The sequence below is a fragment of the Camarhynchus parvulus genome, chromosome 3 (genome assembly GCF_901933205.1).
Source record: "Camarhynchus parvulus chromosome 3, STF_HiC, whole genome shotgun sequence".
In the NCBI taxonomy this organism is placed as follows: Eukaryota; Metazoa; Chordata; class Aves; order Passeriformes; family Thraupidae; genus Camarhynchus; species Camarhynchus parvulus.
The window spans coordinates 83,048,797-83,192,975 of NC_044573.1; the positions used below are offsets into that span (position 1 = coordinate 83,048,797).

General features: G+C 39.9%; 1 protein-coding gene across 1 annotated transcript; it reads right to left on the minus strand.

Annotated features, from left to right (window-relative positions):
* Positions 1 to 42,617: 42,617 nt before the first annotated feature.
* On the minus strand, positions 42,618 to 108,414 carry ERICH1 (glutamate rich 1). Its single transcript, XM_030945227.1, has 6 exons — positions 108,390 to 108,414; positions 93,184 to 93,378; positions 78,608 to 78,742; positions 50,581 to 50,958; positions 47,717 to 47,911; positions 42,618 to 43,166 (listed from the first exon to the last, which is right to left on the minus strand). The coding sequence occupies exons 1-6, from the start codon at positions 108,409 to 108,411 to the stop codon at positions 43,093 to 43,095; spliced, it is 999 nt and encodes a 332-aa protein (XP_030801087.1). The 5' UTR covers positions 108,412 to 108,414; the 3' UTR covers positions 42,618 to 43,092.
* Between the last annotated feature and the right edge of the window lie 35,765 nt (positions 108,415 to 144,179).

Consider the following 144,179-nt stretch of genomic DNA (forward strand, 5'->3'; position numbering starts at 1 on the left):
TACTCTTCTGTCTTACAATTACTTTAAACACAAGAGAGCTGCAACTCTAGCACAACTGTCCTCTTCTGCCTCTCTGGCCTCAGGACACGCCGGGGCTGCGCCTCAGCGGGAACACGTAAACACAGTGGTGACAACATAACAACAGTAGTAAATGTGGGTAAATTGTTCTACGTTTGTAAGTCATATAAATACATTGATAATATAAAACACAAAATCACATCTGATAAATACACAAACGCATTTTGTTAATTATATGAAGCATAAATATATGTATATATTATATAATGTAAATAATACATTTATATAATAACAGCTACGTAATGACATATTCATATATAAAGATATAGTATATAGTATACAGTAATATGCAATGTAAGTTTATATAAGTAACATATGTAGTATTTTTATATATGTCATATAATAGACATAAATTGCTATGTTTCATATTGCTGTATTTTATATTTATACATTTTACATAATAACATGCATGTAATATACAGTATATGCATTATATGCATTGTAAGTGCATAATGCAATATTTGTATTGTTTTTGTTAGACATAATGCTATATGTGTACATAAACCCCTCAGCTGAAATACATGAGTGGATCTGTCAGATTTGGCTTGTGCCTTGCAGTGCCAAGCAGTTTTGTTACTGTCTGGAAAGACTGCAGTGCAGCTCCTGAAGAGGAGGCACAAGGAGAGCAGAGGTGCTCTAATGTGCCTTTTTAAAAACTTCAAAAAGAGCATTAACACTGTGATGATCAGCTCTTGCATCTCTTCATTTTAGTACTTGTTTTCCATAAATTGCATTTTTAACCTAAATATATAGGTGGCAATGACAGTGTTATGTAGCAGTTCTTTTAATGTTACCCCACTGCTGCAGGACATCCCGGCCTGACATACTTGCCCAGATGTTTGTTATTTTCTTTCTATGGATTGTGTTTAGTTCCCAGGAAATAGTTCAGACAAAAATGAAATATTGAGTAAAGGTTTTCTGAATATGGCTCCTTCCCTGAGAGTGCTGGCTGGTAGGAGACTTCCCAGAGAGTGGTGAGATTTATGTCCTGGGATGAAGATGATGCACATCATCTTCAGAGCTCTGAGGCTGCCTCCACACAAACATCTGAAAAGCTGATTATCTGAAGTGCTTGGAAAGCGTTTCTTGCACAAATGTGCTCTTTCAGACTTTCAAGATAGCGTCTATCACTGCAATTGCCTCTTTCAGGAAGACATTACTGAGAATTCTCTAGAAAAAAGACAGTAATAGTTATTATGCAAAGGATGGTGTAGGGGTGGCAGAGGTTTCAGATGGGAAATTGAGAAATAGCTTTGGGCAACTGGGCACAGGCAGAAATGTGTAGAGACAGCCAAGAGCAGTGATTGATTTCCCGGTCTCCAGCCGCACCAATATTCATCTGATCGCACTGGTCTTTTTTTATTATGATTTATTTATTTATTTAGGGTGTGTATTTTCCTCCGTGCTGTTCCACAGAACTGCTTTTAGGTGAATTTATGACAAGACTTTCAGTTTCTTCATTTAAATTGGCAGGAGTCTCCTTTCTTTCTTTCTTTCTTTCTTTCTTTCTTTCTTTCTTTCTTTCTTTCTTTCTTTCTTTCTTTCTTTCTTTCTTTCTTTCTTTCTTTCTTTCTTTCTTTCTTTCTTTCTTTCTTTCTTTCTTTCTTTCTTTCTTTCTTTCTTTCTTTCTTTCTTTCTTTCTTTCTTTCTTTTCTTTCTCTTTCTCTCTCTCTTTCTCTCTCTCTTTCTTTCTCTCTTTCTTTCTCTCTCTCTTTCTTTCTTTGTCTCTTTCTTTGTCTCTTTCTTTCTTTGTCTCTTTCTTTCTCTCTTTCTCTCTTTCTTTCATACTCTTAGAAGGATCAGGAAGTAATTGCACATAAAATGTGGATTGCTAAATAACATGTCCAATTTTTTCATTATTGATATTCAGAAACAACTATACAACATAAGAAAAAACTCCATCTGGAGAATTCAAGAGTTAAACACAAAATTATGGGGTTTGTAATGTTGATTTGATGGCAGATTTACATGAATTTAGACCCTAATCCAAACCAAATAAGGTCAACACCAGTACAGTCATGGTCAGCAAACCTTCTCTGCTGCCTGTGGAGTGCTGAGGTGCAAGTGATGAAAAATTTTGTATCAGTTTTGATGCTGAAGGTTTGTCTTGTCCAATCATTCCCTCTGGTACCTCTGCAGGGTGCTGACAAATTCAGTGAGGTTGAATCAGTGTGAGTAACATTTAAATATTTCAAAACTGATAGAGCAATGCTGGAGCTATTTAAGTTTGGAATATTTTGGGATGCTTTGTGGAGTTCATCCCACAAACTGCACTGCCTCCTGCTTTGTATTCTGCGACGTCAGTCAGCTGTTCCTTTGAAGGGATCTTATTAACAGACTCCCCACCCCCAAATTGTGATGTCTCATAGAGTCACACTTCATTTTAGTGTCTCTCTCTGACAATCTGCCACTGAAGAGAGTTATCATCTGCTTATAGATTAATTACAGATTAATTACAGTGTATCCCCATATATTCCCATGCCCTATCCCAAAGGGTACACCACTAAGTGTAAAAAAAAAGCCCTTCTGAATGGGTCATATATAGAGTTATATACTTACTATAGCACTTAATATATAGAAAAACTTGCTGATGGGTTTTTGTTACCTTGAATCCTTCCTATAATAACCACCCATCCATATGTTGCCAGTAGGTTTAACAGCTGAGGATGTGTTTGTTAAGTGGGGGTGGATCTTGGCTCACAGTGCTGCTCTGGGACCACCTCAGAGGGTCGTTGTTACAGCTGTGGGGTGGTGGTGGGTGCCTTGCTGGCTCTTCTCCCTGAACACAGCCTAAAAGCTCCCAAGGATATTGGAGCATCAGGACCAGCTCAAGTGACCAGCCCATGGTGGGGCTGCAGCACCCAGGACACACAGGGAGGGCAGGTGTGCATTTGCAGGCAATCCCAGCCATAATACAGCAGGAAACATCTCTCCCCTGGTGTTTTAACAACATGAGTTTGGCACTCGTTGGTGCCACTGAGTCTTACTGGGGACCGTCATTCTTATGGATGGGGCACAGTGAGGTTCTGACAAAAGAAAGCTTCATGTAGGGAAAACTATACTGGAGATATGGTGTCTCACTGCACGACCTGAGACTTTTTGTGTTATCCCAACTAATCTCTCTTTAGTTCATGGGTTGTTTCAACACAGAGGAATTTTATGACTTGTGCTTCCATGAGGGACGTTGCAGAGGAATATACCTGAAGTGTTGGAAATGTTAAACCAGTTAAAGAAATGTATTGGTGACGTAAGGATATGCACTCAAATCAGAACTTAGCTAGATATACTAAATCCAAATGTCCAGAATTGGAATGAAGGCCCAGAGTGAAGCAACAAACCAACATACACCCTCTCCCCTTGTACACAGAAGTACTTCAAATGCAAATCCACTGCAGAAATCCCCTGTCCTTCCCACTCTATGGAGCAGGCTTCAGTCTATGGCACTTGTGTATGGATGGGATTTGTAAAGCTGCTCCCCATACCTCTAGCCTTGGTGCAATTTCAGATTCTATATATTATAAAGGAGCAAACTGAGGCACCACAGAAAGCCTGGCCCTCACATTTGTCCCCCAGCATTTCCTGAGGCTGCAGAACTCCCCGTGTTCCTCCGTTCGCTCTCCACAGGCACGTTAGCCAGCAGGATGTGTTATGTGCAGAGCTGGAGTGAGAGACCACAGCACTCCGGAAGGAGCCTCAGCCAGGAGCTTTTGCATCAATTTGATAGCCTCTGACTTTTTAAAATATATTTAAAGTTGTTTCAAAGTGACAAATATTACCTTGTTCCCCATAAGTTGTTCCATAGATGAGGCAGTTTTTTGGCATTGATAGAAAGATGATTCATGTGTTTAAACCACTCAGCCTTGTTGTGTGCTCAGCTGGTACATGGGAGTCATACCCAGGCAGGCTCCCAAAGAAGAATATACCTCATCCCTTGTCAAAAGAAGGAAAAATTAAATTTGCTAACATTACAGTTTTCATAGGACTTGAAAAGCAGCTGGGGCTAAGAGGTGATCTATTTGCATTTGCAGGACTGCTCTCTTCCATTTCTTCATTTCTCTTATAAGCACACATACAAGGGGTTGACCAAATCACTTGTTCCTGCCCTGAGAAAGTTTCCTGATTAGGCAAAAATAATTGTGCATTAAAAAAAAGTTTTTTAAATGCAGGAACTTGCACAGGTGTGTTTGTGAACACGTGCATGTAACAGGGGTGGTTTAGGACCTTGTCTGGAAAACGGCCCCCAAATAGCTTTCAGTGACAGATATTCAGATTGAGGTGTTTCAAAGAGCAAGATTATGAGGCACCAGAGATTACTTAAAATGAACCATGAACATAATTTTTCAGAAGAGCCTCATTGAGCAACATGGAAAAATTATGTACAGGGAATCAAAATAGATCCTAAGGACATGCTGAGCTCGAGACCTGTTTTTTGTCCCTAGTATGCTGCTGGCTGCAGGGTGGCTGTGCTCACTCAGAGAGTTAATTTATACTGACTTTATGTTTTAGTGAGGGCTTGCATAGAGGAAATTATATTCACTGGGGCAAGGGCATTGGCTGGATTTTGCAGGTAGAATAAAATTATGCCAGTTCTGACAGAAACTGCTTAAATCTCTCACTGGGACCAATATTTTCAAAATGCTGTCAAAAATAGTTTTGGTCTAATGTTTGCCCAATCCATTGAGTTCTTCTAGAGCTGGTCAAAAGAAGAACTATATTTCAACAGGAGATAAACAGAAAAATTGAACTTTTCACTAAGTATTCTTATCCTTTTTTTACTTGCATGTAAATTTGTGAAAGAAATATAGTTTCTCTTCTATATGCATCTTTATGCTTCCCCCACACTGGTGCTATAGGAACAGTTCAGAGGAAACCTGCATTAACATTTTATCTCTTGATGATTAATATGATATGAAATAAAAGCTCCACTCCTAAAAAGAAACCTGGGGTTTATGCTATTGAATTAACTTTACCTTAGGCATATAAAATATTATTTGGGTTGCATCATATTGAATGGTTGATACAGACAAATAAATCAGGCTACTGAATTGGACCACGTGCTACAATGAGAATAACAAAAGAACTCACATGTATTTCTAATCGAACACCAGAACTGGGCACAAGATGGACAAGGTAGCAAAAGTGAAAACTTCAGAATGGGAAGAAAAACAGTACCGAAAATAACAGATATTTGCATAAAATTATTATGCTCTTACCTAAAAAATAACGGGGTGCACAGTTTATGAAGTTTCAGGGCACAGTGGTTATGCTATGGATCAGAGACAGATTTCCTCCTCCCATGAGGTATGTTAAATGTCAGAAGTATGAATATCCTATGTACCCAAAGCTGAGCTCCTGCACCAAAACTGGGCCATCTTCAACAGGCAAGTCAGGGCTCATGCCATGGAGATTTACCTGGGGTGCCCCAGGGGAGGGCTTGCTGTGGGTGTGCAGCTGTGACCTCTGAGACCAGCTGTCCAACACTAAAGACTTGTCATGGGTCCAGCAAGCCACATGTGGGACAGGGGGAGGTGAGCACAGGCATGAGACCTCTGCCTCCATCCGCCTGTGTGTGATGGCAGACTCACCAAGCTGAGCAATCCTACTGGGTGGGACTTGCTTGGGATGGGACAGGGTATGGCACTGGCAATAAGGGAGGTTGTTTACCACCTGCAAACAGTTTTCTACAGAGCACAGACAAGATCATGGATCTATCTCAGAAATTATAATGGGAAGGAGAATTGATGACATTTGATACAATATTTATGCTGAAGTTCAGTCAGTCTGCTCTCAGTCTGTGGTTAATTACATTTGGCTGGGGAGCCACGGGAAGAGCAGGGAGGTCTGTGGTTTAAAGTTTTTGTCCTCCTTTTCCATGCTAGCTGTTCACCTACAGCCATGCTCCTGCTCCTGCTCCTGCTCCCTCAGTGTTCTTACACCCAGCTGTCCCACAGCAGTACCTGCCTCATCCCCAGGCCTGCCTCTGGGGACACCTCTTCGGGCTGGGAGGTATCCAGGGCTGGGGATACAGCACTCCTGGTGATGAGTTTGGTGCCATATCCAAGAGACACAGCTGAGACAGGTGCTTTGACTGCTGGACTCTTGGGGATGAATGGCATCATCTGCTCCCCTCCAGCTGTGCATCCAGAGGCACCAGCTGTTGAAGATGAATGTGCTGGGAAGAAGTTTCCACTGGCTTGCGGGTCCTCAGTGATCAGGACTGTCCAAGTGCTGATGGAAGTTCAGATATTTTGCAGTAGCTGCCTCAGCTGGAGGTAGTATCTTGCAGACCCACTGGCCTCTCTTCAGTCTCTTTTCTTCCCCCTGGTACTCTTCTGGCAGGGTACGGCTCATTTTCATGAGGTCAGGCTTTGTGGTACCTGAAGAAAGGCACCTCAAGTAGAAAGTCATGGCTTTGGCCTCAGTGCATTTACAAATGTAAGCCAAGCTTTCTTTTCCACCCCCACTCCCCCAATATTATGGACCCTCTCCCACTCAGAGAGGGCAGAACAGCAAGAGATCAACCTTGCTGGAACATCTTTTACTAAATAAAACTGAAAACAAAATACCCATTTCCAGACAACCCTTGAAAGCACTTGGCAGTGCATCCATGCACATCTATGTTCCTGGATGCCAGCCTGTGGGTGGCAGAAGAAAACTTCTGGGGTGGCTCATCCCTACTTGCATGTCTGGTGGCATGCTCCCTCTGGTGATCCTGCAGTATCAAGTGCTGGTTGCTATTTTGGCAGGTCCCAGGACAACAGAGCACTCTGAGCTTCCTGTCCAAACCAGCTGTCCCCAGCATATTTTTGTGGCACAGAGTGTGTACTATGTATCCACAAAGGCATTGCCAAGCAGGGTGGCCTTGGCTTTGCAAAGTGCTGTGACACGCAGCGTTACAAGGCCAGCAAGAAAGAGCACCTGCTTTTTGTGGGTCAGCAGAGGTGCCTTCTGCAGGCACAGTGTCCACTGTCGGGGCTGCTGGAGAGATGGTCAGGTCTGTGGCATATATCAGTCTTCCCCTTTCCAAGCTACCAATTTGTTCACTTTCTGTGCAGATCACATTTCTGTGCTTCCTACTTTTGTAACTTTCTTCTGAGTTCTCTTCACTTGCTGCACATGTTCCTTGAAGGGTGGTTCAGAATGAGAAACAGCAGTTTTTCTGGGCCTTCACCAGCCCTGGACAAAGCAAGAAGACTCCTTCACATCCCTTCCAGCCTGCACCCCCTCTCCTGACATCCCCACGGGGCTGCTTCCTGCCCCTGTGTTGTATTTACAGGATGCCCTGCGGCAGGAAGGAATGATGAATCTGACCCCATGTTCATAGAAGGCTAATTCATTATGATATTATATGATATATGATATATGATATGATACTATAATAAACTATACTAAACAATTCAGAAAGGATACTGATAGAAGGCTAACAAGATAATAATGAAAATTCATTACTCTTTTCAGAGCCCTGACACAGTTTAACTGTGATTGGTCATTAAGTCAAAACAATTCACATGAAACCAATGAAACAATCACCTGTTGGTAAACCATTTCCAAACACATTCCAAAGCAGCAAAACATAGGAGAAGCAAATCAGATAATTATTGTTTCCCTTTTTCTCTGAGGCTTCTCAGCTTCCCAGGAGCAAAATCCTGAGCAAAGGGGTTTTTCCAGAAAATATGACAGTGACACCCCTGCAAGCATTTGACACTGCTGCCTAGAGCTGTGATTCGCTCCATCACTCTTGCCTTGCTCCTCATCCTGTGTTCACACAGCTGATGCTTCTGCCAAAGCATCAAGTTTTTGTGCTTGTCCCTCCTGAATCCCACTGCTGATCTTAGAGCACTTGGCAGATTTTAGATCATTCTGAATTCTGCTCCTGTCTTTTGGCACCTGGAGACCTTCTGAGGTTGATGTTTTATGCATTCCCACTCACATACCATGAGTCATTAGTAAAAATATCAGGCAGCCCCCATTCACAGCAGTGTGCAGAAGTCCATTCTATATTTTTTTTCCCAGACACTCAAAGAATGCTCTTCATTCTTTGTAGGTTTTTGAACAAGGCCTGTAATCTCATTACTGAGGTTCATTTAATAGTGTTCTCCCCCAGTTTGCATGTGAGAATGACATTTGCCACCTACTTTATGATGCTTGCTCACCTTGCATTGTTTTCTGACAAGGAAACTGGGTTGGTTGCACATGATTTATTCCTGATAAACGTTTGCTGCTTTTTATCCTCTTATTTTCTTGTGGGTTTGCAGATAGCTCTGATTATTTTTTGAGTACTGCTGAGTGGTTTTTGAGCACTACTAAGCAGTGATCCTAGGCTTTGCCATTTGAAAGATTTTTGCCCTATTTTCAGTCTTCTGGGACCTCCCCCGTTCTTCAAGAACTCCAGCTATAACCACTACTGACTCTGTGACTCCTTCAGCCAGATCCTAAAGTACTCCTAGGGCAATTTCCTTGGGCAGCAGAGAAGGCTGTGGTCCATCAGAGTCTGGCACCCAGAGAAACACATTGCCTGCATGGGGACACTGCCTTCATGGGAAGGGCAGCCACCAGCCCCCCTCCTGCTGCCATGGGCAGAGCAGAAAAGTGAGAAAAAGGAAATATTGTTACCTGCCTGTTGCAGGTGAGGAACTGAAACAACTACTGGAGTCCCTAATTGGAGTCTGATACAAAACTTGAGCCTAATTATCCATAAATCCTGTCATTTTCTGATCCTCTCACAGCGAAGAGGACGATTTCAAGTCCTTGGCACCAGTTCAGATCCAAGAGTGCAAAGCACGTACAGTACTTTATTTACAGTGCAACAGAGATCTGCAGATAATTCAGCCTCAGTGATATTACACAATTACTTATAGATGCCTGTGTTGAAAAGAAATTAAAATTATTATTTATTGAGCACTTCTCAGCAGTCCCTGGGATTAAAGAATGTAATAACTTCCTATGTTAAACATTGTGTTAGGGGAAATAATACTTTAATACAGGTATTGGCAAAAGAATGTTTCATTTAAAGGGCTGTTAGACTGCAATAAGTACAGCAAGTCCAGCTGTAAAAGAACCATGGTGACTGAGGTACAGCACAACTCACTTTTTAATCAAATAGCACGGATGACAGCGAAGCTTCAACACTGAGGGTCCCTTCCCACCCAAACCATTCTGTGATTCTGTGATGCTGTTCATGACTGTGGCTTGGTTGCTTGGGAAAAGCAAGTGTTAAGAGCCATGGATTTCATTTGCTGTAAGAACGAGTTGTTTGACCTTTGGCAGTGGGAGATTTGACACTTAAATGGATTGATTTTGGCTCAGATTCATCCTAGCTAGCTATGGAAACATAAATGAGATGCCTGAATTAGGAGCACAGACACAGTGGGCTCCCTCCATGAGGAGTGGAAAGAAATGTGTGCCTCTGGAGGGTGGACTTGTCTCGCCCAAGAACTGAGTAGCATTTATTTCTCTCCAGTGTCAGTGGAAAGAACCTAAAGTAATTGCAATCCTACTTTAAATACTTCAGATATTTTATGTTATGTCAGTTGATATACAAATTGCTCAGGTAGCAAAATAATGATGAACTAAATAAGATTCAAAACAATATTTGAAGCGTATTTTACACAGAGCTGCACAGTTTTGAAATGAACTTTCCTTTTTATTTGTTTGTTTGTTTGTTTGAGATTTGTTGGGTATTTTTGTTTGCAGTTCTCCAGTTCTCATCCAGAAATTATTAATTTTCTGCTGTTCCCTCCTGGCCTACATAGCAGACCAGGAAACTCGTTAAATTGCTTTTGTACACCAGTTGAAATTAATTGTGGCCTCTATGGGCTTGCTGCAGTGCATGAGCACCTCCTGATTTGGCTATAATTCATGTCCCAGGGCCAGCAGATGGCTCTGATGGCCGCCAGGCTTCACCCTGGCCCTCAGTCCACCTCAGCCTGCAGGCAGCGGCCATCCCTTTGTTTCAGGGGGCAGAAAGTGAGCCATCTCTCATGAATTCATTGCAGATGAGGGTCACTTCCCTGAAAGGCCCATCAAGACAGGTGGTTCTGGAAGGGGCAAGAGTGACCCAACTGCGGTCCCTGTTCCTGTAATAGGGAGATGAAGGGCAGGAGCTAATGGGGCTGTGAATGGGCCTCATGGTGGATCCTTCAGCGCACTTTTCTGGGTGCCTGCAAGCTGTTCTGTCTGCAGAAGGCATCCTGCCATTTTCAGGGAGGATGGTCAGTAGATACATGCCAAACTCCTGTCTAGCAGCTCTGCTGCTGCTCAATGACAGTGCACACTTGGTGCCAAGGGCTTCATCTCCAAAGGAAATGTGGAATGCCCTTTGTGACCTTTCACTTCCCATGAGGATGCTCTGACATGGCATCTTCACTGCTCCTTTCATAAATGCTGGTCCCCTGGTAGCTCCAGTACATCCCCTTCTCCAGTGCAAGCTTGCTCCTACTCAGTGCTGCTTCAGCTATCTGAGGCTTCCAGGTGCCTCCATTTGAGAGGGGAGCCACAGGGGGGCTGCTCAGTTCCCAGGCTCTGCTTTCCTTGTCCCAGAAACAGCATCCTGCAGCTCAGTAACTCCCTCTGAAAGATGGAGCCTGGAAATTGTGCCTATGAATTCACTATCTGTCTCAGTGTCTGTCTTCAATGGGAAACTGCTATCATTGGAACAGAATGTTTTGTAGAGATAGGGATGATTTGTTTCTGCTGCCTTGAGCTTTCTGACACTGAGTTGTGCAGTCCATTGTCAGTACAGAGAGAAGCACTCATTAAATGGGAAGTTGTCCTACCTCTTCTGGACACCTCCTGAACAGGATGAATTTTTTCTGGAGGTGTTAATTTTTTTCATGCACTGGGACAGAACCTATGGAAATAACTCAGGCTGAATGTTTAATATGTAGTTAATATAGTGAAATAAAGGTGTAGGATCATACTCCAGTATTGATATCCTACAGCAAACTCTGGGCTTTTTAGTGCACTGCTCAGCAAGGAGCTAATTAATGTGGGAGAGAAACTATGAAGTGGAATTCAAAGCGTATGATTTAAAAAGAAACAGCCAAAAAGTCTGCTAGCGGCCCACTGAAATTGGGTTTCTTTACATACATCCTCCTGTCACTTTGACACAAACCTGAACTGAGTTGCACAGCTAAACCACAGCTCCCCAGAGCCAGAGTGAGTTGCCAGGTTTGCTCCATGACTGTGGGAGCACTGGCTCATTATAGCCACCCTGGGCTGCATGTGGTACCAGGCTCAGTGCATGGATGAGATTTACAGCCCCTCTCACCCGGTGGGAGGGATGCTGCTTCTGCTTCCCTTGTTCTTTGCTGAGTGATGCCTCCCATCCCATCCCATCCCATCCCAGATGGGGTCAGTTGAGTCCTCAGACCTTTTTTGCTTGGCAAGGAAAAGCAGGAAGATGCAAGGACACACATGCAACAGCACAACTGTTATGGAGAAATTGAAAATAAGGTGGAAAGTGGCAAAAAACATTGCAGACAATGACATCTCAGGGCAAACACTCACAGTGTTTATTTAGTTTCTCCTCTTCATTCTATGCTATCAAATAAACAGCTGAATTCAGCTGGGGATGGAGCATGACAAATAATCCCTCAGGTGAGCTCTGGGGCTAATGAACAGGATGTAGCTGGCAAGTGATTGAGAAGGGGACTCGGAGTTACCTGGTGAAAGAGCTCTTTGCAGTGCTGTGCTGCAGATGAAGGCTAAGGCCCAGTGGGAGGTTGCAGGTTACTCAGGATGGAGCCAGCAATTTTACAAAACACTGCTGCAGCGTTCACCACCTGCACCCGAGCACAAGAGCCTGCTCCTGCCCTCTCTCCCTTATGTGCACAGACAGACAGACAGACAGACAGACAGGCAGGCACACTGGGTCAGTCACAGCTCCACAAGCTGCAGAGGGGCCACAGAGCAGCTCTGGGAGCAGGAAAGAGCAGCTGGGACAGAGATGTGGACCCTCACTGAAGGCTCAGACATACTCTTGTTGTCTTGGTCCAAGGCAGCAGCCAAGGGGCTCCTCTGCCATTGGAGGGTCACAGCAAAGCCAGGTTTTGGCTTCCATTCCTCTGCCCTTCCTCCCCTCAGGAATCTATCACAGCACAGCTGAATAACACCTGGTGGAGCAGAGTACAGCCTCATGTGCTTCCTTTTCCCTTGAGGCAGAGCTCACTTTTTAAAAGGGAATATGGCTCAGCTATGACAGGGAAGGCACATGGTGTTTGAACTATTCCTAGCCAGTGATGATTCTGTTCAAGCTGTCAGCAATTTTGGATTTACGTGCCCCCATTCCTTTGGGCCAAGAGTTCCAAGTTCCTGTAATCCATTACTGAAGAACAGAGAGTAAAGGACAAACCAATTTGTCATTTGCTTTTTTAAAAAAGATTAAAAATCTTTCTCAGCAGCAGGGTAACTCTGCCTTGGCATTTCTTCCTTACTCTGGTTTAAATAACAGCAATGAGATACAGTCCCTTCTCCTAGTCAAGAAAATTACAGAAAAACTGGAGAACCCTCAAACACTAAGTACTTTGACATGTAAGAAAACCATCCCCATTCCTTCAGCTCATCACAAAATACCTTCAGGCTGCTGCCAGGTGCCAAGGTGGCAGCGGCCTCCCTGGGACCTGTCTCTGCTCTCTGCATTGAGAGCTAAGGGTGTGGGGCAGATTGGGCCAAACTTTCCACTGCTCATGTCAGCTGAGCTGGATCTCACCTGTTGTTTCTCAAAGGAAAGACATGGAAGCACCCCTAAGAGCTAATTCATGCTCTCACCCTGCTTGGCATTGACACCTCCTTTGACTACTCCAACCCCAGTGTCCCCCTTGCAGGATGGACCTCATCAGTGGCATGCTGTGGATTACATGAGGTTCCTAAAACCTTTTTAAAAGGTGTGGATTAATGGTTCTTATGCTCTTAAGAAGGTCAGTTTCAAGCATGATGCTAAGGAGGGGAAGAAATAGCTCTTTTTGGGCCCTTCGGGGCTGTTTTTTATGCTTACAAACACACCCACTCTAGACACGGGCACTGATTAAAAGTCAGTGACACTCCATAGCTCATGATTACACACGAAGTTGAAAGCTGAAGTGAATGTAGCCTTAGGAACCTTATTAATCTACTGTTTGATTAAACTACCTTTCAGCCTCCTTATTAAACTGAGATAGTTCTAGAAGAATAACAACAAAGTCATATGAAAGGCAAGACTGCTTGAGGGTGTTATTTTGTGTTGTCATTGACTACTCATAACTAGGAGGGGAAAAGGCATTTTATCCAAGGTGAGAAAAGATGTGACAAGCATTAATATCTCCTTCTGTTTGTTTTATCACTGATATATCCATAGGGAAGTGCCATTGCACTGCACAGGGAAAACCATTTCTCATTTAAGTGTCAGCAGCCATGTTCCAATGAAGCCAGGGAAGTGACTGGACACTAACACACACCTTTTCCACTGACAAACCCACTGCACAGCCTGCCATTGAAAAGGTGGTGCAGACACAGAACGTTTCAGGGATGAAGCTCCCACACAGTGTCAATGCCCCAGTTTTATTTTTTAATGTATTAATTTGTCAATTACCACTACAGCAGCATCTGAAACCTCAGCTGAGGCCAGACTTCCATGAATTTGGCACTAGAAAAAATGCATGGTCTAAAATGAAGGGTTTCTCAGCTTGTTTGCCTTCTGTTCTCAGTCAGATACATGGATTAGGGGCTCAGCCCCATGAGGACATTACCACTACCTTGTAGGAAATGCAGCATCCACTGATGGGTAAGGCAAACTCAACTTCATCTTCTGGGTCCGTGGTATATGAGAGATACACAATCTGCAACTGTAGAGATAAATAATGGTCTAGAGCAGCAGTTTGGAGAAACGTAATTTCCAGAATTATGTCAGGCACTCCCTTTTTATTATACCTCCCTTACTAGTGGATGAGTGCTACCTTGAGTGGCTACCCTTAGTTTCCTGTCCTGGTGGAAAGAGACAGAAATCCTGCTTTAGATAACTGAGTACATACATGTGAAAGAGCTTGAATGCTCTGTGATATTCACTAGCAATGCCACTTATCACAAACAAGTCTCCAGTCTATGCTACATCTATTTGAAGAGTAACAACCATGTTTGAGTTTCTGATTATTTAATATTTTCATTTCTCTTGCCTTTAGGAGGTGGACTCAGGCATACAAATCAAACAGCTACAAAATCTCCCGTGATTCCTCCTCAAAGAATAAAATAATTAACTTGATATATCAAGACATAATTCAGACTAGAAAAGTTACTTCTGTTAGAAGTGGATTAGTTGAGTTACAATTGTTCAGTATCAGGAGGTATTAACCTATATTTGCCTGATATTAGAGGTAAAACCAATCCAATAAATTTTATGAAATGGCTTTTAAAGTGTATTTGTAAAGAAGGTCTAATATTTACTAGCTTAAATAGTATTTCCATTTAAATATTCTTAGAAGCTAGGGAAGATGCAAAGTAATTCCTGGAGGGTAAGTCCTCAAACATAACAATTTATGTGCCAAGTGAAATCCATTGCTGGTGTTTTTTAAAACTAGGTAATGCAGCATTAACATCCCCAAGCTCACCAGGCTCCTGACTTTCATCAGCATTCAATTGTTGATGAATTGCCAACATTTTTGAAGTAAAACCATATAAACAAAAGTACAAATATATTTAAAATGTAAATACTTCTTTGGTGGAGATCAAGGAAAAGATTAAATACCTCACTCTGGCAAAGGATGTAAGGATGTTCCTTAAACCCCCTTTGACTTCAATAGGACATAAACATATGCTTGAAGTTTGGCATGCTTGGAGCTTTGAAGAGAAAATTCACCGGCAGGTTTGGGGATTGCAGCATGGAGCAGTATCCTACTCAGGTTTTGGGAGCCCAGCCACATACTGAGCCTGCAGGCTTCTGTTAGATGTCTATAAACATGGCAAATATAAGAAAGGTCCAAATCCATGGCACATCGTGGGCAGGGAGGGGGAAAACAGCTAATAGGCACTTAGGAGGAAAAGGTTTTAGCTTGTCCTGTTTGCCTGTTTGTAGGGGGTGCAGAGCAGGGACAGGCTCACACAGCCAGCCTCCTTTGGGAGTCAGGACCCCTGGGACCATGCCAGCCCCTCAGGAGAGCAGGAGGAGGGAAGGTGCAGTGCCACAGGCTCCTTCATGGGAGCACCTGTGCAGGTGCCTTTCCTTCCTCTGCCAAAGAGCGTTTGCTCCAACAAACAGCAGGACAAAGAGGGATACAGGATTTTAGCTTCCACTCATTTTCTGGGCACCCTCCAGCCCACAGCTGGGCTTGCAGACACGGGAAGGATGAGAAGATGGGCATGCTGTTGCCACCTCCACAAGGTTTTGATGCCTTGGTGCTCAACACACCCCAGCCTCACCTGGCTGAGGAGAAACCTGAAAGGTGTTCCAGGGAGGCACAGCAGTGAAAGAGAAGGGCACAGGGCTGTCTGTTGTGCCTGGCATGAGGTGGCAGATGCTCTTCAGAAAACTGACATTTTGGGTGAAGGTTTCTACAGGAACAGAGAGGTTACATACCAATACCTACATCTTCTGCTGGATGCAGTCCCAACTTTTCACATAAAGGTGATTTTCTGCCCAGGCCCAATTCATCAGAAGCAAATTGAAACACGCCTGTTTTGTAAATAATTTCAATTACAGCTCCCTGGTGCTTCACTGTATGTTTCTGAGGCTCCTGTGGCCCCTACCTTTATAAAATCTCTCCACACTTAGTGTGCCTATTGCCTGTGTTGGCCTCCTGTCATTTTCACTGGTACTAGATAAAGCTTTCAAAACTACTCAAAACAATTCTCATGGAAAAGTACACATTCCTCATGAGCATCATTTCCAATGGGAACATCTCAGTGGCCAAGTCATCATTTAATTTATTCTGGTATATCTTCTTAAAATGATGTTATTGCACATAGTCTTCATCTAACAAAAGAGCTTGCATTAGCACACTAATGGCCCTGAAAACAGCTAATGGTCTTACATTCATGTTGAATGGGAGCAGGAAAACAGTTAACAAAAATGCAGCAGCCAAAAATCCTGTTATAGACTAAAAATCCATAATTATGGCATACTGAGGGTGGTGGTGGGGTCACACTATACAACATCAGTCTCTGTGCCTGAATGCTTTCCAGAGGTCTCATTCTTACTTTTGTCAAGGAGTTCAAGTGTTTTATTTCATTTCTTGTAGGTGGAGGCAGAAGATGGAATAATTCATTATATGATTATTTTTTAAAAATATAAACAGAAGTCTATATGAGATGGAGGCAATTTGTGACCTTGCACACTGAAAAAAAAATCACCTTGTAAACACTGATTTTCTCATAATCTTCCAACAAAAGTTGTGGGCGGAATAGAGACATTTCTTAGAGAGGATGAGAAAAAGGCAAACAGGGACGAGAACAATTAAAAAATAAAAAAGTAAAAATTTCAGCCTTATTCAATTTGTGGTTTGTCATGTTGGAATGAGCAATCTGAAGAGTTCAAAATATTCAGCTGTGTAGGATGCCCCTTAGTGGATGAATTTAAACACTGTTGACAGACAAAATAATTTTAAACACTGAAAACGACCCCAAAATAATATTTGTATTTAGTAACCAAGAACAAAGTATTTTAAATGCTAACATATGCACAGAAGAGCCTACAAAGCCATGTTTACATAAAACATAAGAAACAGTTGGAAAAGTGCAAGCCAATAGCAAGAGAACTTTCCTGAATAAGCTATTGTACCAAGTGAGAAGAAAACAAAGGAGAAGTAGGGTAAAAAGGTCAAACTCTATTTCTATTTAAATCAGAATGTATATTATGAGATGAGTTGACTTTGCAGAAGAATACAGCCAGATACTGAACTCTGCAATGGAACCCAACCCAATATTTTTACTGACACTTTCTAGAACAGAGAGTTTCTGCACAGCTATGAAGTTACCTGGTCTGGAGCCATGGGGCCTTCCCAGCTACACCATATGGCTGGTGTAGCCTGTGGCCATCTCTGCTGTGACAGAAGGCTACCAGCTTTTGCTGCAATACACAAACATTGCTGCTCAAAAGGCATCAAGAAATGTTTAAGATTCAATAGAAAAAGCTAGAGTGCACAAATTCTGTAATGCCCAAATGTACAGTGCAAGGAGTCTATGGGAGATTAATTCCTTTTGTTCTAACCCTTGTTACGAGGAATTTATTGCTTATTATTAACTTCTTTGCAAAAACAGTCTTTACATTGGAGTAATTTGCAGAAGCTGCAACGCAGAGCCCAGCACCCACACTTGTCTGTTTACAGCTACTCTGAACGTAACTGTGTTTTATACCTTTAGATCTCTATGTATGCCCTGAATAACAAGAGAAATCCATAACATTTACAGAAAGTTTGTCTTGTTTGGAAATCCAATGCTTCTGAGAGCAGTTATCATTTTCTTTCTCGAAGAAGTCTGCAGTCCTTCCATCTATTTAACTTTGCATGTAGAAATCACGGCTGCAAAGTGTCTCATTACCTCCACAGGGTAACAGTGGCAGCCAAGCCACTCATCAGCAGTATTGACATAAGCCTGGACTTGTTGGGTCACAGCCTAGCACAGCCTAAGTGGTCGAGGGCAATCTTTTTGTTTGAGTTAGCTGGTGTGTGCTGTAGCTGGAAATGCTGATCCCAAACACTCCCAGGAGCAGAGCCGCCCGCTGCAGCGCTGTGTCTGACGGGTTGATAACGATCTTTGCTGCAGCTTGAGTCTGAGGGAGAAACAGAGCAAGTTACCAGCTGATTCAGCTCAGTGCAACACAACAGAAGGTCTTTGGAACCTACAAAACACTGCTTTTCTTCTCCATGCCATTTAACAGGGTATGATTCTGCTTTCCACTGAAGAGCATTTCACACAATATATTGTATGTTTTGGAAACCCTCTCTTTTTCTCAGTTTCTAAAAGATAGGACACATTTCTGATAGTGATTTTCCTTTCAGTTGCTGCTCATTGATTTTGGTGACTTTAATGGGGTTCCTCTGGCTAGCTGAGAGAGAGAGCTTAATCATGGAGGCTTAGGCATAAAGGAGAAGGAACTTCCTCATTCTGTAAAGAACGAAGATCTCCTTCCAACAGATTTGCTACTAACACAGGACGTTCTCTTGAATGTTAGATATTAATTCAGGAAAGCAAGCCTAGAAGGGATCACTAACCCTTTATGACCTCCACAGGTAGGACCAGACCAAGCAGACAAGTTTTGACACAGTCACTTTGTCAAGTCTGATGAAGAAGCAGGAAATGCCAAACAAAGTAAAGATAAGAATTTACTTATTTTTATTACTTATTTACTATCTGAAGAACAATCAGAAAAAAAATTAAATTACTGTTGCTTGCCTAGTCCATATGATACACTGATCAAGACGCAGAAACACATTTACATGGAGTCCCTAGAAAGCGAGACAAAAATTCATATACATATTGGTGCTTTGAGTCAAAATACAACATGTGTCTTTCTCATTGCTGCATTTGGTTTATTTAAGTGAAATAACTACTAGGCCTCAAATAATGTTGTGTTGTATTGGTTTTTTTAATGTTTTTCCATGCAATCCATAGATGAAAAGCATGGCATCACTAGCAGGAACAACAGATTCCAAGGAGCCTCTTCTTCACTTCCAGATTCTAGGTTTGTTATTGAGCTAAAAGAATTAGAGCTTAGGGCTCTGACCTTGATTAATGTGTCTGACTGTGGCTACTTCAGCCACAAAATAAATAAAGATAAAAGAAATTCAAATAGAATTACTATGTAGGGTGACATCAAAAGATATGCAGGGAGGTGTGAAAGAAATTCAAGGCTAGGACTGAAACACAGCATCTTTAGCTTAGCCTCTCAACTGCTCATTTATCCCCTCTCAGCTGCTACAGTCTATGATTCTGGATGCAGATCACAGTGCTAAGAGTTGTGACATATTCCAGAGAAAGGATGGATACTCTGTAAATATCAAAATATGGAATACTATAAGGAATTCTTCTGTATTCTTTGGCATATATATATGTATATATATTTATAGCTGCTTTAGTCTCAATTATTCAGCTGATTTAAAATGTTTTCTATGCTTGCTATAATGATTGATAGTCTGATTTCCCAATGTTCCAGAGGTCAGTACTGACTGAGGTTTCCTTATGATGGCCAAGAAGCTGGCTGAAGTGCTTCACTGATGGGCCAGCTGAGTCACATCCTTCTTCCATTAGCTTTTTCCCACTGCCCCAAACACACAAAGCCATTGCAAGAGAAAATTATGGAGGAGCAGTTTCCATTTAAGCACTGCAGAAGAATTAACTCCTTCCAAATATTCTGCATTAGGTATTCTAGCATGATACCAATTATCAAGAAATGTCATCATTCATTTGCTTTTCAGCAGAGGGTTAATTATTTTGAGTTATGTGAGTTAACCCACAAGAAACGAGCGTTCCCTTGGGTTGGTCATAAAACAATTTGAAATAAAGTCCATCTGATCAAGAGAAATACAGGTATTTTTAAGATTAATTAAAAGAAAAAAATATTCATACCTGCAGCAACCTTATATACCCAGGTGTCATTCTCCGGAGAGGAATAACCATGATTTCTGAGTCTTCGTAGAATTTCAGCCCTGCAATTCTAGAGCACACAAAATGTTACTGAACCCTAGGATGTTTTACAAATTGGCCTCTTCATGATACATAAGATTAAGCCTAATGCAGTTTGCTACAGTGCCAAAAGCACCCCAAGAAGGCATGCAAATGTTTCTTGCTCACCTGATGCTCCTTTCCCTCGAGCCCTTTCCATGCTCTGGCGCCCAGGGTATATAAAGCCCTGCTCCATTGCATAACCTGTCACATGGGATCTGTCTGCACTGCTTAGGTGTTGGCAGGGCTGCAGCCCTCCTGCCTGGGGCCAGGTATGCCTTGCAATATTGGAAAACTCTCTGGGAATGCCTAAAGCTCATTAAGAGAGCTGACCTCCTTAATAAGAAAAGGACCTAAGCCTGCTTTATAGATAGCACTGGACATAGGAAAAGGAGGTCATTATAGCATTTTGTGTTGCAGAGTGACAATGAAAATAGGATTGGATGGTGTTTATATAACCTAAAGCATATATTTATACCCACAGGATGACCTGACTGGTAGGAAGCTTAATGCAATCATGACCCAAGTTCAAAGGGTGTGCTAATATAACAGGGCTATTTGGAGGCACATTTAAAAATAAGTACCTTCTTGTCTGATAGCATTCCCTTTTACTCAGCATTATGCATGGTCTTGTGCATTTTTCTACTGCTAGCTCTTCAAAACTAAAAATACCTAATCTGATACTTACTGATATTACTTTTTGTTAACTGTGATCTCTTTTCACAGTAGTGTGCTTGTATTCAGTTCTGTTCCTGCAGTCAGATAGCACACTATGTGACAAATGGTGGTAAAATATAATCTACAAGATTAACTTCTCCAACTTTTAGTAATGTCCATTGAGAAATCATGCTAAGAAAGCTCTTTTTTTCCATTTAAATATATGGAACCTTGCATATAGATAGAAAGGCAGAATTTGACTCCAGTTGCAGTCCTGCTTCTAAACATGCAAGGTGAGAATCTTCAGGTGCTGTAAGTCAGTGGAGCACCAGTGTGCACATTGAGCCCACACCAGTGTCATGACAAATGTTCCAGAGGTCAGTGCTGACTTGCACCCCTACAGTGTCTGCTGTGGCAGCTTAAAGATCTCTGAGAAATATCCCTGCTGTAAAAGAGCAGAACATGATTCTACTTGGAGAAATGATCCATTCCAGGTATTCCACAATGATATGACTTCCTCATCTACCTTTCAGCACATGCCTAATTAATGTTACATAAAGAGACATGCTTCTGTTTTATTCCAAGGCTCTGGCTTACATAGCACACAGGGCAGTTCTCTTTTTCCTTTCACTGCACCATGTTTGTTGCACATCAACCCTGTGGCACCAACAGAGCAATGTCTCATTAAAAAAAAAAAAAAGATAACTTGAGTTGAACTCATCCTTTAGCATCAATCTAAATCATCATCATTGAATCATCACAGATGGTTTGGGTTGGAAAGGACCCTTGAAGGTCACCTAGTTCCAACTCCCCTGTCACACCTTCCACTAGACTGCTCCAAGCCCATCCTACTTGGCCTTGAGTATTTCCAAAACTTCTCTGGGCACTAAAAGCAAGAGACTGGGAACCTGCCAATCTGTTTGTACTTTTTTTATATATATATGCAATCTTCACAATGACCCCATGCTAAACCTTTTGCACTGCATCCCTTAGCTATAGGAAATACTGTATTAACAGGAAGTAATCAACATAAATTGGGAGGTGACCGAAGTTAACAGGAATCCTATCAGTACTTCCCAAACACATTTGGGATGAAAACCTATAGTATGAAAAGTCAAAGGCCTTTTTCTTGTTTCTCACTGTATGCCCCATGCCAGCTCTCCCAAACAGTCAGGAGAGGCCTGTGCTTGCTGCCCAGAGAAGGATAAGGATAATGATGCAGTCTGCCTTTTTCTGGAAATGCATAGAACACTGAGATTTTCCTTTAAATTTGCAGCCTTGCCTACATTCAAAGAAAAACCTCCTCACTGAAGTATCAGAGTTACAGGAGCTGCAAAGTTCCTGCCATTTTGTGTGTAACTGTTTCCATTCAGAGGAGTGCAGTGAAGTTTCCCTTTCCCCGTATTGGGAAAGGGAGAGCTTTCCAAACAAGTTTCTTTGTGTAGAAAATAAAAGGGAAAGGAAAGAATATGCTTTGGCTGACATAGCTGTTTTAAAGGAGATCTCTTGGCCACATGCAACACAGCTGAATTGTAGAATATTTTCTGTAATTGCAGATGTTACCAGAATCTGAATTACATGCCCAAGAACTCTGAAAGACTAGCCGTCCTTGGCTGTTTCAGGAGAACTTTGATCAAACAAGGGATTGCCTCCATGCCTTTTGAAGTCCAAGCCTCTGAGAATTGACTCCTGACTGCCAGGATCCCCTGCGCTGTGCAGGCTGCTCTCTTCATTCATCTCCTAATGCCTCCCCTGCCTGATGGAGACACTCTTTTCTAATAGGCATCAAGCAGCCAAGAATGCAAGTGATATACTGACATCCTCCCCAGTATTAAAGACAAGGGATACTTTCAACTCAGCTGTCAATATTCACCACCTTTTGCTCTATTTCCATTAGGAAGACAAATCAATAATGAAATTACAAGTTCCTTTGCTGTAATCCAGTGCCTTTGGGACCAGCAAAGGCTGCTTCCCCAAATGCAGCAGGAATCAACCAACAGAAATAAATTATTTTCACACTCTTAAAAGACCCTTCTTGACTGGCACTCCCCAAAAAGCTTTCCATGCTGCCAGTGATCATGTCCCAGCCTCTGCAGAGTGTGGAGCAGGGACTCTCATGACAGCATCACCCATGTCAGCACTGCACAGAGGGCTCTGGCCCCTGCTCTTCTGGCACTTTTTGAAGCCTGTGCTGTTGACCACTCTCAGACAAATGCCTCAAATACTTTCTTGGACTTGTCACTTTCCCTATGTGCCCCAGACTTTGTTAGGTTCTCTTTCACAGGCAGCTGATTCTCTTGACAGCTGGACTTTATGATCTTAGAGGTCCTTCCCAGATGTAATGGTTATATGATTCCTGCATCATAAAAATCTTCTTTCAGATCCTTAAAAATGTTTTATCTTAAAATCAAACTCATCCTCCCAGTTTTCCTTGTTTCCTGTGCACCATATAATGATTCTTATTTACCAGCTCATTTTCCCACATACTTCCTAGCATATTTATTTTTATCCTGAAAAGGGCAGCTACATCAGCATTTCCCTCTATACCAGCTCTAGCACCAGAAATTTCTCTTCAGGAGAGGGTCCCATCCTGCTTTCTCCTGCTTGTCAGTTCTTGCCATTGGAGACTCTTGTGGAATCTGGAGTAGCAATGGCCTGTGGCAGTTGAGACTCTGGATGCCAGCAGGCCCTGATTCCCACACCACACACAGGAGTCCATTGTCTACATTTACCCCGCTTTCTTTTTCCCTCAATGCCTTTTTTTTTTTTTCATCTATTTCTGAAAAACATTTCAGCCACCCTGCAGCAGAGGGAGGAAGAGAAATGCAAGCTCAGGGGCACGAGTTAAACCACAGGAAGGGGTGGTGGAGGTGCCCAGGTGAGCAGCCCCCTCAGGCCTCCCCTCCAGGGCAGCCAGGTCACCACAGAAAGTCTCCTGCAGAAAGGACACAAGCCTCTGGAAGGTGGAGGTGCCCAGGTGACAGAGAAAGTCCCCTGCAGGAAGGACAGAAGCCCCTGGGAGCTGCTTCATCTGCTGCTGGCGGCTCCTGCAGGGGATGCTGATATTGCTGAGCTGTGTGTTCTGCCGGGCTGCCATGGGCCCCGACTGCCACACCCCACACAGGCATGGCCTGGCGCCAAAAGCAGGGACACAGCAGGGGATTCTCCTGCTGCCACAGCCAGTTCCTAAGGGAACCTGCCACAGCCACATTGCTGGCTTTGCTGGGGCAAGGCCACCGGAGTGACATTGTGAGAGCAAGGGTGTGACACCATGGAGGGGACAGTGCCGCCCCAGCGGGGCTGGGTGAGCAGCTCTCCCTGCCAGGGAAGGCAGCTGCACTCCTGCACACACGGGAGGCTGCTGGCAGCCCCAGGGCACCCAGGCAGGTGGCACATGGGCATATTGGGGAGCATCAGTTTCTTGTGACCCACCACACGCTCAGGGGGTGGGGGCTGACATCGCACCCTTACTGCCCCTGCCTGCTGGGGACAGATTGCAGGCAGAGCACTGCAGGGCGCTGCCTACGTGCAGGCACAATTCTGAACTATAAACTGGTTTAAAGCAAGACTCTCTGCTGGCTTTGAGGGCTATTAAGCTTGATTTACTCAAGGCTCTCTATACTGATACAGGGACAGAATTTTAAAAGAGGAATTCCCATAAAGCATATTCCATTTTCATTCTATACCTGCCGAGCAATGTGACATTTGGAAGTCATCATTTTGAAAACAATCCAGATATTTAACTAAAGAAGTAGCTTCCAAAATTCATCAGCCTTAAAGAGTCCAGGCTGCAGGAATACATGGCAGAATTCTGAACCTACCCACAGCTTCCACCAACACCCCTTTGTGCAGGATAGGAGTAAACATAAAGTGCTGTCACTGCAGGCAAATCAATAAAATAAACCATATAAAGGAAACAAACCACCAAATCTTCCTCAACACACAGCTATATGACTAATGCTAGGCTTTTTGACTTTAACAGTTATTAAATCTGAGAGCATGTCTTTGCAAATGATTATGTGCATTACTCAAAAATTAGAGCTGAGCAAAAGTAATTTTGCCTTAAACAAAGGTAACTAAACTGCCAGCTCTGTTGAGGTAACAAGGCTGGGCACTGTTAGGTTATAGAGGGAAGAGGCAGTCCTGCCCCAAAGAGCCTAGAATCTGTGGGCAGGCAGATGATTGCCAGTGGAAGGAGCACAGGGAAACAGAGAGAATGTATAGCTTGGCATGCAAAGCAATATTCTCAGCTCACTTACAGTCAGACTGTTTCCAAATTTTTGTAGGCATTGCAGCAAAACACGGTGTAAAGGAGGGATGTGAAGATGATAAAGGAATTTTAAGATGGTAAGGGAGGCAAGGAACAGGAACAATGTTAGTTGTATTGTTGAGTTACATAGTAGTATCTTCACAAAGCACAAAATAAAGGAGATGAATTGGAATACATTGATGACAGAAGTAGGAAATGTCATCAATAAAAGAAGACTGCAATGCTGTGTAGATGAGCTATAGACTGCAGAGTTCAGTCCTCAAAGTCATCTAAGGTTACAGATACACAGCAGCAAGAGATTTGTGTTGCTGAGGCTTACGGAGTTACCATTGAAGTAGCTTAAACTATGCATTTATTTCCTGCTGAGCACTGACTCCTGCACTTCCCACAGCTCCACTGCCAAGCAGTCACTCCTGTGTTTGCAGCCTGCCTGCCCACAGTGCTTTGATGCCATTGAGGGACAAAAGAATAGAAACTGACAAAAATGTCATAGCAAAATAATAGGAAAAAATTGAATTCATTACAGCTATGGAGAAAGGAGAAATTCTTTCATGGAAATTTTACCAGAAAATGCTGCAATTTGTATGTGTGAGAAACTACAGGGGGGGAAGATCTGGAAGTATTTCCTAAGCAAAGGCAGGTAAGCTTTACTGTGGCTGGAAAAGCACAAAGGTACTGCTCCAGAGCTTACCTGGAACCCAGTTCTGTCAAGCAGGGCTGGATCTCTCTCACCTAACTCCAGGTAAGGCTCACACGGATGCCTGCCTTGGAGCTAGTTGCTCTAAATTCCCATTCTCATTTACCTATTTCAAGTGTTTATGTTAAGATCAGGGCAGGAAGTGACAATAGACAGTGAGTTGGTACAAACTGCACCCCACTGATTACAGCAGGACAACTCAAAATGAAGCTCTTATGAAGAATGGCTTTTAAGATGACCAAAGCAGATTAAAGGCATATATTACAAGAAGAAGCTATATTTAACCTCACAAAAGGAGGATCATGAAACCCTTCCTCTCAGAGTCTGACAAGCAGTGAGGATGTCCTTGAGCACTGATTTTTGCCTCACTCCCCAACTACTGCATGTGATCAATAGCCAAGTTTCATCTCCCCTCACTCAGTGGAGATCTGCATAGAGGGAAAGCAACATCAGTAGTATTAAGTGGCCATAGAAAAGTCAACATATGAGAAGGCTGAATAGAAGGCTTTGCATAAGCAATTACTAGTGACCGGATAGACAGCTACAAAACCTTTGGGGGGATGATCTCCAACATCCCAGAACAGTCATTTCCCTACAGAACTGACAGCCACTGTCCAAGAGCCATCAGCTGGATGAGCACATTTGCTGTCATCTTTTCTCCAGCTCAGATGTGTACCAGTTTAGATGAATTTATTCCTTTCACAAGTGAAACCCAAAATGAAATAAACAAACCAAGCACAAAACAACCCAACCCAAACCCACAAATAGAAACAATGGGCATTTCTTAAAGGTCTGAAGACCTTAATAGAAGCTAGCATGTTTTGAAAAGGTGCTGCTGCATTCATGCCAGCCACTGACAATTCTTATGTTAGGGTCCATCTTAATGCGCTGAACAATTTTGCAGAACCTGTAGGTTGGACTGCAACAGAAAACTGTTCTATGATGACATGGGCAGGAGAAGCTTGCCTGCTTCTGCTGTGCAAGACACTGCATCACAGGCACCTTCCTGTTGTCTCACTTAACACATGCTCCTGGGCAGTTTAAAGTGCATAGCAGAATTACAAACGTCTTTTTGGAGTAATAACTTTGTCTTGCTGCTTCTGTGGTGGGTTCAGAGGTCAACCAGCCCAACATGCTATGAGAGAAGCTGAAACACCTGGACTGAGAGCTGTGCTTGCTGACCTGAGAATTGTCTGTGTGCATACTGCTGGACAGACTCACCTAGGGATGTTATTCTGGGAAGGCTCATATCTGGCAGGCAGTGGACAGACTTCCACACAGGTCCAGAGTCCCAGTTAACCCTGGAAACAGTAACAGAGTTCCTTTTTCCTCACCAAGTGCAATGCCCTGTCCTGCCATGTCCCAGGTTTGAGCACACACACTCCATGAGCAGGGTAGCGCACTGAAGGACCTGCAATGCAGTCCTGAGAGCTTGTGAAGAAGGTGGAGATCATCCCTTAACATAAAGCCATTCTTCTGCTACCAAGGCACTGCTGATCTGAGGTGGGAGGCCTATGGCACCCCTGTGGATGTGTCTGGATACATGAGTTGCAAGACAAATCATTAGTTAAGACCACCATGCATGGTGCACTCCTCTGACTGTGTGCAGCACTTAGCTGGTTTTAATCCATGACAGATTATTCCTTGCTCTAAAGGAGTGACATACAGTGGCTGCTATTTTGCAAGAAACAAGGCATTGGGCTCTTTCCTGTGAACAACCTGCAATTTCCCATCTGCTTAGGAGCAAAGAGGAGCAAGCTTGTTAAGGAGCAAGGCATGTTCTCTCATTCTGCTCTACTCCCTAAAGTCCACTAAAATGGGTATCTACATCAAGACACCCACCAGATACTGGCTTCCATGCCAGGATGAACATGTGTTCCTGGCTGGCTATCCAGAGTGGGTGTTTTTCACTGTGAGAGCTGGTATGAGAAATTTTATTACAATCTGTGATGAGAACTCTTCATGTTGTGTCCTTTGCTGCTTCTGTGGCTGATGAGGCTAAAAGCTGGACTCTACTCCATGTCCTCAAAGGCATCTCTCATTCCATCTGCAGGGGGTTCCAAGTCATGCCAGGTTTCATCACAGCACCCTGGATATCTTCTGCATCTTGACACAAAGTGCACAGAAACTGACCTGTGTAACCATTGTAACCTGCTCACTGCACATATACACACAGCCCAGGGTCCTTGGAATCTGAATTTGTTTGTAAAAAGCTGGACAGATTATTCTGGAAGTGCTGTATTGCTGCTGGGAAATTTTCTCATGAGTAAAACTGCCCATAAGCAGATGCATGTGCAACCAACTATTGCACAGGGTTCTCTTTCCTCGTGTGTCTCCCACACTGCAGCCCTGTTGCACACACGCCGAGTCCCGAGGGAGTGAGAGAGCTCAGCAAGCAGCCTTCTGACATGTAACTCCAGGTATCTAGTACGGCAAATGGGGACAGGAGGCTGGGCCTTTCATTCCATGCCTGTGAATGGCTGGATGGCTTGCAAAGGTGGCTGGATGGCTATTTTGTATGTGTGACCAACCCTAACATACAGCATGCTGGGCTTTTCTGGAACTTAGGGATATGTTTCATTTGTTTCAGAGCACAGTCACAGTGTGAAATTATGGCTGCAGTGGGGATATCTGGGGTGCCAGGACTCTGGAACAGGATTAATTCTAAGAAGGATTCATTCTAAGAAGATACAAATACATTCAAAGCATGACCACAATTTTGGTTCTAATTCTAAAGCACTGTTTTACAACAGAAGTACAACTTCAGCCAGTCATTTCATTGGTACCTCTCTGTGCCTTTCAAACAAAATTTTCAGGCAATAAAATTGTCTAAATTACTATATTCCATATGGCTTTATAAACTGTGAGTAATGAATTCTACAAAAGCACCTGTACCACCTTCTAAACAACCCTGTACAATCTCTTTGGAGGGGCTGGAACTTTTCCTACACGTGATAACAGTTAAAATGATGAGATGTAGAGCTATTATGAAAATGTAGAATTTTACTGACATTCACCATTAGTGAATTAGAAAATGGGTCTAAACATCCAGAGGTTGTAAAGTCTTTCATAGTGGTCTCCTAGGGAATTTTCTTACATTTAGTGGCAATGGATATCTGGGTTGGTAACATCCAAAAATGGTTTCTGATTTAGAAACTGTAAATGCTTTGATTAATCCTGGATATATTTTGCAGAACGCTGTGTGTCTCCAATGCAACAGGCTAGTGAATTAGTTCACCAAAACCACAAAAGGTCTGTAAATTCCCTTGTAAGACTTTAAACTGAAATATAAGAAGATATAAATTACTTGAGCTTTCCAAGTTTGACAGAAAATCTTTCAAAGCTTTAAATTAAATCACAGAGCTCTAGTGGGAACCTTGCTAGCTGAATTTTTGTTCTTGCATGCTTTCTGGTATGTTCCCTTGTTTTGATTCCTTGCAATTGCCTTCACATTGCTGATTACACATGGTTCTCATTCTTTACAGTCTGCTGTCCAGTTTAAATGTTCTAATCCCTTAAACAGACATCTATTAGTTCTGGCATGGCATTGTAAGCATAGCTGTGGCTATTTAACACTATTTGTAGTCTATTTTTAGGCATAATCCTGGTAAAGGTATGTGTCTTATGTTGTGAAGTCTCAAGCTGAACACTGCAGGATTCTTTCATCAACTCCATAAGGGAGTAAAAAAATCTATGCAATAAATATGAAATAAAGCATGACAAATACATTAATCCAAAGAGCACCACTTCTACAATATTTAATTTTTCATTAGGTGGTTTTTATTCTGATGTTGTGAATGTCTGACTGTGAGGCCAAGCAGAAATTACTAGAACAGAATTCAAATCATCTGGGAGTGGAAAACAAAATGAGGGTCAGAGCAGTGAGCATTTGCACTTAAGTAGGATCACTGATTCAAAGATCACAATTCCCAGAGCACAACCCTAACAGCTCACTAGGACCAGATGGAATTCACCTAAGAGCTCCAAACCAACTGAGGGATGAAATGACACCGCTGCGAGCCGCAGTGTGAAACCTCTCCCTGGGAATCCTCTGGGTCAGGATGGGAAGGTGGGGAAATGACTGATTGCTACAAAGGATTCCAGGGGTGATCTGAGGAGCTACAGATGAGTGAATATGATGTCCTTGTTTAGCAAATCAATAGAAGCCACTGCAAGGAAGAGAATGAGCATGGACAAATGTATTGGGAAGCACTCCATTAAGCATCCGTAAAAGAGGACATCACAAGCCAACTGGCATTTTTTTGAGGAATTGGCAAATAAGCAAACAAGGTGTATTAAAGTACATTTTTACAATTAGATGGAGAAAAAGAAAGCCCTTAAAAAGGAAGTGTCATGAGCTTAGAAGATCCTAATTTAAATGAATGAGCAATTTAAAAATTTGGAAAAAAAAGAAGTAGGAATGCGGTTTTCCCACTGGAAGGAAACCACCAACACAATCCTTTGGGACTTCTTGCCAGGATCTGTGCTGCTCAGCAAAGTCTTAAATGACCTGGAAAAGGTGATGAATAATGGGAGAACAGAGACTGCTGATTCCATTACAGTTATCACAGGGATTAAAATCAAAAGCTGACTGTGCAAAGCTGCAGAAAAGCACTATGATCATGCACAACTTGAGATAAAATGGCAGATAAAATTCCACATAGGATATTGTGAAATGGTGGGCATAATTACGTAAACTGATAAGATCTGTTCATAAATTAAAAAACATTACCATGAAGATGTCAGCTCCATACCCAGTGAAGGGTCAAAAAAGCAACTAAATTATTTGAAAAGGACTAGAAAAAAACCCAGAGCACAGTTCAACAAATGTGTGGTGAACCAACAGTTTTAATAACATGGGCAGTTTTTGTTCTCTCATCTTTGAAAGGATGAAGCAGACTTAGAAAAGTTACAGGAAAGGGCAAAAAAAGTAGGAAAAGTTTCTTTACGAAGAATCTGCAAACAGGCCTCTTAAAGTTGTGTGTGTCCTCCCACTCTTCTTCCCTGCTTTCCTCCTTCCTCTGGATGGAGTCTTCTCCCTCTCATGTTACTGTGTTGTTACCAAAATTTCCATAGTCTTCCCAGGCAAATCAAGGATCAAAATACAGCCTGTAGGGATTTCCTCTTCTAACTCAGAGGGAGGGCTTCTTCCATCTTCCTACTCCAAATCAGAAAATTAATGTGGATTCACTGCACTAAGATACAAAGGTTAAAAAAAAAAACCAACTCTTTGAGTTTTTTACCTCTTTCCTGCATCACAGCCTTGTCAACAAGAATTTTACAGATTATCAGACATTGACTTTTTCAGTTTGGATGCAGAGACTGCTTTCAGAGCAGAGCTTCTCCATGAGTTAAGAACTGCAGTGGCAAACTCTCCCACCTGGAAGTTACTTTCAGAGCTGACTGTAAACTCCTCCCACATCATAGCTTATAGAAATCTCTGTCCTCTGCTTTTCCCTGATGGTGAGGTGGTACTACTCTTTAAGCACATTTCACTCTTACCTCTCGTGTATGGGAAGCTGGAGTCAGCTTCATTTGAAAACCAGAGCACAGGTACTACAATTGCCAGGGGGTGCACATGCCCTGATTCCTTCATCTTCAAACTTACCTCTGACTAGTTTTGAGTCAGATGGAAAATCACTCCAACTTCAGAGATGTGTTCATGGATTCCCACTCATTTGAGTGGGACAGACACTCAGGTACTGAGAAACCCACTGCTTCAGTCCTTGGATCACACCTATTCAAAGACCTGAGCATTGCAGTTCAGGAGGAATGGGACTCATGGGCTGTGGGTGGGAAGCTGCCTTTGTATAGGTTCTACAAAGACTTTCCATGAAGGGCAGATCAGTACCTTCCTATGAACTTGTACACAAAAGCCTTTCCCTGCTAGAGATGATTTGTTTTTTACAGTGTCTGTAGAAGTGTCCAATTACACAGATTACACAGATTTCTCCTTTGCTTCGTTCCCTACAGCCTGAAGCACTCATCTTCATTAACTTAGTGTCACATATTTTTGTGGGCATCAGAAGCCCAGTGGAAGGCTGAGTGTAACACTGTAGAAAGAAGATTGCTAGTCACTATAAAAATGCAAAGCACAACCAAGAGAGGGTGCTTTAATTTCAGATAGACAGCTGTAAAATTGCTTAGCAAAGATAGTTGGAAATTTGCTTGTACTTCTTCCCAATTGCAATGCAGAGGTGAATGGCTGTGTGCTGATAAAGCCATCTGTCTTGTGGGTGCCTGGAGGAAGCCTCTGCACCAAAGCAATATTGCCAGTTTTACTGTGAGTATCCTGGTGCACAATACTCTTGAGCTGAGAGCTGGATTGCAGACATTTCTGCTGCCTCAGGGCATCCCAGAGCACAGCACCCCTGTTGTAATGACTCTTGTTCAAAAGCTCAGGCTGCAGGATTGGGAAGGGGATGAGGAATGCTGCAGGGCATAATGCATTGCCAGCACACCAATCCATGCACTGAGGTAATATTGAGGTCCATGGACTCAGATTTGAAGCCAAAGAAGAGAAAGAACCACTGTCAGTAGAATGCTTTGGTTGGGTAGGTTTTTCAGGTGGTGTGCATATCCTGGTGTGGAGTGCTGGTTTTCACTGGGGTAGGGTTAATTGGGTTAATTCCCAATAGCTGCTGTGGGGCTGTTTTGGATTTATGCTGAAAGCAGGATTGATAATTGTATTGGGTTTGTGAAGCCACATTTTGGCAGTGCAGGAGCTACAGCAGCGGCTCCTGTGAGCAGCTGCCAGAAGCTTCCTCCATGTCCTGCAGAGCCAATGCCAGACAGCTCCAGGATGGCACCACTGCTGGCCAAGGCAGAGCCAGTCAGGAAAAATGGTAACACTTCTGTGATAAGATAGTTAAGAAGGCAAAAAAAGGTTATTGCACAGGTATAATAGATATATAATAAAACCAGAGAAGAGCAGAGTGAAAGTACGTAAGAGGAACAGCCCTGCAGACACCAGGGTCAGTGCAGGAGGGGCAGGAGGTGCTCCAGGCACCAGGGCTGAGATTCCCCTGCAGCCCCTGGTGCAGCCCATGGTGAGGCAGCTGTGCCCCTGCAGCCCATGGGGACCCACAGGGATGCAGAGATCCGCCTGCAGCCCATGGAGGAGACCCACACTGGAGCAGGGGTGCCTGAGAGGAGGCTGTGACCCTGTGGGAGGCCTGTCCTGTAGCAGGGTCTGGGCAGGGTCCTGCAGGGCTGTGGAGAGAGGAGCCCACTCTGGAGCAGGCTTACCAGTGGGGACCCTGTGGGGGACCCAGGCTGGAAGAGGGTGTGCCTGAGGGACTGCACCCTGTGGAAGAGTGACCTGTCCTGCAGCAGTCTGGGGGGGACTGACACCTGTGGGATGGACTCACGTTGGAGAAGTTCATAGAGAGCTGTCTCCTGTAGGAGGGACCCCAAGCTGGAGTAGGGGAAGGACTCCTCTCCCTGAGCAACAGCAGAAACAACCTGGGATGAACTGACCATAACACCCATTCCCACCTCCCTGCACTGCTGGGGCAAGACGTAGAGCTGGGAAGGAGGGAGGGGTGGGGCAAAGTGCTTTTAAGATTTATTTCACTTCTCATTATCCTGCTGATTTTCTTATTAATAAATTCATTTAATATCCCCAGGTTGAGTCTGTTTTGCCTGTGATGTTATTTGATGAGTGATCTCTCCTGGTCCTCATCTCAACCCATGAACCCTTTGTTATATTTTCTGTCCCTTGTCCAGCTGCTCCCCAGAGGGGAGCAAGAAAGAGGCTTTGGTGGGTGCCTGGTCACCCCAGTAGGTGACCAGCTGGGGTCAACCTACTACAGTAATACAAGGATATTTCCACTGCTGCTGGCATTGCTCAAACACTCAAGGCCTTTTCTGTTCCTCACTTCACCCCAGCAGTGAGGTGACTGGAGGTGCACAGAGTGTTGGGAGGGGACAGCTGATCCCAACTGACCCGGGGATATGGGGTCATGGTCAATATGGAAAGCTGGGGGAAGAAGGAGGGGACATTTGGAGTGATGGTGTTTGTCACTGTTCGTCACTGTTACACGTGAGAGAGCCCTGTTTCCCTGGGGATGGCTGAACACCTGCCTGCCTGTGTTAAGTGATAAATTTATTTCTTCTTTTGTTTTCTCTGTGCGTGTGGCTTTTGCTTTTCCTATTAAACTATCTTTAAACATCCCTTCTGCTCTTCTGATTCTTCTCCCTGTCTTGCTATCGGGGAGAGAGAGCTGAATGTGGTTAAACCAGACCACATTCACAAAGAAAAGAGTGACAAAGTCTGGCCTAGTTTCTAGTTTGGATTTCTAAAATATAGTTTTATGATTTTTGTATAATTTGAGACTTTGTTCTTTGGTCAGCTTCAAGCTAAATACCATTCAAGAGACTCCTGTACCACACAACTGTGATTTCAGGACATTAGTGATTCCTGTGATCAGCCTTGCACAACTGGAGCTGCACCAAGGTTGACAGAGAGGACCCACAGTTTCTTCTCAAAAGACTAATGATCCTCTTGGAAATACTTGCTCAGTGTCATCTCATCTTTGTGACTTTTACCTCCTAAGTTTTCCACTGCCCTCATTTGAAAATAAAGGTCTCAGGTTACCCACAAGAACACTGTCAAGCACAGAGCACAGTGGGTCTGTGGGTCACCATCACAATCTACAAGGAAAAGCTACACTTGTGTCTCCTTCTCATCTGTTCACACCACCTCAGTAAGGCACTGCTGCCTGCTGCTTGCCATGATCTGCCCATGTTCAAATTCCCACCCTGTGGTACCTGCAGGGTTGTTCAAGATCACTTCTCACTTTGCAACACCTTGCAAATTATGGAAAAAGTAGACGGAGAGGGGACTTTTAGAAACACAACAGTCAGCAAAGTCTTTATGCCTCAGGTACCCTGACAAAGACACCTGAACTGGTTTTGGCTTGATAGTAAAACTTGATGTTTTTTGCTTATGGAAAAAAGAATCAGACTGGAAGAAAGGATAGTACCAGGACATTTTGACAGAAATACTGCTTTTTTCCCCCTAAGACTTCTAGTGTAGGGGAGAGTTGCAGGAACTTTTGGAATCCTGCAAGGCATTGTGCATTAGCAATGAGCCAGATCCTGGGAGCTGAAGGCTCTATGCTGTTCGTCTGCAAGGTCTTATACAGCCACAGTTCAATTAATAATTCTGATGAATCCTTACATTGATTGTATCTTAGGGTTTGGATAGCCATGCACAGCATTTAACATGCCTGTGCTGCAGCCTGGAAATCTGCTCAGAGAACTGCTTCTGTAAGGAACTGAAAATTTACATATCCCACTATAAAGCTGTGAATGCAAATTCGCAAGCAAACTTCTACATCTCAAATCTGGTTTATTCATCAGCACTTAATGAACTCGTTGCAGGGATCTTGCCTCAATTATCAGCCAGAAGAAATGCAACACAACAGATAAGGCAAACAATAGACACCTTTGTAACTGAAGCTGTGGATCACACCTTGCAGGAAAAGGAAAAAATATGAATGTTCCCTTGATGTTTAAAAATGAGGAATCTTACACAATCATCATTCTTAACTAATGTAAATCATTCCTTGCAGAACAACAAATTGAAAACACCTAAGATAAATTTGAGAGGATATTTACTTTGAGTATTTTTCAACTGTTCTGTTCCCCCTAAACATATTATAAAACACAATTTTAGAGGTTTTTGTTTTTTGTACAGTGTCTTTAGTTTGGGTTCTTATCCTTATCTGAAAAATTAAAGCATGTTTTTGTAGAAAACTGAAGAAACTTCAGTTGTTGACAACTATTACACCTAGTGCCACACGACTTTCTGATCAAAACAAAAAGCACATAATCTAATAAATACATGCTAAATACATTAGAAATCCACTAAATTATTTCAGTTTTCTGTTTTCAAAAAGAAGGTACAAATATGGAATCATGACTGAATAATGTTAATTCTCTCTAAATCCCATGAAGATTAATACTAGGAATGAACATGTTTAGCATTTTTACTGATGATATGGAGGAAAATGTAATAATTGATGGTAAAATCTGCAGATGTCATGAAGACCAGCAGATAGTCAATACTAATGAAAGCAGTACAGGCACACAAAATGATCCATCATTTACTAATCTACACATACTGAAAAAAAAATTGAAGTTAATACAGCCAAACAGAAAGACTAACATTTACAAACACGAAGTGTGCAACCAAGGACTAAATCCTGGATAGCAATAAATCTCATGAGCACCTGTCTACTATTAAAAATAATTTAACATGGTCTTCCTATATAATCCTATGTCAAGAGGTTGATCTAAAACCAATGAAACAGTGAGTACAAAAGTTGGCACTTCTGAGATTTTAAATGAATGCTAAGTTTCTATGCTCAGTTCCAGCAGGGTTGTTTCTCAAATGGTGGGGAAAAAATGGAGAATGTATGAGGGAGTCACAAAACCAAGCCGGAAGCTATAGAAAATGCTTTAAATCAAATTGTTTAAAGAGATAATACTTAAGGTGTCAAAAAGAAGATTGCCTTGTAGCTTGATTACAGAGTTCAAAAACTTTCACAGGAAGTAGTGAGGGACTACTTGATCTAGTGAAGAAAATCATACCAACAACTAATGGCTGAAAGTTAAATCTAGAAAAACTGAAATTAAAAAAAAGGCACATGATTCTAAGCATGAAAGTGATTGAGTACTGGAATAAATGACTAAAAAGGGGCTAAATCTTCATTCCTTGATGTCCTTAAATCAAGATGGCCTGTCTCTGTACATGCCTTGCTTTAGCAAAAACCACAAATTGGGCCTTTGTCAGACTGGTCTTTGCCCTGAAGTAAAGGGAAAATTTATGACCAGAGATCTAGATGGGGTCAGAGAAGATAATCTCATGTCCTTTTCAGTCTTCCTTTCCACAAATCTATCAATTTACTGAATGAATATAGAGAAAAAACTTTCTGACTGACTTTTTCCATCTGGATAACAACATGACCCATAGCAAATTGTAAATCATACAGTAATAAAAGTATGTCAGAAGCCATAGAGATGAATATATTCTTGAAATGCCTTCTAATTTAGAAATTTAGAGTTATTTAATATTTTACACATTAATTTTATTCTGAGTAATTGAATCAAGGTGAAAGGGTTAAGCAGACAGGCTAAATGAAACACTGTGCCATGTACTTAGTTTAATGTGGCTGGAAAAATCAATGAACTTTGGTCTGTCAGCTTGCAATCACAGATTTAATTGAAACATGTCAAGTATTTTAAACTGTTTACTAATGTAAATAGAATCCAGCAGTATAGCCATGGTAATAAGCCAAGCAGCTTTCCCTGAATTCCAATCAGATTTCAACATGACCTTCATTTTAAGCTGCCACATGCCGGAGATCAAATAGTTATCATTATGTCTACAGAGTTCAGTGATTACACCTGTGATTCTCAAGAAACCATATTCCTTCTGTAGAATCCAGGTAATGGTTGATCAGTTTGATATTCCTAGCAATGGTTAATCTTTCTTTGAGCATATATATATAGTCACTTCCACTTGATCATTGTCACTGGGAGGAGGAATCACACAGCAAACTTTTACTGAGTCTGCCTGAGAAATAGTGGAGGCTTTGTGCACATACACAAAGGGAACAAGAAGAACAGGAGAAGCATCTCCTCAGCTTGTGTTGGGTGAACTCCAGGCACAGCTGTACAACACCTCCTTACTCTTCTTCTCCCTTCCCTTTTTACCACTCGCAGGCAGTAGCTTCCCACAAGAAGACATGAAAGCATCGAGGAGAGGCCTGTCCAAGCTGAAAGAGCTTGTGTCAGGAGTAAGTGATGTTTTGGCCATGCAACATGCACATTCCTGTCCTTTTCTCAGGTGCAGTAAATGATCTTTTTTTCATTCCTTTTTTCTTTTCTTTTCTTTTCTTTTCTTTTCTTTTCTTTTCTTTTCTTTTCTTTTCTTTTCTTTTCTTTTCTTTTCTTTTCTTTTCTTTTCTTTTCTTTTCTTTTCTTTTCTTTTCTTTTCTTTTCTTTTCTTTTCTTTTCTTTTCTTTTCTTTTCTTTTCTTTTCTTTTCTTTTTTTTTTTAACCAGACCCGGATGCCTGCAATGCAGATGTTTTCATGACTAACCTATTTACGCTTTCATACCAGACAACATGAAGCACTAAGTTCTCCCACTGGTACCATTGTTCCAATTCTAAAGTAGATGTCTAGCAGCAGTCAGTTATATCCAGCTATTTAATCCCAGTGATTAGGAAATTCTTTAGGATGGGCAGCTCAGATGGTAAAAGCTACACTGTAGACATGTGAAGTCAGGAGGAATGACTGCATCCCTCCAAGCTCTCCTTAGCAAGATGCAGAACATTGCCTCCAAAGCACCTGCTGGGGAGAACCAGGTCCCCATTTTACCAGACAGATCACATGTACAATGTGAAATTATGAAGCCACTTTAAACTATCAGCAGCCTTGCCCACAGGTTCAAGCACGTTCTCCACTGTAGACAGGTCTATTGCATTTTCTGAGCACCCTGTCATCTCAGAGGTGACAGAACTGGCTGCACTGGTGCTGTGCAGCAGGGCAAACCTGCATCAAACTGCTGCTGATTTAGGAAAGGAGGAAACAGCAGAGAAAACAGGGAGATTGATGTGGGAGTACATAGACAGTAAGGCAGCATTAGTCAGCACAACAGGCAGTTGTCCTGGCACCCTACTGACCAGGCTTGGGGCTCTGGCCAAGGTTTTGGGCAGGACCACAGTAAAACAGAGCTTTATAGAAGGGAAGGAAGACAATGGAAAGATTGTGCTGTACAGTTGTGGAAAGCATTCTGGGGAAAAAGCACAAATGTGCAAATCTGAAAGTATGCCAAATGGGTGATGGAAATTAATACCAGAGACTGGCAGGGATGGAGGAATCATCTGTGCACTGAATGAGGGATGGAGAGGACTGGCAAAGACTTTGAAAGTGAAGAAAATCAGCCCCTATTTGATGCAACCTATACCAGCCTAGAGTTGATGCAAAAGAAAAAGTTCCTTCTGTTTTTGTGTACTCCTCTTCAATCTTAGATTACACTTCTTTTTTGTCCATTATGTATCCTAAAACAGGACGTAACCTTGCAGTAATAATGTAAAAGAGAACTACAGCTTGCTTATACACTTTACCAGAGTATGGGGTGCATTAAAATGACTACAGACTATTAATTATGCAAAGTTAAAGCATTCAACTTAGACAATAGCCTTATTAAAGCTATATATTTGACCTTCACTGACTATGGTGCATATACAGTTTCAAATAATCATAGAATATAGTTTTTTCCTAGATTCTTAGAGACAGTAAACAAATACAGCATCTAAATTTCTGCTTTTCTAAAATACCTATGTCCCCCCCTCCCCCTAAGCCTGCATACATCGAACAGTTTAAAACAACAAACAAAATTTACTCAAAAGCAATGCAGAAGATAAAGCAGTAAAAAGTGAAGCTTAATTAGCTGCATAAACATATGCAATACAGCCCTCCTTAGGAGCAATCCAGGGCTGATGCAATTAACTGCAAAACATGCATAGCTAAAACCTGAAGTTTCCCTAAATATATTTTCCCAATCCTACAGATTGACATCTTTTGCAAAACTACCTTCTATTACTATGCCCAATGTGTAGCATACTGTACATGCATAACACACATCTCTTTCCATTCCACATCTATGGACTGGTTTTGTGATATACATGGTATTATTAGTAGGTGAATAAGTTTTCTTTGGTGAAAGCTTAAAATTCTTCTGTCTTCATGCTGCCATTACCACTTTTTCCTTCCTTGTTTTCTGGGGGGGGGGTTTGAAATATTTTTCCCCCCAGTGTCATTTCAGACACTCAGCCTATTGAGTAGTAACTCCCTACACGGGTGCAGGAGAGAAAAGCCAGCTGTCATGGAAAATGCATTATGGAATTTATAACTCTACACGATTGTAAAGCACTACCTAAAATATTGCACCAATTACAAAGCAGTAAAAATCTGTAACATTAGAGATTGATTCCCAAATTATATATCCACAAAGGAGAAAAATTAAGGCTTGCAGGCAATTTTAACAATAAAACATGTACCTATATGTAGAGATAATGGCTTTGAACTCATACCCTTGCACACACATGCACTAACCAGCTTACAAGCCACTACAGATGTCTCAAGTGACTTCAGCCCCTGTGCTCTTCCTTGTACATGCTGGTCAGGGACCACTGCCTCTCTGAGCACACTTCTGTCCCACTGTGCTGCTGCTCCTGACTTACTGTGCACTGCTCAATAATGGAAACTAGAAAGTTAACCCCTGAAGACACACACAATTACTTTCCACTTGATCCTTAAATTCTTCCTACTCTTGGGCTCCATGTAGGTTTTAAACCCAAAATTTTAAAGTTCTGTCTTCGGGGAAGTTTGAAATATGCTAATAACAGTGTCGGTACAGTTTAGCCAGAAGTATTCTGATGCAAAATCCACTTTAAAAACTCTTCTATGTTTCAGTAATTCCACATGATGCAGCACATTCATTAAACTGAATGATGCTGAAGAAGCAAAAATTCAAGGCCATATCCTTTACCACTTATAAATTTAGAATGAAAATCTAGAGGGATAAATGTTTCATTGCTATGTTGAAGGAGACATGTAGAGTGAAATGAAGAACAATGTTCACTGGTGGATATTAATTTAAATTTTTCAGTTTTCATATCTCAGCCACATTGTGATACCACTGCTTCAATAAACCTGAGACACTGTAAGGAGATTGAGCACCATTTCTTTAGAGAAGCAGTGCAGAAGGGTGACTAGGTATTAAAACTGTGATGTATGAAATCCTTTTGACTGCAAATAGAATGTCAAATATGCACCTGCTGCCGTTTTTATTACACTGCCTAATTTAAATGATGAGTAATGTCCACTTCTTTTGCTTTTAATCTAGATCTTTCTGCTGTGTTCTTTTGTGCATTGCTTTTAAGTGTCTTCATGCATATTGCAGTTCAGCACATCACTGTCTGACACATTTGTTTCAGAAACAAATATGCAATTGCATTTATCTCCAATAACAATCTACAATTTATCTTCTTGAATTTGGTCCAATTTTCTAAACTCTTAGCATACTTTAACCTCTTCAAAATCCCTGTTAGTGCAACTGTGGCAGGTTTGGTAAGTCTAAGATTCACCTGCTCCCACAGATCATTTGCAAAGACACCACATGTCACTAACTAACTGGCTACACTCAGAAAATGCTCCTGGGCTTGCTTAGCTGGGGCCAGCTGATTTCTGCACAGAATATAAGGCTCTTACAGTGGTCAAAGCAAAGGGAAAAAAAGAGAGATCAAAAGTAATCTTTTATCCATTATTACCCGGTTCAAGCAAAGTACCTTTTTGACCTGTGAACTTTTACTCAGTACAAAATTTTACCCTGCTTTAGCAGTGAAGCTGCACCAGATGATCCCACTGTGGGGATCCCTTCCAATCTTACCCATTCTGTGATTCTGTGAAAATATTTCTGTGTGGCAAAGATATCAAAATCTGTTCATCTATATGCAGCTATTCAAAATTCAGTTGAATTTTAAAAATCACTTTAATACTGAGAAATCTGGTCTAGTGGAAAGTGTCCCTGACCATGGCAAGGGGGCTGGAATTTGATGACCTTTATGTGATTATGAGAAATAGAAACCATTCTGTGATTATGAGAAAAAGCCAAGCATTGAAAGAGAAATAATAAATCAAAGCAATAAACAAGGCTGTGACATGAGCGCATGAGTGCCTGTGAGATGAGTGTGTGAACGTGTGGAAGTGTGTTTCAGGCCAGCCTAGCTGGTGTGCAGGAGAGCCACAGAGCAGGCACAAGGGCCCAGGACCCAGGCAGGGATAGGAGAGTGGCTTTGCTGCTATTCAAGGGATCAAAGGGAGTGTAGTCAGCCAAGTGAGTGTTGTGTGTGTGTCCCTGACCTATGTGCTTGAGCACTGCTACTGTCTGAACCTGGAAATGTGGAAACCTGCCTGGAAATGGAGTCACCTACACTGACATCCAGACCTCCAGGTACACTAACCTGGAATCCAGAGGACAAAGAGGAGGAATTACCAAGTCTTGGGACTTACTCCAGGCAACAGCCCTGTAACCCCTCAGCACAGTCACTCAAGTATCAGGAAGTGCAGACACTACAGTTATTTCTGTGGTTCTAATTTGATCTCTTTTGTACTTGTGTTTCAAAAGTCTGTCTTTGATTACATGACCTTGCTCGTTTTTTTCATGTTCAGTGTTCAGAACAGATGATGTTTACCTAATGAGTTGCTGTGTATCCTTTTTTGCAGTTTCTAGGCCTCATTTACTGTGTGCATTCAAACCTTAAAGTGAGGATGAAGTGATTCATTTCCCATGAGTCAGTTAAGAAGAGTATCTCGGTGCTTCACATTCAAGCGGTGTTTTCTTCTTTCTCCAGATGTGGGACTGAGGCACACAGGATCTCAGTGAAAAGTCACAGCTACAGTTTAATGCCTGTGTGTTAGCAATTTGGGAACATTAAAACAGGGAACATAGTACTGCTTTCTCCTCTGCAAAGTCTGGTTTATATACCTTTCCTGCCAGATACAAACCAAACTCCAGTTCTTCAGAGCTGCACAAAGCTCCCTTAGCCATAAGAATAGTTTTTCTGCAGCTGCAATCATTTGATGTATTACCAAGCCCCTTTTAATTTCTTCAATTAATGAGAAAAAGTTATGATTTTACTTTTGTTACAAATTTTGAGCATCATTAAACCAATGCCTTGCAATGAGATATATCAGGCAATATAATGAAATAGAAAAAACAAAGCAAAAAACCCCATGCAATGTTTGTAGTCTCATCAGTAGTGTATCTGCAAGCACATGTTGGAAAAGTTAAATATGTTGCCCCTATCTTACTGATGACAAAGCTAACACACCTAGATGTAAGACATGGTTTGCTCTGTATCGCCTGTCAGACGAATGATACAGCTGAGAGAAGAGCCTCTCACAAAGCACTTTTTTCTTCATTATTCCAAAACATTTTACAACCATGGATTTTACTTACTGTAGTATCTACACTTGGATAAATTCAACTGCACAAATATTACACAGCAGCAGACAGATTACACAGTAACCAGGGAGGAAGAACCCAGTACCATAACTCTGAAGTCGGTGAAATCCATTGGATTGTAACAGGTTGAGTCATGGAGTAGTTCTGAAAATGCCATTCAAGTTTCTGCATAATCCCAACCAGGACCTACATGACCCACATGACACGCATATAGAACTGTATCAATGTCCACAATTTAGCAGTTTATTCAGCAAAAATACATTTCTCAGACATAATGTTGCTTAGGTTTAAATATAAAAAAATATAGTTTTGTTTTCCAGGCAAGCAGATATAAAAAAAAGTCAAGAAATGTAACTTTCAGAAAGGAACAATAACTTACAAACAAAAAAGATAATACTATACTCCTTAAACAAAATACCAGATAGAGACTTTATCATTCCAGTCAAGTCCTTTATCCTAAAGTGAAATGTACATATTAATGCAGCTGAAGACTCAGGCCATACTCTTGACCAACCCACCACAAAATTCACACTGTAGTTATACCTTTATTGTCTTCTGGAGTTTTTGTTCATTTGCCTTTACTGTCTTTTGGAGTTTTTGTTCATTTACCTGAAGGTGTAGAATATGTATTGCCACTGCTCTTCCTGAACAATTGCTACTTGGTTAAGAGTTCGTATATTAAATTTTAATCCTGCGCATAGGGACACATGGGTAAGGCTTTATTTCCTGTTCTTCACAGGAAGTATATCTGTAATCCAGTAGTGAAACAGAGATGTGGCTACCTTGGCATGATCTGAAACAGAGAAAACACATTCCTCCTGAAATACCTCCATGACATTTCTGAACACTAAGAAAAAGACTTGTGCAAACATCTATTTCCATTCAATATTAACATTTCATTAAACCCAATGCACACGCTGGACCTCGAAGACTAATACCTATCAATTTCTATATAGGCAGGTGCATTTTATTTCAGGAGGTCAGTCATTTGTATGAGACACAATTTTGCTCATACACTCTGAAATTTCCTATTTGTTATGATTCAATAATTCAGAAAAAATGAGATTGAAATGACATGATCATGGGCAAGGCTTCTTTCTGTCTGGAGAGTAGTTTCACAGATCATTATTTAACTTACAATAGTACCTAGAAGACTCAGTTGAGAATGAGTCATATTGTACAGATAGCTGCATTAAAGCCTCAAAATGCTATCACTTCTGTCTTTGAATTCAGAGATTACCTATGTGACTTTATTGATTTTTAATGATAAGATTTTCTGCAGTACTTATCACATAATAATGACATTTAAGATGATTCTATAACATTATGCTAATACAGTTTTCAAATTTCCTTTTCTTTGAATGCTCATTCATTCAAAAAAAAAAAAAGTGTAAATTTCATCATTTTAAGGCTTCTGTATCTCCAGCCTCTGCATTGTTGGCACACAGTAACTATATTAATTCTGGTCTGCAAACTGTACCTCCCCCTGCAATGAAGACTTATATAAATGACAATTCTCCAAAAAAAGGCAGTTAAAAGAAGCTTCTAGCTCTGCCATGAGTGATAATTTCCTAGGCAACAAGGGAAGAGTATGTTAGAGATTTGAAACCAACCAACAAAAGGAAAATGTTAACAGACAACAGGATGAAGTTGATGAGCAGAAGTTCATAAATGAGTTCATAAATTAGGAGATAATGACTTTTTTTTAATTAGGCAATCACCTATGCTCTAATAATTGATGTGAAATGGGAATTAAGTAGCTCTCATTTCCAAAGCTAGTTTCCAGCCAGCAAAGGGAGCATTACTTGCAGTCACAGCTCTTCTCCTTTGCCCACTGCACTGTGGAGGATCATGAAGGTCTCTGGCTTCCTTTTGCTAATGGCCACAGACTTTCTATCAGAGCTCAGCAAAGCTCCCATCATGAGAAATCCACGTCTATGTGACTTCTAAACATTCTCTTACCTGCACATACAGAAGATTTTTGGTAGAGGTAAGTACTTTTTGTTAATGACTACCAAATAAATGGAACCATTTTCTTCTCTTTTACAGACTGAGAACAATGACACTCTAGATAATCATGTTCACACAAACACTCTTGACCAACCTCACCTTTGTCTGATCATTCAGGTACAAGGTCAAAGGCAACTTGACAGAGCATTTAAAGCACAAAGTATGAGGTAAGCTGATGGAGGATGACAACTAAACAGAACAACCAGTACCTCTGAAACATAGAGATTTTCTTGTTTAAGTATTTTTTTCTCATTTAAATGAAGGGTTAAAAAAGAATAGCTATTGTTGATAATTTGTGTGTCTGAATTTCCTCAGTATTTCCTTTTCCTGCAAAATTTATCAGACCGTACCATCACCCTTGATAAGAATTTCTTTGATATGACTACAAAAATTGGGATCTAAGAGCTTAAGATAAAACAGAAATTTGTTTCTGGTTTCTTTTTTCTTTTGGATGCATTGTGATTTTCAATCTGAGTAACAGCTAAGAGATGCAAAGGAAATACCAAATCATGGTATTGAACTAGTGGTTTTGAATTTGTAATCTGCAGAACTGGAACAGCCCGTGGCTTTATACTAAAGCACCCTTATCATCAGTAGGCATAAACTTGCCAAGTGAGACTTGGTAATCCCAGTGGAAAGTTGGATGAAACCATAACATCCATATATGAGGAAATAAAAGACATAATGGTGTGGATAATTTGTAGCTTTTACTAGTGGAGAATGTGCACTTATATGAAGAGATGCATCACTTCTTATTTTTTTCTTATGCTTCCCTGCTTCCCTTCCTGGAATTACAGATAAAACTGAACAAAACATAGCACCCATCTTTACCTCCTTGATGATGGTGTCTTGAGTAGAATCATAATGATGGGAAAAAGGGTTAATATCCTGTTTCCTGAACTACAGGGAATAAAATGTTTATTTTGTAAAAATAATACAACTTCCTAAAATCACAGGGTTTTTATCGTGTTAATATGGAATGACTTTTCCTTCTAGTACTTCGCATCCCCATAAAAATAAAGAGAGAAAACTCAAGACAATAGGACAAAATCATAAAAATTAGAGAATACTATTACGTACTGCGCATTTTTAACTTCATAAACAGCCCTAACTTGTCTTTCTACCTTGAATTTGTTAATACAACAAAGGGTGTACTAACAAATTCAAGTTCTTATTATAGAAAGGTATTATATTACAAAGGTCTTTGTAACTCTTAACTTTTATCACCTGCTCATTGGGAGTGAAAACTAAAATGTAAAAAACCCACACTGGACAAGATGACCTGATTTTGAGCCTAATGTACAGAAAAAGAAAAAAAGTATAATTAAAGGTCTAATTCAAAGTAAAATTTCAAACCATTGTATTTTCATTCACTGAATTTCCATAATTACAAATAGAATGTATTTTTTAAAGTCTGCTGAGGAAACTTAACGACTAGCAGGTGCTTAATTATCCTTTAATAATTTATAAGAATGTATTTTTCCTCTTTCTTATGTTGTTGCACCTCATGAATATCAAATAAACTACTATGGTTACACTACTGTGAACTTGGAATGAGATTAGAATTGAGCTCAGAGTGACAGCAGTTACTAGGGAAAAAATCAACTGAAGAATAAACAATTCCAGGCTGCACCAGCAGAAACATTATTGAATTTTAAAAATCACTCAGGAAATTTTCTTTTGCTTTTTTAAGTGATGAATACATACACTGGAAAATTAGGGGGTTTTAATTTGATTCTGTTTTCTCTCTTCATTTTGACATTTCTGCTATACAAAAGTAAACAGAGCAACTTTTCTCAAGGCTCCAAAACCCAACAGAACTCCAACTGTGTTGTACAGAAGTTAGATAAGGCCTGTAAAGAATATCCCAAATGTTGTCACTTCAATTCCATTTGGATTTAATCAAGAAAAGCTGAATTAGTTCATTCAATAAAGGGTAATAACATTTTCATGATTCCTGCTGAGTTCCACTTGGTTTGTACACATGTATTACATCCAATGAGACTGTGATTGTAATTAAGATCAGAGATTGTAGGCTTGAAATGCACAGAAGGATTTAATTCCATGTATAGATGGATACTTCACATCCATCAGAACCTAAAGGGTTGTCATACCTCATATCTCCCCTTAAAAGAATACACGTGTACTTCTCTAAGAGCATCCTTTTCAAACTGTATCAGATCTGAACTCCACAGGCAGGAATTCTCTCCTCTCTCTGTCCAGCACACAGCATCCAGTAGGCTCCAGTCTAGATGAGGATCTTTAGGCACTATCATGCTGTAAATTATTTAATGAAGTTACAAGCATATGTCTCTTCTTTGAATGCTGTTGCTAAGCCTCTGATGGCTATGATGTTAATTACACTGTTACCACACTGCTACCATCTCTGCTGATACTCTTCTAAAGACTTAAAGTACAACCTAAAATGGCTGAGATCATCTCATGCTGTAGCTAACTGCTCTCAACTCTGATTAAATTCTTTGGGAGGCAAGAAAATTCAGCATATATTGTAGATTTTGGTCTGATGCTGCAACATAAGTTCTAATGACTAGCAGCAATGACTGTTTAAATGAAGACTACATGAAAAATGAGTCATTATACCTCATGTGGACTACATGCTGATCCCACATTCACTTGAAGAACTATTAACTGTACAAGAAGAGATTCTACTAAAATTATAGGGGTAATAATAGAGAGCAGAAGGAGCCTGTGCCTCAGGCATGAAAAAATTTAGTAACACAGTAATTTTTCTTTTAATGAATGACTTCAGAATAATATTTGTTACAAAGAGTAACTTTAAATTTTTGCATTATCAACAGTATTCTTTAGAAACTAAAATGGTAAATCAAAGTATAGCTTGCAAAGTTTGTGTATTAAAGAAGCCACGTGGGGACCAGGAAGAAAAAAAAATAATGGGTTTTATTGATTTTTATGCATGTAAAATTAATTCTTAGCTGGAGGAGTGAAATCTCCAAGATAAACAAGTTAATTCCTGCAATTTAAAAAGTCTACCATGGGAATGTATTAAAAATATGCTTCAATTATCATTAAATCTTAAAACATTTCAGATTTTAAAAATATTGGTTTAAACCCTTGAATCATCTCATATTCTGTAGTTGCTGTGAAGTGAGAAAAGCTTCTATATTGATTGTAAACAAATGGGAAATAGGGATATCACTGTATTTTTGGTGGGAATTATGTTTTCATATCTTGTATAAGCATATATTTACTATTACATCCTTATTTACAACTTCTTAATTAAAAAAATAAAGCTGTGTGAATTTTAATTCACACAAAAATACCAGCGTATGAACATGAGTGAATAGAACCTACCAGGAGACATCATAGATTCTTCTTGGAATTGTTTCAAAGCATCCTTCAATCTCTCAGTATCCTGTAGTAATACAAGGGATTTCAGCCGATGCAGATGAGTCACATCTGAGGAAGAGATGGTGCGAAGTTCAAGACATTGTAAGAGCTCTTGGACAGTTGCTGAATTTACAGCAGCATCTCTGCATTGTGATTTTTCTGCAAAAACAGTTAGAAAACTATGTTAAAAATATTCAGTGAACTCAGAGAATTTTCCTAATTACAATTTTTTTTCCTAAGACAGCATCTTCCTTTTTAGTACAAGTTACAACCAAATATCAGGTACTAAAGAGTAGCTTGTTAAACGTTTTTTGTTAAATATTAAAACAATGGTAAAAAAAAGAAAAAACTACAAAAATCAGTAAGTAAAATAGACAAGAGGATTCATAATGATAGGAATGCAAGAAGAATCAAATTTTCAAAGTTAGCAGAGAAAGAAGGTGTGAAGAAGAAACTGTACTGGGGCCAAAACTGTGTTTTTGCTTCCTATACACTATATATTATGAACTGCACAGACATTTGGAGAAAGGAACAACTCTGTGGAACTACTGCAAAGCACTTCTGGAGGCAAACAACTACTTTGGTATTCCACCTTTATGTTTTTTATTTAAGAAACAACTATTGCAACATGCAAGACCACCGAGAAGGACACACATGGTTGTAGCGGGTTGACCTTGGTAGGATGCCAGGTGCCCATCAAGATGCTCCATTGCTCCCCTTCCCAGTGGGACAGGGCAGAGAAAATGAGATGAAAAACAGCTCATAGGTTGAGATAAGGCAGTTTGCTAAAAAACCCAAAACCACAAAAAACCCAACCAAAACTAGCAGATGTTCGCACACACGTAATTAAAGAGGAAGAAGGGGTTATTCTCTATTTTTCACCAGCAAGTGATGTTCAGCCACTTCCTGGGAAGCATGGCCTCAGCCCATGTAGTGGCTGCTCTGGAAGGCCAGCACTGTAAAAGAACAAATGCCCCTCCCTGTTCTTCCTCCCTCCCTTAGCTTTTATATCTGAGCTGATGTCATCTGGTATGGAATATCCCTTTGCTAATCTGGGTCAGCTGGCCTGGTTGCGTCCCCTCCCAGGATCTTGCTCATTCCCAGCCCCTTGATGGAGGGGAATGTTGGAGAGATGGCACTGATAAGATGCCAGCACTGCCCAGCAGTAGCTAAAACTCTGGTGTGTTATCAACACCTTTCCAAAGCACTTATGAGGGCTGCTGTGCACAATGAGCTCCAGTTCAGCCACACCCAATACAATTCTTTATACAGTACTCTTTAATCCCAGCAACGTGTTGTTTTTTACCAGCAAGACACCTGAGAAGTACAGAATTTTTGCCATTCAGATTTTTAACGTATGTACTAGAAGTATAATCCAATGTGACCGTTTGAAAATGCAGCTAAAAGCAACGGCCTTCAATTTTATTTAAAAAATGGGGAGTGTTAAAGTCATTCAACTATAAAAGGCAAACAACATAATGTCAGATCTATATATAAACTGGGATTTGCCTAACAAGTAAGTTAGTTGCATTCTGATTTACAGATGTCATATCTCATCTGCAGATGAAATTCCTTTCTACTAAGAATTCCCCTCTGTGGATTCCAAGGTCCTCACTGGCTCAACACTCCAATCTGCTGGTTTGAAACTACAGCCAGTCAGTCTGTCAAAAACTACCAAAATCTGAACTTGACTTACAGGAAAGTTGGCAGTTCAACAACACTCTTTCTTAAAAATCAACATGCTACACAGCTGGGGACAATTCATCAGGTTTCTGTTCTGGATCATGTATTAACAGCAGAACTTGAAGAATTTGCAATCTTGCTTGGTCACTGTGGAGTTCCACTACAGCAAATGCAAGTAGCTTAGCTTGCATTTACTCAGCCATATGGCGAAGTAGTAAAATTCTTAATTTTGGTGATGGAAATACCTTAGCCAGAAAGTAGGACAGATTTCAAATGCTAGGATTAGTACCTGATGCAGCAGGAAAATTTAACAGTAAGCAAAAAAAATGTTATGTATAAATCTTGAAAAAGTTAACATGAAATCCCCTGATGTCATCTTTACAGTAATTCTGTAACCAAGAGATGAATTTTACGGTACTAGAAGCTGACAGCTCTGCCTCAAGATGGACTAATACAGGTAGGTAAGCTATTTAATATTCTCCATTCAGCTCCACAGTGACCAATGAACATTGGATAGGCCATTAGGGATAAATCCATGCAATTCTTTTAAAAGTACTAGGGAATGAGCATTGAGCATCAGTTCCCATTCAACTTGTTCACAAGCATTTTATGCTAATATACTCTCCTAGTGCCAATGGTATCTTCCCTGTTCCTGTGCATGCTGTCTGTCAAGATTTCCTTATAGAATTCAAATAGATCTCCTGAGACACAGAGCATTCAGAAAACTAGATTGGTTCAGAGATACTAAGCATGAAAGTAGTTTAGGATAGCAATTGTCCTTATTTGAAGTTCTCTGAAAGCAAGTAATCCTTCTGGATATTTGCTTGCAAAGGGGAAAAAGAATTTTAACCACTTGTCCCAAGTGCATTTGAATGTTTAGGAGAAGAGGAAGGAACATCATGTATATTTTTAAAGACAGAGGACCACAAGTTTTTTCTATTGATATGAATTCTTGCATATTCATGTACAGACCAGAAAGTGGGACAAACACTAGGTACTCACATGCCTTACTTCTTCTCACATGCCTCTCTTCAAGAGAGACACCTCTTTAGTAGATTTGTCCCACTTTACAGCAGTAATAAATGCATATCCATTTTCCCCTGTGTGGTAATACTCATGAAAAGAAAGGAGAAAATGGTACATACTGTCAGTAAAATAAATTTGTTGTGTCGCCTGCAGGAAGTCCAGAATGCTATCTGCCTTTTCACCTATGTCTTTTAAGCCTGCTGCTTCTTCTTTGCTGCTTTTGTCAGGCTGGTATGTAAAATCCACACTGGTAGTTTTTGTTATTAAGCCAGCTGCTCTCTTTTTTTCTTTCTGTCGCTTCTTTTTCATTTTCCTCCTCTTGTTTTTGCTTATTTTGGGACCGTCTGTTTGCTGCAGCTGTAAATTATCTTGAACAACAGTCTCTTGCATTCCCAAATCTGTTTGTTGTCCATGGAAATTACTAGAGATTTGTGAACTGCTCTTTTGTTTCTTCCTTCGAATGCGCTTTCTCTTGGTTTGCCCTTGATATTCCTCTTCTGCGGATTCAAAAGAGACATGAGAGCTGTAAATAAGAAGATCTGTAATAAGCATTTTAGAACTGCATACAATGAAATATGACACCCTTCAAATTCTGGGATACCTGAGTGGCTCTAACCTTACTTTAACGCTCGCAATGTCTTTCAGTACTACAATGTCAAAGTCAACTTTTCTGAATGCATTAAAAAGACATGCTTTTTTCCCTTCTGCCTTCAATAAAGACTGTATTCTCCTTCATGCTACATACTTTACATCCCATTTATTTTCTTAAGGCAGATAATACAGTTCTATGCAGAGTGAGGTCAAAAGAATGCCCAGAGCAAAAACCAGTATGGGCAGACTGGGTGACATGACGTGAGAGAGCTTCCCAAAGAGTCCCACACCACCAGCTGGTAGACTTGACCAAGAACACAAGAAGAATGTACATAATTTACAATGAAAGATGACAGCGTTTATATTGATGATATCCATTCATGACAGTGCTGTGCTCTAAAAACACCAGGCATAAATTTCTGACTCATCTCTTTTCTCCTCCTTAAACATACTCCTCCTTTGGGATATCTTACTGCTAGCTCAGTTTTGGACATCAACTTTATAGGAAAAGCACGAAAGGCAACAGTGACCTTGGCAAGTAATCTCTAATCTCTTTAACAGCCTGCCTTGGTTCTGTTGTTCCCTTGCTACATTATCATTTTCTTACTACTTAATTCTTCAAAAGCCTGATGTCACAGGAAATAAGTCCCTCTTGCTCTTCAAGACAGCTTTTGTGCTTCTTTACTCAGATCTTAACCCTATATACAAAGCCCAAGTTTTAAAGTAATCTCTGACCCTGAACTGATTTTTCCTCTCACACACTCATTTCTGACAATTAGCCCCTCTAGCACTACCCAAGGAAGATTTGGCCAGAAGCAAAAAACTATCCTGCCTCTGAGTGCACTGCTGCTGAAGTCCATACTCGCGTCTATAATAATTGCTGTCTAACTAACTGGACTTCCCTCATTCATGATCTAACAAAATCCCCACATATTTAAACATCACGGATTGCAGAATTCCAGTTTTCTTTTATGTAGTGAGTTTGCATGCCAAGATTTTGGTCACAGGGGCTACAGTTGTGACTTCAGTGAAGAGTTGCTAGAAGCTTCCCCTATGTCCAGCAGAGCCAATGTCAGCCAGCTCCAAGATGGACCTGCTGTTGGCCAAGGCTGAGTCATCAGTGATGGCAGTAATGCCTCTGGGGTAACACAGTTTTCCATGTATATATATGTAATATATACTTAAAGAAGGGGGAAAAAGTTATTGTGCAGATGCAATTAAAACTGGAGAAGAGCAGAGTGAGAATATGTGAGTCAAACAACTCTGCAGAAACTGAGGTCAGTAGAAAAGGATGTTTCAGATGCCAGAGGAGATTTCCCTGCAGTCTGCGGTGAAGACCGCGGTGAAGCAGCTGTGCCCCTGCAGCCCATGGAGGTTCATGGTGGAGCACACATCCTCTTGTTGAGGACCCTCCACTTGAGGAAGTGCAAGCCTGAGGGAGGCTGTGACCTCACTGGAAGCCCACGCTGGAGCAGGCTCCTGGCAGCATCTGTGGTCCTGTGGTGACAGGAGCCCACACTGGAGCAGGTTTGCTGGCAGGAGTGTGACCCTACAGAGGACCCAAACCATGCCTGAAGGACTGCATGCTGTGGGAAAGGACTAACACGAGCAGTTCATGAAGAGCTGCAGTCCATGGGAAGGATTCATGCTGGAGGAGTGTCTTCCATGGGCTGGACCCCAGGCCAGAGAAGGAGAAGGACTCCTTTCCCTGAGGAGATGAAGAGTCTGAAACCCTCATTCCTCATCTCCCTGTGCTGCTGGTGGGGAGGATGTAGGGAATAAAGTTAAGCATGGGAAGACTGGGGAGAGAACAGAAGGTGCTTTTAAGATTTGATTTTACTTTTTCCTATCCTGCTCTAATTTTTATTGGTAATAAATTCAATTAGTTTCCCCAAGCTGAGTCTGTTTTGCCCATGACAGTAATCACTGACTGATCTCTCCCTGCCCTTATCTTGTGAATCTTTAGTAATATTTTCTATCTCCTGTCCAGCTGAAGACAGTAAGAGAATGGCTTTGGTGGGTGCATGGCATTCAGCCAAGGTGAAAACACCATATTCTAACGTTTTGCTCTAGAAAGTTAAGACATTAATCCTTCCCTCAACCCCTACCTGCATGCTTCTAAATTCCTTACAATGCCCTGAGACTAGTACTATTATTTATCTGCATTTACACCATTCTCTTAGGGTCAAAGCAACCTTGCTTGGCTAAGGCAGGAGAAACCTCTGAAACCTAATGCTTGTTTCAGAATTATATGCATAATCTCCTGAACTGTCTCAGACATTCTCAGCATGTTTGGCTTTCTCATCACTCCTCCCCCTAACCAGTCTTTGTCGCTATTTTCTCCATGGTTGGAGGCCCTCTCCTTAATTTCTGTTTCTTTTTCTGTCTTGAACTCTGTCATCTCTGAGCCACTTTCTCTTTAAATATCACTACAGACTTTTAGTTCTTTAGCTGTCAGATGACTCACTGCAAAGCAGTTTTCTATACTTTCAATGAAGAAGGCTGCATAAAAATAAATTTGCTGTATTGTAATTGAACACCACAGCACATTAAAGACACGCCAAACATCACCCTGGACCCACAGTGTGGAATGTTTCGCACCCATGGTATTTGAGCTAAATATCTTTATATGTGATTTGGACATATGGATGTGGGAAAAATAACGTCTGTGTCATCCTGAAGGCATAAAATATCAGAACTAAGGCAGATATGAATGGTGAAAGATGCTATAAACAAAACATCATGTTTCATCTTAAGATCTAATTTGGATTTTCATGGAAGTATTTGTGTTAAAATAGGTGAATTTCACTGCAAATATATATATATACATTGTTTTGCAAAATTTCTCAGCCCTCTGTTGACCTGAACAGCACTGTTTGCTAATAACACTACTTTAATCTATGCTCTCAGCAAAGCAGCCTAACTTGTTCTCCAAGCATCTGAGACCCCCAAATCTCAGTGATACCGCAGCATGGTGTGCAGCCAAGCACGCTTCCTTAGTTTGAGATCACTTGGAAAAAAAAAAAGGCAGAAGCCAGCGTGGGCTTAAGATAGCCAATGTTTTGAGTCAAATCCAAAAGTTTCCTTATCCTAAGTAGCTCAGGACAGCAGAAGGTCTGAAGAGACCATGGTGAAGCTGTCATAAGGCAGAATGAATATAGTCTTCTCATGTGTAGGTATTAAGATAAATGCCTGGCTGAAAGGAAGCCAGAACTATGCTGACTATCCTCCAACACAGGAGACAAATACAAGACTCTGACTAGTTCTCTTGAGGAGCTAGAGTGGCAGTCCTTTAGCAGTTTTGGTTATTCTTTGCCCTGTATTCTAGTATCTGTGTAGTATCTACTGTTCCGTGTGTGGGAGTTACCAGTGATTCAACATCAGGAACAAATACAATTAGATGCTTATGAATGCAAAGCAATGCACACAAAAGGGATTAATTTGAACAGCTCGCTGGTGGGGGTAAAGTGAGCTGTTATCAGCTCAGGAAAAACAAAAGCCATACCTGTGCATCAGCATGGAAAGCTTAATGAAAACAGTTGCTCAGTTGGTATCAGTGATCACAACAGCTAACACCTTGTTTGCATACATAAGAAAAGAAATGGAAAATAACAGGAAAAATATTCCAGAGCTATTATATAAACCTATTGTACTGTTCAAGCTTGTAATGCTGTTTCTTAGCATAATTCCAGAACAGTAAGGTTTTGGCAGGCAAAAGGAGGACTCTCACAGAAGTTAGCGGAGAAAAAAACTCCAAAAAGATTTGTATGATTTGACTTGAAAGAGTAATAAAATAGACTTAATTTCTGCCTCCTCATGTGAAAACAAGGTGACATCTGAGCTGTTTCACAAGCTAATAGAAGAAAGTAAAACCTTTTTTTTTTTCCACTAATGGTACAGTTTCCCATGCACGTGGCATGGAGAGGAGCCAAGAGAACTGCTTGTTCATATAATCAGCAAGGCTACCTGATTATAGCAGCCATGCTAAAATATAAATGAAAGCTATACAAGAAACATACACCATAAAGTTTATGTCACAGCCCACACAATGACCTTAACAAATGACATATTCAGTGGGATTCGCCTCCCACAGCTTTAGCTGCCTGAAAATACTTAGTGCATACTTAGATCTATGCTCCCTCTGATAACCCAAAAGACACTTTCTTCTTCAGAAAGCAGTTTATCCCATCCCAAACCAGCAGGGATGGAAATGCAATCTGTAGGACATCATGTCTCTCTCCCCCCTTCCATTAACCACAAAGGAAATCAAGATGATGAGCTCTGACCAGATGCTTGCAACACCTGAGAAGAATCAGTCTCTTTTACAGGAAATATTGGTGCACAGGAAGGTGTTTCTTAACACAAGTCTGCTCATCAGATGATTTTTACTAATTAACAAAATCCACTGTTTTATAAAAAGCTCCAAACAAGACCCAACTTTTGAACTTTTCTCTAAATTTCAAGCCAGTATGGGAGGCCTGATAAAATTCCAATAGATACAAATTTTGTTCTAATAATTTTTCCCACTGACAGAAAAGATTTGTTATGTCAAAGCCAAGCAATTTTAAAAAAATGCACAGAATATACATTATGCAAGCAATCTCAGTATGTTGAGTAAGTACTTAAGCAACAATGATCGGAATAGCTTTTGAACCACACTAACTCTAGCCACAACTATAGCTACAGCTTGCTCTAATTCCACAAGAACTGATGATTTTTGTCCTGTTCCATATTGGTCTGTCACCTCTCTTCCTCGTAAGACCTACCTCTACTCCACAAGTTGCTTAATTGATCACATAATCCAATTATCCAGGAGCAATTGACTCTAACCTGTTTAGTCTGCACTTGGTGCTTCTTCAGACTGAGCAGTGTCTTCCAGATGGAATGCCCATATACATTTTCCAGTAACAATTTCATAGGCATTTCTGTCAGCCTTAGTAAGAACCCCTTCCTCAAGAACTGTTCAGAGTTCCTTTTTTTTTTGGCATAGATTACTTTTGGGATGCAGTTTACCACACAGGTACACAGTCACACTACCCTGACTGATATGATATGATATGGAAGTAGGGATGAGCAGCCTCAGAATGTAAGTTAGCACTAAAAGAAAAAGTAATTTTCTAACAGCCTATCTTATCTTGTCTGAAAAATTTAAATGATTTCTCCATTCAAACTCATGTTTCTGTAACAGAACAGAGGTAGAAATACATAAAAAAGTGGACTTTAAATGAAATAAGAGGATTCTGTTTATACATACAGCTTACTGAACTGTGATAATGAAAAGTCAGCGCAGTCAGTTTCTATCTTCAAAGAAAAACACAAAACAATGAAAAATAGTAAAAAAATACTGATAGGAAGACATCCAATAAGCTAACTTTTATTGAGTTCTATTATATTAGGAAGTTACTTTGTATTCATCACCAGAGCAGCACAATGAGATTAAATACAAAGCTTAACACAGGCTAAGAGCAACACCTGACTTCCTCCTGTCCAGACTAACCATCAGCATGAACACACTGCTGGCAACTCCATGATGGAAAATGTAAGCTTCCTCGAGTTTATCTTTACTATTTCAGTTCCTTCAGACAATGACAGATGGAAACATTGCGAGACAGCATCCTATAACACAGTGAAAAATGGGAGGCTGATTGTCTGCAAGTCTAAGGGATACAAAGTTCCACAGTATGCAAAATGAAGTTTGCCTGTGAGAATAAGATGGGATTTTTGAATGCTATGGGTATTTTAAAATTGGGTCCCTGAATATTATAAGAACAAACTTTTAGAACAGGGGAAAAAAAAAGAGAAAAAAATATGTAAAGCATACTGAGGAAAACACAGTCAAAGAATATCCACTCAGCTTTAGGAATCCATATAATGTGCTCATCATTACTCAAGCATGGCAGCTGGCTCTCCTGCTCAACTCCCACAGTTGGCGGTGTGGATGCTGTTCATGGTAATTCATGGTAATTCTGTAATTCTGTTGGGTTTTGATTTTTGGCCAGTTTAAACCCTTTTCTTCCCCTTGACACTGGATGAATCTTCCATGGTGTACCATGCAGTCAAAGCAGAGGAGTTTAATTTTGGTTTAGGATCTTGTAAGGCAAAAACCGAATGTTATTTTTAGTGCCAATTAAGATATTTGTAGCTGCAATTTGACCAAGAGTGAAAAGCTGTGGCTGGTGAATGCAATAAAAATGGTTCATTAGAATAAAACCAATACCAGAAAGATCTCAGTGACACAAAATTATGTTACTACTTTTTCACTCTTTTTTGGGGAAACTGCTTCAAATAATTCAAAATCAGAGAAAGAAAATCCATTTAAAAACTTTAGAACTTCTATTAATGAGCAACACTTGTAATGTTCTAGAAAACTGCAAAAGACAGGAAGCTGTTTAGGATAGGGACTTTTATTTTTTCATTCATATTATGTTTGTGTACTGACAAATCAAGAATTCACAAAAAACTGGCAAATGTTGCATAAGTGCTGCCTACCACAAAGGAGTATTACCTCTTGGATTTTAAGCAAATCCAATTAATGCTAATGACAATAATCAGCTAAAGGCAGATACCACTTTCTGCATAAGTCTTCAATCATAAATTGTTGCATTACGCAGCAATAAATGTTCACCTGACGTATATACACATAAATTTCTCTTATTCATAAGTTAAGTCAAAGTAAGTCCTGCCATAGGACAAACTGTACTTGGTCACATTAAACAACTACCTACTTCTATATCATGTACCAAGCAGTAGCCATACACTGCATTCAAGAAAACATGAACTCTGGACTTACACAGAGGTACAATAATGGCTATTCTTTTGCACTTTTTACCTAAATAAAATTGCTATAATTTTGCTTTTTGATTGCTGCTGAGTGCAAAAAAGTTGTTTTCATGGTTATTCATTGTATTGTTATATGTTACTCCTGCTTGGTAACAGTCAGTTCTGAGCTCACCATTTTGCAGGTGAATTTTGACTGGTAATTTTTTCCGAAGTACATCGCTTGACAACTATCTAAGATGTGCTTCATCTGTCACTTTCGACAAATCACTCAATGTGGGATTACACTGCACCCAGCTTTAGCCTTTGGTGCAGTCGATATCCATGCAGCCATCCCTGATGGTTTCTGCTATCACTTCATTCTTCTTACCTGACCATCTATTAAACACAAGTCTCCAGTTGTGGCCTCTGTTTTGAGTATGGCCGCACTCTCTTAATCTACTTATCTATTCTGGGGCTTCATCATTCCTGTTATGTCTATGTGCCACCTTTGGAGAGAGGCTTTATCAAAAGCTTGGTGGAAACTCAAGGAAATCACATCAGTTGTAGCATGATCCTTATCCATGTATTTCCTATGTCTCCAAAATATTTGTATACTTCCTCTTCGCAAACCTTCTGTTGATCTGTCCCATTCAGATCACAGGTTATCAGGCATCCACAAATATTATTTTGCATCATAATTTGTGCTGAACTGCCTAAAAAACAACAGGATACCAGGCTTGCAGTTCCCTGGATGATTTAAGAACTGTTTTAAAAAACTGACTTCACACTATCTAACCTCAAAGTCTGACCACAAGGCAATTTGAAAAGCATGTAGCTATGCATCACTGTCAGTAATATGGGCAATTTTTCCCTTAAATTCTTTTAGAAAGCCTAGGTGAATAAAATTCGGTACTTGTGATTTTATTTTATAAATTTATTTTGTTGCACGACCATTAAATAACTTCAATTTCACATATCCTTTCAGAAAAGCCAAGAAGAAGTGCTGCATCATGGGATTCTCTATAGTATTTTTTTCCACAGCTAACACCAATGCAAAGGATTTATTTAACTTCTCTGAAACAGGCCTCTCTAAATACTCATTCTATACCAAGATCACTGGTTCAAAAGAATGGCAGACACATTGCTCCGGGTGCCTCAAAAGTAAGACCTATTCAGTTTTAGTTCTATATAACATTTGCTCGAACATTCCTTTGCCTGTCTCACCATATTCTTACATTTAAATATGTTTAATACATCATCTGGGTGCGAATTCAGTTCTTAAAAAGACACCTACTACTTTCTAACAACTTCCTTTAATCTGTTGTCTGGCTCTGCTGTCTTTCTCTTGCTTTTTCTCAAGCCTGTCATGACAGGTGGTGGGCACTGGCCTTGAATATCACATACGGCGTCCTTAAGTAGCTTCCATACCACCTGGTACAACTTCCTTCTCTTAGCTGACCTTTTTAAGGTTCTTTTTAGTAAGGATCTTTATTTTTGTGTAGTGTTCCTTCTTGAATTGTTGTGGATTGCTCTTTGTTTCCTGTTTTTCCAGCATGCTGAACCCAATGGTTGCTGTTGTGATGTGCCTCTTGTGAACCAAATTCTATGCAGGATAAAGTCAAGGGTGTCATTTCCCCTCACAGCTGCACTAACCAATGTCTTGGTTATTTTATTGACTGTGTCTAAAATCTGAAACTTTTCACAACATCCTCATGAGACACTAAGGGAGAAACTGAAGATGCCATTATTGTGCTCTCTGCTGCTTCTCTGATCTTTCAGCAGTGAGCATTCCCAATCCCAGCTGGATACATGATGAAACAGAGCCTAAGCCTGCTTTGCTTTTTCGTATGTACGCTCAGTCCACGCACACACACTGATCTAAGGCATCCAGGAGACATATGAAACTATTTTAATGCATAAATTAATTTTATCAGTAATGCTTTGGGCCTTCTGTCACTTTATACAGAAAGCTGTACTTGATGAAGTCCCCAATATTTCTTAGATAGTAATATTTCTGATACAAATTCTGTATCATTCAATGACAGAATTTTTAAACAAAAGCAAATATTTTGACCTTTTAGTGATCCTTTAATGTTTTAAATTTCAAACTCTCTATCTTCAGTCATTTTGGCATTTCGGAGTGATGTGCAAACAGTCAGACTCAGTCACCATTATTTAGAGGCATTTACAGCACTTCCCAAATGGGCTCACTTGTGGTCCCCAAAACCACCAAGAATTATGTTGACTCAGTGAGGAAAATAAAGTAAAATCACAAAGCTGAGCATACTCACATAAAAGAAAAAACAGAGATTCAATGACAACCAGTAACTGTTTTGAAGGTTACTAAATCAGAAATGCTCAGCCACAAAGACTAATTGCTACTAAATAGAGAAATCTTCTTAGTCTTCGGCTAAATAAGATTAGATCTCTGCATTAGAACACATAGCACCACTATGAATGGCAGGGGGAGATTTGTAAGATTTGTATTAAAAAAAACTGGAAACATTTTAAATGCCCAACATTTCTATTTTAGATATTTGTTCTTTTAATTTCAGGACACAAACACATGTTCAGAGTTTTCTTCAAAGCCTTTTTTCCCAGAGATGGTTTTCAACCAATGGTTAATTTAAATAATCCAAAGCTCTCCCTTTGCTCATAGCACCAGAAATTATAAGAAACATTGCAATCTTAAAATCCTGTGCAGCATTAAAAATGTTCTTTCCAAATATACCAGCTAAAACAGCACAAAATGTTTAGATGTTATTAAGGGTATAGGAACATAGACTGGAAAATGGGAAATACTGGAAAAACAGCTTATCTACTGGAAAACAGAAATGTAGTTTTTCCCTGTGACAGAACAGCATCTAAGAGCAGATGTAAACTAAAGTACAATCTTTAGCACAGAAGAGCTACATGAAAGTACAGAGACACACATAAAAGTACACTGCAAAATGAAGATACTCAGCAGCAACCCCCCAACTTATGTCAGTTATCACCTCAATATTTCAGTTTACACCTCAATTCCATTTTTTGCAATATTTTGTAGTATTTCTCAACTTTTTACAAAGCATCTAATAAACAATTATATTTAACCCTATATATGAAAGAGCTGCCACAACTGCAATTTATTACATGGTTCTTCCAGTAAGCCCTATTTCAAAACACTCTGGAAAAGTAAAGTCTGAAAGAATGCAGAACATCCATGTGTTTTATTTTTAACTATTTCCTTCATCCATTTATCTTTGGATCTTAAACTAGATTTGAATTAAATTTACTTACACAGTTTCCAAGCAGCTTTGTAAAAACAGGGATGTTTTAGGACAAGGTTTAAGCTTACTTTCATTAATCACATTCTAAATTAATTGTATATTGAAGCAGTAAGTAATAGTGATCTATGTTGAACTAATCATACATATAAACACGCAGGCAGGTATGCTGGAAAAAGGAGTGACACAGATGGAAAAATCCAAAACAGCTGTAATTTGGTAATCTGTCAGACTGTAATAGACGTGAACCTGGTGCCACAGTCCTCCCTGGTATGCAGGTTTGTTCTTGACATGCAGTCAAGAACCTGCTCAAACTCTTTTTTCCATACTGAATATTTTAAACCAACTTTTTAATAGGAAAGCTAGGTTTTATTGGAACAGACACTAAAACAGCTGATTTCTTTTCAGGGGGTGGAGAAAACTCAAAATAAGGAAAGTTGAAACAAAACTATATGTACATAACCTTATCTCCATCTTGCCCACTGCATCCTCATAAATCAATCCTCTTTTCTTAGGCTTGTTCTCAGTTCAGCACACCAGATACCAGAGCTGCAGAACAGTTTGCATAGTGCTCTCTGGGTCTCTAGGGAATGTCCCTCTGAAGCCTGGGTTCCCATTGTTCTCAGCAGATTTCTGCTCTCTACTGTACAGAGGGCTTATTCCTTGGCCATCATTCCTCTACACCTGTGTGTTGCTCACATTCTATAAAGTTATTCCCTCTCAGTGGGGGTCTCCTATCTCCTAAAGGCTCCATCCTGATTTCTGTACTAAGCAGCTACAGATTTTCAAAGACTAAAATATATATGACATAAACATCTGATTATTCATAATAATTTTTTAAAAAATCCACAAAACCCAGATGAAAGCCTCCATTACAAAAATAAATGTTTGCAAAGTGACTGAAATAATTTTGTCACATGTTCTCAACAAGAGATCGCACAGTATGCATATTCTACTTTCCTAGGTATTGAATCCATTGTACACCATCTTTACATTATTAAACCACCTATTTCTGGGCACAGTAGAATGTTACCAGGATAATATGGATCACTCTCTATCACTTCCAGGATTTCTTGCACTGCTTCCCAAAAGTAAAAAAAACCAAAACTTTAAATGGCAACAGGAACACAACTTGCCTATTCAGCTTACTAAAGTGTTATTTTTAGTTCCCCTTTAAGCTGTTGAAAAATAAGAGCTGCTCTGCAGCTCATTGAAGAATAGTATCATCCCTTGAAAATAAGAGAGACATTGTTACTCTTCTTCAGTTATATGACATAATCTGTGAAATAACTGTGATATGATAAAGGAAAATGTGTTCATCTGCCTTCACCTGACTCTGTATTTCGTACAAATTTTAAAATCTGTCATCTGCTTGCAGAACACAGTTTTTTCCATCACACACTGTACTCCCAATCCAGATTAGAGTGATGTGAATGCTTTTCATCTTTACTTGGTACACTGCCTACCACCTCTACAAATTTGGTTTAATTTTTCTCTCCAACATCACAGAACATTAGGCATCAATAGCCGTCAATCACAGACTACCCATAATATCCTATGGATATGCATACATCTTTTGTCTTTGATGTACTTAGATGTTCATTACTTGCTTTCATGAGCTGGCTGTTATGTACTACTATTAATTCAGTTATGATGCAAGTAAATTTCCTTGTTGGTGTAAAATGCCACTCCTTTGGGGCAGGAATAAAAAGGTTCTCCCAAAGAAAGCTTATCCTACCACAAGCATCTAACTTTAACCATAGATGTTGACTTTAAGGGAGGAAGTTCTTCCTGAATGAAATATGGAGCAGCAGGTAAGAAATATGTGAGAAGAGGAATAAATCTGGGTCTGGGAAGTTCCTCTCTAGGCTAAATGATATCACAGAATCACAGAATCCCCTGACTTGGAAGGGATCCACAAGGATCATCAAGTCCAACTCTTAAGTGACTGTCATATTTCACTTTTTCTCAAAACAGCTACTACATCACAGAAAATTTTCTGACACTAGGGGAATATTACCTTTTTATATTCAGACCCCGATTATATGCATCACACATAATTTTACGTAAACAAGAAAATGTAAAATAAAAGTTTCTTCATTTTACAGGACAAGTAAGAGACTTCTTGTAGGATTCAGACACAAGCGTGCCCCACATATTGGAAGTCCGACAGATAAAGATTCTGGATTTAGATGCAAGAAACATGGGCCCAAGAATAATTTTTCATTTTCCTTAAGCAGTTACAGTTTCCCTAATTTTAATTAATTACCAAACACAAAGTGAAAAAAAAAGTCTCATTGTAAATGCAAATGTTCTGCTGGAGTCACAGACTACAGCTTCATTTGGCCTTTTCCACCTTTAGAACACACACATTTTTACAGCTGAATAGACAATGCAGGCTAGTTAAGCAGGTAACAAATTTAAAGAGATCTGAGTGCTTCTGTAAGAAATATATATATTACATAATTGCTACTGTTTCTATCTGTGCAAACTATCCAACAGCTTTTACACTATACTACTATTACTCTCATGGCTGTATCACATGCTATACATGAAGCACAAGTTATTGCATGTGTATCAGCCTGAGTATATTCTGTGGAGTACAGGTCACCAAAATTGCCTCCTTGAAAAGTAATTTTATATTTTATAAAGACTCCTGGATGCAGCAGGTGAAATGATCAATAAATCTCAGGAATGGCTTTAGGTTCTCTGAAGACAAGGGCCAGAGCACGGACCTGGGAAAGCAGGACTGGGAATGGGGGTCCTCTGGATGGAGACAGCAGATGCCTGGCTCTGTCCTGGTGTTGGCTACTTCTCTGGCTGGGCAGCATTAAGGGAGACTACAGCTGGTATTTTATTACTCACTCACCCCCCCCCACAAGGGGATACATGCTAATGAGGACTTCACACAAGATTCACTTTTGCCATTAAATTACACTGTAGCCAGTAGAGAGAACTTCCACTGTACTAACAAGAATGGTGACACAAAAAGTTGGCAGAAGATCACCAGAGAATAGGCTGCAAACAGCTCAAAATAATTCAGGGCTTTCCATTTACTTGGCTTTTAACTTAAGCACTTCAGTGCAAGCAAGTTAAAGTGTACAAAATAACTGCCATTAAAAGAAAAGGAATAAAAAAAGGGGAAATATAAAAACCTTGTAAATACATTTGAACTAACAGATATATAATCACAATGGAATTTTATACTGCTTGTAACATAACTGCTAGAGGCACTTCAATTCAACAGAATTTATATATTACTATAAGAACGTATTTAATAGAAGAAAAATGACAGAGAGCAAAAAGGAAAAGCATTATAGGTCACTAGAGAACACATTCAAATAATTTAATCATTATACTTTTCCTTAGATGTTTTTCTGCATATGAACGAGTTCTTTTGCCAGAAAAATGTGTAAAACTATCTCTGAAGCTTTTGCTGAGGTTCTCTATGAAAGTACATATGGTTTTATACTAAACAAAGTGTGAAGATTATTTCAAATGCTAACATTTCTGATTATTAGTGAATGTTGTATATCATTATGATTTCCAGATATATGTCAAACAAAATACTGCAATGGATTTTTTCCTTGTGCTTACTGATTTATACATCTAAATTTCATGCAATCAGTAAACTAATTTACAACTTGAAATTAGAAACACACACACATAAATAACATATGAAATAAGGAAACACTGCATATTGTATTTGATAATCTTTAATTTTTTCTTGATATATTCTTCTTCCCTTTCAGAGGGAAAAAAAGAATCCCCATCCAAAGCTGTGCAATCTCTAGCACTAAAGGCTCCACCCACCAATACATATTCAAGATTATAAATTAAATATTATTTGATTAAACATGCAAATCCCCAGAGACAGTAATGGAGTGTATTGGGTTTGCATGGCCAGGTTTTGGTAGTGGAGAGGCTACAGGGGTGGCTTCTGGGAGCAGCTGCCAGAAGCTTCCTCCATATCCAGCAGAGGCCAATGCCAGACAGCTCCAGGATGCTCCTGGCCAATTAGAAATGGTGGTAACACAGTTAAGGAGAATTTAAAAAAAAGTCACAGTCACAGTTGTAATTGCAGTCAGAGGTAGTGGGCTGAGAACATGAGAGGAACAGCTCTGCAGACACCAACCAGGGTCAGTGCAGGAGGGGCAGGAGGTGCTGCAGGCACCAGGGCTGAGATTCCCCTGCAGCCCCTGGTGCAGCCCATGGTGAGGCAGCTGTGCCCCTGCAGCCCATGGGGACCCACAGGGATGCAGAGATCCACCTGCAGCCCATGGAGGAGACCCACACTGGAGCAGGGGTGCCTGAGAGGAGGCTGTGACCCTGTGGGAGGCCCGTGCTGGAGCAGGGTCTGGGCAGGGACCTGCAGACCTGTGGAGAGAGGAGCCCACTCTGGAGCAACCTGTCCTTGAGGGACTGCACCCCATACTAGAGAACTGGTACCCATGGGATGGACTCATATTGGAGAAGTTAGTGGAGAACTATCTTCTGTGGAGGGAACCCCACACTGGAGCAGGGGGAGGACTCCTCTTACTGAGCAGCAGGAGATACATGTGATGAACTGACCATAACCCCCATTACCCATGTCCCTGTTCCCCTCCGGAGAGGAGGGGGGAAGGTGTTTCAAGGTCTGTTTTTACTTCCCATTATCCTGCTCTGATTTTTTTTTTTAATAATAAACTCAAATAATATCCTCAGATTTTGAGGATGTTTTGCCTGTGACAGTATTTGATGAGTGATCTGTCCTGGAACTTATCTCAAACTATGAACTCTTTTTTGTATTATCTCTCCCCAGTCCAGGCACAGAGGGGAGTGAGAGAGAGACTTTGGTGGGTGTCTGGAATCCAGCTGGGGTCAACCTACTAAATGCAGGTAAATGCATCATTTTAATTAGCCAGTGCTACAAAGGAGAAGGATACCCAGAAAGTCTGGCATTTTTTCTCAGGAGGAGAAAAGCTGGCAAAAAAGGACAAAATTAAATATATATCCTGAGATGGAAGAACTCTATCACTGGTTTATTACTTAAAGTCTTCCCACTTATCCTAAGGCTATGTATTTTTATTTCTTAAGGAGCTGTAACAAATTAGTGTTTCTCTCCTCTACAGTGTTCATTTATATACTGTATAAAGTACTGAACAAAGAATCAATCACCTCTTTTCTCTGGCAGATGAACAAGAAGGATAGACATTATCTTCTTTTCAGTAAAAATGCCACAGTTCAGCTAAGGTATTTAACTGCTGTATAAAAGCTACCACAATATTCACTCCCCTTTCTGGGTTCACATAAAAAGAGGCTCTCCAAACAGAAAGTTTGATCCTAGACAGACTTTATTATCATCACTTACTGTAATATCATTAGGTGCCTCACTCTTCTAATTATTCAAGAAGTTTAGTAGAGTATTCTCATATGCTTCAGTGAAGAAGTGGGAAAAAAAATCAGATCCATGCACAAATGTGCTGTACTGCAGCAGTTCAGGGTATGAAGTGCTACAGACCTGCAGAGCAGCCCTGGAGCCTGCAGCAGTTGCTGCCTCTCTATGCTGATCAGTCAGCACTGGCTCAATATCAACTACATTATTATATGCAGGTTTTTGTTCATGTCTTTAAATGCTGGGGCTTCCACAGCAGAATCTTTACTATTTTATATACCTTGTGATATGACAAGTGCCTAGATCTGAGCATTCAATAAAGTCCAATTCTCTGAGGAATAAATTCTCTCTCTTAATAAAGGTGCACATCTAATTCTGCATTGTCTAAATGGAGAACTGATCTAAATTTGTCAGTTACAAACTAAGGTTTTTAGTATACTGAATGAAGGATGAAAAGAATATGTGCCATACTTGAACACTGAGTTCTCCTTAAGATGCCTTCACTGTATTTGCTGCTTCCTCTGGAAAGCTAGCTGAGTAACTAGATATAGAGTTCCTGTATTTAATAGCCACTTTCCAAAAAGTTTTACAGCAAATTGTATTTTTTATCAACTCAATTTTGCATGCCTTTGTAATTTTTGGAAATTTATCTTACATGCTATTTCATAATGGGAATAACAAAGCATTCTGTATGTGAGAAGACATGCAGTAAACAGTATTAGCTTTTAACTTCTCATCTTCAGGCAGACAGTGACCAAAAAATAGAATAGAGCTCTTTATTTGTCCAGAATGACAAAAGATGTGCCCATTTCTAAGTACTCAAGAAATGCTGATATACTACTCAAATAGACTGCATGCCTAAATGTAAAAAGATTGGAATGGTTGATGAACACACTGCAAACTTAAGCCATTCAGATAAGTACTTAAGTTGAATTTAAGACAGAAGCATGAAAGGAATTAACCTCATTGTGCATTAAAGATGCATCTTTTTTATTAAATGTACGTTAGGCTCTCCTTAAGGTGTGGCAACCATTACAGGTCCACTATATTTCAGATTTTTGCATCTAGCTAACCTACTATTCAACTACCTAAACAAATGTTTTATCTAATATTATATCTGGCATTGTGATAGTGCAATGGCTATTTGCTGGTGAAAAGAAAATTAACAAAATAAATTCAATTTTCTGTGCAAGGATGCTGATATCCAGTTCAGTGTTACACGGTCTACCTGTTCCAAAACCACCACCAACATCTGCTGAGAGTAATGTACTAAAAATTATTTGAATGGCAGAATTCCTTTCTAGAAGTCAGAACTTTACGCCATGTGGTATTTTTCATCCTGTTCTACACACCTTAAAGTTGGACTTATCAGAAAATTAGCTTATGTTGCATTTTCTCAGAGTTCCTAACATTTATGAATTCAGCTTTTAAATATTCTTTTTTAAAAAAAGCAACTTAAGAAACCTTTTATTTGTGTTCATTCAATTAGATTGGTAAAAAAATTGGTATCATCATCCCAACAAAGCAAAAACAGTTGCATAAAACTGTTTCTGCATTCACTCCTACTCTCACCACAGCAAGATGTGGAGAGAGTTAGGTGTGATATAACTAAGTCCTTTCCAAGTATCATCCATGCACCCAGAAACAAAGAGCTCTGAGAAAGTAAGGTCACCCAGTTCTTATGGAATAGTACAGAAACAGGCAGAACACAAAACTTCACCTGTCATGAGACCAGCTACACCAAGCAGACCAGCAGACCCAGTCATGTCAGTACAGCTGTGCTGGTTGTACCAGCCCAGAGAATGAGCACGCTCAGATTTCAGGAGAGGAGTCTGTGAGATAGAGCACCATCAGCTGGATAGAGCCAGAGATGCAGATGCTGGAAGGGATTTGCTTTCTGTCAGGAGAGACTGCCTGCTGGCCCTAATGCCTCCTCCACACCTGGCACGGCCCACGGAGCTGGGAAATGGAACTATTGGTACAGAGATGCAGCAGCTTCGTTCAATCATAAGCTGCTCAAAGCAACTGAGGATCCTTGGAATACACTTCAGATTGCCTGCACTGCATTTTGGCTAGATTATGGCAATAGATTTGCGTACACTGGTATTTCTGTCTTTTGCTACAGCAAGATCCATTTTCTTCAGCGCTACACAGATGGCTGGAAAGAGGGTGAGTGAGGCTGATGCATGGCATGGGCAACACACAGCCTGTAATACTGAGCAATCCTGAGCCTGCAGTGAAGGCAGGAGCTTCCTTTCCCTCCAACAGTTTACAATACAGAAGCTCTGGTGGAGTTTGCCCTGTTAGTGATTTGAACTCTACTTATGAGCCAATTTCTGTTTGCAGGGATAACACATAATGAAGATAGAATGAAACTAACAAAATTATTTAGCAAAACTACTGTGAATGGGAGATTGATGGAAGACGATTTTCAAAGCTTCCTTGGCACAGGTTACAGCTGTATTGAGGGCTGCTCAGTACTTTCAAACTGCTACCTGTAAACTTTGCAGAGGGCAGTATTCAAAGGCAAAGGATATGAGATCAAGAAATTTCCCCAGTGTAGACTGAATGGAGACAGCCTACTGGAAGCTGTATCAATGTGTGGCTGTTATGCCTACAAGTTATCATAAACTACAACTACTGCTATAAAAAAAGAATAACAATAAAATGAAATCATGAGGTAGGCCTGATTTTGACTTTCAACATGAGAGCAGCAGTTTCTGTATATCATACAAAATACTTGCAGGAAGCTGTGTAAGAAAAAGAGAAGACACGGTTAATACTACACATTTTTTTTACTGTCTTAATTTTCCTTCTCCACTCAGCTACACTAAGTCTCTTCATGCTAGAAACAAACCTTTTACTCTGTTTTTACAGTGTCCAGAGTATTTAAACACCAGGGTAATATAAGTGCAGAGTTCCTATTCTAACAAAAGCCTTTCCTCTTCCCCTGCTCCCGATTTTATTTTCAATTTGAAAATTGAAAATACTGCATTGAAACAAGTCTTGTTAGAAAGAGTAAGATAGGTCCTCGCAGCAAGAGGATGAGCCAGGGTCACCTTCTCACACATAATAATCAGCAAGTATGTTGTCAGTCAGTGGATATTTGGCTCTTAACATGAAGGACAGCAATGTTTTTCTGTGGTTCAATACCAACAGGTCCATAGGCAATAGCAGCAATAACAGAGCAGAGGAGGTTAGAATTTTACACACAACCAACTATACAACTGATAACCAAAATTAAAATATCATGTGACCAGAAATATCCCAAGATCTACAAACCTAAGGTTAAATTTCCTGCTCTAACATGTGAGGAACTAAGATTCAGAACCATGGAGCACTTGCAGACAGAGACCCAGCTGTCTTCTGCCTTTCTCCTTCATCTAGCCCCATAATGACTTTATCCTGCTGCTCCATGAAGATTTAACTACAAAAGCTTAGGTCTTGATTATGTTTTTATTATGAAACAAGGAGGTGAAAGTAATCAGGCAGTGTCAAGATTTCCAAAGTGTTGGGTGTCTGCTCAAGTGAGGCAGCAATTATAACAGTGTTGGCCTTTTTCTGCAATCTAAAGAGCTAGTTGGTGCTGTTCTCTATTTATTTTCCTTGCCCATCAGTTCCTTACTGTCACTATGACAACAGAAGCCTGTAACACAGCTGCAAGGGAAGGGAAAGGGGGAGCATGCTCCAGCTGAAAGGGGTGAAGTGACTCAGCCAGCAGGGAGCAAGAAGGGAAAAATGATATTCACTAGGGAAAGAGAAGAAAATAGCCACAGTGCCTCTTCTTTCTCTGAGACTCCTCTATTATAAGACAGGTTGCTCAACAAAAATATTTGTCATCACTGTAATTTGAAATAGAACAAAAAGCAAGAAAACAAAAGTCAGAGATAATGGCCATAATCCCCTCTCCTCTTACTATGAATGCTGTCGCCTAACTTCAGAACTTACTTTAATCAAATTACCTTCTGACTTATGGACATGTAATGAGAAGAGATTCCATTTGAGACACCAATTGTAGCACAAAGGAATAAGAAAAGATGAAGGTCAAAGAATTACGACAGAAAGTAAAGGAAATGACCTGAGTCAGCATGCCTCATTAAACATGCACTTGTTGGTGAATTCTTACTCTGCTTAAACACACATCTCTCCTCTGGGATCCAGCCCAGCATCCTCTTTACTTTGTTAAAATGGCAAGGCATAAACCAGGTGTATTGGGTCTGCATGGCCACGATTTTGGTCGTGGGGGTGGGCTACAGGGGTGGCTTCCAAGAGAAGCTGCCAGAAGCTTCCTCAGTGTCCAGCAGAGCCAATACCTGGTGGCTCAAAAATGGATGTGGAGATATCCTGATGGTCGATCAGAAATGGTGGTAATGCCTCTGTGATAACCTAGTTAAAAAGAAATCAAAACAAAAAGGTTGTTGCACAGGTGTAATTGGGCCCAGAGAAGAGTGGGTTAAAACATGTGAGAAGAACAGCTCTGCAGACACCAGGGTCAGTGCAGAAGGAGGGGCAGGAGGTGCTCCAGGTAGCAAAGCTGTGATTGCCTTGCAGCCCATGGCAAAGCAGCTGTGCCACTGCAGCCCATGGAGATCCACCTGCAGCCTGTGGAGGAGCACACACCAAAGCAGCTGGATGCCTGAAAGGAGGCTGTGAGCCCGTGGGAGGCCTGTGGAGAGAGTGGCCCTGCTCCCAGGCTGGAGCAGCCTGTCCTTGGAGGACTGCACTCTGTGGAAGAGCGACCCATGCCACAGCAGTCTGAAGGAAGCTGTTGCCCATGGGATGGATTCAGTTTGCAGTAGTTCAGAGAACTGTTGCTCGTGAGATGGACTCGCATTGGAGAAGTTTGTGAACTTCGTATCTCTAATTCAAACCTGTTTTGCCTATGACAATATTTGATAAGTGATCTTTCCTGGTCCTTATCTGAACCCATGAATCCTTTGTTATAAATTTTCTCTCCTGTGTCCAGTTGCAGAGGGGAGTGAGTGGCTTTGGTGGGTGTCTGGCATCCAGCCAGCATCAACCCTCTACACTAGGATTAGGGGTATGTTATTTTCTGTACTACAGCAACATATAGTAATGAAACCTTATTTCAAAGGTAAATTTTTGTTATTGAAATACTTGAGGCTTTTTTAGAAGTATACAGAAACTAATATAGCATCTAAATATGTACTTTATTTACAGTTACAAAAATATAAATCAGGGATCTTTAATAAACCATTAGCATGCAGCCATGGCAAAAGTAAAGCATTACCAGTGTATCACATTGCCATGTATTCTTTTTTCCTTAATACATTTTCAGCATTTACACACTTTCGTAGCACCACACACAAACTTCAGCTAAATATCTGAGGCAGAATTCTTTGCCATCTAACTTTCAAAGTCATCTTCCAGAGGGTTTTTTGGGAGTTTGGGGTAAGGCGGGGGGGGTTTCTGTGTGTGTGTTTGTTTTGTTGCTTTGTTTGTTTGTTTTGATGACGTCTGCCAACATGTTAATGTCAGAAACTATCACAAGAAATACTGAAGACTTCTGTGACATTAAAAACTCATGATTTGTACCATGCGTTCTGCAATAGTCCCATATGCTTGTGAATATACTGGCATTTGGAAGATGTAAATAGTTACAGAGAGTGGTAGTTAGAAATGACTGGTTTCTACATTGTATATAAACCGAAATTAGTGAGTCATCCTTACAACTTCAACTGATAGCCCAGTCCTGTGTTTAAAACCCTCAGTGGACAGCAGTGAATTTCTTGGTAAATTCTACACTCACCTTCAGGAGGTTCAGACTTGTTTGCTATGAAATCAGGAGAAGTGATTACTCCATTCTAGCTGGCTGCTTGTCAGAGCACAGAATTTGCCTGTAACACTGCTCCAGGACACTGGTAGTCTGGAGATGTTTTCCTGAGTGCCTGCCCAAGCTACACCTTAAATGTTTATAATTTGTATCACATTCAGTACACTAGAAATATTTCCAAGAATATGGCATCACTCTAAGTCAGCTTTTGCAATGCAAGTACATCAGCAAGCATCTTCTTTCAAGTATACACTTAATTCCCTAAAATTAAGTATGATAAAAGTTAAACTCCTAATTAGAATTCTTGACAACTCTTAAATCAGGTGTCACTTTAAAAAGGAAATCTTCTCCTGTTCAGATAGAAATCAAAAATTTTCCAAAGCAGTATTAGAGAAGTTGATTTAGGTCTTTCTAACTTTTAATATAATTCCAGTGATGCGATCAACCCACAACAATGTCAGCACACATATAAACATTACTGGATCTAAACTTCTGTTTTTTCTAAAAAATTAAGCCAGATTTAACAAATTATTAAATACATTATCTGAACCCTGGAAATAAAAATGGTTATTTAATCTTATTCAATTTCAGAAAGAAAACTCTGGTGATTTTTTCTATTAAGGAATGTCATTGCATCTATCAACAAATACAAGGTCTGCCAAGAGGATATTGAAAGAAAAAACATCTAAGTACAGAATTCTTCAGCTACCGCTGTCCTAGATCTCTACTTGTTTGTGGCATCTTTCACTGTAACTGATTCCAAAATGTCAAGTGCATTTAAGCTGAAGAAGAAACAGGTTGTAGAGAAGACAGTTTCTTAACTTCACAGACATCTCTCCTTCCAAGCTATTCATTAATCTCTAAACATCACAACATTTTGAAAAAGCTCATAGTAACAACCTCAACAGAGGCGTCATTGTTACTACAGTTTGCTTGCTGATGATGACATCCACATGAGAATTCCTGAAGTTGTTGATGGCTCAGAAAAATCTGCTATTCACAAACTGGGAGCAATACACTGATTTCTGCAAGGACAAAGCTAAACTACAGAATGTTATCACATATAATTTTATCATGCAAAGATATATTGTTTTAATACTAAACAGTGGCATCCAAACTGGCAGAGAATTAAAACCAGAACACCCAAAATTAACTAGGGGAAGTCATCAATAAAAATTATAACGACTTAGCCTAAATACTAGAAATACAAAAGAGCCCAAACGATCATATAATCCTTCCTTGCTGAATTATTGAAACAAACTTGTTGAAGTAATAACTCTTTCACAGTATGTTTTCAACCCGCGAGTCCATGCCACCCTTACTAGAAAAGGAAAGACCTGTGCTAACAAATCTAACAAGAGAAGGTAAGAGAAGCTAACGTCAAAGTAAGAGCTATAAAAGTAGCTGAAAGCAGAACAGTAAAACCTTTTTTTTCCAGCAAGTTGTAAAAAACAAGCTACACATCTGTACATCAATCCCATTCACTTATTTATGCTATGATTCGAAATATGACTTGGTTCACCTGTGTAGCAAAACACTGGCTATTATACTAAGAGCTGTACTGTAGCATTTTTCATTATTCAGGTATACTTAAAGAAGTAATGAATTAGATAGGATTTTTGCTCGTAAGAATCCTTTAAGAGGCGTGTTATTCTATTAAAAAAAGAACAAAACTGGAAAGAATTTTATTATTTTTAGTTTGCAAATGCAGAATCCTTACTCTGAAGCTGCCACAATTCCCTCAATTAGTCTCGTTATAAGCCTTGGATATTATCACAGAAGTTGCCACAAGACTCTGGACAGCCAATGCAGGAGCAGCTGACAGAAGGCACTATAAAATAACCTGATTTGCAGGAGGTTTTTCATAGCTTTTTCTCTCAGATGTAAGATTCAGAAAAGCAATTGTAAGTGTTCTTAAACTCCTTTGTTTTCAAGAGAAGTTGAGTTTATTTCATGTTGAGTTCTTTCCTGAACTCTTTTATTTGAAATAAGTAACATTGAGTACTGTTAAACACTTTGATTTACAGTTAAGAAGCCCTACACAAACAATATTTACTGTAATACCAGTGAGATAACTGTATATATGAATGAGCTGATTTGGAATTAAAGCAGAAGACTTATTTAATTAACTGTTTCTTGTAACTTTTGTCTACTGTCATACCTTCTGATTAATTTGAAAACATATCTAAAACACTGATACAGTATTAGTTTCTTCAAGGGTAAAGAAATACAAATATTACATACAGTAATGAAGTTTATATGCTTAAAAAGATGCTGTGAAAAGGGTGATACCTAAAAGATCTACAAATATGACTTGAGGATTGAACTAAATATCTTAGAGCAATGCACAAGTGAACCTGTTTAATCAAAAAGATTGATGGTGACTTGATAACTGTGCTTCTTTGTGGGAAGAAAATACTGGTTAAGAGAGGCCCTTCATTTCAATGGAGGAAGGTAGAAAAAGCAATTTTCAATTTTTTTTTTTTATTCAATAGAGACCAATTAACTGTTAACACCAGAAAGCAGTGGATCCTCTGTGACATCTTTGAAATGTGAATAGCTTTTTTTTGTTTGGTTTGGTTTGTTCTAAACACAAAGTGCTGAGCTCGACACGGGGTAAGACCTCTCTAACAAGCACAGAAGATTAAGTTAAATGGTCTAATGATTCCTCTGGTTTGAAGGCTACAAAAGATTCATAATGTTGGAGTTTCACAACTGGTGCTACCTATCAGTGAAAAAAGTTTGCTGCTGACCTTAGTTGCTTTAAACGTATTGCTCCCTTGGTGTGCTTCTGTGAAGTATCACATTCCCAACCACTTGCCAAGAATGTAAGTAGTCAACACATGATTCATAACAGCAGCTCTTAAAAACAAACATACACTTAAGCACCATTAAGTCTCCCTCAAATGGCTGCCTTTAAGTGAATCAAGATGCTACAGACACATAAGAGACTACCTGAATTTTCTTCTCCCCTTTTGTTCAGAAGCTATTCTGGACATCATTAATTTCATCCTGATAACATCAATCTTAATGGAACTAGCAGTTTAAACAACAATAATAATAGAAAAACTCAAACATATTTTAGAGCTGACAAGAAATTATTTTATAATTTTAATTAACTTCATCTTTTAAACCATTTCTCAAAAGCAGTTGATGTTGAAATACATACTTCAGTGACTGAATATTTCGGTCTTCCACACAGCAATTTACCACAAAGAAACATCAGCCATGGCACATCCATTCCTCTTGTTATATTAATTCAGATAGTCACATGTGGTTCCTTTAATTTATTGAGAGGACACAGCAAATCACCAGTGATGCATAACTGAAAAATTATAATCCTAAAATAGAGTCATATTATTTACATGATACAACAATGAAAATTTGGTAAACAATGAAATTAATTTTTGAGTCAGATTTTTTTCTGTTTAATTTCCATATCATTAATTCCCCTTAGTTCTGGGCTAGAAAAGGATGACACAGGAACCTTTTCTTATCCAGTACGTAAACAATAGGGTTATATTTTTAGGAAACAGTGGAAGGTTACCTGTTGCCATATAAAATATATCATATAGATAGTATCAGGATTAAAACAATGCATACACCAAATCTCAACTTCACTTTATGGAGCTGATCCTTTGGGCATACCTGGGATGATTCTAAATATAACAGATTTATTTTATATATTTATATAAAATATTCATACATACAGTCATACATGCACCCTCTTTTTCTTTCAGTGTCAAAGGTTCTCATTAGAGCTTTCCTTAATCCCTTCAAAAAAGATCTAAATTCGGGATACACAACTAAACCTAGGTGAGCAAACTAAGTAATCCATAGTGTGTTTAAGATGTTCCTTTAATATTTTTTCAGCACTACCTGAAATTACAGACTTTATCCTGCAATAGCTTTTATATGTATGCTTAAATGACATACACAAGTAAAGTGAACCATGTCCCCTCACCCTTGCAAGATTAGCACACATCTCCAATTGTGCAATCCTTTTTGAAACAAAACAAATAAGGGTCTAAACTGCAGCAAGAAAGATCTATCATTAAAGGGTTGTGAAACACTAGAGTAAGTAAAAAAGGGAATGTAACAAAAATCTCCCTATAAGGAGGTTTGAAAAAAATAATTAGGCAAATACCTGGTAAGAATAACATCTATAGTACAACATCAAAAAAAACTTGCAAAAGGAGCCACAGATTAAAAACCTTCACTTGAAATTTGTTTTTTCTTGATTCTATGACAAAGTGCAAAGCCAAATAACAAACCAATCCAAATGTAAGTCTCCCAGAATTCCAGATCCTTTGTTAACTGTTTAAAAAGTAGCTAAAACCCAAAACTTACTCTTCCTGAACAGCAAAACTGGGATCAGCTAAGAGCATTCTCCATCCAACAGTTAATACTATCACTAAGCAACACCAGCAGTCTACTTACTATCATGGTTGAGTACACTGGTTTTGAAATACTACATGAAAATATTAAATCTAAAAAATGAGCAAATGAAGACATTATTCAATACTTTACCCACTGTAAAACCAGGCAGGTATTTATATGACTCTAAAAAGAGACAATGTAACTCAGTCCTAAATTCTGTCCTGCTTAACTGCTTTGCAATGTATCTAACATCTAATTATGTATAGTACTGTATCATTGCAACATTTAATATGCACCACACATAATCTGATTTATTCATAGATTTTAAACAGCAGCTGAGTTAAATTTGCCACAAAAGTTCCATGCTAATGCTGTAAGGATATATCTGCAGTGTTCAGTATGTATGCTAGTGTTTTATTTAAAAGCAACTAAAGTCTCTGCATAAAACTGAATTTACCTAGAAAGTATCATGAGACTTCATTTAGTCTTATCAGCAAAACACAGAAGAGGAAGAAGCACTCCTCTAATACCTGAAAGGAAAGTACATGAAATAATAAACAGAAATTATATGGCATGGAAGGAGAGAAAAGATGCTTCAAGATTAGAATAAGCAGCTTGAATCTGACACGCTGGGAAAGAGAAACCCAGTGAACTGTCCAAAGACAGCTCTGCAACTAAACAAAGGTAAGGGCAACCTAGAAACAGCTTCTGGATTCCAAACATGAATCCTATGTAACCGAGAAAAGTACAACCTAGAAGCTCTAAATTAGAACATCTTTCCATTCATAATCCAAGAACTATCAAGATCTACTCTTATGTTACTCTGATAAAGTTACTTCTTTGTCACTCAAAAATGGTTTTTAAACCGTCTAAAACACCAAGGAAGAACATTCTTGATGTCACCTTCAGATGACCCTTAGTCACCTTGTATTTTGCTTCAGTCCCTTGAGCTACTTTGGTACCTTTATTTATGATCGGACTCTGACCGGAGCTCAGAACAGACTGCAGACCAAATTTCCAAGCTCAAAATTCACCCCTGTGGGTATTGTTTGCAAAGACAAGCAGAATTTGCCTTTCCACATCTGCAAGTTGCATTTAAGGCAATCTCCAGGCTGAAACTGATACTGTAGTTTAATAACTGCTGCTAATCAGGTGTTTTACTTCAGCTGCCTTACCTGGGTATCTTCTTTGCTATAGAACGTCCCTAGTGGCCAACGACAGCGATACACAATTCTGGACAAACATACATCCACAGGAACACAGCAATTGAAAAAACTAAATTCATTTGTATCATCTAAGCTTGGGACTTCTTTCTAAAGACAGACAGAATCAACTGAATTCTGGCAATGTCATTCAGAAAATCATGTGTTTAAATGAGGTCAACTTAGAATCCCCTTTAAAGATTCTATGCTTCTTCTCTTGTATCCTTTGACAACATCAATTATTATTTCTGAAGTTATATGGTCAGTTTCTCATCAGAAAGCTTTTCAACATTAAAGGATTGATACATCCCCCCCTACCAACTCCAATGATGAATACCTGTTCTGAGAGAGGCAAATTTGAAATGTTCTTAAGCCTTTACCCAATTCCTCAGAACATCAAGGGTAGATGTAGTAAAACAGCTTTATCTAATACTTATCCTTAAAAATAATATGACTGTGAGCAGGCATAATATGAGTACACATGTCACTTGAATGGGAGGAGCTAAAGACTTCGTCCTCAGTTAGGTTCTATGTAACTTCATAAGATCTGTGGCACTGCATGGCTATCACCAAAAGCTCAGTCTAGTCTAGAAACCCCAAACCATGGAAATGCACCCATAGGAAAGCACATCCTCATTGTGCTTACATTGCAAAACAGTGACACCCACTGGCAGCAACAGTTTAAATGCTTTATTGTTGCAGTCTGAATCTACTTGATAAGAGCTGCTAAGAAGTTTCCCTTCTGAAAAATTAATCACAGTAACAACCATGCAAACTTACCTGTTGAGTCAGCACTACTGCCAGAGTTTTCAGAAACTGCATTACTAAGAGCATCTGGAGTAACTGCAACATAACCGTCTGGAGGAAGATCCACTGTGTAAACTCTTCTTGGAGACATAACTGTAGCATCCTTATCTACAAAAAAGAAAATCCAAAGTATCTGGCTCAATATTGGTCTCACTACAGATTTTCTCAAATGTTCTCCCAACTGCAGCAATAGTGATCTTGAAAATCCTTACAGAAGGTCAGCCGAGGAACACAGAAATTATCCTATGACCAAGAGAACTGCATCAAATTTTGTAGCATCTACAAACAATCAAATACTCCATGGGTTAAGTTCTTTACACCAGAAGCATTTTTTCCATTGTATAAGTCAAATCTTCTCCCCTATCTTCAAAAGAAGCTTCCACTTATCACAATAGTGATATTTTAAGAGAGACTAAACATTTTTTCCCCATTCAGCATGAGCAGACTTTCTTTAAGAACTGCTTCACAAAAGATGGATGGATGGATACAAGCTTATTAGGAAGTGACAGAAGCAACAGAAAAAGAATCACAAACTGTGGTTTGCCCATTTGCACACTGTTTAGTCACAGCCTATACTTCTCTGAAAAGTGCAAAGATAAAGGAAGTTTGAAAGTCACACTTGACTAAGCCTCAGCAGTGCCTGCCCCAGAGGACTCACCTCCTCATCCTGCTCTACTTCTTTCTGGGGCAGGAGGGGAATTGCCAAGGGCCAGCTTTCCAACTATTTCATTGCATAGGAAACGATTTGTGCTGATGGCAGCAGTCTGTTTTTGTATGATTTGTTTCCCCTTTGAAGGGTATTTAAAAGTACCTGCAAGAGCAGCAGCAGAAACCTCATTTGTTCACCGGACAAGAAGTGACAGACACATCTCTGCTCCATTCACATCAAGTCAGACTGTATTTCTGTGCAGAGTAGTGACAACAACAGAGATCAACCACAGTGAGAAAAAACCTTTCCAGAAGGCCAGGATTTCAGGTGTCTCCAGCTGTTGCAATGTAGTATTAGATGGCTCAGTGTGAACTTTTCTTAATTTTGGATTGTTGTGCTTTTGTGGTTGTGTTAGTTGTTGTTTTGTTGGGTTTTTTAACACTCAGCCAGCTCTGTAAGTCAGCACAGACACAGCACTATCCTTCCCCTTTTGGGGGTAATCTGTCTCTTTAAAACACAGAGCTAGCTGTTAAAATGATATACAATAAAAACATTTCTGGCAGGTGGACACAATCAACCTCCTTACACCACAAACTCGTTTGCAGATCCCAGATGATCCAAGCTGATCACCGAGGTGCAGCTATGTGCAACTATGGTTGCACTAACTCCTAAATATTTAAAAGAGGGTTGCATCTGATAGATCCCTAATGAGAATTACTTCTATATTTCCAATAGAAGTATTCTATATTTCCAAATGCACTGACATTTCTCAGACAGCCTACTTCAAAAACAAATGTTCATTTCTGAGCATTCAAAGTACATCTGAAAAGACCACCACTGTTTTCATCATGAGGGAATAAATTTGTTTTGAAAACACATTCGAATCTTTTTCTTGAATGAGCCAGAAAGTTTCCAGTATTGATAATACTTACTTAGAGGGATAATAAAGGGAAAAAAATAAATAATAGTGAACGATGAAGAGCAACTATGCATTTTGAAAAAAATCCATTAAAAATTAACATGGGATAATTCTTCAGCAGATCCTTTCCACGTAGATGATGCCAAATCATTGAACTAGCAGTACCCGCATTGACTTTTTTCTCTCCCATCCAGGTTGATTAATGATGAACTGCTAGTTAGTGACAGTTTAAAATTATAAGGATGTATAAATGTTTAAGTTATTCCTTTCTGAAGGATTTCAAGTTTCCCCTTTTTTCCATCTTTATTTAGGTTTTGTAAAACAAAGATTATCAGGAAAACACTAAACTTAATTTACAATAGCCTTAAAAAATTCAAACATTTTAATCATATAAGCAGTAACTATATTGAGATAATAACTCTCCAGACAAAATAGTTACACATAACAGAATTTGAGGAACCATCTGTAACAAGAATCCTACAAGGAAGAACAGTTACAAATCTTTCTATGGAAATGAATGATGACTCAAGACTGTATTTTTTATTTTACCTCTTTAAATGGGAATCTCCAAATTACGTATTTATTCACACCAGCTGCATCTTTAAGAAGCTTGCAAGCTCATAAATCAAGATAATCTTGTGCAAGTGTGTCAAACCAAACTGTTACCATATCTACATCTGGATTTTTGGAGCCTGGCGCCAGAGTCTCCTTGAGCCAAGAAGAGACAGGTTGGTCAAACATAAAGTCAAATATTGCTGCAAAGAAAATGGCTGAGCTTATAAAACTGTGACATAAAGAGGGGTTTTTGATAAACAAAAGTAACCAGATATTAGAGATACTAAAGAATCCTCCCTTTTTACTGGTTAGAAGTCATTAATCCCATTTCTGAAGTTTTATTTTATGGGGAAAAAAAGCTCCAACAGCTAAAGGTCATTTACAATGCCCCAGAAAAGAGTAAACATTTTTCTTTAAGGCAAACCAAGAATACAGAATAAATGTTTTCAAACTATCTATCTTCTATTCATGTTCCCCACACAGAGATCCACAGCACGTAACTCAGCGTGGTGGTTTGTGCAGAGAGTGGGGAAAAGCATCTACACCATGCCATTACCAACATTACATCTCCAAACACGTTAGTTGATTGGCCAGCTGTGTTATCTCTTACTATCTTACTACAAACCAGTATCAGATCTTTTTAGGAGCTGAAGATAAAGCTTCCAGCCATACAGAATTGTCAACTGCCCAGTCAGTCATCTCAGGTAGTCACTGTATTTTGTTAAGTTTATTTTTCAGCATCTTTTAACCATCCCCTACTCGTAGCTCAGAATGGTGGCACATAGCACTAGCACAGTTTCCAGACTGCCTGAACACCAAGCATGGACAGGCACACCTCAGACACAGACACAGCCAGAGCACAGGTTCATAGTCTGGGTCCTTAGCTTGCTGTAAGACTAAACCCTGGACAGAGACTGAATCACTTTAAGGTTTTGCGCTGGGTTGGCCCTGGCTAGCAGCCCAACACCAGATATTCATTCTCCCCTCAGCAGGCTGAGGGTGGGCTGGCTTACAATGGGGCAAACAGGATTAAGAGAGCTCATGGGTCAACAGCAAGGAGATCCCAACTACAAGAATCTTTCCTCACTGGCTCTTTTCACTCCCAACTTCACCTCTATTTCCTCTCACTGCAGGTTATACTCAGTTCCTTCAGAGAGAAAGAGCAGTACAAGGAGGTGAGGGTAACATTTTGAAGTCTCTGCTGTTCCTTACTTTTCCCCCACAGAGATTTTCCATGGGCTGCCATCCTTCAGGATCATTTATTCAACAACAGAGTACCTTCTCCTCCTCTGACCCTAGGGTTTCCACTGTTGCCGCTCCTTTTAGTTCCTTCCTGTCTTGGGATTGTTTTCTCATTTCTTAAAGTGTCCCCTGGGGTGGCCCTGCCTCAGCTCTGGGCTCAGCTGTGCCCAGCAGTGGGTGGGCTGGAACTGGCTGTGTCCAGCACAGGGCATCCCCAGCCTCCCCTCACAGAAGTCCCACAGCCAGTGACTGGGCAGCAGGACCCTGTAAAGTTTTTCAATCAAGACAAAAACTTTGTCTTACCTGTGAAGTGCTTCTCTGCAACTCAGAAGCTTTGATAACTCACCCAAGTTTAAGTTCCCGCAAGGCAGAACTCATAAGAGCAAACAGAGAACCCAAGTCAAGCTAGAAAATCCTGCAGCTCCCTCTCCTCCCTCAAACAACTGTAAATTAGCCCAATCTTACGATGATTGTGATCTTTTCCACAAAATTACCCCTTGGAAACCCCCAGTTATCACTTTTCCAAACAGATGGAAAGACTTCATCCCCAAAAATAGGTCTTTATAGAAAAGCACAGAGTCCTAGTTCTGGCCAGGACAGTTAATTATGTTTTACAGCAGCCAGGTGCAGTGGCACATGCCTGTAGTCACAAGCTGCTGGGTAGGCTGAGCCCACCTGAGTACTTGATCCAGGAGCTCTGGGCTGCCCTGAGCTGTGCACAGAGGACATAGCCAAGACACCAGTGTTACTCAGTACCACCTCAGGTCACTTCCAGGGGCTCTTGCTTCCAAGAAAGGTGCTCCTTTCCAGTCACAGGGAATGTCCTGGGCTGGGGTGGACATTTTGCATGTCAATCACCCTCTCTTTGTACATTATTGTTATTAGTATTGTTGCTGTTACTGTTTGTTTTCTTATCTCATTGCTGTTTCCAGTAAACTGTTCTTGTCCTCACCAATGATCGCTGCCTTTTGCCTCCCAGCGGAGAAGGGGAGCAGCTGATGGCTTTCTTTTTAGTGGGAGTACTAAATTTGGGAATACCATTCCTAAACCGTCCTACCCAGGAAATGAGGAATTGATGCTGAATCAAATATAAGGTCTGAGTAGTTCAGTGTCATACCTTCTACAAAAGTCATTATTGGTAGTAGGCATTTTCTGTGCAGTGTTACAGTAGATTTGACCAGACAAAAATAAGGCTTGAATGAGGTCTGTTATTTCCCTTAAAAATTTTGTATTGAAGTATGATTTTACTTAGTATGTAAGCTAGAATATGACCCTATTATAGCTATTCCTCATTGTTATTGCATACAAGTGAGATTAGGACCCCAAAACTCTGACAATTCCCAAGGAACATATACACCTCATTATCTGAACACAATAACTTTCCCTTCATTCACTAGCAAGACAAACATCTATAAAGACAGGATTCAAATCCTGGGCAAGAGTTGTCTCCTTCAAAAAGCTTCATAAACTAAAGTGTACCAAAGGTGGTATCAGTGACTATCTGTATATACCTTGAGTGTCCTCCTGAACTGTGGTACAGAAAAATATATACTTTTCCTGTATATTTTTTTGATCAACATGAACACATCAAAATATCCTTCAACAGCATGAACAAATCCAGTGAACCTAAATACCTACCCATTTCTCAATGTATACTCATTTTTGTTCACACAGTATCCAAGTTCCTGGACATCAAGCTATTTCAGTCCATTAGCTACAATAAGGTAACCTCAGGGACATGAGGTGCTACGTTATGTAAAAACAGCCTCAGCTCCCAGGCTGACTTAGCACAGCCTTGTCTTCCAGTCTCACACACACTAGAGTGCTTCCAGACAGAAGCTTTTAGTCTTCTGTGCAATTGGAAAGTATGGTCCTTTTCCTTGGAGGGTGGAACTCCTACTGCTTGACTGCAGTTTTCAAGAGTATTCTCTCCCTCAATACTAGAGAAGTCACACTGGGTGGAAAACAAAAACAAAAAAAACCAAACAAACGACAAAAAAAACCAAACAAAAAAAAAAAAAAAGACCAAAAAAATGAAAAAAACCAAAGAACAAATGCTACCGGTCACTACAGACACTATCTCATTATCCTTACTACCTTACTAAAATTGGAATAAACCGGGGCAGTAACTCACACCACTTCTTGGCAGAAGATGAGATATATAATCCTTCCAAAGATTCTCCATACTTTTCTTAATACAAAAAAAAAAAAGTTTTCTGAATGACTTTCAGATAGCCAGTTATCTCAAATACTGTGTTATTACTGTCATATATTTTATTAGCACCAATACATGTAATAGAATGCTGAAGAAGCTTGTTCTTCTGCAAAGTTCAGAGTTGTGAAATTTTATAATTCTGAAGATGTCTGCTATTCTTTATGGAAGGACAAATTCCCCTCTTTGCCAAGTAAAATGTCAAAGTTTAAAGTTCTATTCTAAATTGCACAATTACATACATTTAAACAATAAAGTGATTAAAGAAAAGTCTTTTAATTAAAGAGATACATGTTGTCCTCTGGCTCAGAGAATCCTTAAACAGCAACTGTTGGAGAACATTGTCGGGAAGTAGTACAATACACTTATTCCAATCCTCATTTTTATAATAGTGATGGTCACAACATTATGCAGACAGCAGTACTGAATTTTTGACGGACCTTAATTTCTGATACTTTATTCAGTTATGTTTACACAAAATCAAGTCCACTAGCCTTTGATATTCAAGCAAAGTATGTTTTCACTTAATTCCCAGGGTGTTATTTTTTAGAGTCCTAGCCATATTACAGACAACTGCTCCCAGTTCTTAAGGTGTATACCAGTTGTGCCCTGCAGCATGTTGAAACTCAAGCTAGCTCAAAACTACTTCCCTTCTGACACTCCACATTCCCAGAAGTTCTTTGGTTCATTGAAAAGAGAGTGTAGATTACAGAGGATAACAAGACACGAGCACTGAAAGAAGAAAATGAAATGAGAAAATCCTCAGAAGTACTTCCTCATCATTCCTTCCACTTGCCAAAAACAAAAAAATTCAAAAGGAAACTGAGGTTAATAAAGACATTTTACAAGGCCCAAACTTGGGATGGGAAATTAACAAAACGCAAGGAACAAGCAAGCTCACATTTCCCTCACTACCTCCCACATATACACTAACTCTTAGATTTAGTTTATTTTTTAGACACATAGAAAGGCTCTATTATAGCTCATTTTATTGGAGACAGTACTTACCATTATAACTCAGCTTCAGTTTCACTACATTAGGAGTGGCAGACATTTTTTGTCACAGAGAAAAACACTGATTAAGTACAAATCCTTCTTACTCTCGTTCTCACTCATGATTTGGGAAGATGCTTTTGCTTTTCACCTATGAACCATTAAAATATCTACATTTCCTTGGAAAAAGTAATGAAAACTAAGCATAAAACAAAGTGAGACAAGCATGGAAAAACCACTGATCGAGGAAAACAAGAAAAAGAACACTTTTCAGATGTGAATCTGACTACAAGCAGATGGTGGAATTAAAATTTTGCTGTTTTCTGTTTTCTGAAAGTTGAATATAGGAGGTAATGATGAAACAAATTATACAGCTAAATGGTATACGTGTCCCATATATGCCCTGGTATATGACTATATGCAATACTTTGATTAGATGTTGAAGATTTCTAGCTGTATAAGCAGGAACATAAAGCTATCTTAATGTTATGCTAGTACCCAACTCAATTACTTCTCCTGCTGCAGATCTTATTTGCTCAACACACTTCTCAAAAGCCAAATATATCACTGTTAATCAATCATTTTTAAAAAAAATAAATGCAACAACATTGAATCTAAAAGGCCATGCCCAAATTGCAATTATTTCATTATCCTCACTGATGAAGTGATTATGTCATTACTGGAACGTACCTGAAACAAGACCAGAAAATAAATAATAGATGTGCTCATAAGAGTAAAAGCATACAAAATTTAAAGTTTAAAAGCTTCTGCCCCTCTAAACTCACATTTTCTACTCCATAACTAGAAGTTATTGGTAACAGTTCCTTCTCATTTGTGTAAAAAACAATGCAAAGCACACAATATTATAGAAAAGTATTTGCTCAGAACATAGTTCAGTACCAAGCTCACATTATAAACATTTCCACTCTTCAAATTGTTACAAGGTAGAGTTGATAGGAAACACAAGTAGAAAGTAAGCTTGTGCAACAGCAGAAAGGATGGGATTTGACTCTGAATAACTATGATTTTGACAATAGCAGTGGAAGTGATAAACTCCCCAGTGTAAACTGGAGCAGGTTGTGTGAGACAACCCAGTCTGTGTCACCAATGCACTGAAGATGATTTCAAACAAGGAGGCAAGGTGGACAGCAGGAATGCTAGCACACAATTATTATGCTGCAGTTTGATTCAATTTAGTACTATCAGCCATCTCTAGGTGGAACAAGGCTACTTTATCAAGTTCTTAAACAAGCCATTTTTCTGTTTCCTTTACCAAGATAATTAGTTTTCCTGCAGTTGACTAGTTTAGGTTTAGAGTTTGTTAACACTTAGAACTAAAGCTGGCATTTTCTCCTCTATGTAGGCAACTGCTACACACTCTTAGATGAGCTACTGATAGAGCTCAGTCAGTAGCTCACAGAAGCCTCACAGAGACCAGCAGCTCTCTCCCTATGACAGCTAAGCTGCTTGCAATGAGCACATAGAAGAGGAGGAGGAGTTAGTATGTATACATAAGAACACTGGAAAAGGAAGGAATCTGTCAATCAGCAGCAAACAACCCCTCCAAAACCCAGAAAAGCATTGCTATAGGAACTGAAGACAACAAGAGTACTGTTTCTGTCACAAGCAGAAGTTACAGATATTATACACACAGCCCACTCAGTCTGAACAGAGACAAGGGTTTGGCTTTTTTGTTTGAGGGATTTGGATTGGTTGGGTTTTTTAGGCTGGGTTTTGGATTTTTTTTTTCCCTTCTCCCCTAAACCCTAGATTTCTACGTTCCCCTAAAGCACACAGCTATACTGGCTTGTAAAACTGGCTGGGCACCACTTTTACCAGAGCCACCAGGGGCTGGTATCTTCACTCAAATACTCAACTCCTGGATACATCTGTCCCATTTGCACAGCACTATAGCACTGTAATATACCATGCAATGAGAGAATTTTTAAACCCTTGAGAAAAGACTGTAAGTTACAACACTTTATTGTATAATAATTATAATCTCCATTGCTCTTTAGCTTATTCACAATAGACAGCTTTTCAAAGTAATTACCTAAAGCAAAGCTGAATTGTTTAACAAGTCTCTAAAGTTGTTTATTGCATTAAGTACTGCTAGAATTTAATTTCTCAACCATAAGCAGTTCATCAACTAAAAGGCAGGGCAGTTCATGCATATTTTTTAGACAAGTTTTGTCTCCTAGGCATTTCTGTCACTAGCTTAAGTTTTCTAGAGCAAAATGGCTGCAGGAAAACAGGATTTGTATGAGGAAGGACACAGCCCTGGTGTCCTAACGATGATTTAAATGCAGTACACTGTCAGCATCAATAACTTCAGTGGAACAAGTAAGGAGAACACAAAATAATCACACAGCTGTATGGAATTTTGACATGAATTCCTCACATAGGATAACAGTGCTGGGATAGGTCACATTTGATAAGACATTCACATTTTTATTTAATTAATAAGTAGTAAATTGTGTTTTGTCCATTTATATAGCATAACATGGATTCCAGCTTTTTTAGAAAACTAAAACCTATTGCTAGCAACATCTTAGTAACATTCCTCACTATTTCTTACTTAAATAAATGAAGAAGAAGGAAAGATTAAGTTATCTCCACAAGATCCAAAACTCTGGCTAGACTCTCTGCATTTCAAATTCCTTTGTCAGAATTAGGGAAAAAGCAAAAATCACAAGTGGCACAACACAATTTATACTGACATATATTTAACTTGAATGCAATTATCCTTCTTCAGCAACTCTAAAATGTTCATTTTTATAAGGAAGATGCTAAACACTGATCAGTAAATTCCAAGTCTTACAAATTCTGACCAAGAAAAAGGTCAGAGACTAAGGAGGCCATTTCCTCATACTAGGAAATGCTGAGGGAGCCTCCAGAAAAGATGACTGAGAGGGGACCTCATCAATGTGCATCGGTATCTAAAGCATGGGGTGTCAAAAGAACATTTCCAGGCTCTTTTTGCTGATGGCAAGCAATAGGACAAGAGGCAGAAACCGATGCACAGGAAGTTTCACCTGAACATGAGGAAGAACTTTTTTACTGTGTGGGTGATCAAGCACTGGAACAGATTGCCCAGAGAGGCTGTGAGATCCTGTGCCATGCACTCTGGGATGACCCTGCTTGCAGGGAGGTTGGACCAGATGACCCACTGTGGTCCCTCCAACCTGACCCATTTGTGCCAATTCTAGAATTAGCAAATCTCTAGTTAGAAGTATGCATGCCATTTTTGAATATATACTACAAAGCTATTAAAAATAATTACTGAGGTTTTAAAATATCAACCCAAAAAAAAAAAAAAAAAGAAATCACAGAACTGCAGACCTCATGACTTCACTATATTAATCCTAGTTGCAAGTAGACCTGGGTCTAACAAAGGTCAAAACCTAAAAAAACTAATTCTTGGGACAGAATTTAGCCAAAGTCCATAACCACGTGAGCAATTTTTATTTTGAAATGCTCAATCTTTTCCCAGATGCTTTTTTTTCTGTGATATAGCAAGTTATAAAGTATTTTTAAGGCAGCATATTCACAGAATATCCTTAGTTTAGGGAAAATTTCTCTTATTATAGAAGCTTTCAACTCTCCATTTGCTCTCTTTTAATGCTTTGCCTTTCACAAGAATCAGGTTCACTACTTGCATGGAACTTGAAAATGGTTTAAGGTAATAAAGATGGTAATCTAGACCCTCTTTGATTTTATGCTGAAGTAGGGAAAAAATCTTTTATTACATCTTTTGAAATTAAGAATTATTGCTCTTGCAATGGATGAATCAAGTTCCTCAACTTGAAATATTTAGAAAGTCTTTTCTAATTGTTCTAGGGGATAGGAATCCCTACTTTGGTTACATTCATTTTCTTACTAAGTATTTTGGTACAAAAAGGAAAATAAAGTCTGATTTAGGACAACTGTAATCCAAAGGGAAGGTATATCTTACTATCTATGCCCTAGAACTAAAATTAAACATGTAATCATTAACACAGGTCCTGATGTTACATCTTCTTAAGCATCTTAACTTCAATCTGGTCTCAAAAAAGGCATGTAAATGCAAATATTTACAGGCTATAAAAGTATGATCTTAAAAGCCTGCATCTGGAAGGACAATAGAGACGTGCCTATAAAATTATTGGAATGCAGTTTGCAGCATTGCCTTGAAAAGATCAGAATCTTACAGGTGGAAGGTGGTGGCAGTTTAGCTTAGACAAATTGGTTATTTCACAATCTGAGAGTAACTGTTAAAGGCAAATAAGGACATTATGATGAGTTTTACAGTAAAATCTATTATTTAATGCTAGAAAATACTTAAGACTAAGTCAATTTATTTTAAAAGAAATCCTCAATTTTTATTGACACTAGATCATTTTTAGTAGCATTTTGTAGGACTGAAATAATAAAGTTTCCAACTAGGAAAGAGTTAGTATCTACAAAAAACCAAATTCCTTATTTTCCACTGTTTCTTCCAATTAGTCATCTTTGACTACTGCTACTTAAATCATCAGCTGTCTTGTATTTATGCCCACAATCTTTGGTCTGTAAGTAAGAACCCAATTAAAACAGTTTATGATCAAAAAACTCAATCAATGCTTTTATGTTTTTCTTTCACCAAGTCCACAGAGTTTATAGCTTAAACCTTCTACCTATCTCTAAACATGTACTTTCAGTGTCCAATGCTATAAAATCACAATGTAAGTGCAGGAGTGCACTAAATTTCAATAAAATCAGAACCAGAAAAGAATGGTTGTGTTTTGGTTTTCCAGATGGGTAACTGATTTATCTTTTTTTCTTATGAGTTTATTGCTTCAAGACTTCTTTTTCTTTTTTTTTTAAGTACTTATATGTTGAACTTGAGACAAGGCAGAACCCTTTCTGTACTACTGTGGCATTTGCATGCCTCCAACAGATAACAAACTCAGTTATAGATAACAAACTCAGTTATAGTTTGCTGTTAATTTCAAAAACAGCCTTGTTGCTCTGCTGTAAAAATCCTAAATATAAACCTTTTCTTTTTATTCCATGTGTTCTATCCCATAAGCTATATTTTCCCTGTATTGGGATTCTGAATAAAAAGCCTTTCTTTCATTGCCTTGAAGAATATCGCAATAGGAATCAGGTATAAACAAATCAGAGGAGTTATAAATCACAAGGTAAAATAAATTCTCCCCCTTACCTCCCATTTCAGTGGGAGTTTTGTCCTAATTTATAAGGAATGGTATAGATTCACTACAAACAAAAACAGTTTTAGCTTAAGAAATGACTCCATAGTTGGGTATCACAGAATCACAGAATTTCTAGGTTGGAAGAGACCTTTAAGATCATCGAGTCCAACCCATCTTCTAACACCTCAACTAGATCATGGCACTAAGTGCCAGATCCAGTCTTTTTTTAAACACATCGAGGGATGGTGACTCCACCACCTCCCTGGGTAGATGATTCCAGTATTTGATCACTCTTTCTGTGAAAAACTTCCTCCTTAATTCTAGCCTGTATCTCCCTTGGCGCAGTTTGAGACTGTGTCCTCTTGTTCTGTCTGTTGTTGCCTGGAGAAAGAGACCGACCGCCAGCTCACCACAGCCACCCTTCAGAAAGTTGTAGAGTGTGGTAAGATCACCTCTGAGTCTCCTTTTCTCCAGGCTGAACAACCCCAGCTCCCTTTAGTCGTTCTTCATACGGCTTGTGCTCCAAGCCCCTCACCAGCCTTGTTGCTCTTCCTTGGACACGCTCAAGCATCTCAACGTCCTTCCTAAACTGAGGGGCCCAGAATTGGATGCAATACTCAAGGTGTGGCCTCACCAGTGCCGAGTACAGGGGAAGAATGACCTCCCTGCTCCTGCTGGCCACACCATTCCTGATACTGGCCAGGATGCCATTGGCCTTCTTGGCCACCTGGGCACACTGCTGGCTCATGTTCAGCCGGCTGTCAATCAGCACGCCCAGGTCCCTTTCCACCTGAGCACTGTCCAGCCACACCGTCCCCTGCCTATAACACTGCAGGGGGTTATTGTGACCAAAGTGCAGGACTCGGCACTTGGACTTATTGAACTTCATCCCATTAGATTCTGCCCATCCATCCAACCGTTGCAAGTCCCTCTGCAAAGCCCTCTGTCCCCCTAATAGATCGACACACACTCCCAGCTTAGTGTCATCTGCAAATTTGCTAATGAAAGCACACCTTTATCATAGAGCACATAATTAGCACACCTTTATCATAGAGCAAATAAATAGCCTGTTACTTGTTTTGAAAGGACCATTAGTTACCAATGCTATCACATATCATTGTACAGAATAACTTTAATGCTTTATCGACCTTTTGAAAATATGCTTTTCATTACTGACTACACAAAAGAAGTACCAGAAGTACTAATCTTGAAAACCAAATTGAGCATAAAACATATAGAACTACATAAGTTGAAATTTCCGTGCAATCTTGTATTACAGTAATGGTGTGCTGGTTTTGGCTGGGGTAGAGTTAATTTTCTTCCCAGTGGCTGGTTCAGGGCTATGTTCTGGGTTTGTGCTGAACACAGCATTGATAATACAGAGATGATTTTGTTATTGCTGAGCAGGGCTTGCACAGAGCCAAGGCCTTTCCTCCTTTTTGTACTGCCACTCTGGTGAGGAACTTGGGGGTGAGTGGAAGGAGACACAGCTGGGGCAGGTGACCCAAACTAACCAGAGGGATATTTCAGATCAGTGATACACTGACACACAGACTTGACATACTGGCTTGACCTCAGACCCACCTTGTCACTATTAACTTGCCTGGTGTCACTGGACTGTTGGTTGAGCCTGGTTACTGTGAACAGACCTTCTGCTTCTCTGCCAGGCACCATGGGATTGCTTCCACAGTGATGACACAGCTCCTGTGCCTACCTTGTCCCAGCTAGCCTTCCTTCATCTTCCCTTTGCTGCTGTCCCAGACACATCTGAGCTCTGTCAGGCATCCTGCCACATTTGCTTTGTTTTCTGCATGTCAAAATAAGCCATTCTTGTGCTTTGAGAAGTTATTCCTGAACCAGCTCTTCAGAGCTCCTTTGCAATTCAGTCTAATCCTCTCCTTAATCCTACCAAGCAGATCCCTGAATGAGACAAACATCTGTCATTATGTAGCACACAGTTCTAACCCTACTAATCATTCTGCTCACTTCTTTCTGGACATTACTCTCCTGCTCCCAGACCTCATCTACAACCAGTTCTTCCCTGTGAGCAAGTAAGGAGAGCTGATCATCTCCCCCAGAGAAAGTTTATTATGCTCTTGTGAAACATACTCTTCTATTTCAAGCCAGGTTAACAGCCTTATAGTTATGGCAAAATCTGGTTTTAGATGAATACAAAGCAGTTCGCTTTCATTCTATACTTGTGCAGAGCCTTTTACCCACAAGCAATACCACAGCCACCTCACTTTCCAGCTCTATCTTTTGGCATGCCATTCACATTCTACAACTTATTTGAGAAAAAAAAGGGCTTTTATTTATCTGTTCAAATATTCATGTGCCATGTCATTGTATAAACACACACAACATAATGCTCTTTTCCAAGGGACTAATATAGTCTCTGAATTATTTGCCTTCTGATGGATCTGCATTCCCTATGGGGTTTCTGTTGCAGCATGAGGGCAGGATTATTCCCACCTATCTTCATCTGCATCTCTAACAGCTAAGCAGAGCTATACCAGTAGAAGTCATTTTATCACTATTTAAGAGACATTGTATCAAAGACAGTTACAGCTTACAATGAAATTTCATATTTGCTTTTGCTAAATACTGCATCTAAGCATGTATACCAAGACTGTTTCTTGACTTTCATAGAACCTCAAGTGTTCCAGGTATTAAGTACCACTAGCCCTAGTACTCAAATTCATCTGTTGGTACCAGTAGATAAAAAAAAAGACATACTATACTGTTCTGAAATAAAGCAGCTATATTTAAAAGCATATTATCAGAAAAATGACAACACAGTCTCACCTTGAAGTGATTCGCAGGGTGTATTAGTTGATGTGCTAGCATCTGCTGATGAAATCTGAACACTATCCAAATTCTTTTCTTTAGATTTTGAGCCAATATTTTCAAGAACCACCTCCTTTTCTCTACTTGAAGTCTGAACAAGAGAAGATGATGAAGTTTCACCATAGAGTCGTTTCAGTAATTTCGCCAAGAACACTGCAGGGTAAAAAAACTTTTTTTAATAGGAAGAAATGCAGTGTTTTAAAAATATTTTAAGACTTCAGAAACCCCAACAACTAATTGATATAAGACAGGCTCCCTCATGTTCCATGGAAGTCTGGTTTGAGTAGTCTCTACCTCTCACAGGTGAAACTGAAAATAAATATATTTAAGTTCAAAATTTGAATTAGAAAAACAGTTTTAAAACACCAGAGTTCACTAGCAAGGTTACATTTAAAGTCTTCTATTTGACTACATTTTGGCATTAAATTAACAGTACATTTACAGACTAAACACACATTAATTTTTAAAACAAGAATCTTTCCATGCAAGTGTCATAAGGCTGCTCAAAATGCAGGTCTCTTCTGGCACAGAGGCACCGCAATTGAATTACTCATTAAGATCAGTAAGCTACAACGATTTAATCACACAGAAAAACCAGAAGTAGACAGCAGCAGAAACACATGGTAACCAGTTATTTCTACAGAATTATCAGTATTCTTATACGCCTCTTCTTCTTATGGGCCCATTTCTGACGACACTGACAATCTGCTACGAGTTAGTCAAATGCAAGTACCTTTTGATTAAAGAAATATATGCAAATAATCTACTCATTAACAAAACTATTACCTTTGTATATATACACGTACACTTCAATAACTTAAGAAGACATACTAAAGTATAAAGTATTACTAGAAGTTTTTATCTGTTGCAAAGCAACATCTCTAGTTTCATAAATTCTATGTGGTCAAGGGGATACGGCAGTATGTGGGGGTGGGAAAAAAGACATCTGGAGAAAAATGTTATCTAAACTGCAACCTCAGATTTAATATACATTCTGTGGACACTACACAAGCAACCTGCTGCAGATTCATAATAAAGTAATTCCGCCAAGAGAAAAGAACTTAAACTGTCATAAGAAGAATGCATCCCACTTAAGCTTAGCAGAAAAACATTTTATAGTCACATAACTTGTCAATAATTACTTCACAACTGAAAAAAACCCTTCATCCTTGAACCACCAGTCCTTGATAGACAAATTGGACTTCCAGTGTACCTTGGCAACTATGCTTTCTCATGTAAATGCTTAACCACATGAGAGAATGCTTTGCTATGGGCTATGATTACAGTTTCCAGATAGACAGACATGAACAAGTGACTGTGCATTTTCGTAAGGTTCCCTTGCCAGGTTAGTCTACAGCCAGAAAGACAAAAATCCACAATTAGACTCCTCTGCTAAAGAAAGTAGATGGAAATAACCAGCATAATGAGACAAAGTTAACTGCCTTTTGCAGATCTCTGACTCTTAAGCAAGTTATTCAAGAGATTTATCCTGAATCCTTTCCCCAAGTGCTGCTACTAACACTACAGCATTTTAATAAACTACAGTACAGCCAGTACTAAATGTCATGGTTTAATGCCAATAGGCAGCCCAGCTGCTTGTTCACTTTCCCGCACATGGAATGGGGGAAAGAACCAGAAAGATAGGATTGAGACCATTCATGGGTTGACGTAAAGATGGTTTAACAGGTAAAGCAAAAGTCACGCATAGAAGCAAAGCATGGAATTCATTCATCACTTCCCATGGGCAGGCAGTGTTCAGTGATCCCCAGGAAAGCAGGGCTCCATCACATACAGTGTTGACTTGGGAAGACAAACATGCCCCACTTCCTCCCAGCTCTGTATGCTGCGTATGGCACCATATGGTGGGGGACATCCCTTGGGTCAGCTGGGGGGAGTTGTCCCAGCTGTGTCCCCTCCCAATTCCTTGTGCACTCCCAGCCTCCTCACTGGTGGGGTGGGGTGAGGAGCAGAAAAGACCTTGACTCCATGTAAGCACTGCTTAACAACAACAAAAAGATCCCTGAGTCATCAACACTATTTTCACTACAAATACAGAAAACACATCACCACAGGAGCTGTTATGAAGAAAATTAACTCTAGCACATCCACAACCAGTACACACATTAACATTCAAGCACTTGTACTGAGGGAACTGTTCTTACAAAGCAAATTATCACTGACATACTGATAAATCTAAATATGCAAATACATCTCCAAATCTGCTGAGAAGAGCAGCCTCCTCATAGCTACACTGTATTTTATGCTCTCCACCTTGAAACATGATTTCCATAGTCATCTCTCCCCCCAAATTACGTCACCTTTTCCTTTCCATTTTTAAAATTGAGGGACTATATTCATACACACAATAGCATTACTTCAGAAAGCAAGATGAGACCTGCTGCGATACATTCATTCCTTCTAACTCCCATGGGGAGCTCTCCCCCTCTTTAATACCTTTGCTTGAGAAAGCAAGCTGATAGAATGCCTGCCTTGGAGGGTATAAATACTGAGGAGGTTATTCTTTGATAAAAATCTCTTTTGCTCAGAAAGAAGTATCTAGATCAGGAACAGTGACAGATTCACCAAAGCAACATCCACTTGGCTAGAGTTTTCAGCAGACACTGGAAGAAGCAGTAAGGTGTGGAGTGAGGGAGCTCTTCACTGCCGGCAAAGTTTTCACATCTGTGTCAGAGCATCTCAGCACTGACACAGGTCATCTCTTAAGATAACTAGCAATTTCCAATAACCATAACAAAATAGAAGTGGCAAGTGTTGACACACAGACATTACAAGGTCCTTACTTGAAACCTGATGTATTTCAAGCCTTCTGAAGACAGCAGAAAGCAATGAATCCCAGCAGTTCACCTACCTCAGGTCAATGAAGAATCACAGAATCAGGTGAGTGGAAAGGGACCTCAAGGATCATGGAGTCAAACTCCTGAACAGCACCATCCTCAAGAGTCACATCATGTGCCCAAGAGCTTTGTCTAAACAATTCCTGAGCTCCATCAGACTTGGTATTGTGACCTCTTCCCTGGGAAGCCTGCTCCAGCGCCCAAACACCCTCTGGGTGAAGAACCTTTTCCTGATATCCAACCTAAACCTCCCCTGACACAACTTCAGGCCATTCCCTTGAGTCCTGTCACTGGTCACCACAGAGATCAGGGTCTGCCCCTCCTCCTCCCCTCACAAGGAAGCTGTAACTGGAATGAAGTTCCCTCTCAGTGTCCTCCAGGCTGAACAGAGCAAGAGCCCTCAGCTGCTCCTCATATGGCTTCCCCTCAAGGTCCTTCACCATCTTTGTAGGTCTCTTTTGAATGCTGTCTATAGCTTAATATCTTTCTTACATTGTGGCGTCCAAAACTGTCCCCAGCACTCGGGCTGAGGCTGCCCCAGCTCAGAGCAGAGCAGGACAATCCCTTCCCTTGCCCGGCTGCTGATGCTGTCCCTGATGACCCCAGGACAGGGTTGGCCCTCCTGGCTGCCAGGGCACTGCTGGCTCATGTTCAACGTGTCATTGACCAGGACCCCCAGGTCCCTTTCCATGGCACTGCTTTCTAGACTCTCACTCCCCAGCCTGTCTGTACGGCCAGGGTTGTCCCATGCCAGGTGTAGAATCCAGCACTTGTTGAACTTCCTATGGTTGGTGATTGCCCAACCCTCTGATCTGTTGGGGTCTCTCTGCAGGGCCCCCCTGCCCTAGAAAGAGTCAACAGCTCCTCCCAGTTTTGTACTGTCTGCAGATTTGGTTAGTATGCCTAGAATCACCAGAAAGTGCTGAAAAAACTGACTTATTTTGAACTGTTTGGAATCCTAAGTATATTCTAGTCTGAATAAAAAATAAAATAAAAATCTGCCTGCAGCCCAAAACCTGAACCAAGTGGTCCTCAGTATAAGTGAACTAAGAAATTAGGCTCTGAGGAATACCCATTCTGCTATCCTCAGCAGCTTTACATGCTCCAAAGCAGCACTCTGCTTTGCAATTAACAGTCTCAGAACTGAGCTACCAAAACATTTTTCAGATGACAAAGGAAGCTCTTTCCAGAGAGTTCTATCACTGTAATTACTTGAAAAAAAAAGGTATTGTGTGATATCCACAAATATTGGCTCAATCACAGGAGAATGGTCTTGCCTGATGCTATGGAGCAGTTCTTGCCTATTGAAAACCTCTCCTTAACCTGATGTCTCTGGTACTGTTCAGCATCAGAGATCAGTCCATTTGGTAAGAACTGCTCAGACCCTTAAAAATAACTACCCCCTACCATAACATTAGCAATAAAGGAAATTCAAGCAAAAAATGCCTACTACCAGAAATGTATCTTACCTATTAGAGTTTCAAAATGGAGTAAGCTTACTCTCACCATAGCCATGGCATAGTCAACTTAATAACCATACGGTTATTGCTTAACAATGTTTTCCTGTCAACATAACTGATGGAGGAACTGTACACGTTCATGTAGTCTTTTGATTCTGATTAGCCTTTTCATTTAATTTTAAAAGAAAAGAAAATCATTTTCCAGCTGAAAACATGCAGCACTATTAAAACATTCCTACTGTGCAATGAGCTGAAGAAACACTGTAACACTTGACTTTCCAGGAATTCCTCAGTGACAAAAAGGACCCAGTATTTTCAGACATGAGAACAAGCTGCAATAGGTACCAAACAAGTTCCAGGGCTAATTCTTGACAACTCATGTCTGGAAAGAGTGAAGTACAAATACATCAGAAAACTGAAAAATCACCAGGTGTCTACAGTTTGACATCACATAAAGAAAGCAAAGTGTAACTCTAAGAAATACAACACAAAACACATGCCGGCTACTGATACAAATTGTCAACGTCCATGACCTTTCTACTACTAATTTTGTAAGAAGATTATAAGGAGCCTCCTTCAAATAAATGCATTTTTGACAGCTATGTATTAAATTGACACCTCGACTGAATATTACATACATAACCAGACTATACACAAACACACTGAAATAGCATTGCAGATTTATGAATATTCTGGGGTTGGCAACAGGACTTAGCATTACTTAAAACTCAGCTAGGACCCGACTGTAACAAAAGCACGCTGAAGAACTAAACACATTAAGTTCGGAACAACATCAGAAACGTTCCTGTGCAGCAAGAGCTTCCTCAAAAACATTTCTGTGGAGAATGCTTGCCACATACTTTTGGCTACATGTCATCCATGCTGTGCGTACTCCCACCACATTTCTCATTTGGTTGCCTCCTGCCTACTTAAGCGGAAGTTGGGCAGCAAGAACAAAGTAAAATGGCATCACTGAACTCTGTGAAGCTTGCAAGTTGCCCTACTTGGTCTCTTTGTCTCTCCTACAAACAGAAGCTTTCCAAAAATGGTAGAATCAGGAACTTTTTCTAAAACCATCCCATGTGCAAGATGCGCTAATATGCTATTTCTGCTACAGCAGAAGGAAAGATAGTACAGCAGAATGGAAAAGGACGGAATGATAATCCTCATGCAGAACATATGGACAAGGCTTCATTAAAATGTTCAGTTCATCTCTGTTAGTGAAGAATTGCTCTCCAATATTCGAATGGATTTAAATCCTTAAGGTCCCTTTTATCATGGAAGTACCACATCTCCTATGAAGGGCACAACAGGACAGTTACTTTATAACATGATCATAAAAATCACAGAACTGTTAAAGCTAGAAGGGACCTCCATACATCACCCAATCTAATCCAAAAGCTCAGAACAGGATCAACTAGAGCAAATTGTGGAGGGCCTTGCCTAGCAGGATATAACAATCCCATTGCATGGATCATCTCCTCTTCCCTAATGATGCCTAGACACTCTTGACCAGAGATCTTCAAGGAAACCACCTGGATAAGAGTGACCCTTGAAAAAAAAGATTACTGTGTTTATCGGGACAAAGCATTTTAGAAGACTGCTACAGACAGAAAATGTTAGCTAGACTGCTGTTCCTACCAGCTAGCAGGTGGAAGACTGATGATACCTTCAGGCCAGGAGTCATTCACTCCTTTAAATGATGCCCCACAAAGTTTACTTTTCCTTTAACCATACAGGATAGTTTCATAGTTTGAGTCTTCTGGATCCTTTCTGAAAGAATTGCTCAGCTGGCCAAACTGATGAGCAAAGGTCTTTTCTCTGTGTTTATTTGGCCTAACAAAGCAATTCTTGGGTCATAGCTCTGCAAGCCGCACAAAGACGAAGGCATTCAGTTTGTATTTCAGCCACCAGGGCAAAATTTAGTCTGAAGTTACGATGCCTGATGGCACGCAAGGTATCCTGTTTTGCCTGCAGATTAAACACTGCTCCAGAGACCTCAACGTCCATAAGACACCAGTTCTGCCAATGAGCTCTGAGTGCCCAAGATGTACTTAGTAGAGATGATGGTGCACTGAGTACAGGCCCTGTTAGAGTAAATGAAAATCAATACACAGAACCTCCAAGGATAACTAAATTTTTTAACCTTGACTTTAACTTCCCAAAACAAGCAAAAGACACACACACACACACACACACACACACACACTGACCTTGGAAAAAACAAAACCTCCAATCATCAAGCCCCACAGCCAAAACTGCACAAACAAAACAAAAAGGAAACAGCTGAAAGCTCAAAGACCCCAAACCATTGCTAGAAATGGCAGAGACCAAAGGCTTGAATTAAGTCAAGAGAGCTTGTGTGTATGCACAGCATATTCTAGTCCTGAGGGAAATGAATAGCTAAGGAAGAGAGTAATCAACCATTACAAAACATTCCGTGGCAGCTGAAGAGGGTATCATTTCCCCACTCCCCCTCATTTTTACCAAAAACATTAGAGCCATGCAGAGATATGGGAAAAAGAACAATGCAGTGACATGCAATTACATTCTGTGTAGCTTGACAGTTCAGATCATCTAAAAGGTGTATCTAACATCTAAGATGGGATGCTCTTGTTCAACTCAGGAGAAAGAAACAGAAAATGTGATTTTCTTCTATCAGCAAGGTCAGTTTTGCCAGGAGTGACGTATTTCCATTTCACCATGGATAGTGCATGCAAACCAAAGGAAGCACTGTAGCAGTATCATGGGAATAACAGAATTGATCTTTCCAACTGGGGAAAAATAGTGAAATATGTGGAATCCTAGCTGTGATCAAAGTACAGTTTTTTGTACACAGGAACTGGTACAGTATTTTGCTTTGTGTTCCCAGTCTGCAAGCAGTCCTTATCCTGCAGGCGAAGCTATGGTAACAGGCTCTTACAACAGCAGCTAAAGGATAAAAAAAGGATAAAAAAGCAAGGACTGCAAGATCTGCAGCAGAAAATTCAGGCTGAAGCTGACTGTCTCTTTCAAGAGGCACTTGCAGACAAGCATAGAAGCTAACAGTTTACAAGATCTTGTGTTTAGTCAAAGAGGGGGCCATTCTGCAGATCATCGTCTACATCTTCAGTCTCCATACTTCAGATAAAATGCATCTTTCTACAAATTTATAGTCTTTCCTTCCAAACAGCACTGCTATTTTATGACATGCTTTCTTGAGGAAGACACCAAGTAATTTTTCAGCTTCATATTTCAGGATAGAATTCACTTGCATTTCAACGCCAGAAAATGTACTAGTCCATCTTGTCTGAATGACTGGGAGAAGTACTTCTACACACCTACCTACACTGAGACCCAAAAACTTGCACCGTAATACTTTTAATACACTTCAAAAGACTCTAGAGGAGCTCCATAATTCATACCAGGGTTTTTCTAGTACCTTTGGCATACGACACATACACACAGACCATGTTTGCTATTTAGATTTGAAAAACTTGACTGTTCTCAGTACTTTTTCTTCCTCTCCTTACTAGGTTAAGGAATCCTACATTACATACGAACCATGCACCATATTTCCCACTGGAGATTTCCCTACAGGTTAGAAACCTTGATTCTGAAGTCTCTTTTGGCCCAGAAAGCAGTCTCTCAGCCTCATACACCTTACTTTTAACTACCTGCCTTTGTCAAGAGGGCTCTTTTTTTTGAACAAAGGTTGTTCATCCCATTTCTCCCAAGCTATGATGTTGCTTGGTTGCTGTGTGGTTCTCCTGGCTTTGTCTTTTGAACTCCAAAACTGAGACTGAGTAGAAACACCATGGTGAAATGCTGATATCACAAGCTGATTATTTTAAACTTGACTAGTTCCTCAGACAATCTTTTAGTTTTACAAGACTCACAAAACTTTAGTGACAGAGAAAAATTTGTAGATTTCTTCACAGGATGTCTACACAAGGTGGCAATGGTCCTCTTTACAAGGTTACAATTGGTTTCACTGACATTACATATAACAGATGATTTTAACACCTACAGCTATTATTACATATTTAATGGTGAAAAGAACCCACATGTACTATTTGGGAATGAAATAATGGAAGGATTTAGTTGTATCCAAGGTCCAAGAATTCTGTGCTTGAACTACTAGGTATCAGCTACAGCTCAGTATGGCTGTTAACCAAAAGGTCACAGGGAGCTGCACAAGAAACAGAAGCTATCATTTTATACCTAGTGTGTAATAGTAACTTCACGATATCAGGGTTTGTCTCAAGACCACTGACATTATTCTCACTGAAACAGCATCTATTAGTCTTCAACATCCCATTAGCTAAAAAAAATCAGATGCTAATTGCCCTAATTTTACACCTGTCATATTCTTTATTACAAGTTCGAGAACCACAATGGCGAAAAAAAATCCATTTTTGTGCTCTAAAGTAGTAGTTGATAAAATGTCTCCATTTATCTTTTTATTTAGCATTACTTTTTGTAGCACATGGAAACCCACTTTGTTATCTAAAATTCAGTAATATAGAATTCTCCTGCCTGTGAGATAAATAAGCTGCAGCTGTTCAAAAGTTAAGTATATGGCATATATCAGGAAGATTGAAAGGTAGGAGAGGAAAAGAATATAGTGGTTAAACACACCATATCTATGCAGTCACCTAAATTAAGCAGTTATTACAAAGAGAGACTGACCTGTGAGCCTCCAGACCAACGCAGTTCATAGCAATTGTGGATACAAACCAGTAACTTATTGCTAGAAAAAGCCAACATTTATTTTCTCTTCTTAGCTTAAAAGAAACTTATTCAGCTAGACCAAACACAGGCCCTGTCACATTGCAGTTTCAAATCAGTAAGACTGGTGTTAGATCTGTCAGCAAATTCTACATGAGTGCGTAGTTCAACAAGAAGCTGACTAATAGATCGTGCTATCCTGTCTCAACAAAGCTTTTAGAGATCTGTCAGTAGGCCACCTTAATTGCAGCCACAAGCTCCTAGACATCAAATAAACTTGACATGACAAAGATGATAAGAAGCTACCTTAATTACAGCCACAAGATCCTAGACATCTATTAAAGTTGACATGATGAGGATGATCAGAAGTTCACAATGAGAATACCAGGATTCTGCTCTGCTGTTCCCAAAAACCTCATCTGCCTTGTAGTGAAACCTGCAAAGTGTGTGTTGCTACTGCAGTCCTGGGAAAACAGAGCATCTTCAATATGGTTTCAATTTGTGCATACTATCTGTCTTCTACAAAACTTAAAAATATGTTTCTCATACTGCACCATTATCTTTTTCTTACTTGCACAATCAAACACACCTCACTGAAAACATCTAAAGATATCTCACACCACCTAACCAAAGCTCAACTTTGGTATTATTATTATAATAATCATAATTCTGGCCACTGAGTTGAGCCAACTGTAAACTACAGCTGCACAAGACTGTCAGCAGTGCCCTGGCAGCCAGGAGGGCCCACTGTGTTCCAGAGGGCATCAGGCACACTTGGGCAAGGGAAGGGATTGTCCCACTCTGTGCTGCTGCAGCCCCATCTCAAATCCTGTGTGCTGTTTTGAGTGCTACAATATAAGAAATATACAGAGCAGCTAGAGAGCACCCAAAAGAGACCTACAAAGATGGTGAAGGGCCTTGAGGTGAAGCTGTATGAGGAGGGGCTGAGGGCACTTGGTCTGTTCAGTCTGGAGCAGACTGAGGGGAGACCTCAATGCAATTACAGCTTCTTGTGAGGGGAAGAGAAAGACAGACCCTGATCTCTTCTCTGTGGTGACAGTGACAGGACCTGAGGGAATGGCCCTAAACTTCAGGGGAGGTTTAGGTTGGATATCAGGAAAATGTTCTTTACCCAGAGGGTGTTTGGGCACTGGAACAGGCTCCCCAGGGAAGTGGCCACAGCACCAAGCCTGAGAGAGCTCAAGAAGCATTTGGACAGTGCTCTTGGGCACATGTGTGATTCTTGGAGATGGTGCTGTGCAGGGACAGGAACAAGACTCCAATGATTCCTGTGCTCCCTTCCAACTCAGTGTACTCTGTAATTCTATGAGACTTTTTTCCTCTCTCTTCTAGACAGATTTGGGAGAGGGAAGGGGAAAGGCTGCGCACTTATCACTGCTCAGAGACCAATCTGAGGCCAACACAGGTGTAAAGTTTCAGAAAGTTTAAATCTTACTTCACTCTAGATCTGGATGCAAAGAGCATATGGCTAAAAGTGAAGATGGAACTATGCCACACATTGGCTAAAGTTAAATGTTACGGTAAATGATAATAGTAATATGGAAAAAAGACATCAAAATAGCTAAAAACAGTAAAAATCAAAAAGCAAAACACAAAAAACCCACAATTCACTCTGACTTCAGATTACTGAAGAGAAAAAAATTTGCAAATTTTAAACAGGCAGTTTCACATAAGAAGAAGCAAGCTAAAATGAAGGTCAAGATACCAGTATTTAAAAATCAAACCATGAAATTGGCAGGTGTAGTATCACTAAACACAAAGAAAAGTCCAACAGCTTTGTGCATTAAGTATTATTCAAAAGAAATCTTCATAAGGTCATATCATATAAAACATAGATCAACTGAATTTCTACATAGCTTTCTTCAAAGAGTAAATATATCACCTTTTGCAGTGATTTCAACATTTGATCATAACAAAATCAAGCAACTTCTGCAAGCATATCAAATACACATAGAAATCAATATTGCACCAAACATCCCATCACAAAAAAGTTCTAGAAGTTCCAATGCAGCTGAATTTTTCTTTTCTTTCTAGACATATATGGAGTTTTACTTTAAGTCATTAACCAACCCACAAAAATCCAAACTTCTTGAGAACAGTTTTCAACCTTTTGAACTAAAAACAACTGGAAACATAAGAAACCACATATTGCCATAACAATCTGTGCTGGCTTTGGCTGGGATGGAGTTAATTTTCTCCACAGTAGCTGGTAGGGGGCTGTATTTTGGATTTGTGCTGAAACAGGGTTGATAATACAAGGATGATTTCGTTATTGCTGAGCAGTCTTAAGGCCCTTTCTGTTACCTACCCCACCAGTGAAGAAGGCTGGAGGTGCACCAGGAATTGAGAGGGGACACACCTGGAGCAGCTGACTCAAGGGATATGCCAAACCCTATGTTGACATGCTCAGATATAAAGCTGGAGGAAAGAAGGAAGGGGGAATGCTCAGAGTGATAATGTCTGTTCTCCCAAATCACCATTACAGGTAAAGGAGCGCTGCTTTTCTGGGGGAGGCTAAACACCTGCCAGCCCATGGGAAGTGGTGAATGAATTCCTTCTTTTGTTTTGCTTGTGTGGATTTTGGTTTGCCTATTAAACTGACTTTGTCTCAACCAAGTGAGTTTTCTCACTTTTCTGATTCTTTCCCTCATCCCAGTAGCAGGTGAGTATGTGAGCAGCTTTGCTCTGAGGTGATAGATTCCAGAAATCTATGTTACAACAAGGGCAAACCTAGCGTTGAGTGAAAAGCATTACACGCTGAATGTTTAAAAAGGCAAAATAACTACAAACAGACACACCTTAATGGCACACACCACCACCTCCACCACTTTTACTAAATAACACAGATTCATACACCTGCTCCTAAACATGATTACTCCCTAGCATGTTTAAACAGTCCCACCTACCCTTGTGGACCATCCTATCTCAATGCCAAGTACGTAAGAATTGCTCGAACTTCCTAAGAACAAACCAGCCCTACACCAACACAATCCATCTCCTGAAAAAAACCCAAAACCCCAAACAGCCACCCACACAAAACACAGAACCCTAAAGACACATCATGTCAGGCTCTGTCCTCTGTGAGCATGTGCTCCCCTTGCAGACTTTCTAAACAGAAGGCCATTGGGTGTATCATTTCTGCTTCTTTCACTACCTTTTTGGCCTTTCTCCTTGACTGCATTTCTCATCCAGGCATAACACCAAGGTCAGCAACAAAACTTTTTTTCCCCCCTTCCATAAAAGGTTTCAATGGCAAAGTCAAGTACACTTAGTCTAGTGTAGCTTCTACATTTCATCACAAAAACCCCAGCTATTTGTAATTTAGCCAACTACAATCCAGATAGAATTTACATCTTGGTATGCTGTAATAAATCTTTGGTCACATTTGGGGGGGGGAGCAAGATACTTCTCAAAGAAGGAAAAAAAATAATGTCAGGCATCAAACTCCATTTACCATTAATATTGCCCTTATACTATATATATATATAGTATATATGATATATATATATCACTATATATATGAAAAATATATGATGAAAGAAAACATGCTTACTATAAAAAAAGGTGACTATCTTTTTTTCCCAGTATAACATCAAAGTATTTGCCAAAAATTATGTTGAGTTTGAATAAAAATAAGAAAGGATTTGAATAACTTCAAGATCTCTAAAAAAAATCAATGTTTCTCTGAAACTAGAAAAAGGGAAGAAATGGTGTGCTCTTCTGTAAGAATGAAGATGTTTAATATGTGATATAGCCATTTAAAACAAACCCCAGGAAAACAAAAAAAAAAAACCCAAAACTAAGGAAGTGCAATCTCATTTCAATGACCATCATATGTCTGCCCCAAGTCACCTGAGAGACAAAAAGAGCACTCCTTGAAGCAATATTCTCTATTTTAAACTATTTGTCACTCATGTCTATCAAGTATCCACATTTCCTTTCCAGTTTAATCTCCCCAATAGGAAGCCTCCTGTTGTCCCACTAGATCATTCCTTGTACTGCACAACTTTTCTATCACTTTTTAGTAGCAATTATATCAATAATGTACACTACACCTGCATCAATACCTTAACTCTACCCTTCAGCAGCTGGAACATCACTCTCTATATAGCCCTTCATGGAAGTGTTATTTTGGGGTGGCACAAACTTCCAAGAATGATGACTAAAGCCTTCAAGATGCAATTGTCAAAGTTTAACAGCAACAAATTGGGAGCTCAGCTGTCCCAGACAGGATCAATACCGTGTTGATAACACACAGAATGACAGCCGTAGTACCTCTAGCCCTGTCACAAATCACTGGTACACGAGCAAGTAAAAAACAAAAAGCTCCACAAAAACTAAAAGAAAAAAATGCACTTTCTCAACTACTCCTGTCTCACCTGTTCCTGACAGAGTGAAGTGCATTTCACTTACCTGCTCTCCTGGCTTTTTCACTATTTAGATTCTCTTCACTGACAATTAGACCCATGACCCACAAGCTGTTGACCATCCCATTTATTCTGTATTATGGCTCAGTTCCCAACAAAATAAAAAGCTTTGCTGTTCTATTGTAATGCAGACAAAAATCTGTCTTCAGCATTTCAACAGGCTCTTACAAAAAGCCAGCAAAATTAACCTTAAAGGGAAGCAGCTAAACCTTCTTTCTCAGCTCTTTTACAGGACACCTGTCCTTTCAAAAATACATATTGTTTCACAACAGAAAGTCAACAGTTTTCATGTATGCTATGGGCTGCAGAGGCTGATCAGATGAGGTTTTAAACTCTTCTAGTTTTTTTTTATTTCCTTCCCACGGGAGCATGTGACATCCTTGTATTTCTCACTGTATTTTCCTCCCAATCTAAAGTCAAGGCTCCTTAGAGTGGCTGAATAAAATAGGAACGATTTCCAACTTTACACAGTAAAGTCAGACACTCAGCATGATCATTTTAGCTTTCTCTGACAGGCTACCAAAACAAGCAGCTCTTTATCTGACCTTCAGTTTTAAACAATTTGAGAGCTTTAGAATTCAGTTCTCTCCCATTCTCAGCTCTAGAGCCATGCATTCATTCACAAGCGCATGAACTCACTCTTCCTAATTCACTTTCTTCCAGAAAACATCAATTTGTAATTCACATCCCCAAAGCGTAGAAGCAAAACACTGATTCCTTCTCCCTTCCTCACAACGAATCTGCACCTAAACCACAGAGAACACCACTGTGTATTTAAACCTCCTTCAAACGATCTCTACTGGCAGTCCGTCAGCAAACGGCTTAGACATTAACTCTAGTGACCAGTTCCACTCTCAAATTGGTTTCCTCCCACGAAGTATTCCAGTTTCAGGATGCTGGAACTGTGTGAAAACGCAAAAGCCAAGCACACGATGCAAAGCGTTCAGCTCTCGCACAGCTCAGCTCTACTCGACACCCCTTAAGAACGAGATATTAATTATGGAACACCTGTATTTTGATTATTGCGTTCTTCCTGTGTCATGTCTTATAAAACATTCAGATAAACAGAACAGACTGAAGCTGTGCTTGGATAGCAGAAGGCTTTTCTCGTATTCTTTGCAAGCACAGTACCACAGTTATTTCAGAAGTGAGCTAAGTCACTTTAAGGCGAAATAGAGGGTCACTAACAAGTAAACACGCATGTATGTGCGTATTGAGGAAAAAATGAGTCATCTTAAAATACTCTGTGATTACAGAAGTAAATTGTATTTACTCTCTCCCTACCCCCAGGCAGGAACACTCGGCAATAGAACCCGTCCCAGCCCCTCCGAGCCGGAGCGGCTGGACAGGAGGTCGGGAGGGCTCAGCCCCGGAGTCCCCGCGGCCCCGCGCACCCAGAGCCGCGCCTGTGCGGCGGGCAGGCTCCGCTGAGACCACTTTTGTCCGCCCGCCTTCCCTGCTGCCGGGCTCGCTCGGCTTCTCACGGCCTTCCCCCGCGGGAAGGGCGCCGAGCAGCGGAACCAGCGAGTCCCGCGGCGGCAGCGCGGCGCGCCCGGGCCGGAACACACCGCGGCTGAGGGCGCCTGAGGGCAGCCGCACCCGGGGTCGTCACCGCCGCGCCCCGGCTCCCTCCGACACCAGCCCCGGCGGCAGCACGGCGGGACCGACCACCCCTCACGGCACAGACTCACCGCTCCTCCTGCTCCCAGCCATGGCCCCACGGCCCCTCCGAGACACCCCCGCGGCCCCGAGCCGCTCCCCTTCCCGTTGGCCGCCGCAGCTGTCGGTCCCGGCGCCGGGCGCTGCCATTGGCGGGGCTCCGGGAGGGCGTCCCCGCGCCGCGCGTTGGCCCCGCCCCGCCCCGCCTCAGCGGGCGCGACGCCCGCGGGCTCCGGCAGGGGCGCGCGGCTGCGCAGAGCCGGCGGGGCGCCCGTGCCGCGCGCTCGGGAGCGAGGGCGAGGCGCGCGCGGGGCGCGAGGGGCGGGGGGAGCGGCGCGCGGAGGGCGGGCGAGCGGCGCGCGGCGGCCCCGGCGGGTGAGCGGCGCCGGGGGACGCTGGGCGCGCGCCGCTGCTCCCGCCCCGGCGTCTCCCTTAATCCCGACCCGCCGCAGCCCGCACCCGCCGCGTTAATAATGCACTAGAATGTCAGCGCTGAAAAAGGTAGGGACGGAGGTAGGGAGGGAGGGGAGGCGAGGGAAGGAGCCGCCGTCGGGGCGGCAGGCACGCCGGGCTGCTCGCGGGGGCGCCTCCGCACAAGCAGCGGAGGGAACGGGCGAGTGCCGGTGCCGCGGGTCCGCGCGGGGGACCGCACCGTCGGGGACGGGCGCCCGGGCAGCGGGGCGAGGGCGCGCCAGCCGCGCCGTCGGGTGTGGTGTCATCCCCATCACCGGCGCGTCCCGGCGTCGCGCTGGCCCCGGCGCGGTGTCGCCGTGGCGGGGGTCTCGCCTCGGTACAGCCCGGGCAGGACGGCTGCGCGGCGGAGTGCCCGATGCCTGAGCGGGGCGGCCGCGGTCTGGCACCCTCCCGTGTGGCTGGTCTGGTCGGAGGGAGCGGCGGGGAGGGGGATGCTGGGCGCGGAGCCGCAGTGCTGGGGCGATTTAAATTTTGGCAGCGCGTGATTCTGGGGCTGCCCCGCGAGGAGGGGCCGGGCAGCCGGGGCTGGCGGCGCACCGCCGCCTGCTCCGCTCCCCCCTTTCCCTGTCCGGCCGCCGTGCCGTGCCGTGCCGCCCCGGGGAGGGTGAGGGTACGTCGGAGGGGCCGCGCTGCTCCGTCCCTCCGGAGGGACGGCCCGGCCCCCAGGGGCGGTGGGGCGGCAGCCGAGGAGGGGCGGACGGCAGGTAAGTCCCGCATGTTCCCCGCCCCGGCTCTGCGCGTTTGCCGCGCCCGGGTGCGCAGGGCTCGGCGCGGCCGGAGAGTCCGCGGGCGCGCAGCCGGAGCGCGGGGGTGGGTGCCCGGCGCATCTGCTGCGCTGCCCTCGGTCACCGAGGGGCGATCACGGGTGGCTCTCGCCACGCAGAGAGCGGCGTTCGCGGGCGGGTTGGCTGAGCGCCTCCGCGGTCCTTTGAAACACCGTCTGCCGGAGAAATAAAATAATTACCCAGTGTCATAATGAGAGCGCAGCGCGCTCCGGCCCGCCTCGCCTCCCGGAGCGGAGCCGGCAAACCGCCCGGCGTCCGCCACCGTCGGGGCGGGCGGTCCCCCCGGCCCGACCCGACCTGCGGCTGTGGGGCCGGTACGGATCGGTCCGGGGCACAGGAGTGGGGAGACCCAGCCGGCGGGAGCTGCAGAAAAGGGACTTTCTTTTACCGCCCCGCTTTCTGTCGCCTTCGTAACCTAATTCCTGCCGCTGCTGGTGTCCCAGTTCTAACAGCGGTGCCGGTGCCGTACAGCTTGGCGTTTAGCCATAAATCCATTTATAAGTGCTTCGGCCTCAACTTCCCTCACTTAGAACTTAAAGGGTTCTAATTTACGGCGACAACCTACTGTTTGTTTCCAATTTTGCTTCGTTACGGCACATTCTTACACAGGCTTAATGTGCCTTGGGAGCAGGTGATGCTTGAATCTCTTCCAGATTAAAGCCCTGAGAATGGGACCAAGTGCTCCCGTCACTTTAGGTGCTGTGAGCCCAAGATCGCGGCTGTGAAAGCAAGTGCCCTTCTTAGCGCTGGAGTGTTTTGTAACTATTTCTCTCTGCTTCTCAGTAGCAACACAAGTGGAGCACTAACAAAATTTGAAACACAGGATGCCTCCAGCCATTTAGGTAGTAGGTGACTGCAAGCGGGCATCCTGAGAGGAGCAATGGTCACCTCAATGTGACCGAGCGCAGATCCGAGTGCAGATGATGGAGAAATCTCATGTGGAGTCTTAGTAACTGAATGCTTTCTACTGTGGGATGTGTCAAGGGGGCATACTGATGGTACTGGAAAAAGCTGCTTGGGGGTAGACCAGAGGATGGATGATAATATTTTATAATGCACGTGTGTTTGAGGCGTCAGCCATTCACATCTCTGATTTGCTGCATTTCCACTTTCGTGTTTTATCTGGAAAACAGGTAAAATAGGAAGAGTTGAAGTTTTATACTTCTGTGCTTTCAGCAATATAGCAATACTTTCAAGTAATTTCTAGATGGTTTGCATAAAACCCTTTATTTCAGAACTGCAAGTTTTAATTTTACTGTGTGCAACTATTTTTACAGTGCTAAGCTGATCATAACATTTATGTTTCAGAGGTTCTTCCCCCCATCATTTTGCATGCTTTTCAAAATGTGTGTTATGTGGTTAAAATGAACTCAGACAATGTTTAATAGTTTTATGAATTACAATGTTCTACATTGGAGATTTAATGTTGAGTGCTCGAGGCAGACCCTGTGTGATCTGACATAATATTCCCAAGTTAAAGAATGCATTTATTATGCCATTGTTCAGTAACACATGAACTAAAATCTAGGATTGTCAAATAAATTTGTTGATTTTATTTTATATTTTTTTAGCTTTTCATTTTAGTACTATAAAGTGCTATTTGCATTTAGTTAGTCATATATCTAGTTTGCACTAGAATCGTATAGGGCATACCTCTAATAACTTTTTAGAATTTCCAGTCCCTCTGAAATGAGTTTGAATTCCTGGTGCAAATTGAAATTACACTTAGAGTGAAGTCCTAAGTGCTTTAAGCAAGCATTTAACAATCAGCAAACATAGACTGCTCTTGACAGAGGTGTTGAGGAGAATGTGTTTTCTCTATGTAACACATAAAATCACAGTCATATCCAGCACTTGCTGAATCAATGGTAATAACCACAAGGACTTAATGGGATTGGGATTTCACATTTGTGTATGGCAGGATCCCACAGGTATTAATAGTGATACTATTGGCCATGCCAAGCTGTTGAAACAAAAAGTTACCAAAGCAAGACAAAAATTTCAAGGTCCATTGTGGCACACTAAAAGTTATATTCTAAATTAATACCAATACATGAAACAACTTAATTCAATAATAATTGGTACATATGATATAAGAAACATATCCCTGAACAGAGGGATTCATATCTGACCTTGAGGAAAGCTTGCATGTCCAGTTTCCACTGTGTCTGAACATCAAGCAGTATTCTGCCCAGAGGGTGCCCTCTGCAAGTTCCCCTGGACGTTGCCTGTCCTGGTTCACTTATCATGTCACAATTATGGCAGGGTTTTTTGACAGCAGATGTTCTAATTGGAAATATTTGTTGATGCAGTCTGGAGGACTGAATTTCAGCTTGATTGTGAGCTTTGCCTGGATAAATTGTGGACTTCAGAGTAATTATCGACATGGTTTTTTTGAGACTTAACAAGGATGGTAAAATGTTATTTTACACCTGCCTTTGGCAAGAACTTTTTTTTCCTGTTTGTAATTACACATTGTCAAAGCAATTTCCTTGCATAACTACAATAATCCTATGAGAAGTTTTAGTAATAAAAAGAACATAACCCCTCAAATAACCTGCTGATTTTTTATGAGGTATACCACTGGGGGCCCTTTGAATCTGCATCAGTCAAACAAAAACAGCTGTTTTGGTTCTACTCCATGAACAAGACAAGTCTTATTTGCTGCTTCACTTCATCAGTACAGTGAATTTGTTTATATCTAACCATGCATGGTGAATGAGAGGACCACTAATGCAGAAAGTCAGTGTCAGCCCATCAACTGTGATTGCATTTAAGGAAGACTTTCAGCTCTTAGAAATGTATTACATGGGCCAAAATATCCCATTGAATTGAAAACGTTCTGTTTGCCAAATGGATAGTTTTGTTTGAATAGCTACGGGAAAAAAAATACACATATTAGTTCAGTTTGCCTTGCAAAAATTCATAGTCATCCACGAACCATATGGCTTTCTTACCTCTAGTAGAGAAATAGCTCTCAGCACGGCAGATACAGTATGTCAACAGCTATGATCAAATATAAGTAGAAGTGGGCATGGATGAATCAGAATCTCTTTTAAAGTAGACTTGTTGGAGAACACAACTTCCCATGTTTCAGTCCATATATATCTCCATTATAGAACTACATTTCCCAGAACAGATTATAGTTCATCACAACTACTTTCTGTTGGAGAGGCTGAAATGATTCATTAAAGTAAAATAAGTAATCTTCCCATGATATTTATTTAGAAAATGTCAAGTAGCAGTTTATTCATTTAGTACACGCTCGGTTGTGATGAGAGGATGGAAATCACTGCAGTTAGATTTCTCAATCAGTGTTTCCACGCATGCATATATATTTGGTCTCACTTGGCTTTTATCTGTTTCTCACTGTACTCTCTTAAAGACTTCTTTTGTGCATAAAATTTACTTATCTTCCATGCATTTTCATTCCATATTTGTCACATTTCTCTGTCCTTGCCAGTTTTGAAAATGAACAGCAAATAACTTCCAAAATGGCATTGGCCTTAAGCCCTCTAAATTTTTTGTGGCTTCATAAACATATATTCCTATGATATAAAACGACTTTCTTTCTATTTTTGATAGTAAAGGTAGCATACACCAGCAGTTGAGCAGAAATACATGAGGTATACCATTGATGAAGGCTTTTATCTCACAAGGGGAATCAGTTTCTGTTATCTCCAGGAGATGCTGCAACCACTGTGTGTAGATAAATTGACAGTAGTGGAACATCTCAAAAATATGATCAAATGCATAAATCCAACAAGACAAAAATCAGTAATTTAGAGATCTAGACTTTGCACAAATAATAGAAAGAACTTAAGTATACTCTAGAGCTTTCTGTCTATCTATAGCTCCCCATCTTGGGTCCTTCATAGCTTCTCCTTCTCCATGCAAAATTCTTCCACCAGTCTCAATTTTGCATCTTCCATCTTAAACACACTCGTAAAAAAGTAAATTTGTTATGTCAGAAGAAAGAAGAGCATCTTAATGTTGTCAGATTGACCTGATCTCATTTTGAACAGAAACGTTCTTGCATTTCAAAGTTTATTCTAGAAAATGTAAAGGTTAAATCTTGATAATGACATTGAAAGCATATATGAAAGCATAAAACTAAGACACAGATTTAGGGAGAAATTGAACACCACTCTAGTGTAGTGGTCAATTAAGGTGTCTCTGATATGTATTTCTTCTTGGAAGCTGAAAGGCTGCTTGGGCAGTGTTCAGCCTCTGGCATGCTGCCTTTCAGAGGAAACAACTTCTCTGCATTGTCCTGGAGAGGCAGCAGGTCTGTATTGAGAAAAACAATTCAAAACTATTTTTATTATCTTTCCCCTTTAACTGAGGTGATACTGTATTTTCAGGAATCCCTAAGGTGTGGTGAGGATGCAAATTAATTGTTTAGGCTTGTCTGGAATCTACTTTCCCTTAGCATGAAAATTTTTTTTTAAATGCTGATTCTTCAAGAAATTTATTTTGTGCGTTGGAGGTCAACTTAATAAGTTTCCTGTAATTCTTTGCTTCTTGATGGTATGGCTTGTATTGTGAAACTTTTAAATGCCTTAATAATGTTATGCAAATTACATATCATAAAATATCACCAAAGTCTCCAGCAATTCTCCTAGTTTTGCAACTGGAGAAGCTGGTGACTTTTCATAGAAAACAGACACAAACTTATTAATGATGCAGATAACCAAGTTACCCTTAAAGGAAACTTTTTCCAAACCGTTTCACTCTCATGTGGTGGCTTTTAGAGCTCGTGCAGCTGCAGGAATGCAGAAGTATGCTATTGTATTATTCTGTGCTTTTCTGGCAATGAGAAGTAGAATGAACTTCTCAGCTTTCACGCCTGCCTTCTAGTTTCACAAGTAGCCTATAAAAATAACACTGAACAAATAGCTTCACTCGCCACAAGTATGAGGTTATTTTTCAACCTCTTTTTTTCCCCTGAATAGCAGACAGTAGTGAAAGAATCTCAAGTAGTTACTACACCTTTTATTTCTTATACTCTAAAAATAGGGGAGCAAGGAAAAAAACTCAGAGGATCTTCCACTTCCACATTCTTGTTGATTTATGGATTAATAAGTCATTGGGATATAAAGCTACAGAGCATAAACACTCTTATTCTCTTAAATTTGTCTAAGCAGAGTCCAAGTAAGATAAAAGACAACAGTTTTGCCTCATTCATGCAGAGTGAAATTCTTTCCAAAGAGCATCAGTACCAGGCCACCTTTATCCTCTGTGCAATAGCAGATTTCGCTTAAATGAACAAATATATTCTTTAGTTTTAGAATTTGATAACAATTATCTTCCCTGATGAGCAGAAAGGAGGACAATACTCAGTTTTATTCCTTTGATTCACTTCCATTGATATTGCAGCATTTCATATCCTGCATAGTTGAAGCTACAAGAAAAATCTTTTTTTAATGCTACAAAAGGAAATGGAAAAGTATGTCCAAATGTCTTGAAAAAACTATGTATCTGTCTCAATTCTTAAGCAGGCTTCCTCATGATAACACAATGCAGAGGAAATAACAGTTAGACTTAAGAATGTGTTTTGTTTTTTTTTTTAATTTGGCTATGAAGACCATCACAGCAAGAAGATGCTAAGTGTCAGTGAGGAGTATTAATATCCTCCAGCTGGGAAGATGATGGGCTCCCATCGGTAAGAATGACACAAGCTTCACCTTCCCTCTGGAGGAGAGCTCAGGCCACTCTGATGTTTCCAGCTCTTTCTGGCAGCAGGACGTGAAACTGATCTTGTCTTTGATGGCAACTTGTGGCTTTGTTATCTAGCATCTGGCCTGGTTTTGGGCTATTTTGGGATTATCTTTGCCATAATGTTTTACTTAAAGGTAAGGAATTGAAAAAATATGATTGTTAAGTGTTCCTGTTATGCACTGTATACATGATAAATTTATTTTTATTTGAGTCTGAGATTTTGATCTCATTCATTTGAGGGTCTGTTTACAAATACTGTCACTTAGGAGTAACTACCATAGCTTATATTCATACCACAAAAGTCCAAAATTAGTTTTCAGAGCTAGATAAACTATTGGATTTAAGATAATAGCTTCAATATATAATTAATTTTTAAATAACTAGTGTAAATGATTTTTTCTTTAGTAACTTAACAGAAATTTAAATACACTATTTTACTTTCTGGAATTTAAATAAAACTGGAATGTTCTTTCCTTCCCCTCAAATTTTAGTAGACTGAGAAATCAAAATGTTACATGTAGCTTAGACATGGCTCCTTCATAACAGTTTATTGAAAATCCGGTTTACTACAATTTGTAGATCAGAGTAATTTTGTCACAAGGTCCTGTGGTTTACAGCATTATATGCAGAAAAGGCTGCAGTACATACAAGAATGCAGCATTGCTTTTGTTGCCAGTCCTGAAATACATTGGATTCTTAGTGTCTCCCATCTCAATATATGTCAGCTCTTACTCATTATGCAAGGGGTGAGTATAATAAGTGAGGTGTTTCGAAGAAATTACTTTTTATGAATTTGAAAAGGGATGCAATTAGTTATGATATCATGTACTTTTATAATAATATAGATGGTAACTAATTTGATAACAGTTTTCCTAAGCGATAATTTAGAATGTACTCCTCAAAAGTCTGAACATGACTCTTCTAAGGGAGAAATTGTTTCTATGATACTTTTCAGTCTCATCTCCTTTAGTAATTTGATGCATTCTTATATTGCATTGACCTTTCTCATATAGTGTTGAGTTACCCACACTGCAAGGTTTCAGCTGCAACAAGATTTAGAAAGTTATACATGACTTTATGAATTCAAAGGCACATAGTGACGTTTGAAAGTAAGGAAATAGAGGACCAAAGTATTAAAACGGATCTAAATAGTAAATTAAATATTTTGAAGTTGTTATTTTTCTTTTGAAATTAAGAACTGATAGATTAATTTTGGACGCTTCCCAGAGTTTTTCTCTTCCTCCCCCATTAATGTTTCTCTACAGCTAAAATAATTTGTCAAAGGTGACAGAAATCAGTGGAAATATTCTTATGTTCACCAGTAAAATGCCTCATATAGTAATGCGTGTTCGGTCTTGAGGTAATTTATAGTGCATTTAATGTTTTTTTATGTTGTTTCATTTTAAATTATCTTTTTTTACATGCATGTATTTTTCCCCCTTCATTATTGTATTTCAAAATACTTTTTACATTTTGTGGTGCTTTTTGGTATTGTGCATGCCCAAGTAAATGTCTCATCTGATAAATTATTATTTTTATCATGTACTATGCTTACGATTTAGAGCAGTGTGGAAATCTCTCCACTACTTTTAGTTGTGGATAAGTTATGCAGCACACTTACTTTGCTAACCAGTGTCAGGTTTCTGATCAGTTCCCTGGGATTTTTCTGTTTCTTTTTACTTTCCAAAATAGTCATGAATTGCTGTTCTAAAAACGATGCAGAAAAGCAAAATACAAAGCTGAGAAGCTCAGTGTATGCTAGGCTGTAGAATAATGCTTTGATCAATAAAATGGAAAAGTTTCTCCTATATGAGCATATCACATTCAGATGGCATTCTCTTTCAGGAGCTTTCCTGGCATGTTTGTGAGTAATCTTCTTTTTAGTTGTACTCCTGGGTAATGTAATACATTTTTATTTTCATTTTTTAAAGAAAGATACAAATGCCTTTTCCGAACTTCATTTAATAGAATATTTTCTCTGCATTTGTTAACTTCTTTAAATTGCACTCCATTGTTTTAAAAATTTTGTGGTATACTTCCTAATTAGATGGAATTTTGTGTAAAATGTGCTGACAAATGTCCGTTTGTTACTTCAACATGGACACTGAAGCTTAGCAAAGTAGTGTGATACCTGAGAATCACAGGAATGCTAAAGCCTTCCATTCTGATTACAGCCTGGAAATCAAATCTAACGCTTTGCTTCACCGCTAGAACAATCAGTGCTCTAGGTGCAGCTTGCTAACATTTGTGTTTTCCTGCACTTCATGTTGCAGTCTGTGAGCTGGAGGGTGAGCAGACGCAGGAGCAAGCCCAGGTTAGTGTTGAAAAAAGGGAGAGTATCATGGAGGGGTTTAGGGATGCATGTGGTACTGCCTGGCAGCAGGAGAAAAGAAGACAAATGATGAAGAACATAGATGAAAGTGTCAGAATGTAACACTGGAGAGATCCTAATAGTGCAGTACAGGGTATGACTGTTTCGGTGGTTGCCTTGTTCTGGTTATATGTAAGGGGCAGGAACAAACTTCATAACATCCCTTTCCTGAGGTATCACACACATTTAGGAACTGCATCATGCAAGATTGACAGACTTTAATGTTTTCATGAGTATAAGAAAAAATTGCATGGACTATAGGTAAATAGACATCAGTATTGCATAATGTATCTTGATATATAAAAATTTATAGAAAAGGCTCAGCTGATATGAAGTAGCTGCCAGGATACATTTGGATTTTTCTTTACTTGGAAAACAGATTGCCTGTAAAAGAGGGTAACTTATATTAAAAAAACCCAACAAAACCCAAGAAGACATTTACTGAAAGAAAACATTATTCTGCTATTAACTTCAGTTGCATAATGCTACATAATGATGAATAAAATTTGTCTCTCTTTTTTAACATCTTTCATGGGGCTAATCCAAGTTACTCTAAAGAAATATCTTACTTATTATCACTAAAATTTGCCATGAAAGTTGTGCTTCGCTTGACCAATGGAAGAAACTTTTCCTGTGTTTCTGAGTTTAAAGCACAAGGAGCAAAGTATTCTTGGCAGCCAGGCTGTTCCCCTGTGAATTCTCTTCTGAAAGACATCGATGTGATCATTAGTTGTCTTTATTTTTTCAGAGCAAAACATAAAATCCTCCAGCCTTGTCCTCCCTTCATAAATATGTCCAGCTCTTGTAATCACTACCACTGCTGAAATCTCACCTGAAAGATTTGCAAGAAGTACCAAAATAAAGAGCAATGTACGTGCATGCAAGATGTCCCCTTTATGAAGGAATGACAGATACACTGAAATACTGTTCCAAAAAACCTTACTGATGCATTTTCTTACAAACTGTATCCATGAAAATTTACGCTAACTGTCCAGTACTTCTGTTTCTTTGGCTGTAGCTATTAATCAGGTAGTTTCACCTAGAGGATTTTCTGATATTCTTTTTGATAGATTTTTTCATGTATTGTTTTAACACAAATCTGTTTCAATCTATATGCCATAAACCTTTTAGAAAAATTCACTGTTTATATGAGCAACAAATTGTGATTATATCCAAGCATTTATATATGTTCCACAAAGAAGAGTGGAGAAAGAGGGAAGATTGCAGAACAAACAGTAAGTTTTCAACATCTTAAGTGCCCTTAGATTAGAATTTTAAGAGTAGCTTAAATATTCCCACTGAAAAAAAAGTGATTAAAAGTATAACAAATAGAAGTGAAAAGCCAGAAGATAATATAGAATTAATGATATTGTACAATAGCAAAGTAGTATTCATATAGTAATTTTGAAAATGAAACTAGTAATAATTTCACTTTTTTTCCATATGGAGGCAGTTAATTGTTCATAAATATATGAAAAAACTCATGAACTGAAAGATGAAAACAGACTTGAACTGATTCCTGTAAAAAATGAAATATGATATAAGGTCTTTTAGTGGTTATGTATAAATATTTTTTTTCCTCACTTGTGACTTGAAATTTTTATTTAGAGATGAACGAAAATAATTTCCTGGAATGTTGCCTGTTGTCACCAGGAAATGGCATCTTTCAGAATTTCCTTGATATTAGCTTTTTTTGTTGTTGTTTTTTGGGCTTGTTTTTTTTTTTTTCACAGTGGGCAACTTGGAAATTTCAGCTGTGTTGAAGTGATATATATTTGGGAATTCATGTAAAAGTATCTTCCATGTCTGTTTGTGGCTGAACCTGGGCCTTCATTAAGTTTCTTGATACAGTAAAAAAGGCTGGCTGAAACCTCCTGTTCCTAGTTGTGGTTTGGTCACCATGGATAGTGCAGGCTTTCTCTTGCACAATGGCAATTTGCTTTATCTGTGTTTGATTCGATGGTGTTTTGAGTGTGTTGGGGGATGAGGAGAACACAGCATCCTCATTTTTGACAGGAGGCAGCATTTGGGTAGCTCTGGCTTACACCTGGGGCTACATGCAGCTGGGCTCCCTTTAGTGCCCAGCATCACTTTAAGTACTGTAGCATCTCCAAGATTTCTGTGCAGCCCTGGCAATCCAGGTCAGGGGCACCTGGCACTGCCCAGGGAGCACCAGCTCCCCAAGGTGGCCCTTCCCTGCCACTGGTGAAGAGCTCAGGGCTGTGTTAGGGACTATAGATAGTCACGCTTCTGCCCTTCAGCCATGGCTCCAGAAGAGTCCCATGTAATCCATGTGCTGTATCTGCCAACAGATACAAGTCTGCCCACCTCAGGTAACTCAAACTTTCCATAATAATTCCAGGTACCTGTTTGTAAATAACTAAATCCTGCCAAGACCTGGGTTGCCATTGCACCAAGGAGAGCTCTTTAAGTGGCACCTGGCTGTAACTATGGACTTTGATGAAAGAGCGTCAGTGGTAAGGCAAATTTAAAACTAATGGATCCTAGAGATTTAGATGCATTTGTGGTTTTTATTTTCTATAATAAATGAGCACATATAAAGTGCTCTTCATATATGCTTGGAGAGCAGTGTGCTGGCTATGTGCAAATTTGAGCTGTCAGTTGCTCAGACTTCAGCTTATTTGTATTTAGCTTTCACAAATTAGCCTACTTCCCAGTGAAAACCAGCCATCTGAAGTATCTGAAATGTTTTAATTCAGCCATTTGAGGTACAAGTGAACAAGGAAGGTTTTGCCTCTGAACTCAGACCCAGTTTTTAGGTGCCAGCTGGCAAAGGCATCCCTAAGCACACACCTTGCTGTGAGCAGTGTTTTGGAGTTTAGCATTGTATTTGGGCTGTGTCATACTTCAGTTGTTTTCCCTGTAGTCTTCCACAGAAAAGGTGACTTCTATATATTAACTCTCTGAGCAAAATTTTGATGACCATAGGCATTTTCAAGTCATAAAGATCAAAAACTGCCTACAAGAAAAGCTGTATTTTTGGCTTCTCTATGTTGTTTACGAACAAATAATCCACGTTCCTATTTTTTCTTTTAATGTGAAACTGGGAAAAAACATTTTCTTACTGTTGTTGCTTCTGTCAGAAAGGTAGCCAGATACCCCAAAACACTGAGCTGGGATATGTGCTGATGGATGAAGAGAGATCATCACCAAGTTATTCTGCCCAAACTGTGCAGTGCCCTTTGTTTGATAGCCTCCCCTTCCATCGATGGTCACTGATGTGGTCAGTGGAATGCCACAGTGGCTCTGTTGATGAATGTGCCATCTTTGGGGCTGGTGGCCAACTCTAAGTGGGGAAGTCCATTCTCCTATGGTGTCAGTGAGTTTTCATCTCTGAACTTTCTGCAAGCTGCCCCAGTCACTGTCATGATGAGAATTACTGGAGTACTTTGGGCCATTCCTCTGCTGGCATCAGAGAACCCTGAAGGAGTGGCCTGGGGCAGAAGTGGCACCTGAAGATCTCTGCTTTCTCCATCCAAGATGATGCCTTCAGGCCATGCTGAAGCAGGGCAGCATATTGCATTTCACTGCCAAACCACAGTTGCCAGCTCCAAAGCTCACCCTGCCACTGGAACACTGACCTCTCTTCTGGGTGCAGTATTTGGGAAGAGCCCAGTCAGCAATCCTCTCTGCTGATCTCCAGTACAGACTGAGAAGGGGGACAGATTTAGTGTTTATGTTGACAATGCGTGATCTATTTTAAATAGTGCTTCAGAAGATGAAATTATTTTTGGTCTAAGTGAAATCAATAAGACTTTTAAATATAAGTTGTTTTAATAAGCAAAAAATATCCAGTGACCCTCAGTATTTATTGCATGTCTTAGGCCTGCTATGACAACCTTTATTAGCTAATTAATAGCTCCATTCTGTAGAGCAGTTTACTGAAACCAGAAAAACCTCACTCTTAAGTCTTTCAAAACCTCACTCTTAAGTCTTTCAAAGGCATGAGTAGTAATAGGTGCAAGTGTGGTGTTGTCTCCTTTATTTCAGGCTTCCCTTTCTCCTAGGATACCTTTTACTCTAAATCCTGGACCTTGTTCTCCCTGTCTTCCTTGTGTGCATCAGGAAGTCTTCCAAGTCCTGGTCTCTGTAGCTCATCCCTAAGTCAGGCATTGGTAAAATCTCAGTTTGCATCTTCCTTGCCTGCACTGCTACAACCTCCCTGTCCTAGCACTACATGCTTGAGCTCTGCTCATGCTGGGCTGTGTAAAGCAATGCTCCTGCCTTGCTTATGGAGATCACCATTCCTCTGCCCCTGCTCTCACAGTCAAAGGTCTCAGAGTCGACTGGGTTTACCAAACAGAGAAGCATTTCAAAGTTCTTTATAAAAATTAATGTAGCTCTCCCATGCTAGCTTTTCCCCACTAATGCTCTTGTTTTACTGTCTCCTTGCCTACCACTATAACTGTAATGTTGGTACTTCCATTTGTTATGTTGAATATTTTCTGAAATAAATAAGAACATTGCTTGATTTGTGGATAATGCTGGTCCCTTATGTATAGTACTGGGAAATGTTGCCTAGCAAATTCTGTGACTCTCAATGAAATATATTAGTTTCTTCTCATAATTTACATCCATTATTTCTCACAGTATTTGATGTATTTTACATGCTTTTGTGATGCTGACTTTAAAGGAAAGTGAAATGATGGTCAAGCAGACTTACAGATTCAATCCTTTCCCTGAAACTTTGTTGATGGGTATGAGGTTAATCTGATTAAATGTGCATCTTGTAGCTGCTCCATTGGGACACTCACTAGTGGTTACTGGAACTTCTTGGTTCCTCTGGTGTGGGGAGTGGAGTAGGATGGGCAGCCCTAAGTGGAGATGTAGCCTTGCCCTAAGGCAGGTTAGCTGCATCACACCTGGAAAGTGCTGCTTGTGTCAACACCAGAGCTTGGGATGACTGGCTCAGAGGTGGATTTCTATCATAAAGGATTTATATGAAAGTATGGTGAGTTTTGTCAGGAAAATCTACAGGTGGTCTTTTTTTTTCATTCATTGAGGGAGAATTTTGCCATACTATTAAACAGGTCTTGAAAGAATGAATCTCATTATTGTAGTTTCTCACTGTTACTAAAGATGCTTTTAAAATAAGCATAAATATATCAGAAAGAAATGATTTCTCATTAATATGAGGTTGCAATTGAATCAGCTGTTCTCATGCCCTGAATTCTGCAGAAAGTTAAAAATTGTGTCCTAAAACTGCATGAACTTTGAGTTGCATGCCCTGTCTTGTAAGACTGTGTCTCGAACACTGTCTCATGCACACTTTTTTTTAAAATTTTCATAGCAGAAAAAGTCTGATTTAGTGCAGTTCCACACAGGAGCAGGGCTGGGGTACCTGCATTCTCTTGGTCTCTCTCTCTTTCTCTCTCTTTTTCTCTCATCCTATCAGTAAGTAAATTTTTGTTAGATCTCCTGTGATGCTTGCTGATTCTATTCCTTGCTCAGCAACAGGAGGTTAAGACATAGAAAAAGGCTGTTTTGGAGTCTATTTGAAACATGCCAATAATAGCAATTGTTGGTAATGAATCTATTCCTTATAAGTACATGACATGCTCCTCCTCTCTTGTGATAGAAGCTTTAAATGTTAGTAGCCAGGAAGTGCCAACATTTTGATTGCTGCCTGTAGTTAAATACATAAAAATATCAGAGGCATAAAATATTTTGGCATAAAAAAAAGCAAATGAGTTGAGAGATAGGGCATATAAGGGAGAAGCAGAAATGTCTGCTTGGAATACTTGATATTGCCTTTTCTTCAACTATTGCTAAGAGAAGTTTAGCAGTCACATAAGAAATGTGTTTGTGTTCCCTCACCAGCTATGTTTGAACTGGGGACTTTGATCTCTAAGTTGGTCCTTGTGACAAGATTTTTCATGTCTAGATAGTCATGGGGCTTGTTTTAAAATGCTAAAAGTGGGAAGTTCTACAGTGGCATGGAAATGCTGACTCCATTCATGGTGTTCTTGGAATGGATGTGTTCTGCATTTTCTGGGTTGATCTACTGTCAGTTTTTAAAGTGGCAGCTCTGTACTGTACTACCTTTAACTTATCTTAGGGTTAAAATAACACAACAAATTAAGAGTAACAAAATAATCTTTTAGAAGAACAATTCTTGTGCACTTCATTGCAGCTGAAGTTATTTTGACTTTTTTTTGATTGAATCTGTTGCTGACCATTAGAATGTTAAACAGAAAATTGCCATTGAAACTGAATGTTTAGTCAAAAGTTATACTCCCATAACTCTGCTAGCATAAAAGAGATAAATTGTCAGTATACATAATGCACATTATTATACATGTATCCATTCTCTTTTTTTCAGTAGCAGATATATTTGACAAATTTCAGTGTTTAAAAAATAATTTGAATTAAATGAAACTGTTATTGTTGGGATTTAAAAGCTTGTAAAGCTCTGTTTTACAAGCAGCTCTGTTTGCTGCATACACACCTATTTTTAGAAGTCACAGAGTTTCTTTCTAACTGAATCAATGTTAGAAGATTTCAACTGAGAAAGCTGGTAATGATTTAGGGTAAGACTTCAATTTATTTATATGTAAGAGTAAAAAATACGCATAAAATATTTAAAAGTATTAAATTCTAAAATTTTATACTTTTAATACCTAAAACAGTCTTAATAGATATTGGCATTGCTCCATATGAAACTTCTGTAAGCCATCCTAGTCCTAGTGAGTTCAGCATCCTAAACAGGCATATATTCATGCATTAAAGAAACAGCCTCTCTGTAAGCATGAAATCAGATAGGTTTTTGTGGTTCTTTATTCCAAAGACTTTACAATGGATCTCTAAATACTTTTATTATTAGAAATTTAGCAATTTTTGTTCCTCCAAAGAGCCTCTATGCTTTCTGTTTGACTCACATAGGTAGCTTACACCTTTTGTGTCCAACTGACTTTTACGCTGTTTTCTGTTACTTTTGATTATTGAATAGTTAGCTTACTCTAGCTCTGCAGGACACTAAGGAAAAAGAAGATGCCTATTCAATACAGATATGGCTATTCTCCCTCCAATTCTCATCAACACTCTTGTTATTAGTTGTGTTTTAAGGCTGTATAAACATGTTATACATTCACAATATTCTATCAATAAAATAAGAGAAATAATTAGTTTGTAAATTACCTACACATAGATATGGTACACATATATCATAATATCAATATCTAAATCATATTTAAGCATAGATAAATAATACTTTGTAGGAAAAATGACCATAAACCTTTTTCTTCTGTACAATGGTAGCCTATGTGCACTGTCACCATTCAGGCAACATATTCTTTCATTAAAATGTTTCACTGCATTTTTATGAAGTTTGTATGCAGTGCATGTTCCTGTTTTCAACCAAGCTATCAAACATCACTGCCAGCTGGGGTTGTGAGCAGAACTCTTTGATTCCATCACAGTTCTTTTCATGTCTCTGCAGGCTTAAAGGGTTACTTTTAAAAATTGCATTCTTTATGACCTATTGCTCTAATCAGCTCTTCAATCTAGCTACCAATTCTTAGGGTAGCATTTATGTCAGAATATACAGATGATACTCAATTTGGGATTAAGATATCTGAATGTAGTTTTCTGCCTCAATCAGATATCTAATGCCTTTTCAAAAACTTTAAGTTATTCCATGTCGCTCTCAGCTACTGCACTAAATGACTCCAATTCTTCTTAGACTTTGTGTGACATCTCCCAAGATCAGCAGAGCTCTGAATAAACAGGCAGCCACAGAAATCAGGGGGAAGGCATTAAAACAACAACAACAGTAATAATAGTAATAATAATAAACACAGTCACCTGTATTTATGAACTGACTGAACTCCTCCATGCCTAAGATCCCACTATAATGCATGAGGATTAATCAGTACAGCAACAGCAACTGAGAAATTCAGCTGAACAGTCTATGTGTGTGTATTTCAGATGCTTGAGGTTATGTGACACACCTCACGGGGTAGATGTGTATTGTAGGATGTACAGAGGGTGCGTGTTCTTCAGAAGAATGCCTGGAAGTCAGGCATTGCATCTGAGAGCACCAGCAGTGACACCAGGCACTGGTATGCAAGCAGCAGAATTGAGCCTCAGGGTATTTATTGTCAGAGGCAGCACTGCCTGTACGAGAGTCATAGGCACGTTGGGAACTGTAGACACCAGTATGTTTGCCTCATGGATCTGTGAGCTGAATTCTGCCTTGTGGAGGACATGGATATTAATTCAGCATATTTTTTTTGCTTGACTTTTTGCCTGTGGTACCTCAATGCTTCATTGTCACATATGTACAAGAAATTACTAGTCCATCAACTAAAGAGACCTGTTCCCATAAACTAACATTTCTGTTCTTTGGCTTCTATGTCTTATTCAAGGCTTTGACTTGAAATCCAAACAATATCCTGTTTGCTACACCTTCTGTGCCTACTTAAACCTTTGAACAGTCATCACTGATTTTCATGAACCAACATCTGTGTACCTAGGACTAAGATTGGCAGGTCATGTCTACATGGTTTTTATTAAGTCTTTTATTGATCTTCTATTATCAAAACATTGCTTCAGTATTATGAAGTTCAAATGCTTGAAGTGTGGGAATCTGAAGTGTGCAGCAATCTTCCCACCAGGCCACATCCATGCAGCCTGAACAGAAGTTGGGGGTGAAGTCAAACTATGTAATAATCACAATAAGACCTCACAATTCTGGATCATCAGAAGCTTTAAATATGTTTTTCAAATATTAACATCACAAAAGAATGAAGTTCATCTTGTTAGTTTGTGCCTGTCTCTGAGGATAAGTATGGAAATAAAAAGAAGCTATGAACTCTTCCTGAAGCCTTGGGTAAATCATTCAGGTTGTCATCTCCTATCTTAGGTGGATAGTAGTGCTTTATTCATTGGGAGCTGGGGGGCGATGCTAGCTGTGGGTATTGCTGTCTGAATTGACGAGTGTAGGGGTGTTTTTACAGCCAAAAAAAAAAAGTGAATTCAGTGGGATTCAGTGTACAATTTATATTGGCGTTTATCAAAATGTGTGGAATTCATAGAGTTGCAGATGTCTCCATCTGAGCTTGTTGCCCTTGCATTTCTTTACAGTCAGTGGAGGTCTAGTCAGTGTAAAGTGTAACTAATCTCATTCTGAAGTAGGTGTCTGAATAGATCAGACTGACAGCAAAGGGTGCATGGAGGTGACTAGTTCAGATGTAGGAGAACTGAATCTCATCCTACCTGTTCCGTGGGCAAAACTGCTAGGATTTTGCCTTTAAAAATATACATCCAACTTTACTGAGCCACAGTTAGCATACCAGATGTATAAGTGTTTTAGAATAAGTTTGTTTTAAGCATTTAGCACAGATTGTCATACCAGAATTTTAATTATAGATACCAAATAATTATTTATCACCTGACACAAACAGAAGGGCAACACCCATTATGTTTGTGTGGGTCATCTGGAGCAGCAAGCAAGGCAATGAATAAAGTCTCACTGTGGAGGACTGAGGAAATTTTCTAGGACTTCTATTTCTAGGGCTTCCTAATTTCTAGGACTTCTACATTCTTCCTTAATGTGATGTCTTGGAACCTTGTTCAGATTTCTACAGATCTAATGCAATGCTTGGTAACCATATGTAACCATCCCTATCTCCAGCTGGTGCTTAAAGAAGGTGTGATCTTCTATAGCTTCTGTGTCCTGCCGCTGTGCAGGTGCCCAGGTACCTGCACACCTGAGTATCTCAGAATGGCACTGGACATCATATATGGATATCTAGTGTCAAGCTTCATTTATTTGTCATCTCTTTACTTGCATTTCTTCAGTTACCTTCATCTAAAAGAAAATCATGTTACAGACAGAAATTTGCTGCATTGAGAATTTCAGAGCAGGCACAGATCATCCACACTGTAACTGCACACAGTTACTGACCTGAGTTCTCATTCTAATTATATGTCATTTTTTTCTGCTCTGTTTCTTTCACAGTCATGGCTGATTTCCCTACTGTGAAAATATATTAATCTTGTATAATAGAGTATTTATTCTACAGCAATAACTGAATATTGACAATCACAAATTAATCCAAGAATTATCTTAGTTGATTTTGACAATTTTCAAAAGACTTGGAAAACAGCTTCATATTGGAAGAAAGCAGATCTATATGAGATCTTATGAGCAATGGTAATTCTCAGCCAGCTTTTACTGGTAAAGAAAGTCTCTGTAATCAGCAACAGAGCAAAAATCACCCACTTCTAAACTAACAGATAAAAGAAAATACGCTCCAAACCCCCTAATAAAAAAAAGGCAACTTGAAGCACTAAGACACAATCTATTGTATTTTAGTAAATATGTATGGGACCTGCATCATTGTTACTGAAGTGAATAGGTAGTTTGATGCTTTATTTCTTACAGATTTTTTAAAAACAATGCTATTCACATGCTGATCACACAACTTACTAAGAAATTCTTTGAAATTCCATTCGGTACTCAATGCTAGATTATTTAAATAGGAAGAAGAAACAATATGTTGCTAATTCAAATTAAAATCAATGAATATTTAAGCCCTATGTTTACTCTGAAGCTACAAGTTGGGCACTGTGGGCTAGCCATAACAGTTGGAAAAGAATATTAAAGGATTCATGTGGTGTTTTTCCTAAGGAATAAATATCCTAAGTCAGTGTGGCCCATCAGGCCACAGAACTCAGATATCCAAAAACCTGCTCAACTGCTACAAGGCATGTTTCTAATATCTTAATTTTAAAATTAATCATAAAATTTTAATGCCTAAATTTAGGAAAGTTCAATTTTAAGGTATGTTGTTTGGGAAGGGGAAGTTAATTAGTTTCAATCTGGAATTAGTACTGACTTGACTGCCCTTACTCTTGCTAGTGAAAATGCCATGCAAGAAAAAAGGCCAGGAGTGTTAGCAATCTGCCAGTCAGGAACTCTGCAGGAAAGTGAAATTATAAATGGTGGGAGCTACAGAAATAATGTGAGTCATGCCAAGAAACTGTGTATCTAGGAGGAGAAATGGACAAAAGTGTATTTGCTCTACCTGTACCTACAGCACAGCAGCCTCATATTCACCATCCCAACAGGAGCAAGTGTAAATAGCATAACTAAATAAAGGGGTGGGAAAGCAAACTGGAAAGGAATATTTCCTCTCATCCAAAAGCTGTGAAGCTGCATGAGGGTGATGCTCTGCACAACCTAATAAGTCCTTGCTGTGTCTGTGAACAAATGTGCAGTTTTTAATTATTTTTCTTGCTCCATTTGCTGATGAGCATAAGGGCTTGGCCAGGGTGTATCTTAGAAAGGTAACTCATCATGCATATTCAGAACTGGCATGACTGGCATTTAAGAGATAACTATAGGAAATTAGCTCATGTTTCAAATTGAGCATGCAGAAAGGAACCTTTCTGTTACATTTAGCACTGCTCTGAAATATTTTGTAAAACTTCAGTGTCTGTAACATCACTGAGGCTTATTAAAACTTCATATACAAGTGAAGTTTTTGATTAACCTATCTTCTCTATTCAGGCACTTTGATTTTTGCAGGGGAAGATTTTTTTTCTTATTTTTGTGAAGAAGCTTTTACTTGGTAAAGGGATAAACACATTGGAATGATGGTATATTATATATTAGAAAAGATGTAAGTAAATAACTAAACAGGGTAAGCTGAGCTGTCTGTTGTGTGCAATCTGTTGCAGTTCAGTCGTTTCTCATGCCATTAGTGTGGTAACATAATGCTGTGATGGTAGTACTCAAAAATACAAAGAGGAGTTGAGTTCAAAGCCACAATCCTGATATTTATTTCAGTGGAAGCCTTATTGTAGTCCATATATGAATGTGATTTGTTCTTTCATCTCTTAAAATCTGTCAAGCAGTGCTGCCTCTCTTCAATAAATATTTTTAGATCATTATTACTAAATGTTTTAGTTGCTTTTATGTAATTGCTTTTGAATCAAGGCATTCCTGTCCTAAATGGAGAATGAAAAGTAGCCTAGCAGTGAAATCCTTTCCCTTGCTCTTCAGATTTTCTCTTTAAATTTACATTAGTATAATAAAAATATAAAATGCAGATTTTAAAATCCAGAATGAATAAGAGCGTGGTAAAAAATAATTAGAAGTGTGAATAGCTTTTGTAAAAATCAGGAGTTGACAAAAGAACCTTACATTACATGAAAGATAGAGAAGCTGTTCAAAAAATGATCAGATTATTAAAAGAGCTTAATGCAGCATTAAGCTTCATCAAATGAGATCTTCCGTTCACTACAAAACCTTTCATTGTGGCTTGTGGCTCTGTTCCTCTTTTTGCTCTTTTCCATTTTTGCTTGCTTTACTTTATCATACTCTAGTCATGCTCTTAATCATCCATTTGTATTTCCCTGCTCTCATGCCCACTCCCTTGCTTCTCAGCCCTCAGGGCTGAATTGTGCCTCTGCTTCTGGGAACTTCTCTGTGAGCAGTGCTTCTCAAAGAGCCCATGTGTACTTCCAGCATCCTGACTGCTGGAAACACAGCTCACTACAGGCCTAGTATTTCATTTGTTTGTGACCAGCTGTTGTCATCTCAACTTTAAAAGAATGAGAAGCTGACTTGAGAAGGAAGTGAGAAGCCAGGCAAGTGATGAACATGGCTACTTTCAGAAAGGCTCATTCTACTGGCCTAGGCTTTAAATGTGCCAGTGATTTCATTCATATAACACTTCTATTGATTTCTAGGTGTTGGCTGATCAAGAAGAATTACTTTCCTGAACATAACATAGAAAACTGAGCTCTTAGCACTTATTTCACAGAGTGATCAGATGCAGCTTTTTGTCAGGAGGATCTGAAACCATTGACTGCTAAAAGCTGGGAGTGTGCATCCAGAGAAGGGGCATTCAGTATCTTCACTTTTCTAAAATATCTCCTACTGACCATGGGTGAAAGCAGGGCACTACTGGTCCATGTTACATGGGCTGTGGGTCTGAGCTGGTGTATTCTTGGCTTAATCTCCTAAGGATGTGCACATTTGACCAAATCTTGAGTAAAATTCTTTATATTTGCATTAGAGAAATTAAAACATTTCACATAAATTGCATTTCTGTTGTACTGTCTTGGATTTCTTTGAAAGTATCAATTATGTATAGAGGCTACAGAATTTAATTCTAGTCTTTAGGAATGACTTATGTAAAAGAGTATCAGCTTCCCAGTAAATAGCTTTGAAAACTACTCATCAGCAAGGCAGGTAAATTATCAAAATTATTTTAATTAATGTATCCCATGTAAGCCTTTGGCTATCAGACTTTTGCTGTCTAAATATGTAATTACATATTGCTATCCCTTTACAGATTAAAAGGTTATTTCTGCTTTTAACTTTTCAGGTTTTTTTGGAGCAAGATTTGATTTCCCTATTAAATTTTAGAGACTGAAATAATGTCTTTTTCTTACCCCTGAGAAACACCAGAAAGTTTTTTCTTGCAGTTTCAGTCCCCTCTTGCACTTTGAACGAAGGACTTGGTGAATCTCTTCTGAACAATTCTGGATGGATCTTAGATGTTGGATGTGCTCGTGTTGTTTCATTTATCTTGTTCTCTGAAGTAATTTAATGTCCTCTTGGGTGTATGTGCAGCCAGAAGTATGGCTCCTATTACTCTTAGCACACTGGAGTTTCCTTATTCATTAACATGACTTTATGTACAAGGTGGTGATTTTTTTTTTTTTGCACTGAATGCCTGAAATGGGAGCCCTTCTGGTCATCAGTCAGTCACTGTGTAATTTATGTTTGCATCCTAATACATATTCAGAAGTGCCAAATAAAGACATTTCATGTTTCCTGACTTCCAACTGCCTGACGTGACAATCTCAATTATTTTATTTTCTTTTACATTTTAGAACCTTCTTAGATTTAAAAATGGTTTTATTTTTAAGAAACTTTGCATAAATAGCACACTTATTAGCTACCATATGCCTCTGTCACTCATGCTTAGAAACGACATTTATCCAACCAGTCTAGTTAGACCAGTCATGGGGAAAAGATGGTTAATAATTGGGAATGGTGGAAAGGACCTTCAGCAGTAGCTGTACACAGATACTTGAGTGACTTTGAGAGACAGTGTACCTGTCTGGCATGGTTTTACTGTATTTCTTTTATCTTTATTTATTCCTACTGCAGTAGTGTATAAGTGCATATGGTGAAAGGTCCTGACTGCTTTTGTTTCTCACAATCTGTGTAACACTGCCAAAAAGAAGAAAAAAGTCACTCACAGAGAAGTGTAGTGTCTTGTCTGAGGTGACAGAACAAGAGCCCCCTCCATGAGACACCACCAGGCCAGACAAGACTGTGCAGCAGGCAGGAATCACAGCACCTGCTGTGGAGGCTGGAAGGGCTCCTCTGCTTCCCAGAGCCACACAGCTGCCTCCTGGCCAGGGGACAGCGCTGAGACTGCTGTAGTGACATGCTGGAACACACCTGCTCCATGAACAAGAATGTAATGAAAAATTACTCTTAGGAATAAAGCATTTAGGACTGAAAAGGATTATTGAGATAATGAGGATAGAGATCTCATTGGACTGATTTAAGTCCCAATTCTATTTATTGTTGGTTATTTTTGTTTTGTGTTCTTATTTTGTATTTTGAAAAGCCTTCCATATCTTTGCAACTCCAAGGGTTTAAAGCAATCTAAATTTAATTTTTACTATTTAGTCAGCATTCCCCTTCCTCACCTAGCTCAATGTTGTCAGGATGTTTCAAGTCTTTGTCTACGAAGAAGAAGACCAATATTAAATTCTTACTGTGCATAGATTTAGTGCCTTAACTTAATTTGTCTTTTCCACATCACTGATCAAGATAAAAGACTATTAGCTCTTTTCCCTATTCTTACAAGGATATCACTCTTAACTTGAGAAGTGTTTTCAGGAACTGAGGATCGTTCCACATAAAATATCTATGTTATCAAGTTGTTCCTAGCCAATATTAATTCTAAAGCAATGTACACAGAACAGAAAAAAACTATTGAAGAGTGTTACTAGGCTGACAACATTGCCCTGTGCTGTCTGATACATGGATAAGAAATGCTGTAATACAGTGATCTTCTCCAAATATAACTGGACTTTTTTCAGGGCAAGGCAAAAAGTACCTTCATGCTTTATGTATCTGTTAAAGTTTGAATTCTGCAAAAAATGGCAAAGAGAACATTGCAAAGGAAATGGCAGGCATTTTACAGTGGAAATTAATAATACAATAAGGTTTGTTTCTTTTTCATTTCCAGTGAATCTCAGAATCCACAGAAAGATAACCTTCCATATAGCCAATACTTCCAGTACTTCTATTTGTGAAATTGCCCACCTAAATGAATTGAGTTGCCTCTCATGGTTAAAGTTAGTGGCATGTTCCAGATCACATACTCAATGCTGCTTCAGCTTCCTCAACTTCACAGAGCACCTTTTCTCTGTGAACTCTGTTAACTCTTTTAACTCCCTCAAGGCTTTTCTTGCATCAGAATTCTTCTCCTGGACATCATGACTGATACCTCAGAATCCTCCATCCCTTTTTATCTTTACAGGCAGTTTTGCTGGTAATTTGACAGACCTAATTCACACTCTTATTTCTCTTGGGCGGGATGTATCACTAGCAAGAAATCCTTGTTCCTCACATATTCAGTGTAGTGTCTTGTCTTGGGAAGTGTAGTCTTGTAGTTCTGTCATGGCAACTTGCAGCATTTCCAAAATCTTTTGGCTTAACCTCTCTTCTTCTTGTAGAAATATCCTCTCCTATCTGAAATATCCTCTCCTATCTATAAATACTCCATGTGGGATGGTGTTTCTGTTGCATGTCACATTGCATCCACCACCTGTGAAAGTGTGGGGATGGCACAGATATTGGCTTGAAGTGCTGCAGTGCAGCAGGTGTAGTGACCTCTTGTGCTTATTGTATGGGACATAGTCCAGCAACAACACTGTGGGGTATAGAGAACTTCACTGATTCATGGAATTTCAGGCTAAAACTGCTATTGTGAGTATCTGAACTTGATTCCTGAATGTTGCTGGTGAGGAACCCACACACCTCACCCCATACTCCTCTCAACTGCCTGTTGGTGCTCATGGAAGCTTGAAATGAAGAAGTCTACAGCTGTGGTTGACAGAGCAAAATAAGGTATTTTCTGGAACTGTTTACCAACAATTGCTGTCCATTGATCAGCAAAAAGAAGGAGCTTCCTACCTGAAATTTCATCCACAAATCCCTGCCTCAAATCATCAACTTCTTGAAAGAAAAAAGCAGTTACTATTTTACAGACATAACAGGAATACCAGTAGAAATAAAACAGGGCTAAATAAAGAAGGGAAATAAAAGAGATGTTTTGCTTTTTCTAACAAAATAAATTAAGATAATAATTTTAATAATTATTTAATTAGGAGTCATGCAGAGAAGACAATACTGTTATGAGCAGAATAGTCAGATGAATTTCCAAGCTCCATGTGGCCTGTGCTGATTAGGCAGGTTTAATAACTGACCAGTCAGCACTTTTTCATCACCTGTTCTACGTTCTCCTCTCCATGCATAAACTACCATACAGGCAATGCAACAAGTACAGCTGTGTTCCACTTAGCTTTTCTATATGTTACACACATTAAATAGTACCAGAGGACAGCTCATGAATATAACATTTTCCACTGCTTTCAGTTTGTCCTTGCACTGCAGCATAAGAGGAGTTTTGCAGTACATTTGGAAGGTTAACCTGAGCTTTCACACCCCCTGAGGGTACTCCCAAACTCAGTCCCCCATCACAAAAGAAAGCCTTCTCACTTATACCATAAAACCACAATTGAACATCCCTGCAGATCTTGACTGCAGTAAGGTTTCACAGAGACAGAGCAATTTCTCAGGTAATATGGTCTCAAATCACACAAAGCATTGGAGGTTGCAGCTAGCATTTGGCTCCCACCTAGAAACATACTGTATTTTCATTATGGTATAGAGGAGATTCAGGTTCTTCCTTCCATTTTATTTGAAGTTTTGAATTTAGGACACAGGGCTCTTGCTATAAACTCTGAAATGTGCCTATTTGCTTGTGTAAGAGTTGCTGTGCTTGTGAAAAGTTTCTTCCAGTGGGGAAGCAGTAAAGCAGGGTATTGGGATAGCATAAAACATGGTCAGGTATTTATCAGACTTTTCATTCCAAGCTGCCATTTCAAGCAATGATTTATAGTCCTACCTTCTCTCCTGTGCCTCTCCTATTTTATTCTGCTGCTTTGGCTGTCAGTCTTGGAGAGGGACAGATGCTGAACCTAAAGGGCTGTTTGGTCAGACCAGGAGGTCTCAGTTGAAGGCAATATCCTCAGCTTGGTGGCCAAGACACTGAACAATGAATTTTCTGCTGAACCTGAAGTCTCAAGTGTGCCATACTTTGGACCCAGCCTAAGGCTGTCTGAGGCCAGTGGACAGTCTTCCACTGATCAGGATGACCTTTGGATCTGACCCAGACCCATCAACCTGATCTATCTGAAGATGTCCCTGCTCATTGCAGGGGGCTGGCATAGAGGAACTTTCAAGGTCCCTTCCAACCCAAACTGTTCTGTGATTCTATTATGTAGGTATGTTTTCATAAGCAAATAATTAGATGTTAAGTATTCACAATTATATGAAAACCTAATAGGCCAAATTATTCCCTGGGGTAATTCTGTTGGTTTTCAGTTGAGTTATATCAATAAATGATTTGACCCAATATTTTGCTACTAGGAGTGCTTATGAAATGCTAATTATGTTGGTCAAATTAGGGAAAACCAAACAGATTTCAGCTTTGTTTGTATGGTTAAGCAATGTAATTATGAATGCTGGAATTGACAGCTAGGCTTAATGTGGAATATTGAGCCCTGACTAAAACTGTAGAAGTGAAACACTTTGTTGGGAGTACATACTGTACAGAAACTGGAACATGTTTTTGGACAGCATCCCTGGCTTTGCAAATCAGATGCTAAGATTCACTAAAGATGACTCTTAAAGGTAAGGAATGCTTTAGCAGAAGAAAATCATAATATTGGTGTTAGTCATGGGTTGCATTGCCCTGTGAATGAAGGTTCAGCTGGAATTATTTAAAATTGTTAATTTGTTAGTATATGAATTACTGTAATCTGAATAAAAATGCCCATGTTAAAGGGGGAGCTGTAACTGTGATTCATTTGGCTTTGTATCGCCCAGTTTGGTCAAAGCCAAATCCTGACACCATAACCTAAGACATACCTATAGAAGAGGAGATCCCACAGAAAAAGCATTTAACAGCATCTTGCATAACAAGATCACATTATCTAAGTTCCAATCCCTTCTAAAGCTCTTTTGTCAACAGTCAATGGAGAGCATATAATGCAGTATATATAATAACATTACATGGTTATTTAGCAAAATATTTTAAAATAAATCACTATATGCATTTCAAAGAAATTCTCCTAATAGAGCAAAGCAAAATTTTCAAACTGTCAGTGCTTGATTGCAGGTTTACATTGAGATGTTTTTAAATTACTAGAAATACCAAAGAAGGCAATAATGACTAGCTACATGAAGATCTAGATAGGAAATGTGAAGTAGAATGCCAAAACTGAAAATGTTCACTCTCTTTTGGTTCTTCTGCACTTACAAAAACGGGAAGCAGAGCATTTAACAGAAGCAGAGGTGCTGCACTAGATTTTGCCAACCAACTGAAGAATTGTGGTTTATGCTGATGTATGGCTCTGCTGTAAAAATCCCTACAACACTCATCAGAGTTGCTAGTGAAGATGAATTGTGTGACTGCTCTTCTGGGTATACCATTAAACAGTAACCACATTTCTCCTTACAGATTCTGATATACCCCTCATAGGTGGCAGTTATATTCACCCACCTAGCCTTCTACTCATTCATAATACACCTTTAGCTCACTGTCAAAAATATCTCTGGACTTCAAGGGATTTGTTTTTGCTCAGAAAGTATTAAGAAACAATTGGGATTCCTTTGTTTTTATTACACAATTTTTGTTAGAAACCAGTGTGGGGGAGAAAGATTAAAATACTAACCTTTGTTTCTTCTGTGAACAATTTAAGGTTTAAGAACATCTTTCTCTCATGGCATTATTACAATAATAATAGCAACAATAGTAATAGTTAATTTTGAATTATTTCATTTGAACCTTCATTGACAAGGCAGTGTAATCCATGACTAACAGCCATATTACAATCATTATTATTGTTAGTATTTTTATTGTTCCTATTGAGAGGTTTTCAAGGATAATTACCATACCACAAAAAGGTTGGTGGTGTTTTTTTTTTTAATAGATGAAGGCAGTCATACGTATATGTATTATATAGACAGAAGAGTAGCGACAAGAAACAGGCTTTTATGAAGTTTCTGGCCATGAGTCCTTGCTTAAGACTGGTGACACAGTTATGGAATTAATAGTATCTCTGTCCCACTTCTGGTCCCCCTGGAATGAGTCCTCCAGGTGTCAAGTCTGATGCCTAGTCCTGTGTCTGGATGTAAGCTCAGCCTTTAACCTACATTGGGACCAGAATCTAGGTGCCATTCCAGCTCTTACTGAAGTTATTCAGCTTTTAAACAAGTTGTGTGTGTGAAGGCTCCAGCTTCTCCATTTTGCTATTCTTTAGCTATGTAGGCAGCATTTATCCAGTGAGACAGATAATTAGAGGAAAGCATTTTAAAGCCTCAGCCAATTTACATGTTTATCTGGCTGTCCATTGTTTTATGCTGCCCTGTGCAGATAAGTCAGTGACTTCTTTTACTGAGGGATCAAGGCAAGTAATTTTAAGAAATTAATTATTTTTAGTGAACAGTTCCAAACATTTTATGGCATTTTTCAGTGATTTTGCTTCCTCCTCCTCTCAGTATCCTCACTCCTTCTTACCTCTGGGCTTGGGTTCCTTTGGAGTCCAGCTCTGCTCCTTTCTGACTCCTTCCTCCTCTCAAGATCTCTCCCACTTCCTCTGTAGTGCCTGTCCCTTCTGAGACCCAGCCTGGGAAACTCCCCTTCCCACTTTTATTCCTGGCACAGCTGGACTGAACTTAGTTCAGACAGTGGTTGTCCATTCAAAAGCTTTTATTTTGTACCAAATGTCTCTGTTCCCAACCAGTTTGGCCCAAGAGTGCACTGAGAAGGTGATGGCCAAGCAGTCTGCCTACTACACCCATTTGATATCAAAAGCTTTTGGCTACTGCTTGGTGTCTGTGGGGCAATTAACTGGAAGTGTTTATTGGGCTCTGATAGTCCAACTTCTCAAAGCTATAGTTTGGGCAAGGGTAAGCATTCCCCTTGGACTATGCGTGCATTTACCACCAATAAGTCTGCTATCACAGCACAGATTTGACTGTTTGGTTGGGAAAATGCAATATTATTTCATTATTGCAACCATCTGATTCAAAGAAAAGTGATAACTCATTGCTGTACTTTTGAAAGAGTCCATTTTCAATTTTTGGACTCATAAACACATCAATTTTACAATTTCATTATGGACTGCAGTCCCTTTACTCCACTCCAGGAAGGATTTGTGCTATTTTTTTTTTTTTGGTGGGTTGTTTTAGGCTGTTTCTTAAAGTCAGCAAGAAACTGGTGCAAGTGTTATCTTTCAGTTACCACTCAAGTCACAAGCTGAGGTACAGGAGGACAAGCTTCAACTGATCTAGATGTTATAAGGCAATTTCCCAGCAAACTGGCACTGCAGTGCCGTGCTTAAAATCCCTTTCAGCAACAATATGAAAGTCTCAAGGGTGCCATTGCATTGCAAAAATGCTGGTAGAAGGATAAAGTTCCTCAGTGGTTTTTTCTCTCTTTGTTCCTTGCGGCTTCTGGTAGCTTGTGGAAATTAATAGGCTGGAATTGAGAGCATTGCTCCTTATTCTGTTGATACAGAAAGATGTGTCCTTTCTTTCCCAAATCTCTTTGAAGAAATAAGAAAGGCAGAAAAACCCCACACTTTAGTGGGCTGGCTAGATTCAAATACCAGCCACTGTTGGCCTTTCATTGGTGTTCAGCAGCCTTTGCAAGATTGTTTTGGGAGCCCCTCCAACACACAAATTTGCAATCTGCTGATACATATGCCATGGAGTTGAAAGTGTTTTTCGTTTATCAAGAACCTTTCAGAGCATCCTTATGCTTCCTGCACTGATTCAGGCTTTTGTCAGAGTTACCCCTCACATTTCATCAGTCTTCAGCAGCCAAGATGAGGCATTGCTACTGCTAGATACCAAATTCATTCTACAGATGAGCTTGCTGCATGGAGATATGAAATATTTTACTACTTTCATAATTACAGTGTCAAAAAATTACTGTAAAAAAAACTTGTCATTATATCTAACCCAGACCGAGATGTAAGTACAAAGTTATGCTACTACTTATCTACTTGACTTTAGTGTTACTAAAATGTTGTCTTAAATGAAGCATTTCCAAACCATGCCAGGGGCATGGCCTCCTTAGGGTCCAGAAGACAAAATTTCTATGGTGGTTATTAAACTCCCAGCTGCTTTAAGAGTTAAAAGTTGGTCTCATTTTTTTCTCAGAAAAGAAAAATAAGATCGTGTGAAGAAGTTTATAATTCAAAACCCTCTTCCTCATCTTCACTTTTCTTTCATTGCAAATGGGAATCATCTTTGTAGTTTTTTACAGAGTGTGTTAGAATTGCGGTGGTTTTGTGGTGGAAACCATGCCCATTGCAGGTGGAAATCTACACAAGAAAAGGTTGCTCTTTCTCCCTTTCTCTTATTTTTCTTAGAAGATTTGCATTCATTTGCTTTCCTGAATAAATGTCCCAGATATGACTTAGGAGTTGTACTGTATCAATAATATGTAAATAAAGTTTTCCACTGAATGTTTTACATATGAATAAAGCAATACTAACAAAGCCTTACAAAGTACTATCAAATACCTTAATACTGAACCATAAACTAAAGAGACATTTTAAAGTTTTGTTACAGACCCAAGAGGTTCTGAAACAACAAATACAAGTTTATAGCTACAAGGACGAGCATCTTCCCTATGCAAAGGGATCTTTCACAATGAAAGAAAATAGTTGCCAAAAATATGTTGAACATTTGTGAAATTCAAATAAGCAAGGAAAGCCTAAGCTTGTAAATTCTTATATTCTCTAAGTATCTCATCTACAAAAAAGATTGTATATGAAAAGACTAATTCTATTAATGGAAAAGCAAGGTTGCAATGACCTGATATTGTAAAAATACATTATACTTGCTTTAATATTATTAATTTTTACATTGTTATGGAAGTATCCTCTGCAGTAAATTTGTTGTAAAGAAACATTTTCAGTCAAAAAATGGTGGCTGTCCAGCATTCCCATCTGCAGCAGTGTTGCAAGCTCATGGGATCTCAATTGTGAGCAATAAAAATGTGCCTTAAATTTTCCAAGATGCTTACTAGCTCTTTTTCTAAGCTTTTCATCAATAAATCAATTGAGGTGTAAGATGGTTACTTGAGCAAATTAGAAGGTAATGACTCAGTTTCACTGTATTCCTAAGAAAAAGATTTTTTTTTTTTCCAATAATTAGCAGTTTATAGCCAATGTGTTTCTCACACCAGTACACTATTTCTTTCCAGTTTGGATAACTTTTGCTACCCGATACTTCTTTAGCCCTTGGTAGACATATAGATATTTTCCATTCTGTGAACAGAACTGGAAAATATCTTCTGCCTTCCCTATTAGCAGTGAGGGCCCCTTTCAGCACCTTTGTTACCCCAAGTTATCAAATGGACAGAAAACTTTAGTTCACAAAGGCAAACATCACTGTTCCCTATTTATACTTGTCCTTTCTGACACACATTACCAAAAACAACCAGAAATACCCTTTGATTTGTAGTTACACTTCTGCTTGAGCCAAAGTCCAAAATAATGCCCAAATTACTCTCTGGTTTGAAAACAAGGCCCCAGACAGCCATGTAAAAAAAATGAGCTTAAAAATATGAGTAATCTTTACATTAAATCTGATGGTGGTAAAACCCCATTTAAGGATGAGATGCTTTACATTCTCTTTTATCTCCTGTATTTTCAACTACAAAATTTCTCATGCTTTGTGTTTCAAAGAAAAGTAAGCAATTAAGTAATGTATCAGCTTAAAGTAACATAAAACCATCAAACTGGTACATGTTTTAGGGTTTAGTTCTTAGATGCATTGGTTGTATTTGAGTTACTACATATTCTTTGTCTTCAAAGAAAACTTTAAACAAATGACCCTCTAAAATTACATCTATATTTTTCTGAATCAGCAGGGGGTTCAATATCAAGCAAAGAATGTACACAGGACTGAATGCTCTCCTTGATTCATAGGTTTATTCAAAAGCTTTGATATAAAAATTCTGTGGAGGTATTCACTGAAATCTTGTCAGGTTGAAAGAATAAGAAAGTTCAGGATGAAAAACTGGCCATGCAAATGTCTATGAGAAATCATTCTTTATAATCTTGCTGAATTTTCCTAGTTTTTGACCCAAATATGAATGAGTTAAAGTCAAGGTAAAACTGGCTGGATTCTCTGTTACAGGAAGGAACTGTGTGCTACTCAGATAACATAAATTAAAACACTCACTTTAAAGCATCTTTACCAATGAAGTACTGAGAGACCTCAGGAAAACGTGTGAAAGAGGTGTGCACTCCCATCCCCAGCACCACCGTGCCTCTTTTTTGGTCCTGTCTCCCAAAAGCAGAGTCTCCACTCCTGAGAAGAAGCCCACAGAAACTTTACACAAATACCTGGGGTGAGAGAACAGCATTTCAGAACTGGATGCTAAGTAGCATGGTGAACCAAACAGCTCTTCAAGTACCTCAGTGTGAAGCCATGTAGAACTAGCCAAAGGGGATGCTCAGTGTCCTAAATAGATGTGACCTACATTTCAGACCTTTGCAAGATTTAGATACATATGGCAGGGACCTCCCTTTGCTCTGGATTTGAAATACAAACTTCTCATATGGTATGATTACACCTTTTCTCTCTTTATTTTATTCTGAAGCTTTATTTTGAAGCAAAACCATCATCCTGCTGTGTTATTTGGTCCTGTTCTGAATACTGAAGCATTCACAAAAGGCATCATCTTATCTTTATTTTCCCCTCATGCCTGAAATTGATGGTTGGTGTCAGCTACTTCCTGTGCTGAGCATCAGGATGAGTGGGGAAGCCCCACAAAATAAATCCAGTTTAAGTAAACTCACCAAGTTAATGCAATCCTATCAAAATAAATCAAATTTATAATTTAAAACAATAAGTAATTATATAAAAATAATATAAATAAGAGCATAAAAATTTAGCAGGGAATTACTAGTTTTTGCTAACATTGCTCCTTGTGCTCCGAGCATGTCTCCAGCAGAGACAGGTAGGGACAGAGGTACAAGAAAAGGCTTCCACAAGTGGGAGACATTCCTGCCAGTACATGGGGAGCAGGAAAAGCTGTCATTGTCCTGCACCGTCCTTTCTGGGGGAGGCAGCAGAAAAAGCAGGGTTGGCTGTGGTTTGAATTGCAGCTGCCTGAGGCTGGGTTTTCTCACTCCTTTGCACAGAAACAGTCTGAGGAGAGTGTGAAATGCTGCCTATCAGACAAGAGGAGGGATGAGATGCTGCAACCCAGGGGCAGCCAGGTGCTAAATGAGCCTCTGACCTCCTCTCCACCACCCTTTCAGCCTGTCAGCCCCACTTTCTCTACACTTAGGTGCATTTTCTGCAGTGATTTGACCTAAAATCTGGTATTTCAGCCCAGCAGAGAAGTCATGCAGTATCTGAGGGGGGGTTTAGGTGAGGGGCTGATTGCTGCCACCTGACAGAGGGGTCACACCCACCCTGTCCTCGAGTCTGTGGGTCTCTGCATTCGGTGTTGCAAGTGTGGGACAGGCTGTGCTCACCTGGATTGTCCTCCTGGTTCAAAGCTGTAGTTTCTGTACTTCTGAGCTCACCTTGGGCTTCCTTCCCCACTGCTAGTAGACTGCGTCTGTGGGCAGCACAGTTGGTTAATGCTGCTTTTATGATTTTCTACCCTTTGGGGTAGAACATTGCTATTAGGCATCAAATCCTTTGATATGTGTGTTTGATTTTTGTCACTTTGAGGCAAAATTCTGAGAAAGCTAAATTGTCTATTTATCCTTTAATCCTGATAGCTCAGGTAAGCTGATGCCTTTTCTCTGTGAACCAACAGAGCAAAGCAGTGGAGAAATACACATTAATCAAGAATGTAGACCACACTGGATAGATGAAAGTGGTGTTGAGTTTTCCAACATCATACAAGCTGAGCTGGTATCTACAGTGTTTATTAGGCTGAGAGAAGATCAGCTGCGATTCAGTGTTGAGTGCTGACAGGCAAGTCTAACTAACATTTAATTTCCAAGAGGTATGAAAGTACCGAATAGGAATTAACTTTTTCTGATTTGATTTGATTTGCTTTTGCTAAGGTAAAAGAGCCATATTTCTACTGTAAATCAAACTAAAGAGCTTGGCTGGGATTTAAATGCCTACGTATCTAACATGAGTGGTTTTGGCTGTGTTTTTGGCAGTGGCTATACTGTTGTGTGCTGCTCTTAAGAGTAGAACAAGGCTATCATTGTTGCACATCCAGAGTTCTTGCCTGAAACCTGCTCTGGTGCAGTATTTTGTGAGGAATGAACATATGAACATAAATGCACATTTATTGTAAGATATTATATATATACATATATACATATTATGTATAATAACCCCTCCCACACCCCTCAGGGTGCCCTTACCTCAAGAGTGACTGGTTCCTGATCTTCCGTGGTTGTATTTGCCTTTGGGGTTGTGTGGTTGACAAGACAACTCAGACTACTTTTCTGCATGAGCTTCTGAGTTTTTCTGTACATTCCTAAAGGGTGTTCAACTAATACTTGAGCACCATCCAGACCTCATGATACTGATCCTCCTGCCAGCACTGTGAGCTGAGGGAATGCTATCCCAGCAAAATCAAGGCACAGAAGACTGAGGTGGGCTACAGATTTGCTAAGACACTGATGGCAATTCAGTAGTGCTGCGCCCTGAGTTTAGCTCTGCACTGCATTTGGAGCACTTTGAGGTGCTCTCAGTAAAGGGAAGTACAGATTTACAAGGCAGTTCTGTCCTTCGGGTAGCTCTTTCTACAAAGGATATATGTAATGGGCTAAATCTTCTGAGAACTGTAGGCAGGAGATAGATGTACAAATCTCAAAAAATTTAAAGAGTTTCTGTCGGTAAGGCTCCCCCTGTTCTTGTAGTAAAGTGGCCCTCTTTACAGGGAGAATTTATTCTCTGGAACCCACATCTTGCCACTACCAAGTGGAATATCTCTGGACATTTCTTGAAAGAGACATTTGCAGTTTTTGAAAGGAAAAATGTATTTCCTAATGCAGCTCTGGGGTTTGTGGATTAGTGCTTCAATCCCTAAATTAAAATAAGTTCCTTCACACTGTTTTCTCAAAAGTTCTTGAACTCCAGAAAAAAAAAACCTCACAAACTAAAAAATAATAAAATTCAG

Excerpts from the sequence above, each read along its gene's own strand:
- ERICH1 (XM_030945227.1), bottom strand. The coding sequence starts at position 108,411 with ATGGCTGGGAGCAGGAGGAGCG. Across the intron at positions 93,379-108,389 it reads GGCTGGGAGCAGGAGGAGCG|TGTTCTTGGCGAAATTACTG; the intron begins GTGAGTCTGTGC and ends TTTACCCTGCAG. Across the intron at positions 50,959-78,607 it reads CAGTAGTGCTGACTCAACAG|AAGAGGAATATCAAGGGCAA; the intron begins GTAAGTTTGCAT and ends TTGAATCCGCAG.